The 143,015-nt window shown below is 49.3% G+C and overlaps 4 protein-coding genes, 1 long non-coding RNA gene and 1 pseudogene across 17 annotated transcripts; 3 read left to right on the top strand and 3 right to left on the bottom strand.

The window, feature by feature from the left end:
- Positions 1-41,207: 41,207 nt before the first annotated feature.
- LOC100280239 (ATP-dependent DNA helicase Q-like) lies at positions 41,208-52,563 on the top strand. 11 transcript variants are annotated; one of them, XM_020553293.2, is made up of 22 exons: positions 41,208-41,423; positions 41,593-41,705; positions 41,780-41,943; positions 42,060-42,167; positions 42,272-42,279; positions 42,362-42,445; positions 42,723-42,863; positions 42,949-42,983; positions 43,042-43,146; positions 43,234-43,322; positions 45,643-45,945; positions 47,368-47,520; positions 47,623-47,719; positions 47,884-47,887; positions 47,964-48,113; positions 48,180-48,272; positions 48,526-48,591; positions 48,666-48,793; positions 48,911-48,999; positions 49,113-49,243; positions 51,653-51,762; positions 51,934-52,563. In XM_020553293.2, exons 3-22 carry the CDS (start codon positions 41,802-41,804, stop codon positions 52,442-52,444), a joined length of 2,547 nt encoding a protein of 848 aa, XP_020408882.1. In that variant the 5' UTR covers positions 41,208-41,423; positions 41,593-41,705; positions 41,780-41,801; the 3' UTR covers positions 52,445-52,563. The 11 variants fall into 11 exon arrangements, with proteins under 11 accessions (XP_020408882.1, XP_020408884.1, XP_020408887.1 ...); XM_020553295.3 differs by lacking the exon at positions 41,593-41,705; XM_020553298.2 differs by lacking the exon at positions 41,593-41,705 and having other exon boundaries at positions 41,208-41,529; positions 43,063-43,146.
- Positions 52,520-56,873, bottom strand: LOC103627819 (Mono-/di-acylglycerol lipase N-terminal). The gene is made up of 8 exons (XM_008648129.3): positions 56,474-56,873; positions 55,648-56,160; positions 55,129-55,326; positions 54,733-55,005; positions 54,465-54,567; positions 53,952-54,070; positions 53,641-53,817; positions 52,520-53,527 (listed from the first exon to the last, which is right to left on the bottom strand). Exons 2-8 carry the CDS (start codon positions 55,957-55,959, stop codon positions 52,757-52,759), a joined length of 1,953 nt encoding a protein of 650 aa, XP_008646351.1. The 5' UTR covers positions 55,960-56,160; positions 56,474-56,873; the 3' UTR covers positions 52,520-52,756.
- Positions 65,073-67,447, top strand: LOC103627818 (LOC100273707-like pseudogene; annotated as a pseudogene).
- Positions 96,357-97,225, bottom strand: LOC100278778 (uncharacterized). The gene has a single exon (NM_001165567.2). The coding sequence runs from the start codon at positions 97,011-97,013 to the stop codon at positions 96,612-96,614; it is 402 nt and encodes a 133-aa protein (NP_001159039.1). The 5' UTR covers positions 97,014-97,225; the 3' UTR covers positions 96,357-96,611.
- Positions 97,226-115,652: 18,427 nt separating this feature from the next.
- On the bottom strand, positions 115,653-117,006 carry LOC109939599 (uncharacterized). 3 transcript variants are annotated; one of them, XR_002262092.2, is made up of 3 exons: positions 116,680-117,006; positions 116,261-116,329; positions 115,653-115,925 (listed from the first exon to the last, which is right to left on the bottom strand). It is a non-coding gene; the product is annotated as an uncharacterized lncRNA (long non-coding RNA). The 3 variants fall into 3 exon arrangements; XR_002262093.2 differs by lacking the exon at positions 116,261-116,329 and having other exon boundaries at positions 116,680-116,845; XR_002262091.1 differs by lacking the exons at positions 116,261-116,329; positions 116,680-117,006 and adding an exon at positions 116,160-116,254.
- Positions 117,007-118,153: 1,147 nt separating this feature from the next.
- LOC100279566 (uncharacterized) lies at positions 118,154-120,907 on the top strand. The gene has a single exon (NM_001152563.2). The coding sequence runs from the start codon at positions 118,167-118,169 to the stop codon at positions 120,516-120,518; it is 2,352 nt and encodes a 783-aa protein (NP_001146035.2). The 5' UTR covers positions 118,154-118,166; the 3' UTR covers positions 120,519-120,907.
- The last annotated feature ends 22,108 nt before the right edge of the window (positions 120,908-143,015 follow it).

Genomic DNA, 143,015 nt, shown 5'->3' with positions numbered 1-143,015 from the left:
GAGGACAGACTCGACCTCGGCTTCGGAGGAGCCCCCACGTCGCCCTGCCTGGGGCACAGGCCCGCCACGTCAACAGGAAGCGCCATCATCGTCCTACCCCGAATCGACTCGGGTCACGGAGGACAAGACCGGCGTCCCATCCGGCCAGCCCCGCCGGATGGGCAATGATGGTGCTCCACGAGCTCTGTGACGACGGCGGCCCTCAGCTCTCTTACGGAAGCAGGGCGACGTCAGCAAGGACTCGACCGCTCCAACAGCTGTCCCTCCGCCAGGCTCCGTCGCTCCTCCGACATCAACGACATCACGCCAGCAAGGTGCCAAGACCTCTCCGACTACCACATTGGCATGTACCTAGGGCGCTAGCTCTCTCTCCGCTAGACACGTAGCACTCTGCTACACCCCCCATTGTACACCTGGATCCTCTCCTTACGACTATAAAAGGGAGGGCCAGGGCCTTCTTAGAGAAGGTTGGCCGCGCGGGACCGAGGACGGGACAGGCACTCTCTTGGGGCCGCTCGCTTCCCTCACCCGCGTGGACGCTTGTAACCCCCCTACTGCAAGCGCACCCGACCTGGGCGCGGGACGAACACGAAGGCCGCGGGACTTCCACCTCTCTCACGCCCGACTCCAGCCACCTCGCCTCTCCCCCATTCGCGCTCGCCCACGCGCTCGACCCATCTGGGCTAGGGCACGCAGCACACTCACTCGTCGGCTTAGGGACCCCCCTGTCTCGAAACGCCGACAGTTGGCGCGCCAGGTAGGGGCCTGCTGCGTGCTGACGAACAGCTCCCCGTCAAGCTCCAGATGGACAGTCTCCAGCAACCTCTCCGACCCGGGACGGTGCTTCGTTTCGGGACTCTTGAGTTCATGTCCTTCGACGGCAGCTACGACATGATACTTCTTCCACCGCCGCGCGACAACGACAATGGCGGCCGACAACCCGCCCGCCGGCGGCGGAATCGACGACACCTTCCCCGCATGGTGGAAGAACAACATTCGAGCTCGCTCCGTTCTCTCCCCCGCCAACGGAGGAGGAGGCGGGGCCATCAAGGCCAAGCGGGAGGCCGCGCTTCGTTGGCCGTCGAAGCGAATCGACGCCCCCGACGCCCCGACGGAAGGCACGCCGGACGTCGACCTCGCGTTCGAGACGAAGGCAAGCGCCGTCCCCCCGCGACACGCTGATCCCGAGCAAGAAGACGACGCCAGCGCGCTCGCGGAAGGCCTGCAGGACGTCGCCCTCGTACCTGGGACGACGGTGCAACCAGTCCCCGATGTGACTACGTCGCTCCTCGTCGACCAAAAGGTACCGACTAACTCCCATCTTACGTCATTTCGACTCGGCCTCAACCCGCCAAACGACCTCGCTTTGGCGGGCGCTCTCATTGAGGCGAGTGCAACCCCACTGGGGTTTCGTATGCGGTCGCCTTGGGACCGGTTGACGGACGTCTCAACCTACGGGCCCTCCGGGTCCGAGGAAGATGACGATCCCAGCATCTGTTGGGATTTCTCCGGACTTGGCAACCCCAGTGCCATGCGGGACTTCATGACCGCATGTGACTACTGCCTCTCCGACTGTTCCGACGGAAGCCGCAGCCTTGGCGACGAGAGCTGCGGCCCAAGCCGCGAATGTTTCCACATCGAGCTAGGGGATCCCTCCGAAGGCAACCGTCTCGGCATGCCGGAGGACGGTGATCTTCCTAGGCCGGTGCCTCGCGCCGACATCCCACGGGAGCTAGCTGTGGTCCCCGCTCCGGCGGGGGGTTACGACCCACAACTCGAGCAAGTCCGCGAGGCGCAGGCCAGGCTCAACGAGGGAACAGGAGCGCTTGAGCCGATCCGTCGGGACGTCGGGCAGGTATGGGCGGGCCAACCCCTGGCCGGAGAAATACGTCACCTGCCCCAAGGTCTCCAGCACCGCGTCGCCGACGATGTCAGGGTCAGGCCGCCGCCCGCATCCAGCGGGGTTGGTCAGAACCTGGCAGCCGCAGCGATGCTCCTCCGCGCGATGCCGGAGCCATCAACCACCGAGGGTCGGCGAATCCAGGGAGAGCTCAAGAATCTCCTGGAAGGCGCTGCGGCCCGACGGGCCGAGAGCACTGCCTCCCGGAGGCAGGAATATCCCTCGGAACCTCATGTCGCGACTTCCCGATTCATGCGGGAAGCCTCAGTCTACACCGGGCGCACGCGTAACACCGCGCCTGCGGCCCCGGGCCACCTCGGCAACGAGCACCATCGACGCGACCGTCGGGCCCACCTCGACGAAAGGGTGCGCCGAGGCTACCACCCCAGGCGTGGGGGACGCTACGACAGCGGGGAGGATCGGAGTCCCTTGCCCGAACCACCCGGTCCGCAGGCCTTCAGTCGGGCCATCCGACGGGCGCCGTTCCCGACCCGGTTCCGACCCCCGACTACTATCACGAAGTACTCGGGGGGAAACGAGACCGGAACTGTGGCTCGCGGACTACCGCCTGGCCTGCCAACTGGGTGGGACGGACGACGACAACCTCATCATCCGTAACCTCCCCCTGTTCCTCTCCGACACTTCTCGCGCCTGGTTGGAGCACCTGCCTCCGGGGCAGATCTCCAACTGGGACGACTTGGTCCAAGCCTTCGCCGGCAATTTCCAGGGCACATACGTGCGCCCCGGGAATTCCTGGGACCTTCGAAGCTGCCGGCAACAGTCGGGGGAGTCTCTCCGGGACTACATCCGGCGATTCTCCAAGCAGCGCACCGAGCTGCCCAACATCACCGACTCGGATGTCATCGGCGCGTTCCTCGCCGGCACCACTTGCCGCGACCTGGTGAGCAAGCTGGGTCGCAAGACCCCCACCAGGGCGAGCGAGCTGATGGACATCGCCACCAAGTTCGCCTTTGGCCAGGAGGCGGTCGAGGCTATCTTCCGAAAGGACAAGCAGCCCCAGGGCCGCCCATCGGAAGAGGCTCCCGAGGCGTCTGCTCCGCGCGGCGCCAAGAAGAAAGGCAAGAAGAAGTCGCAATCGAAACGTGACGCCGCTGACGCGGACCTTGTCGCCGCCGCCGAGTACAAGAACCCTCGGAAGCCCCCCGGAGGTGCTAACCTCTTCGACAAGATGCTCAAGGAGCCGTGCCCCTACCATCAGGGGCCCGTCAAGCACACCCTCGAGGAGTGCATCATGCTTCGGCATCACTTCTACAGGGTCGGGCCACCCGCCGAGGGTGGCAGGGCCCGCGACGACGACAAAAACGAAGATCACCAAGCAGGAGAGTTCCCCGAGGTCCGCGACTGCTTCATGATCTACGGTGGGCATGCGGCGAATGCCTCGGCTCGGCATCGCAAGCATGAGCGTCGGGAGGTCTGCTCGGTGAAGGTGGCGGCGCCAGTCTACCTAGACTGGTCCGACAAGCCCATCACCTTCGACCGGGCCGACCACCCCGACCACGTGCCGAGCCCGGGAAAATACCCGCTCGTCGTCGACCCCGTCATCGGCAACGTCAGGCTCACCAAGGTCCTGATGGATGGGGGCAGCTGCCTCAACATCATCTACGCCGAGACCCTCAAGCTCCTGCGCGTCGATCTGTCCTCCGTCCGAGCAGGTGTTGCGCCCTTCCACGGGATCATCCCTGGGAAGCGCGTCCAGCCCCTCGGACGACTCGACCTCCCCGTCTGCTTCGGGACGCCCTCCAACTTCCGAAGGGAGACCCTGACGTTCGAGGTGGTCGGGTTCCGAGGAACCTACCACGCCATACTTGGGAGGCCATGCTACGCGAAGTTCATGGCCGTCCCCAACTACACCTACCTGAAGCTCAAGATGTCGGGCCCCAACGGGGTCATCACCGTCGGCCCCACGTACAAACACGCGTTCGAATGCGACGTGGAGTGCGTGGAGTACGCCGAGGCCCTCGCCGAGTCCGAGGCCCTCATCGCCGACCTGGAGAACCTCTCCAAGGAGGTGCCAGACGTGAAGCGCCATGCCGGCAACTTCGAGCCAGCAGAGACGGTTAAGGTCGTCCCTCTTGACCCCAGCGGGGACACCTCCAAGCAGATCCGGATTGGGTCCGGGCTCGACCCCAAATAGGAAGCAGTGCTCGTCGACTTTCTCCGCGCAAACGCCGACGTCTTTGTGTGGAGTCCCTCGGACATGCCTGGCATACCGAGGGATGTCGCCGAGCACTCGCTGGATATTCGGGCCGGAGCCCGACCCGTCAGGCAGCCTCTGCGCCGATTCGACGAGGAGAAGCGCAGAGTGATTGGCGAAGAGATCCACAAGCTAATGGCAGCAGGGTTCATCAAAGAGGTATTCCATCCCGAATGGCTTGCCAACCCTGTGCTTGTGAGGAAGAAAGGGGGGAAATGGCGGATGTGTGTAGACTACACTGGTCTCAACAAAGCATGTCCGAAGGTTCCCTACCCTCTGCCTCGCATCGATCAAATCGTGGATTCCACCGCTGGGTGCGAAACCCTGTCCTTCCTCGATGCCTACTCAGGGTATCACCAGATCCGGATGAAAGAGTCCGACCAGCTCGCGACTTCTTTCATCACGCCGTTCGGCATGTACTGCTATGTCACCATGCCGTTCGATTTGAGGAATGCGGGCGCGACGTACCAGCGGTGCATGAACCATGTGTTCGGCGAACACATCGGTCGCACCGTCGAGGCCTACGTCGATGACATCGTAGTCAAGACAAGGCTTCCGACCTCCTCTCCGACCTTGAAGTGACATTCCGATGTCTCAAGGCGAAAGGAGTCAAGCTCAATCCTGAGAAGTGTGTCTTCGGGGTGCCCCGGGGCATGCTCCTGGGGTTCATCGTCTCCGAGCGAGGCATCGAAGCCAACCCGGAGAAGATCGCGACCATCACCAGCATGGGACCCATCAAGGACTTAAAAGGCGTACAGAGGGTCATGGGATGCCTCGCGGCCCTGAGCCGCTTCATCTCACGCCTCGGCGAAAGAGGTCTGCCTCTATACCGCCTCTTAAGGAAGACTAAGTGTTTCGCTTGGACCCCTGAGGCCGAGGAAGCCCTCGGAAACCTGAAGGCGCTCCTTACAAAGGCGCCTGTCTTGGTGCCCCCGGCGGATGGAGAAGCCCTCTTGGTCTACGTCGCCGCGACCACTCAGGTGGTTAGCGCCGCGATTGTGGTCGAGAGGCAAGAGGAAGGGCATGCACTGTCCGTTCAGAGGCCAGTCTACTTCGTCAGCGAGGTACTGTCCGAGACCAAGATCCGCTACCCACAAGTTCAGAAGCTGTTGTATGCTGTGATCCTGACAAGGCGGAAGTTACGACACTACTTCGAGTCTCACCCGGTAACTGTGGTGTCATCCTTCCCACTGGGGGAGATCATCCAGTGCCGAGAGGCCTCGGGCAGGATCGCAAAGTGGGCGGTGGAAATCATGGGCGAAACGATCTCGTTCGCCCCTCGGAAAGCCATCAAGTCCCAGGTGTTGTTGGCGGACTTCGTGGCCGAGTGGGTCGACACCCAGTTGCCGACGGCTCCGATCCAACCGGAGCTCTGGACCATGTTTTTCGACGGGTCGCTGATGAAGACAGGAGCCGGCGCGGGCCTGCTCTTCATCTCGCCCCTTGGAAAGCACCTGCGCTACGTGCTGCGCCTCCATTTCCCGGCGTCCAACAATGTGGCCGAGTACGAAGCTCTGGTCAACGGGTTGCGGATCGCCATCGAGCTAGGGGTCAGACGCCTCGACGCCCGCGGTGATTCGCAGCTCGTCATCGACCAAGTCATGAAGAACTCCCACTGCCGCGACCCGAAGATGGAGGCCTACTGCGATGAGGTTCGGCGCCTGGAAGACAAGTTCTTCGGGCTCGAGCTCAACCACATCGCTCGGCGCTACAACGAAACCGCAGACGAGCTGGCTAAAATAGCCTCGGGGCGAACGACGGTCCCCCCGGACGTCTTCTCCCGGGATCTGCATCGACCCTCTGTCAAGATCGACGACGCACCCGAGCCCGAGGCACCCTCGGCTCAGGCCGAGGCGCCCTCGGCTCGGCCCGAGCCACCCTCGGCTCAACCCGAGGTACCCTCGGCTCAGCCCGAGGTACCCTCGGCCCCCGAGGGCGAGGCACTGGACGTCGAGGAAGAGCAGAGCGGGGCCACGCCTGATCGAGATTGGCAGGCCCCGTACCTGCAATATCTCCGCCAGGGAGAGCTACCCCTCGACCAAGCCGAGGCTCGGCGGGTAGCACGACGCGCCAAGTCGTTCGTCTTGCTGGGCGACGAGGAGGAGCTCTACCACCGGAGCCCCTCGGGCATCCTCCAGCGCTGTGTCTCCATCGCCGAAGGTCAGGAACTCCTGCGAGAAATACACTCGGGGGCTTGCGGCCATCATGCAGCGCCTCGAGCCCTTGTCGGGAATGCTTTCCGGCAAGGCTTCTACTGGCCAACGGCGGTGGCCGACGCCACTAGAATTGTCCGCACCTGCGAAGGGTGCCAATTCTATGCGAAGCAGACCCACCAGCCCGCTCAGGCTCTGCAGACGATACCCATCACCTGGCCCTTCGCTGTATGGGGTCTGGACCTCGTCGGTCCATTGCAGAAGGCACCCGGGGGCTACACGCACCTGCTGGTCGCCATCGACAAATTCTCCAAGTGGATCGAGGTCCGACCCCTGAACAGCATCAGGTCCGAGCAGGCGGTGGCGTTCTTCACCAACATCATCCATCGCTTCGGGGTCCCAAACTCCATCATCACCGACAACGGTACCCAGTTCACTGGCAAAAAATTCTTGGATTTTTGCAAGGATCACCATATCCGGGTGGACTGGGCCGCCGTGGCTCATCCCATGTCGAATGGGCAAGTAGAGCGTGCCAACGACATGATTCTACAAGGGCTCAAGCCTCGGATCTACAACGACCTCAACAAGTTCGGCAAGCGGTGGATGAAGGAACTCCCCTCGGTGATCTGGAGCCTAAGGACGACGCCGAGTCGTGCCACGGGTTTCACGCCGTTCTTCCTGGTCTACGGGGCTAAAGCTATCTTGCCCACTGACCTGGAATACGGCTCCCCGAGGACGAGGGCCTACACCGATCAAAGCAACCAAGCTAGCCGAGAAGAATCGCTGGACCAACTGGAGGAGGCTCGGGACAGGGCCTTACTACACTCGGCGCGGTACCAGCAGTCCCTGCGACGCTACCACGCCCGAGGGGTCCGGTCCCGAGACCTCCAGGTGGGCGATCTGGTGCTTCGGCTGCGACAAGACGCCCGGGGAAGGCACAAACTCACGCCCCCTGGGAGGGGCCATTCGTCATCGCCAAAGTTCTGAAGCCCGGAACATACAAGCTGGCCAACAATCAAGGCGAGATCTACGGCAACGCTTGGAACATCAAACAGCTACGTCGCTTCTACCCTTAAGATGTTTCCAAGTTGTTCATATACCTCGCACCTACGCAAAGTTTAGTCGTCAAGGAAGGGTCGGCCTAGCCTTGGCAAAGCCCGACCCTCCCTCGGGGGCTAAAAGGGGGGAGACCCCTTCTGCGTCGAATTTTTCCTCGAAAAAGGATCTCTTTTTAGCAGGATTTCTTTCGTGCTTCTTGACTACTTCGGAAAGCGGATCCTGGAAACGACGGAGTACACGTAAGCAGCCAAGGCTGACCGAGCCGAGGGACTCCTACGCCTCCGGGATATGGATACCTCACTCATCACCTTCTGCGATAAGTAACTCGCGTTCGGATAAAGCGACTCCGTGGACCGAACAAGTCTTCACGTTCGGAAGCTCTCCTGCCGAAGCAGTCCTTCAAGCTTTCTCGACTAAGTCGGGGACAGGGCCACATGGACGGGTGAAAGTACGCGTAAGCGGCAAGGCCGACCGAGCCGAGGGATTCCCACGCCTCTGGGATACGGATACCTCACTCGTCCCTTCCGCGAGAAGCAACTCTCGCTCACACAAACATCCCTGTTACCGACAGAGAGTCCAGATGCTCGAAACAAGAGGAAAAAAGACGCAGCTTCGCAAGCACGGCGAGGGTGTGTTTCCTGGCCTCGGCGGCCGCAGAAGGCACACGCTACAAGACGATCTGATCCTGCAGGCTCGGGTCTTCACGCTGAAGGGAGCCGTAGCACCCTCGGCATCGACGACGTCTTCAGCAAAGTCCGACCCAGCCTCGGACGGCGACGCGATCAAGGACTTCTCCGGGAATCCGGCCCGAGCAGGCGGCTCGGCCGGTTACCCCTGGGGCCTCGGCCAACCGGCTTCCAAGGGCGCCGGCCCGACCCGAGGCCTCGGCTGATCGACTCCGGCGTCGGCTCCGCTGACGGACAACCCGGCTAGGCTCCGGCCCACCAGGTTCCCATTCTCGAGCCAACTCCGCCTCTGTTCATACTGATATCGCTACCTGTCGGCGTTTCGAGACAGGGGGGTCCCTAAGCCGATGAGTGAGTGTGCTGCGTGCCCCAGCCCAGATGGGTCGAGCGCGTGGGCGAGCGCGAAGGGGGGAGAGGCGAGGCGGCCGGAGCCGAGCGTGAGAGAGGTGGAAGTCCCGCGGCCTTCGTGTTCGTCCCGCGCCCAGGTCGGGTGCGCTTGCAGTAGGGGGGTTACAAGCGTCCACGCGGGTGAGGGAAGCGAGCGGCCCCAAGAGAGCGCCTGTCTCGTCCTCGTCCCCGCGCGGCCAACCTTCTCTGAGAAGGCCCTGGTCCTTCCTTTTATAGTCGTAAGGAGAGGATCCAGGTGTACAATGGGGATGTAGCAGAGTGCTACGTGTCTAGCGGAGGGAGAGCTAGCGCCCTAGGTACATGCCAATGTGGCAGCCGGAGAGATCTGGGCACCCTGCTGGCGTGATGTCGTGGCTGTCGGAGGTGCGGCGGAGCCTGATGGAGGGACAGCTGTTGGAGCGGTCGAGTCCCTGCTGACGTCGTCCTGCTTCCGTAAGAGAGCTGGGGGCCGCCGTCGTCATAGAGCTTGTGGAGCGCCATCATTGCCCCTCTGGCGGAGCTGGCCGGATGAGACGCCGGTCTTGTTCTCCGTGACCCGAGTCGATTCAGGGTGGGATGATGATGGCGTCTCTTGTTGACGTGGCGGTCTGTGCTCTAGGCAGGGCGACGTGGGGTTCCCTCCGAAGCCGAGGTTGAGTCTGCCTTCTGTTGCCGTGGCCGAGCCCGAGCCAAGGGGTCGGGCGAGGCGGAAGTCGTTCAGCCGAGGCCAGGGCGGAGTCCGAGCCCTGGGGTCGGGCGAGGCGGAGTTTCGTCGTCTTCCGGGTCTTAGCCCGAGTCCGAGCCCTGGGGTCGGGCGGAGCGGAGTTCGCCGTCTTCCGGGTCTTAGCCCGAGTCCGAGCCCTGGGGTCGGGCGGAGCGGAGTTCGCCGTCTTCCGGGTCTTAGCCCGAGTCCGAGCCCTGGGGTCGGGCGGAGCGGAGTTCGCCGTCTTCCGGGTCTTAACCCGAGTCCGAGCCCTGGGGTCGGGCGGAGCGGAGTTCGCCGTCTTCCGGGTCTTAGCCCGAGTCCGAGCCCTGGGGTCGGGCGGAGCGGAGTTCGCCGTCTTCCGGGTCTTAGCCCGAGTCCGAGCCCTGGGGTCGGGCGGAGCGGAGTTCGCCGTGGCGCCTTTGGCAAGGCCTGATTGCCTGTCAGACTCACTCTATCGAGTGGCACTGCAGTCGGAGTGGCGCAGGCGGCGCTGTCCTTCTGTCAGACTGGCCAGTGGAGCGGTGGAGTGACGGCGGTCACCTCGGCTCTGCCGGGGGCGCGTGTCAGGATAGAGGTGTCAGGCCACCTTTGCGTTAAATTCCCCTGCAATTTGGTCAGTCGGTGTGGTGATTTAGTCAAGGTTGCTTCTGAGCGAAGCCAAGGCCTTGGGCGAGCCGGTGATGTGTCCGCCATAAAAAGGGGGCCTCGGGCGAGACGGAAGTCTCTCGAGGTCGGCTGCCTTCGGCCGAGGCTAGGCTCGGGTGAAGCGTGATCGAGTCACTCGTGTGGACTGATCCCTGACTTAATCGTGCCCATCAGGCCTTTGCAGCTTTATGCTGATGGGGGTTACCAGCTGAGAATTAGGCGTCTTGAGGGTACCCCTAATTATGGTCCCCGACAGTAGCCCCCGAGCCTCGAAGGGAGTGTTAGCACTCGCTTGGAGGCTTTTGTCGCACTTTTTTGCAAGGGGACCAGCCTTTCTCGGTTGCATTTCGTTCCGGTGGGTGCGCGCGAGCGCACCCGCCGGGTGTAGCCCCCGAGGCCTCGGAGGAGTGGTTACACTCCTTCGAGGTCTTAATACTTCGCTTAACGCTTCGGCTGGTCTGGTCGTTCCCTCATGCGAACTGGCCGTAGCCCGGGTGCACGGTCGGGGCCCAAGCTCTCGGGCTGGTATGTTGACGCTGTCAACGATTTGGCCGGGGCCGGTTTTTGCGAGAGCAGCCCCCGAGCCTCTGCACAGGGCGAGAGGACGATCAGGGACAGACTCGGCTTTTTACATACGCCCCTACGTCGCCTTTCCGCAAGGAGGAGGGGGGGAGTGCGCCACGTTACCCTCGATGGGCACCGAACATGGTGTCTCCGGTGAGCTGCAAGCGGGTAATCCGAGTGGACGTCCGTGCCCCGTTCGTTGGGGGTCGGCTAGGGGCCCAGAGGCACGCCCAAAATTACCTGCGGGTGATTTGCCGGACCCGGTCCCCTGGCGACGGGGTCCGAGGGCTCGATGCCTCCCTCTGATGGGATTCCGTTACAAGATCGTTCCCGCTGGTCTCGGAAATGTCCTAGGGTACCTCGGGAGCGCAGCCCGAGCCTCGGTTATGTATCGAACGTACCCCTGGTCATCCCTCGCTCGGTGTCTGAGGCGACTGTGAACCCTTCGGGGGCCAGCCTTCGAACCCCTGATCAGTAATGGGCGCGGAGCCCGAGTAGCCTGAGGCGGCCATGGAGCCCTTCGGGGGGCTGGCCTTCGAACCCCTGACCAGTAGTGGGTGTCGGGCCCACGCGATCTGAGGCGACTGTTGAACCCTCGGGGGGCCAGCCTTCGAACCCCTGATCAGTAATGGGGGGCTCGGAGCCCGGTTCCTTCGCGGAGAAGGATCCCTTTCGGGGTTTCCTCCTTTCCTGGTCCCTGTTGCAAGAGATAGAGAAAGAGGAAAACGGAAAAGGATACGAAGTCGGACGACGTGGCGTACCTTTTCTGAAGCGGTTATTACGGCGAAGGTGAAGCGTCGCGCGCTCCTCCTGCCAGAAGCGCCGCGTGTCCCGCCGCGGAGTTAATGCGACGGGGCGAGTGGTCGGCGGGGCGGCCGTTACGCGTGTGCGAGCCGTTTCGAGGAACGGCTGTGCCGCTTCGCGTTTTTCGAATCCTGCGTCCGGTCCAGGCGGCGTGCTGGAAACGGTTTCGCCCTGGCCTTCATATACTTGAGAGGGGGCCCGGTGACGGTTCTTCACTCTGCTCCCTCCTTTTCCCTTCAGGTTTTCGCCACCCGGGAAACTTTAGCCAGAGGAGAGAGAAACCGCCTTCCCTGCCCCCCGCGCCGCCATCTTCTCCATCTTGGTGATGGCGGACCGAGTGACCATAATCCCCCCGCGCGATCCGTGGCCCTTCTCCACGGTGACGGCGAGTGATCTGGAGGAGCTGGTCGGCGAAGGTTTGCTCCGCCCCCTCACCGACAAGCAGCGGCCAGAGTGGATTCCTCCCGTGGGCGGAGCCGCTCCGTCCCCACCGCCGGGGTATGTTGTGAGCTTCGTCTCCTTCCATGAGCGGGGATTTGGTGCACCGGCGGGCCGCTTTATGCGGGCCATCTTATTCCACTACGGGGTGGAGTTGCACAACCTCTCCCCCAACTCCATCTCGCAGGCCGCTATTTTCGTAGCGCTATGCGAAGGGTATTTGGGGATTGCTCCCCATTGGGATTTGTGGACTTACTTCTTCCTCGCCGAGCCTTTCGCCTTGTCGACGGGGGAGAGGAGGGTCCATGCAGCGGTGCGGGCCGGCGGCTGCATTCTCTTGTTGAGGCAGTCGCGGGCGTTGCAGTACATTCCTGCCATTCTCGCGTCTTCGAACAAGGGGTGGCAGCGCCGGTGGTTCTACCTCCGGAACGACGGTGAGTTGCTCCCACCATTTTCCCAGCGAGTAGTTACAGCTGCCACCGACGCCTGGCGCCACGGGACCCCGCACGAGAGGCAGAAAAATCTCGAGCCCCTTCTCCAGGCCCTGAAGGAGTTGCGGGAGGGGGGACTTACTGCTGCGGGAGTGATCGCCGCCATTCACCGTCGGAGGGTGCTCCCATTGGCGGAGCGGCGGCTGTCGCTCTGGGAGATGACCCCGGAAGCCGACTGGGAGGGCTCACGAATGTCCCCTGATCCTCTCCCTTCCGACGCCCTCCAATGGCGGGTGTCGGCCGCGATGGGGAAGCCGGACCCCCACGCATACTCCCAGCTTCGGATGCGCCCCGATCAGGGGTGCGTGACTTTGGTGAGCGTTTGCTCCTCCCTTCTTCGTATGTCTGGTTGCTCCGGGTCCTTATGATCGGGTTCCTTTCTTCCCTCCTTTTAGGATGTGGGGTGTCACAAACCCTCCCTGCCACGGGTCCCGGAGGACGCAGTGGACCGTGCAGCGCGGCGGGTTGCCGCGGAGGAGAAGAAGAAAAAGAAGGACGCGGAGAAGGCCCGGGCCCGCGAGCGGAGGCGGGCTCGGGACGCCTTGGAGAAGCGCCGCCGCCAGCAGGAGAGGGACGGACTCCCGAGGGAGCCGTCGCTGGAGACGCCCGACGACGATGACGACGACGACGATGATGATGATGACGGCATGGCCGCCCGTCTCGGCCTCAGCCTCGGCCTGGGGTGTGGCCAAGAGCCGTCGAGCCAGCCCCCGAGCGAACCGGCTCCGTCAGCCCCCGAAGTCGGGGCGTCGGGCTCCCGACCCGAGGCGCGGGGGCGAACCGAGAGGCCACCTGACCCCTCCGCCGGAGGAGCTGAAGTAGTTCCGGAGGTCCAGACCAAGGCGTCTGTTCCCCAGAGGCCGCCGCTTGTGCTGGTGGCGGACGGGAGTGACCCTCAGGTCGTCGCTGCCGTGCCCGGGGAACCTGTCTCCCAGGCGCCCCAAGCGCCGGCGAAGCGGACCTCGGCGGCCGTTTCGAGAGCCGGGATCCAAGAAGGCTCTCCCCAGGCGCGGTGGATCATGGCCCGGAGTGGGTGAGTACCTCGGAATGTCTTCGTATTGGCCTCCCATTCGTATGTTTTGGTTGTGATCCCCTTCCTTTTTTATCCAGCAAGCGAAGTCACGGCCAGACCGACCTGGCACCCCGGAAGGCCCTCAAGACGGCGCCGAACTGTGCGGCCAGCGCCATTCAACCGACCCTCTCGCGGGGTACCCCGACATCGGGGGTTCGGGCGTCGCCAATCTCGGAGGAGCGGGCTCCCGAGGCCGGCTCTTCAGCCGAGGCGGCGATCGTGGTTGAGGAGGCGGCTGACGCCCACGCGGCTCTGAGTTCGCCTGTCGTGCCGGTCATGCCGGCGCCTGCCACCGTCGAGGTTGCCGCCGTCCTTGTCGAAGGGTGTCCAGCCGCCGCCAGCGCCGGGATGGCTGATGCGTCGGTGCCCAAGACCCCAGAAGAGGCGGGCGCGGTCGCGCAATCTGTCCAGCCGGGCGACAGCCTCATCGCTGTGCGGCGGAGCCCCGAGGCCCGGCGCCCGTTGCTCCGATTCCGGACCCGCGAGGCCTCGGACCCCGTCTTCGTTCTCGATGATGAGCAGGAGGACCAGTCCTGGGGTGAGCTTCGCGAGTGCGCAGAGGCGACGGTGGGGTCGCTCCGGGCGTCGCTGGAGGTTTTCTGCAGAGACGTCCCCAAAATCCTTCAGGTAGCGGTTTCGGGCACCCCTTTCTTCCTTCTGTGTGATACTCGCTGTGACGCCCTGTTTCCTTTTCCCAGGATCTGACGGATCGGAGCGCCGCTAAGTCGTCGTTCATCCGCCGTGAGGTTGATGTCTGGGGCTCGCTGCGATCCCTGAGGTCTTCGCTCGCCGGGGCTACCATGCGCCTTTCTCAGCAAGATGCCAAGGTGGCGGATCTCCAGCTGCTATGCGCCGACCTGAGAGCCGAGGCGGCAGCGGCGCGTGCGGAGGCGCAACAGCAGCGATCGGAGCTCGCCCGGGTCGTCGAGGAAAGGAACCGACTTCAAGACCGGGCTGCCGAGGCCGAAAGCCGAGCCGAGACCCTCGCGGCTGACTTAGCTGCGACCCAAGTCGCGGCCTCAGAGCACCGTGCCCGAGCCGGGAGTACGTCTTGGTCCTCCCTAGTTCTTTTTCTTGTCCGTTTCCCTTGCTTGTGCTTGAGGCATTTCTCCTGGCTACTTGCAGAGCTTGAGTCCGCCCTTGATGAGTCCGCCAAGGCGCTTGCTGAGGCGCTTGCCGGAGCCGCCGAGCAGAGGGAGGCGGACCTTGCGGCCATGTCCGAGGCCGTCTCGGACTTTTACCGTGCCCTCGGCTCTGATGACGTCCCTTCAGGAAGCTCCCCTCAGAGCCGCCTTCGAGCCTTGGGTGGTCACGCCCGCGGCAGAGTCCGCAAAGCGCTACACCATGGCGTCAGGCGGGCCTTCGCCGTGCTCGCTTCTCACTACGTTGTGGATCTGGAGCGGGTTAGTGAGGGGTACTGTCTTCCTGACGAAGACGATGCTGCTCTGGCGGAGGTGCAGCGGCTTGACGCGGTTGCCACCGGCCCGAGCGCGGTGCTGGCGACCACCTTTGAGGCGGAGGTCCTTCCTCCTGCGACGTCACCGGAGGCCGAGATGGACCCCACCGATGGCGGGGGTGGAGTTGAAGGCGCGGCTCCTTCCCAAGGCGGCACCTGATTCTCGTTTGAACAGTTTCTTGTTGAACGTGTGTCTCACCACGGCCGCTGAGGCCTGAACACTTTTGTCTTTCTTGCATGGAGTCGTACTCTCCTCTCTTTCCGTCTGCATGTTCGTCCTAGCTCGTCGATAATAGAGTGGCTTCTCGAGTTGGGCCATTCTTCGTGGCAGGTGATGAGTGAGGTATCCCTAACCCGGAGGTACGGGAGTTCCTCGGCTCAATCGGCCTTGCCATTTTCATGAACCCGCGTTCGCTCCTTGAGACCCGGCTTCTGACATAGCCAGGAGGACGTAGCTGGGAGAACGCAAGAGGACCCCCTTTTTGATTTAAAAAGATCTTGACGCAGAGGGGTTCCCCTTTTTAGCCCCCGAGGGAGGGTCGGGCTCCGCCATGGCGAGGCCGACTCTTCCTTGATGATCGAGGCGCAGAGGCTGCCTGACGAATCGGGCCCCGGCCCGAATATCCAGCGAGTGCTCGGCGACATCCCTCGGTATGCCGGGCACGTCCGAGGGACTCCACGCAAAGACGTCGGCGTTTGCGCGGAGAAAGTCGACGAGCACTGCTTCCTATTTGGGGTCGAGCCCAGAACCGGTCCGGATCTGCTTGGTGGTGTCGCCACTGGGGTCGAGGGGGACGGCCTCGACCGTCTCCGCTGGCTCGAAGTTGCCGGCATGGCGCTTCACGTCTGGGACCTCCTCGGAGAGGTTCTCCAGGTCGGCGATGAGGGCCTCGGACTCGGCGAGGGCCTCGGCGTACTCCACGCACTCCACGTCGCATTCGAACGCGTGTTTGTACGTGGGGCCGACGGTGATGACCTCGTTGGGGCCCGGCATCTTGAGCTTCAGGTAGGTGTAGTTGGGGACGGCCATGAACTTCGCGTAGCATGGCCTCCCTAGCACGGCGTGGTAGGTTCCTCGGAACCCGACCACTTCGAACGTCAGGGTCTCCCTTCGGAAGTTGGAGGGTGTCCCGAAGCAGACTGGGAGGTCGAGTCGCCCGAGGGGCTGGACGCGCTTCCCAGGGATGATCCCGTGGAAGGGCGCAGCGCCTGCTCGGACGGAGGACAGATCGACGCGCAGGAGCTTGAGGGTCTCGGCGTAGATGATGTTGAGGCAGCTGCCCCCATCCATCACGACCTTGGTGAGCCTGACATTGCCAACAACGGGGTCGACGACGAGCGGGTATTTCCCCGGGCTCGGCACATGGTCGGGGTGGTCGGCCTGGTCGAAGGTGATGGGCTTGTCGGACCAGTCTAGGTAGACTGGCGCCGTCACCTTCACCGAGCAGACCTCCCGGCGCTCTTGCTTGCGGTGCCGAGCCGAGGTATTCACCGCATGCCCTCCATAGATCATGAAGCAGTCGCGGACCTCGGGGAACCCCCCTGCTGGGTGATCTTCGTTCTTGTCGTCGTCGTGGGCCCTGCCACCCTCGGCGGGTGGCCCGGCCCTGTGGAAGTGACGCCGAAGCATAACGCACTCCTCGAGGGTGTGCTTGATGGGCCCCTGATGGTAGGGGCACGGCTCCTTGAGCATCTTGTCGAAGAGGTTCGCACCTCCGGGGGGCTTCCGAGGGTTCTTGTACTCGGCGGCGGCGACAAGGTCCGCGTCTGCGGCGTCGCGTTTCGATTGCAACTTCTTCTTGCCTTTCTTCTTGGCGCCGCGCGGAGCAGACGCCTCGGGAGCTTCTTCCGATGGGCGGCCCTGGGGCTGCTTGTCCTTTCGGAAGATAGCCTCGACCGCCTCCTGGCCAGAGGCGAACTTGGTGGCGATGTCCATCAGCTCGCTCGCCCTGGTGGGGGTTTTGTGACCCAGCTTGCTCACCAGGTCACGGCAAGTGGTGCCGGCGAGGAACGCGCCGATGACATCCGAGTCGGTGATGTTGGGCAGCTCGGTGCGCTGCTTCGAGAATCGCCGGATGTAGTCCCGGAGCGACTCCCCCGGCTGTTGCCGGCAGCTTCGAAGGTCCCAGGAATTCCCGGGGCGCACGTATGTGCCCTGGAAATTGCCAGCGAAGGCTTGGACCAAGTCGTCCCAGTTGGAAATCTGCCCCGGAGGCAGGTGCTCCAACCAGGCGCGAGCAGTGTCGGAGAGGAACAGGGGGAGGTTGCGGATGATGAGGTTGTCGTCGTCCGTTCCACCCAGTTGGCAGGCAAGGCGGTAGTCCGCGAGCCACAGTTCCGGTCTCGTTTCCCCCGAGTACTTTGTGATAGTAGTCGGGGGTCGGAACCGGGTCGGGAATGGCGCCCGTCGGATGGCCCGACTGAAGGCCTGCGGACCGGGTGGTTCGGGCGAGGGACTCCGATCCTCCCCGTTGTCGTAGCGCCCCCCACGCCTGGGGTGGTAGCCTCGGCGCACCCTTTCGTCGAGGTGAGCCCGACGGTCGCGTCGATGGTGCTCGTTGCCGAGGTGGCCCGGGGCCGCAGGCGCGGTGTTGCGCGTGCGCCCGGTGTAGACCGAGGCTTCCCGCATGAATCGGGAAGTCGCGGCATGAGGTTCCGAGGGATATCCTTGCCTCCGGGATGCAGTGCTCTCGGCCCGCCGGGCCGCAGCGCCTTCCAGGAGATTCTTGAGTTCTCCCTGGATTCGCCGCCCCTCGGTGGTTGACGGCTCCGGCATCGCGCGGATGAGCATCGCTGCAGTTGCCAGGTTCTGACCGACCCCGCTGGATGCGGGCGGCGGCCTGATCCTGATGTCGTTGGCGACGCGGTGCTGGAGACCTTGGGGCAGATGACGTATTTCTCCGGCCAGGGGTTGGCCCACCCATGCCTGTCCGACGTCCCGACGGATCGGCTCAAGCGCTCCTGTTCCCTCGTTGAGCCTGGCCTGCGCCTCACGGACTTGCTCGAGTTGTGGGTCGTAACCCCCCGCCGGAGCGGGGACCACAGCTAGCTCCCGTGGGATGTCGGCGCGAGGCACCGGCCTAGGGAGATCACCATCCTCCGGCATGCCAAGATGGTTGCCTTCGGTGGGATCCCCTAGCTCGATGTGGAAACATTCGCGGCTTGGGCCGCAGCTCTCGTCGCCAAGGCTGCGGCTTCCATCGGAACAGTCGGATAGACAGTAGTCACATGCGGTCATGAAGTCCCGCACGGCACTGGGGTTGTGAAAGGGAATTAGGCTTACACCTAGTTCCTATATAATTTTGGTGGTTGAATTGCCCAACACAAATCTTTGGACTAACTTGTTTGCCCAAGTGTATAGTATATACAGGTGTAAAAGGTTCACACTTAGCCAATAAAAAGACCAAGTTTTGGATTCAACAAAGGAGCAAAGGGGCAACCGAAGGCACCCCTGGTCTGGCGCACCGGACTGTCCGGTGTGCCACCGGACAGTGAACAGTACCTGTCCGGTGCACCAGGGGACTCAGACTCCAACTCGCCACCTTCGGGAAATTCCAAGGCGACTCGGCTATAATTCACCGGACTGTCCGGTGTACACCGGACAGTGTCCGGTGCGCCAAGGGAAGTCGGCCTCAGGAACTCGCCAGCCTCGGGTTCGCGCGGCAGCCGCTCCGCTAAAATTCACCGGACTGTCCGGTGTGCACCGGACTGTCCGGTGTGCCAGCGGAGCAACGTCTCTCTGCGGCGCCAACGGCTCCCTGCGGTGCATTTATTGCGCGCGCAGACGTCAGGCACGCCCATGCCGGTGCACCGGACATCAAACAGTACATGTCCGGTGTGCACCGGACACTCAGGAGGGCCCACAAGTCAGAAGCTCCAACGGCTAGAATCCAACGGCAGTGATGACGTGGCAGGGGCACCGGACTGTCCGGTGTGCACCGGACTGTCCGGTGCGCCATCGAGCAGACGCCTCCAGCCAACGGTCAAGTTTGGTGGTTGGGGCTATAAATACCCCAACCACCCCACCATTCATTGCATCCAAGTTTTCCACTTCTCAACTACTACAAGAGCTCTAGCATTCAATTCTAGACACACTAAAGAGATCAAATCCTCTACAATTCCACACAAAGCCCTAGTGACTAGTGAGAGTGATTTGCCGTGTTCATTTGAGCTCTTGCGCTTGGATTGCTTCTTTTCTTTCTCACTTGTTCTTGAGATCACACTCCATTGTAATCAAGGCAAGAGGCACCAATTGTGTGGTGGCCCTTGCGGGGAAGTTTTGTTCCCGGCTTTGATTAGAGAAGAGAAGCTCACTCGGTCCGAGGGACCGTTTGAGAGAGGGAAGGGTTGAAAGAGACCCGGCCTTTGTGGCCTCCTCAACGGGGAGTAGGTTTGCAAGAACCGAACCTCGGTAAAACAAATCTCCGTGTCTCTCTTGCTTATTCGCTTGGGATTTGTTTTGCGCCCTCTCTCTCGGACTCATTTATATTTCTAACGCTAACCCGGCTTGTAGTTGTGTTTATATTTGTAAATTTCAGTTTCGCCCTATTCACCCCCCCCTCTAGGCGACTATCAATTGGTATCAGAGCCCGGTGCTTCATTAGAGCCTAACCGCTCGAAGTGATGTCGGGAGATCACGCCAAGAAGGAGATGGAGACCGGCGAAAAGCCCACTACAAGCCAAGGGAGCACTTCATCGGAAGAGTCCCGCATCAAAAGGAGGGAGAAGAAGAAGAGCTCCTCCAACAAAGGGAAGGAGAAGAAATCTTCTTCTCATCACAAAGAGAAGAAGGAAAAATCTTCTTCCCATAAGCCGCATCGGAAAGGCGACAAGCACAAGAGGATGAGGAAGGTGGTCTACTACGAGACCGACACTTCATCAACATCGACCTCCGACTCCGATGCGCCCTCCGTCACTTCTAAGCGCCAAGAGCGCAAGAAGTATAGTAAGATCCCCCTACGCTACCCTCGCATTTCCAAACATACACCTTTACTTTCCGTCCCACTAGGCAAACCACCAACTTTTGATGGTGAAGATTACGCTAGGTGGAGCGATTTAATGCGATTTCATCTAATCTCGCTCTACAAAAGCATATGGGATGTTGTTGAGTTTGGTGCGCAGGTACCATCCGTAGGGGATGAAAACTATGATGAGGATGAGGTGGCCCAAATCGAGCACTTCAACTCTCAAGCCACAACCATACTCCTTGCCTCTTTAAGCAAGGAAGAATACAACAAAGTGCAAGGGTTGAAAAATGCAAAGGAGATTTGGGATGTGCTCAAAACTGCGCACGAGGGAGATGAGCTCACCAAGATCACCAAGCGGGAAACAATCGAGGGGGAGCTCGGTCGGTTCCGGCTTCACAAAGGGGAGGAGCCACAACACATGTACAACCGGCTCAAGACTTTGGTGAACCAAGTGCGCAACCTCGGGAGCAAGAAGTGGGACGACCACGAAGTGGTAAATGTTATTTTAAGATCTCTCATTTTTCTAAATCCCACTCAAGTTCAATTGATTCGTGGTAATCCTAGATACACTAAAATGACCCCCGAGGAAGTTATCGGGCATTTTGTAAGTTTTGAGTGCATGATAGAAGGCTCGAGGAAAATCAACGAGCTTGGCGACACATCCGAAGCTCAACCCGTTGCATTCAAGGCGACGGAAGAAAAGAAGGAGGAGTCTACACCAAGTCGACAACCAATAGACGCCTCCAAGCTTGACAATGAGGAGATGGCGCTCGTCATCAAGAGCTTCCGCCAAATCCTAAAGCAAAGGAGGGGGAAGGACTACAAGTCCCGCTCCAAGAAGGTTTGCTACAAGTGTGGTAAGCCCGGTCATTTTATTGCTAAATGTCCTATATCTAGTGACAGTGACCGAGGCGACGACAAGAAGGGGAGAAGAAAGGAGAAGAAAAGGTACTACAAGAAGAAGGGCGGCGATGCCCATGTTTGTCGGGAATGGGATTCCGACGAAAGCTCAAGCGACTCCTCCGACGACGAGGACGCCGCCAACATCGCCGTCACCAAGGGACTCCTCTTCCCCAACGTCGGCCACAAGTGCCTCATGGCAAAGGATGGCAAAAAGAAGAAGGTTAAATCCAACTCCTCCACTAAATATGAATCTTCTAGTGATGATAATGCTAGTGATGAGGAGGATAATTTGCGTTCCCTTTTTGCCAACCTCAACATAGCTCAAAAAGAAAAATTAAATGAATTAGTTAGTGCTATTCATGAAAAGGATGACCTTTTGGACTCCCAAGAGGATTGTCTAATTAAAGAAAACAAGAAACATGTTAAGGTTAAAAAGGCTTATGCTCTAGAGGTAGAAAAATGTGAAAAATTATCTAGTGAGCTAAGCACTTGCCGTGAGATGATTGACAACCTTAGAAATGAAAATGCTAGTTTAAATGCTAAGGTTGATTCTCATGTTTGTAATGTTTCAATTCCCAATCCTAGAGATAATAATGATGATTTGCTTGCTAGGATTGAAGAATTAAACATTTCCCTTGCTAGCCTTAGATTAGAGAATGAAAGTTTGATTGCTAAGGCTAAAGATTTTGATGTTTGCAAAGTTACCATTGCCAATCTTAGAGATAAAAATGATATTCTTCATGCTAAGATTGTTGAACTTAATTCTTGCAAACCATCTACATCTATTGTTGAGCATGTATCTATTTGTACTAGATGTAGAAATGTTGATATTGATGCTATTCATGATCATATGGCTTTAATTAAACAACAAAATGATCATATAGCAAAACTAGATGCTAAAATTGCCGAGCATAACTTAGAAAATGAAAAATTTAAATTTGCTAGAAGTATGCTCTATAATGGGAGACGCCCTGGCATCAAGGATGGCATTGGCTTCCAAAGGGGAGACAATGTCAAACTTAATGCCCCTCCTAAAAATTTGTCTAACTTTGTTAAGGGCAAGGCTCCCATGCCTCAGGATAACGAGGGTTACATTTTGTACCCTGCCGGTTATCCCGAGAGCAAAATTAGGAGAATTCACTCTAGGAAGTCTCACTCTGGCCCTAACCATGCTTTTATGTATAAGGGTGAGACATCTAGCTCTAGGCAACCAACCCGTGCCAAGTTGCCTAGAAAGAAAACTCCTAATGCATCAAATGATCATGCCATTTCATTTAAAACTTTTGATGCATCTTATGTGCTTACTAGCAAATCCGGCAAGGTAGTTGCCAAATTTGTTGGGGGCAAACACAAGGGTTCCAAGACTTGTGTTTGGGTACCCAAAGTTCTTGTTTCTAATGCCAAAGGACCCAAAACAGTTTGGGTACCTAAAGTCAAGAACTAAATTTGTTTTGTAGGTTTATGCATCCGGGGGCTCAAGTTGGATACTCGACAGCGGGTGCACAAACCACATGACCGGGGAGAAAAGAATGTTCTCCTCATATGAGAAAAACCAAGATCCCCAATGAGCTATCACATTCGGGGATGGAAATCAAGGTTTGGTCAAAGGACTTGGTAAAATTGCTATATCTCCTGACCATTCTATTTCCAATGTTTTTCTTGTTGATTCCTTAGACTACAACTTGCTCTCAGTTTCCCAATTATGTCAAATGGGCTACAACTGTCTTTTTACTGATATAGGTGTCACTGTCTTTAGAAGAAGTGATGATTCAATAGCATTTAAGGGTGTGTTAGAGGGTCAGCTATACTTAGTGGATTTTGATAGAGCTGAACTCGACACATGCTTAATTGCTAAGACTAACATGGGTTGGCTCTGGCACCACCGACTAGCCCATGTTGGAATGAAGAATCTTCACAAGCTTCTAAAGGGAGAGCACATTTTAGGATTAACAAATGTTCATTTTGAGAAAGACAGGATTTGTAGCGCATGCCAGGCGGGGAAGCAAGTTGGAGTCCATCATCCACACAAGAACATCATGACGACCAACAGGCCGCTTGAGCTACTCCACATGGATCTATTCGGCCCGATTGCTTACATAAGCATCGGCGGGAGTAAGTATTGTCGTGTAATAGTGGATGATTATTCTCGCTTCACTTGGGTATTCTTTTTACAGGAAAAATCTCAAACCCAAGAGACCTTAAAAGGATTCTTGAGACGGGCTCAAAATGAGTTCGCCTTAAGGATCAAGAAAATAAGAAGCGACAACGGGACGGAGTTCAAGAACTCTCAAATTGAAAGCTTCCTTGAGGAGGAGGGCATCAAGCATGAGTTCTCTTCTCCCTACACGCCACAACAAAATGGTGTAGTGGAGAGGAAGAATCGAACTCTTTTGGACATGGCAAGAACCATGCTTAATGAGTACAAGACACCGGACCGGTTTTGGGCCGAAGCGGTCAACACCGCCTGCTACGCCATCAACCGGTTATATCTTCACCGAATCCTCAAGAAGACATCATATGAACTCCTAACCGGTAAAAAGCCCAACATTTCATACTTTAGAGTTTTTGGTAGCAAATGCTTTATTCTTGTTAAAAGAGGTAGAAAATCTAAATTTGCTCCTAAAACTGTAGAAGGCTTTTTACTTGGTTATGACTCAAACACAAGGGCATATAGGGTCTTTAACAAGTCCACTGGACTAGTTGAAGTCTCATGTGACGTTGTGTTTGATGAAACTAACGGCTCTCAAGTAGAGCAAGTTGATCTTGATGAGATAGGAGAAGAACAGGCTCCATGCATCGCGCTAAGGAACATGTCCATCGGGGATGTGTGTCCTAAGGAATCCGAAGAGCCTCCAAATGCACAAGATCAACCGTCCTCCTCCATGCAAGCATCTCCACCAACTCAAAATGAGGATGAGGCTCAAGTTGATGAAGGGCAAAATCAAGAAGATGAGCCACCTCAAGATAATGGCAATGATCAAGGGGGAGATGCAAATGATCAAGAAAAGGAGGATGAGGAAGAACCAAGACCGCCACACCCAAGAGTCCACCAAGCAATACAACGAGATCACCCCGTCGACACCATCCTTGGCGATATTCATAAGGGGGTAACCACTAGATCTCGTGTTGCTCATTTCTGTGAACATTACTCTTTTGTTTCCTCTATTGAGCCACACAGGGTAGAGGAAGCACTTCAAGATTCGGATTGGGTAGTGGCGATGCAAGAGGAGCTCAACAATTTCACAAGGAATGAGGTATGGCATTTAGTTCCACGTCCTAACCAAAATGTTGTAGGAACCAAATGGGTCTTCCGCAACAAGCAAGATGAGCATGGTGTGGTGACAAGGAACAAAGCTCGACTCGTAGCCAAAGGGTATTCACAAGTCGAAGGTTTGGATTTCGGTGAAACCTATGCACCCGTAGCTAGGCTTGAGTCAATTCGCATATTATTGGCCTATGCTACTTACCATGGCTTTAAGCTCTATCAAATGGACGTGAAAAGTGCCTTCCTCAATGGACCGATCAAGGAAGAGGTCTATGTTGAGCAACCTCCCGGCTTTGAAGACAGTGAGTATCCTAATCATGTCTATAGGCTCTCTAAGGCGCTTTATGGGCTCAAGCAAGCCCCAAGAGCATGGTATGAATGCCTTAGAGATTTCCTTATTGCTAATGGCTTCAAAGTCGGCAAGGCCGATCCTACACTCTTTACTAAAACTCTTGAAAATGACTTGTTTGTATGCCAAATTTATGTTGATGATATTATATTTGGGTCTACTAACGAGTCTACATGTGAAGAGTTTAGTAGGATCATGACACAGAAATTCGAGATGTCGATGATGGGGGAGTTGAAGTATTTTCTAGGATTCCAAGTCAAGCAACTCCAAGAGGGCACCTTCATTAGCCAAACGAAGTACACTCAAGACATTCTTGCTAAGTTTGGGATGAAGGATGCCAAACCCATCAAGACACCCATGGGAACTAATGGGCATCTCGACCTCGACACGGGAGGTAAGTCCGTGGATCAAAAGGTATACCGGTCGATGATTGGTTCATTGCTTTATTTATGTGCATCTCGACCGGACATTATGCTTTCCGTTTGCATGTGTGCAAGATTCCAATCCGACCCTAAGGAATCCCACCTTACGGCCGTAAAACGAATCTTGAGATATTTGGCTTATACCCCTAAGTTTGGGCTTTGGTACCCTCGGGGATCCACATTTGATTTACTTGGTTATTCGGATGCCGATTGGGCGGGGTGCAAAATCAATAGGAAGAGCACATCGGGGACTTGCCAGTTCTTGGGAAGATCCTTGGTGTCTTGGGCTTCAAAGAAGCAAAATTCGGTCGCTCTTTCCACCGCCGAAGCCGAGTACATTGCCGCAGGACATTGTTGCGCGCAATTGCTTTGGATGAGGCAAACCCTGCGGGACTACGGTTACAAATTAACCAAAGTCCCTTTGCTATGTGATAATGAGAGTGCAATTAAAATGGCCGACAATCCCGTCGAGCATAGCCGCACTAAGCACATAGCCATTCGGTATCATTTTCTTAGGGATCACCAACAAAAGGGGGATATCGAGATTTCTTACATTAATACTAAAGATCAATTAGCCGATATCTTTACCAAGCCACTTGATGAACAATCTTTTACCAGACTTAGGCATGAGCTCAATATTCTTGATTCTAGAAATTTCTTTTGCTAAGCTTGCACACATAGCTCATTTGAATACCTTTGATCATATCTCTTTTATATGCTATGACTAATGTGTTTTCAAGTCTATTTCAAACCAAGTCATAGGTATATTGAAAGGGAATTGGAGTCTTCGGCGAAGAAAAAGGCTTCCACTCCGTAACTCATACTTCGCCACCACTCCGAGCAACTCTCTCTTCTTTGGGGGAGAAATGAGCATCAAGGAAAAGGACTTCATCCTTGGGGGAGAGAGTAAAAGCTCAAACGCAAAAGGACCGGATTTCGTCTTTGGTATAATCTTAACTCATTCATTTATGACCAAAGAGGAGGAACTTACTTCAAGGGCTCTAATGATTCCGTTTTTGGCGATTCATGCCAAAAAGGGGGAGAAATGAGCCCAAAGCAAAAGGACCGCACCACCACCACCAAATTCAAAAACTTAGTGCTTTCCAAAAGTCTTTATCATTTGGTATCCTATTGTGTTCAAAAGGGGGAGAAAGTAGTATTTCAAAAATGGTATATCAAAACCCTCTTGAACACTAAGAGGTGGATCTCTTTTAGGGGGAGTTTTGTTTAGTCAAAGGAAAAGCATTTGAAATAGGGGGAGACAATTTCAAATCTTGAAAATGCTTTGCAAACTCTTATTCATTTACCTTTGACTATTTGCAAAAGATCTTTGAAATGGATTTACAAAAAGAATTTGCAAAAACAAAACATGTGGTGCAAACGTGGTCCAAAATGTTATATAAGAAAGAAACATTCCTTGCATATCTTGTAAGTAGTTATATTGGCTTAATTCCAAGTAACCTTTTCACTTACATTATGCAAACTAGTTCAATTATGCACTTCTCTATTTGCTTTGGTTTGTGTTGGCATCAATCACCAAAAAGGGGGAGATTGAAAGGGAATTAGGCTTACACCTAGTTCCTATATAATTTTGGTGGTTGAATTGCCCAACACAAATCTTTGGACTAACTTGTTTGCCCAAGTGTATAGTATATACAGGTGTAAAAGGTTCACACTTAGCCAATAAAAAGACCAAGTTTTGGATTCAACAAAGGAGCAAAGGGGCAACCGAAGGCACCCCTGGTCTGGCGCACCGGACTGTCCGGTGTGCCACCGGACAGTGAACAGTACCTGTCCGGTGCACCAGGGGACTCAGACTCCAACTCGCCACCTTCGGGAAATTCCAAGGCGACTCGGCTATAATTCACCGGACTGTCCGGTGTACACCGGACAGTGTCCGGTGCGCCAAGGGAAGTCGGCCTCAGGAACTCGCCAGCCTCGGGTTCGCGCGGCAGCCGCTCCGCTAAAATTCACCGGACTGTCCGGTGTGCACCGGACTGTCCGGTGTGCCAGCGGAGCAACGTCTCTCTGCGGCGCCAACGGCTCCCTGCGGTGCATTTATTGCGCGCGCAGCGCGCGCAGACGTCAGGCACGCCCATGCCGGTGCACCGGACATCAAACAGTACATGTCCGGTGTGCACCGGACACTCAGGAGGGCCCACAAGTCAGAAGCTCCAACGGCTAGAATCCAACGGCAGTGATGACGTGGCAGGGGCACCGGACTGTCCGGTGTGCACCGGACTGTCCGGTGCGCCATCGAGCAGACGCCTCCAGTCAACGGTCAAGTTTGGTGGTTGGGGCTATAAATACCCCAACCACCCCACCATTCATTGCATCCAAGTTTTCCACTTCTCAACTACTACAAGAGCTCTAGCATTCAATTCTAGACACACTAAAGAGATCAAATCCTCTACAATTCCACACAAAGCCCTAGTGACTGGTGAGAGTGATTTGTCGTGTTCATTTGAGCTCTTGCGCTTGGATTGCTTCTTTTCTTTCTCACTTGTTCTTGAGATCACACTCCATTGTAATCAAGGCAAGAGGCACCAATTGTGTGGTGGCCCTTGCGGGGAAGTTTTGTTCCCGGCTTTGATTAGAGAAGAGAAGCTCACTCGGTCCGAGGGACCGTTTGAGAGAGGGAAGGGTTGAAAGAGACCCGGCCTTTGTGGCCTCCTCAACGGGGAGTAGGTTTGCAAGAACCGAACCTCGGTAAAACAAATCTCCGTGTCTCTCTTGCTTATTCGCTTGGGATTTGTTTTGCGCCCTCTCTCTCGGACTCATTTATATTTCTAACGCTAACCCGGCTTGTAGTTGTGTTTATATTTGTAAATTTCAGTTTCGCCCTATTCACCCCCCCTCTAGGCGACTATCAGGTTGCCAAGTCCGGAGAAATCCCAACCGATGCTGGGATCGTTATCTTCCTCGGACCCAGAGGGCCCGTAGGTCGAGACGTCCGTCAGTCGGTCCCAAGGCGACCGCATACAGAACCTCAATGGGGTTGCACTCGCCTCAATGAGAGCGCCCGCCAAAACGAGGTCGTTTGGCGGGTTGAGGCCGAGTCGAAATGACGCAAGATGGGAGTTAGTCGTTACCTTTTGGTCGACGAGGAGCGACGTAGTCACATCGGGGACTGGTTGCGCCGTCATCTCTGGTTCGAGGGCGACGTCCTGCAGGCTTTCCGCGAGCGCACCGGCGTCGTCTTCTTGCTCGGGGTCAGCGTGCCGCGGGGGGACGGCGCTTGCCTCCGTCTCGAACGCGAGGTCGACGTCCGGCGTGCCTTCCGTCGGGGCGTCGGGGGCGTCGATTCGCTCGACGGCCGGCGAAGCGTGGCCTCCCGTCTGGCCTTGACGGCCCCGCCTCCTCCTCCGTTGGCGGGGGAGAGAACGGAGCGAGCCCGAATGTTGCTCTTCCACCACGCGGGGTAGACGTCGTCGATTCCGCCGCCGGCGGGCGGGTTGTCGGCCGCCATTGTCGTAGTCGCGCGGCGGTGGAAGAAGTGTCATGTCGTAGCTGCCGTCGAAGGACATGAACTCAAGAGTCCCGAAACGAAGCACCGTCCCGGGCCGGAGAGGTTGCTGGAGACTGCCCATCTGGAGCTTGACGGGGAGCTGTTCGTCAGCACGCAGCAGGCCCCTACCTGGCGCGCCAACTGTCGGCGTTTCGAGACAGGGGGGTCCCTAAGCCGACGAGTGAGTGTGCTGCGTGCCCCAGCCCAGATGGGTCGAGCGCGTGGGCGAGCGCGAAGGGGGGAGAGGCGAGGCGGCCGGAGCCGAGCGTGAGAGAGGTGGAAGTCCCGCGGCCTTCGTGTTCGTCCCGCGCCAGGTCGGGTGCGCTTGCAGTAGGGGGGTTACAAGCGTCCACGCGGGTGAGGGAAGCGAGCGGCCCCAAGAGAGCGCCTGTCTCGTCCTCGTCCCCGCGCGGCCAACCTTCTCTGAGAAGGCCCTGGTCCTTCCTTTTATAGTCGTAAGGAGAGGATCCAGGTGTACAATGGGGATGTAGCAGAGTGCTACGTGTCTAGCGGAGGGAGAGCTAGCGCCCTAGGTACATGCCAATGTGGCAGCCGGAGAGATCTGGGCACCCTGCTGGCGTGATGTCGTGGCTGTCGGAGGTGCGGCGGAGCCTGATGGAGGGACAACTGTTGGAGCGGTCGAGTCCCTGCTGACGTCGTCCTGCTTCCGTAAGAGAGCTGGGGGCCGCCGTCGTCATAGAGCTTGTGGAGCGCCATCATTGCCCCTCTGGCGGAGCTGGCCGGATGAGACGCCGGTCTTGTTCTCCGTGACCCGAGTCGATTCGGGGTGGGATGATGATGGCGTCTCTTGTTGACGTGGCGGTCTGTGCTCTAGGCAGGGCGACGTGGGGTTCCCTCCGAAGCCGAGGTTGAGTCTGCCTTCTGTTGCCGTGGCCGAGCCCGAGCCAAGGGGTCGGGCGAGGCGGAAGTCGTTCAGCCGAGGCCAGGGCGGAGTCCGAGCCCTGGGGTCGGGCGAGGCGGAGTTTCGTCGTCTTCCGGGTCTTAGCCCGAGTCCGAGCCCTGGGGTCGGGCGGAGCGGAGTTCGCCGTCTTCCGGGTCTTAGCCCGAGTCCGAGCCCTAGGGTCGGGCGGAGCGGAGTTCGCCGTCTTCCGGGTCTTAGCCCGAGTCCGAGCCCTGGGGTCGGGCGGAGCGGAGTTCGCCGTCTTCCGGGTCTTAACCCGAGTCCGAGCCCTGGGGTCGGGCGGAGCGGAGTTCGCCGTCTTCCGGGTCTTAGCCCGAGTCCGAGCCCTAGGGTCGGGCGGAGCGGAGTTCGCCGTCTTCCGGGTCTTAGCCCGAGTCCGAGCCCTGGGGTCGGGCGGAGCGGAGTTCGCCGTGGCGCCTTTGGCAAGGCCTGATTGCCTGTCAGACTCACTCTGTCGAGTGGCACTGCAGTCGGAGTGGCGCAGGCGGCGCTGTCCTTCTGTCAGACTGGCCAGTGGAGCGGTGGAGTGACGGCGGTCACCTCGGCTCTGCCGGGGGCGCGTGTCAGGATAGAGGTGTCAGGCCACCTTTGCGTTAAATGCCCCTGCAATTTGGTCAGTCGGTGTGGTGATTTAGTCAAGGTTGCTTCTGAGCGAAGCCAAGGCCTTGGGCGAGCCGGTGATGTGTCCGCCATAAAAAGGGGGCCTCGGGCGAGACGGAAGTCTCTCGAGGTCGGCTGCCTTCGGCCGAGGCTAGGCTCGGGTGAAGCGTGATCGAGTCACTCGTGTGGACTGATCCCTGACTTAATCGTGCCCATCAGGCCTTTGCAGCTTTATGCTGATGGGGGTTACCAGCTGAGAATTAGGCGTCTTGAGGGTACCCCTAATTATGGTCCCCGACACTACCCCTGGCCTCGGCTCATCGAAGAGCGGCCGAGGGGTCTCTTTAACTAAGCTAGAGGAGCCCCAGACAACAAGGCCGATCGAGCCGAGAGATTCCTACGCCTCCGGGATACGGATACCTCACTCGTCACCTTGACACGGGGCGACTCCCGCTTGGTGAAGCGGTTCAGATAATCAACAAGCGAGGCTTGGTGCTCGAAAATGAGGAAAAAACACGGCTCTGTGCCAAGATTACATACATGTTCAGGCCCCGACAGCCACAATGAACAAAAAACACTGGCATTTGAAGTGCCATTACAAACGGAACTCCGGTTCCCCCTCCGCAGGTACGAACGACCCCACTCCATGGGGAAGGCCTGCGGAGCGACAGAAGACTGACGAACGGCTCGCCGCCGCCCGTTCTGACTACGACGACAGTGGGCGGGCGCTGCTGCAATCTTGCCCTCGCCCACGCCGACGCTCGAGGGGCGAGGACAAGTACGCCGGCGCAGTGGCCCGGGGCGCGGATGGTGGCAGCGATCCCGTCAGCGACGAGGACTTCTCGAGCCGCCTCCGCCTCGGCGCCGATGGCAGGGGACGCCAGCCCCCCGGCAGATCCCCACTCAAATCCTCCCAGACGAGTGGGGCACCGGCCTCTGCGCGAGGGCGCCGTCCCAGTGCAAAAGCAGGGCCACCCCAGAACACGAACGCCGCCCTAGCAGCACGCGGCATCGTGGGTGGTCCTCCCGTGCACACGGCGCGGCGGCCGCCCTCCGGCAGGAGGGGCCACCGGGAGCCCGGCCGACGACTCCGACACGCTGCAGGTGACGACGCCCGCCGTCGATCAGCCCCACGTTGTCTAAGTCCGCGCCGCCCGCAGGGCCAGCGAGCGCCTCCACCCCCGAACACCGCGGAAAAGGGTGACCCGCGGACCCGCGCGGGAGGTAGAGCGCCGGCTCAGCGTGGCCCCCACCCTAGCGAGGATGATGAACATCCTTGAAGCTGAGGGTGGGACCAAGATCGCAGCCCGGCTTGCTCTTCCCCACCCAGAAACTGGTGGTCACCATCCTGGGTGATCGCCGGCGTAGGGGTGCGGCCGGGCCGGCTGATGAAAATCCTTGAAGCCGAACGATGGCTGAAAGGTACCAACTCCCACGGAGTTGCGTTCCTCCGACGAGGAGGCGGAAAGACGGCGGGTACCCCCCATCCGGGGGCTTGGAAGATGGAAAGACGCGACGCATAAGGGAGGAAGAAGACATGGTTGCCTTCTGAAAGGAGTCTCCCTCCTTTTAAAGGCAACTCTCCCTACGTGCGCCCCCAGACGCCACGGGCTGAGTCTTCTCCAACACGCTCCAAGCCCCTCCCCTGCGACTCGGGGGCTGGGTCCCGCATGTCATGCAAACTGGCTCAGAGCAGAAGAAGCCAAACCGTCGCGCGTGGTGCGCACAACCGCCCAACGGTTACAAGCAACCCCCCACTTTTGCCCAGACCAACGGGCGGAAGGGGCGGGCAGCCATGCAGGCGGCATGCAACCGCGCCAGGTGGACACGCTTCTCCGACTTCTGACACGCCAGCTTGGAGGCCCGGGCCCACGCGTCGCGCAACCAGCGCGCCAGTTGCTGCATGCAAGCAACCGCACCACCACTTGTGCCACTGTCGCGCCTCTTCGGTTGCAGAGCCTATGCCGCGACTCGAGGCGACCAGCGCACGACCCAGCGGCGCCAGCCTGGCACGACGGTCAACACGGCCGAAAGTGGGCCGGCAGTAATGGCAGTGGCAGGCGGGCGGGCGCAGCAGTCACGTCGTCAGCCAGGCTCACGTCCCGTCCTGGGACAGCAAGAGAGCCTCCTCCCACGGCGTGAAGACGGTGCACCCGTGATCCGTTCCTCGAACGGCTCGCGCACGCGCAACGGCCGCCCCGCCAACCACTCGCCCCGTCGCATTAACTCCGCGGCGGGACAGGCGGCGATTCTGGCAGGAGAAGCGGACGACGCTTCGCCTTCGCCGCAATAACCGCGTCAAAAAAGGTACGCCACGTCGTTCGATTTCGTATCCTTTTCCTTTTTTCCTCTTTCTCTATCTCTTGCAACAGGGACCGGGAAAGGGGGATACCCCGAAAAGGATCCTTCTCCGCGAAGGAACCGGGCTCCGAGCCCCCCCCTTACTGATCAGAGGTTCGAAGACTGGCCCTCCGAAGGGTTCAACAGTCGCCACAGATCGCGTGGGCCCGACACCCACTACTGGTCAGGGGTTCGAAGGCCAACCCCCCGAAGGGTTCCATGGCCGCCTCAGGCTACTCGGGCTCCGCGCCCATTACTGATCAGGGGTTCGAAGGCTGGCCCCCGAAGGGTTCACAGTCGCCTCAGACACCGAGCGAGGGATGACCAGGGGTACGTTCGATACATAACCGAGGCTCGGGCTGCGCTCCCGAGGTACCCTAGGACATTTCCGAGACCAGCGGGAACGATCTTGTAACGGAATCCCATCGGAGGGAGGCATCGAGCCCTCGGACCCCGTCGCCAGGGGACCGGGTCCGGCAAATCACCCGCAGGTACTTTTGGGCGTGCCTCTGGGCCCCTAGCCGACCCCCAACGAACGGGGCACGGACGTCCACTCGGATTACCCGCTTGCAGCTCACCGGAGACACCATGTTCGGTGCCCATCGAGGGTAACATGGCGCACTCCCCCCCTCCTCCTTGCGGAAAGGCGACGTAGGGGCGTATGTAAAAAGTCGAGTCTGTCCCTGATCGTCCTCTCGCCCTGTGCGGAGGCTCGGGGGCTGCTCTCGCAAACCCGGCTCCGGCCAAACCGTTGACAGCGTCAACATACCAGCCCGAGAGCTTGGGCCCCGACCGTGCACCCGGGCTACGGCCAGTTCGCATGAGGGAACGACCAGACCAGCCGAAGCATTACGCAAGGCATTAAGACCTCGAAGGAGTGTAACCACTCCTCCGAGGCCTCGGGGGCTACACCCGGCGGGTGCGCTCGCGCGCACCCACCGGAACGAAATGCAACCGAGAAAGGCTGGTCCCCTTGCAAAAAAGTGCGACGAAAGCCTCCAAGCGAGTGCTAACACTCCCTTCGAGGCTCGGGGGCTACTGTCGGGGACCATAATTAGGGGTACCCTCAAGACGCCTAATTCTCAGCTGGTAACCCCCATCAGCATAAAGCTGCAAAGGCCTGATGGGTACGATTAAGTCAGGGATCAGTCCACACGAGTGACTCGATCACGCTTCACCCGAGCCTAGCCTCGGCCAAGGGCAGCCGACCTCGAGAGACTTCCGTCTCGCCCGAGGCCCCCCTTTTTACGGCGGACACACCTCCGGCTCGCCCGAGGCCTTGGCTTCGCTCAGAAGCAACCCTGACTAAATCGCCACAACGACTGACCAAGTTGCAGGAACATTTAACGCAAAGGTGGCCTGACACCTTTATCCTGACACGCCCCCCCGGCAGAGCCGAAGTGACCGCCGTCACTCCACCGCTCCACTGACCAGTCTGACAGAAGGACAGCGCCGCCTGCGCCACTCCGACTGCAGTGCCACTCGACAGAGTGAGTCTGACAGGCAGTCAGGCCTTGCCAAAGGCGCCATAGCAAACTCCGCTCCGCCCGACCCCAGGGCTCGGACTCGGGCTAAGACCCGGAAGACGGCGAACTCCGCTCCGCCCGACCCTAGGGCTCGGACTCGGGCTAAGAACCGGAAGACGGCGAACTCCGCTCCGCCCGACCCCAGGGCTCGGACTCGGGCTAAGACCCGGAAGACGGCGAACTCCGCTCCGCCCAACCCCAGGGCTCGGACTCGGGCTAAGACCCGAAAGACGGCGAACTCCGCTCCGCCCGACCCCAGGGCTCGGACTCGGGCTAAGACCCGGAAGACGACGAAACTCCGCCTCGCCCGACCCCAGGGCTCGGACTCCGCCCTGGCCTCGGCCAAACGATCTCCGCCTCGCCCGACCCGGGGGCTCGGGCTCGGGCTCGGCAACGGAGGACAGACTCGACCTCGGCTTCGGAGGAGCCCCCACGTCGCCCTGCCTAGGGCACAGGCCCGCCACGTCAACAGGAAGCGCCATCATCGTCCTACCCCGAATCGACTCAGGTCACGGAGGACAAGACCGGCGTCCCATCCGGCCAGCCCCGCCGGATGGGCAATGATGGCGCTCCACGAGCTCTTTGACGACAGCGGCCCTCAGCTCTCTTACGGAAGCAGGGCGACGTCAGCAAGGACTCGACCGCTCCAACAGCTGTCCCTCCGCCAGGCTCCGTCGCTCCTCCGACAGCCACGACATCACGCCAGCAAGGTGCCAAGACCTCTCCGGCTGCCACATTGGCATGTACCTAGGGCGCTAGCTCTCTCTCCGCTAGACACGTAGCACTCTGCTACACCCCCCATTGTACACCTGGATCCTCTCCTTACGACTATAAAAGGGAGGGCCAGGGCCTTCTTAGAGAAGGTTGGCCGCGCGGGACCGAGGACGGGACAGGCGCTCTCTTGGGGCCGTTCGCTTCCCTCACCCGCGTGGACGCTTGTAACCCCCCTACTGCAAGCGCACCCGACCTGGGCGCGGGACGAACACGAAGGCCGCGGGACTTCCACCTCTCTCACGCCCGACTCCGGCCACCTCTCCTCTCCCCCCTTCGCGCTCGCCCACGCGCTCGACCCATCTGGGCTGGGGCACGCAGCACACTCACTCGTCGGCTTAGGGACCCCCCTGTCTCGAAACGCCGACACATGCGCTCCGAGGATCCTGATCCTTGTCCAACTTCTCTTGTCATCCGATCGAGATGAAGACGCCAAGAACCAGCGATGAAGACAACGACAGACGTTTGGCAGTCGCGAAGACGCTCCCCAAAAACCTAATGTTAGGCATTTTTCTGTCAGAGGTTTTGCTGCTGTGCTAAAGCCTGATCCTTTTGATGGTAAAAACTTCTTGATATGGAAAGCTAAGATGGAATTGTGGCTAACTGCAATGTCTTGTTTTCATGTCGCTGAGGGCAAGCCTGCCAACTTACCTCCTGAGGATGAGGCTAAGTTTAAGGCTGAAGACAACCTCTTTCGAGGAGCAGTAATTAGCGCACTGGACACAAAATTCCAGAAAAGCTATATCATCCTTCCCATGGGGAAAGAGCTGTGGGATGCTCTTGTTGGAAAGTTTGGAGTTACCGACGCTGGTAGCGAGCTATATCTCATGGAGCAGCTGTATGACTACAAGATGGTTGAGAACCGATCTGTAGTGGAACAGACTCATGAGTTTCAGGCACTAGCTAAGGAACTCGAACTTTTTCCTTGTCCTTTGCCTGACAAGTTTGTGGCTGGCGGTATAATCACCAAGTTGCCACCTTCTTGGAAGGACTTTGCTACCTCTCTCAAACATAAGAGACAAGAGTTCAATGTGGAAGAGCTCATTGGTACTCTTGATGTTGAGGAAAGGGCTAGAACTAAGGACAATGGAAAAGGTGTGGAGACCTCTACTGCTAATGTGGTGCAGAAGAGAAACTTCCGCAAGTTTAACAAGAAGAAAAACCAGAACAAACCAGAGAACGCGAATAAACCTGTTCAACCAGCACAGTTTAAAAAGAAGAACAACAATAACAAGGGAAAGGGAGGATGCTTTGTCTGTGGCAGTGATCAACACTAGGCAAGAGAGTGCCCTGATTGCAAGTTCACTCAAGACAAGAAATCAGCTAATGTTGTAACCACTGAAACTGAAGGAGGAACATCTGGGTATGGTAATTATTTACCATTTGTTCTTTCATCTGTAATTCACCTGAGTGGTGGATGGACAGTGGTGCAAACATTCATGTGTGTGCTGATGCCTCTATGTTCACTTTCTATCAGGTCGGGAGGTCTGGCGCCTTGTTGATGGAAAATGGGTCGCGTGCTCATGTTCTTGGTGTTGGTACGGTCATTCTGAAGTTTACTTCGGGAAAGACGGTGCCATTGAAGAGCGTGCAGCATGTGCCCTCTATCAAGAAGAATCTCGTTAGTGCTTCTATGCTATGTCGAGATGACTACAAAGTTGTTCTTGAATCTAATAAATGTGTTGTGTCTAAACATGGTATTTTTGTTGGTAAAGGATATGACTGCGGAGGTTTGTTCCGCTTATCACTGCATGATGTGTGTAATAAACTGGTGAATTCTGTTCATTTTTCTGATGAGTCAGATTTATGGCATTCACGTTTTTGTCATGCAAGCTTTGGCTGTCTTATGCGGTTAGCAAATATAAATTTAATTCCTAAATTTAACTTGGTCAAAAAGTCTAAGTGTCATGTGTGTGTTGAATCAAAACAACCCCGCAAGCCTCACAAGGCTGCTGAGGCGAGGAGTTTGGCACCTCTAGAACTTGTTCATTCTGATCTGTGCGAGATGAATGGAATTTTGACCAAAGGTGGTAAAAGATACTTTCTCACTTTTATAGATGACTCCACTAGATTTTGTTATGTGTATCTCTTAAAAACAAAAGATGAAGCGTTCAATTATTTTAAGGCCTATAAAGCTGAAGTTGAGAACCAACTTGAGAGGAAAATAAAACGGTTAAGGTCTGATCGAGGTGGAGAATTTTTCTCTAATGTGTTCGATGAGTTCTGCGTGGAACATGGTATTATTCATGAGAGGACACCGCCATTCTCACCACAATCCAATGGGATTGCTGAAAGGAAAAACCGCACTCTAACAGATTTGGTGAATGCCATGTTGAGTACAGCGGGATTATCCAAGGCATGGTGGGGTGAGGCGATTTTGACAGCATGTCATGTCCTGAATAGAGTTCCAACAAAGAACAAAGAGATCACTCCATTTGAGGAATGGGGAAAGAGAAGATTAAATCTCTCATATTTGCGCACTTGGGGTTGCTTGGCTAAAGTGAATGTGTCAATCAACAAAAAGCGTAAACTTGGGCCTAAAACTGTTGATTGTGTATTCCTTGGGTACTCTTTTCACAGCACTGGGTATAGGTTCTTAATTATAAAATCTGATGTGCCTGATATGTATGTTGATACTATCATGGAATCAAGAGACACAACATTTTTTGAGAATGAGTTTCCTATGAAGAATACACCTAGTGATATAAGACATGAGACTATAATTCCCCATGAGCACGAACTGTCGATTCCTATAGATCATGCTGAGGATTTTCACGTGCACATCTCTGAGGAGGATGACACTATAGTCACTCGAAAGAGCAAGAGACAGAGGGTTGCAAAATCCTTTGGTAATGACTTTATAGTGTACCTTGTGGAAGACACACCAACTACCATTAGTGAGGCATATTCCTCTCCTGATGCTGACTTATGGAAGGAAGCAGTAAGGAGTGAGATGGAAACTATTATGTCTAATGGAACTTGGGAGGTCGTTGACCGTCCTTATGGTTGTCAACCTATAGGTTGCAAATGGATCTTCAAGAAAAAGCTTAGGCCTGATGGTACAATTGAGAGGTACAAGGCAAGGCTTGTGGCCAAAGGATATACCCAAAAGGAGGGTGAAGATTTCTTTGATACCTACTCACCAGTGGCTCGATTGACTACAATTCGCACATTAATAGCCGTGGCAGCCTCTTATGGTCTTATCATTCATCAGATGGATGTTAAGACAGCTTTCCTAAATGGAGAGTTGGATGAGGAGATCTATATGGATCAGCCAGAAGGGTTTATTGCGGATGGTCAAGAGAACAAGGTGTGCAGGTTGATAAAATCATTGTATGGCCTAAAACAAGCACCTAAGCAATGGCATGAAAAGTTTGATAATACTCTTACAGCAGCTGGCTTTGTTGTAAATGAATCTGACACGTGTGTATACTATCGGTATGGTGGGGGTGAGTCTGTTATGCTGTGCCTTTATGTTGATGACATTTTGATCTTTGGATCAAATCTCAATGTGATTGAGGAAGTTAAAAATCTTCTATCGAGCAATTTCGAGATGAAAGATTTGGGAGAGGCTGATGTCATTCTAAACATCAAGCTTGTTAGAGAAGCTGATGGTGGGGTAACTCTGTTACAATCCCATTATGTGGAAAAGGTATTGAGTCGCTTTGGTTTTAGTGACTGTGATCCTGCTCCAACACCTTATGACCCCAGTGTGCTATTAAGAAAGAATCGGAGAATAACAAGGGATCAATTGACATACTCCCAGATCATTGGCTCACTCATGTACCTTGCAAGTGCAACAAGGCCAGACATCTCTTATGCTGTGAGTAAGCTAAGTCGGTTTGTGTCGAAACCAGGAGATGATCACTGGCGTGCTCTTGAGAGAGTGTTGCGGTATTTGAAAGGTACTATGACATACGGTATTCATTATACCGGAAACCCAAAAGTGCTGGAAGGCTATTGTGATGCCAACTGGATTTCTGATGCTGATGAGCTTTATGCCACAAGCGGATATGTGTTTCTGTTTGGAGGTGGCGCTGTTTTCTGGAAGTCTTGCAAGCAGACTATCTTAACGAAGTCTACAATGGAAGCAGAACTCGCAGCATCAGACACTGCTGGGGCTGAGGCCGAGTGGCTTCGTGATTTCCTATTGGACTTACCGGTAGTTGAAAAACCGATACCGGCTATTTCCATGAACTGTGACAACCAAACGGTGATTACAAAGGTTAACAGTTCTAGGAATAACATGAAGTCTACAAGGCATGTTAAGAGGAGATTGAAATCTGTCAGAAAGTTGAAAAACTCCGGAGTTATGACTGTGGATTATGTCCACACATCAAATAATCTGGCAGATCAATTCACTAAGGGTCTATCACGCAATGTGATAGAAAGTGCATCGAGGGAAATGGGTATGAGACCCATGTGAGATCTACTCTAGTGGTAACCTACTCTATGTGATCGGAGATCCCGTGAAGTAGAGTGGAGAAACAAGCTAGGAGTAGATTGTGAGGAAAGATCCCTTCCTTAACTCATTTCTGATGCACATCTTTCCTATCTGTAAGGCAGGATGGTTTTTACCTTAATGTATTCCAAGAGTCTTATAAAGGTGAGATGTTGTCCTACAGAACATCTTCTGAGGAATACACCGATATGAGTCAGACTGCTAGTCACAGTCTATGGGACTTGGGTAATCCCTAAATACTCATGAAAGGCACTGAAGTGTGACTTATATGCTTCTAAACAGCGGGAATACCCTTTTGCAGCCTAGTATTAGCAAAGGATTTGAGTGAATCTTATTTCGCACAAAACTGTCAATTCAAGGCATAGTCCATTGTTCAGTTGTGAATGAGTGAAACTCTTATTCTAGATGGATGTTCAACTTAACAGTCTCCATCGAAACACTGGTATATCAAAGGATTGTGATTCTGATACTTCATCATTACAAACCCTAGAGTTTGGTGGGGATTGTTGGATCCTTTATGGGCTTGGCCCATTTATTGAATAAACTCTATGGTGTGTAATGGTGGAGAATACCAATAGTACCACATTGGAAGTCCAAGGGTCTTTTGCCTTGACTTATATGGTGGGATTTATTCCACTTAACTTGAGAAGTCAAGAAATGGACAAGGGCGTGCCACACGCGCGCGCGCGCGCCGCCGCCGCCGCTGGCCGGGCGTGGGGTGGCGTGGCGAGGCGAGGCGAGGCGAGGCGAGGCAGGCAGGCGAGCGGGCGTGGTGTGGTTGTGTTAATTTTTAGCACTCACTAACCACGTACGTCAGCCGAGTGACCCTGTCTCTTCGTCTGCCGAGTGACCCTGTCTCTTCGTCAGCCAGCCGAGTGACCCTTCTCCTTCAGCTGCCGACTCATGGCATAACTCGGCTAGAGCTGGCCGACTCTTGGCGTGACTCGGCGACCTTTCTCTTTCAGCTTCCCTCTGCGAGAGGTTAAATAGAGGAGCACCCCTGTCACTCGGAACACGCGAGAAACACTTTCAGTCTCACAATCCAGCCGCCGAGTGAGGGTATTTCCATCTCGTGACTCTGCGCGCACAGAGAAGCGAGAGGGCAGGTGCCTCCGAAGCCGGTGCCGTTCGAGACCTTGCACGGGGGATCGGCAATTAGGTTTTTGGGGAGCGTCTTCGCGACTGCCCAACGTCTGTCGTTGTCTTCATCGCTGGTTCTTGGCGTCTTCATCTCGATCGGATGACAAGAGAAGTTGGACAAGGATCAGGATCCTCGGAGCGCATGAGAGGGTATGATCAATTCAGTTCATTACAGTTTTATATTCTGCATATTATATATGTCGTATGTAGCTTTGCTCTATCGTATTATAATATGTTATATCTGTCTGTCTTAATTTTACAGTCATCCTGTTTATATTGTTATCTGTTTATTTCCAGTTGTTCCGCAATAATCCATGAACCATGTTTATATGCTTATTTTATTTATATGATTTACATGCTTCATATGCTTTGTGTTCTCATGATCCATATTGTTATGGATATTTTTGAGATCATGTTATCTATGTTTGATTATCTATTATATGTCATCATCATAATGTTAATTTATGGAATTAAAATGTTACGGAAAATGCCTATATTTCTAACATGTACACCATCAAACAAGATTAATAGTTAAATGCACCATAAGTTATATTTTTAAAACATACATTTTTGTCCTGATGTATATGTATTTTATTTGGTATATTCGGTGGGACATAACATTTATTATTTATTTTGTCTCGTAATTATTGAAGTCTAATGTGTATGTGGCCTCGGAGCAATGCAGCTGTCAACACACGAGTGGCAACCGCAGCGATTGGCACAGGAGAGGAGATGAGAGGAAGAAAATAGAGCATGTGCGCGATTAAAATATGTGTGGGCGATAGGGTTGCTGCGGATTCTTGCCATCAAAAAAAAAAAAAAAAAAACCAACAACAATGACGGGCACGGGCGTGCAGGATTCTTATCTATTCCAGGCCCAAAGATTCGCCGGTCCATTCTCGCCCGGCCCGGCTATCCGAGCCAAGCAAGGCTGTACTGTACATCTCTCTCTGCTTCCCAGAATCGAAAAAAGCCGTATACTCGTTGAGGCCCGATCGATCGCAGAATGCAGAATGCAGAATGCAGAGGGAGACTTTGGTGTGTGCCGGTGACCGTTTCTCATTATCTTCCTGACTTGGGTTTGACGCAGCACAGCAGGCGCTCGTGCTCGTGCTCTTTTGGTGACGGACGGGTGAGCCGTGCCTGTCGTTAGGCGAATAAAGCTCGTCGCCGATCAGCACCACCAGATCACGTAGAAAAAAAATATATAATGCCCGTCCATTGGATTATCCTATTCCTATGCACCTACCTGACACGACCGATGCATCCATCAACTGCAGTGTTGCGCGGACGAGTGGCACGGGAACCATTACAGCAGTCAGCAGAGGCGATGAGGAACTGTTTCGGGACTCTTCACATTTGGGCCTATCTTGGGTTAATTCTCGCCCAGCACGAGGCCCGGCCTAATGTAATGCTATTCAAAAGGCCCAACACGAGGCCCGGCCTGGAGCCACCCGGACGCTGACACCGACGTCGTCCTCCCCGCAGGCCGCAGGTCGGCAGGCGGTCGCCTCCAGGGTCCAGGCTCTCTCCCGCTCACGGCAGCGCCGTCCTTCGACACCCCCCTCCCCGCTCTAGTTCTGGCCTGCTGAGGACTGGAGGTCCATCCATCCGGACTTTGTTGATTTCTTCTGTTGGTAATGAAACCTAATCTGCTCCGACTCTAAGAGGAGTGAGTTCCGAGCAATCACACCGAAATCTTCCTTCATCCCCTCCATTGATCCCCTCACAAGTGCTTTACCTTCCCGAGTGGTGGCGTCTTAATCTGATGCACCCACGTATGGTTCCGTCTGATTTCCTCTTAGTCATTTCCCCCCCTCCTTTCATAACTTATTGATCAGCGCGCGCAAGATCGACCTCGGTCGATGCCGTAGGGATTGAGACACAATGTGTGGGTTAGGAAGCTTGTTTTCCAAGAGATAGGGATTCAACTGAATCTCCACGCCGCGCTGCAGTACGTCTGTGCCTATCGCGTTACAACCGTCGCAATGCTTTAGGTGATCATAGCTTTCTCTGATTCCTTTTTAGGCATTGTGGTGTTCAGCTCAAAATGAAAGGAGTGCTTCCGATTAAGGGGGCATCAGGCCGTGAAAAGAAAGCGCCTAAGGAGCTCGAGAGCGTCTTGAACCGATATTTCGGGTATTCGGGATTTCGAGGAAAACAACTCGAAGCTATAGAAGCTGTTCTATCAGGTCTGCTCGCTTGCTGCGCTCGTGTGTTCTTATATCTGTAATTGGTTGGCACCTGTGTTGCTGAGATGTTTTCAACGTATGGGTTTTGTTTAATATGTTATACAATTTATGTGCAGGGAGAGATTGCTTTTGTTTGATGCCAACTGGTGGTGGAAAGTCCATGTGCTATCAGATTCCAGCTCTGGTGAAAACAGGCATTGTTCTTGTCATTTCACCCTTGATAGGTGAACTCATCCGTGTATTTCCATAATGCAATAACGTTTATTACTTGGAGGTTTATACTTTATACTAACAGTTCCTTGATTTGATCGAAAAATCTGCTAACCAGCACTGATGGTAAGATTTTTAGCTATATGTTTCCTTTTCCTGTTCTTCATATGTCATGGAACATCATGTGCTCTGCATATGAAATTTACAGGAGAACCAGGTTGCCAGCTTGAAAAATAAAGGGGTTCCAGCTGAATTTCTCTCTTCAACACAGGCATCTCACACTAAACAAAGGGTAAGGTCTCCACATGGTACAAAGTAATGCTCTATTGGGATAGTCCAATTGATGTGCCAATTTTTGATCCTCCTGTAATCATTCCAACTGCCATCATAGCCTCAACCTGTACATGGCTGATACTATGAGATCCAGAATTTTTACTTTTGTTTCTGAACTAGCCACTATCTCTAGTATCGAGATATGAACAACTCTTGCATACCTCTTCTTATTTTGGAATTTACAATTTTATCATATGTATGATCTCTCTCTCTCTCTCTCTCTCTCTCTCTCTCAGATACATGAAGACCTTGATACTGGTAATCCTTCTTTAAAGTTGCTATATGTGACTCCTGAACTTGTTGCAACATCAAGCTTTATGGCAAAGCTAAAGAAGCTATACAACAGAGGTCTTCTTGGTCTTGTTGCAATTGATGAGGTCTGAATTAATTAGTGCCTTAACACTTTGTCATTCTTTGATCTGTTACAAATGACATTTGTTGCTTATTTTTTCCATTTATTAGGCTCACTGTATTTCAAGTTGGGGCCACGATTTCAGGTATGCAGTGATTTATGTGTTTTGTGAGTTCTTGCCATCAATCTTAAAAGTAGCAAAGTGTTGTTTGCATGAAATGCAGACCTAGCTACCGAAAACTTTCATCATTGAGGAAGCAGTTCCCAGATATCCCTTTGTTAGCTTTAACTGCAACTGCTGTACCGAAGTAATGCAACCTGCCAACCTCATGTTTACCTCTTTACTTTTTCGTCTCAATATCATGGCCTCATTTATTCATTTTTTCCTGCACCAGGGTCCAGAAAGATGTGGTATCATCATTGTGCTTGCAAAATCCAGTAATTCTTAGAGCTTCATTTAATCGACCCAATATATTCTATGAAGGTAACCTTTTGATTTTATTGATAGTTTATTTGCCTACGGTGCAAGAACTTGTCAACATGAAGAAGCCCTTAGCATCAAGACTTTATCCATTAGTATTTCACATAACAGCAGCAACAATAACAATAACAAAGCCTTTTAGTTCCAAGAAAGTTGGTGTAGGCTAGAGTTAAAACCTAACAAAAGCCATGAGACACGTGGATAGTTGTTTTCCTCTCCTTTTGCTGCCTCTTCCCAGTTCCCATGTCAACTTCAGTTTTCTCCTACCTCTCTTCTCATTACTATCGCTTCTTAGGATACTACACACTAGTGTTTCTAGAAATCTCTATTGGATATGTCCAAATCATCTCAAACGTTGTTAGACAAGCTTTTCTTCAATTGGTGCTACCCTAGCCTATTACGTATATCATCGTTACAGACTCGATCCCTTCTTCCATAAATCCAACACAACATACACATTTCTGCAACACCTATCTGTTCAACATGTCGTCTTTTTGTAGGACAACATTATGCATCATACAACATAGCAGGTCTAATCGTCGTTTTATAAAACTTGTCTTTTAGCTTCTGTGGTACCCTCTTGTCACATAGAACGCCAAATGTTTAATGTTACTTCATCCACCTTGCTTTGGTTCTATGGCTAACATCTTCATCAATCGTCGTGTCTCTTTGTAGCATTGATCATAGATATCAAAAAGGTGTTCTTTCTAGCAACTACTTGGCACTCTAAACTAACATCTTCCTCATTTGTAGTAGTGCCAAAATCAAATCTCATATATTCAGTTTGAGTCTCCCGCCACAACTCAAGTTTTATATTTACTCCTACCTGACTTTCATCAACTAGCACTATATCGTTCGAAAAAATGGGTACACCAAGGGATATCCTCATGTATGCCGCTTGTGACCTTATTCATCACAAAGGCAAAAAGGTAAAGGCTCAAAGTTAACCCTTAATGTAATCCTATTCTAATCTAGAAGTTATATGTGTCTATCACTTGTTCAAACACTAGTCGCAACACTGTTGTACATGTTCTTAATGAGTCCAATATACTATGTTGAAACTTTATGTTTGTCCAATATCCACCACGTAACATTTCTTGGTATTTTATCATAAGTCTTCTCCAGGTCAATGAAAACTATGTGTAGGTCCTTCTGCTCCCTATACTGCTCCATCATTTGCCTTATTAAGAAAATGTCATCCATGTTTGACTTTTTAGGCATGAAGCCAAATTGGTTCATAGATATCCTTGTTATTCCTCTCAGGCGATGCTCGATTACTCTCTCTCATAGCTTCATAGCATTGCTCATCAACTTAATTCCCTATAATTAGTACAATTTTGTACATCTCCCTTATTCTTGTAGATCGATATTAATATACTTCTTTACTTGTCAGGCACCCTGTTTGACAAAAAGATATGGTTAAACATCGTGGTTAGCAATAATATAGTATGTCCCCGAGGCATCTACATGTCTCAATTGGGATACCATCAGGGCTCATTAGCTTGCCCCCTTTCATCCTTTTCAATGCCTCTCTAACCTCAAACTCTTGGATCCTATGCACAAAGCACCTATTGGTGTCAACAAAAGAGTCATCGAACTAAAAGGTTGTCCTCATTCTCCCCATTGAACAATTTGTCAAAATACGCCATCTATGTCTGATCTCATCCTCTTTCATCAAGAGGTGCTCTGTTTCATCCTTAATGCACTTAACTTGGTTGAAGCTCTCATGGATCCTAGCTATCATATATACGTCCTTCTCCCCCTTCCTTCGTACTCAAACATCAGTAAAGAACCTCGTATGTCCTACCTCTGCCACACTTACATTTTGCTTTGCTTCTTAGCTATCTTGTTCATACTCTTGTCGTGGTATAAACATCTATAACATTCTTTCTTCTCCTTAATAGCCTTTTGGACTTTCTCGTTCTACTACCAAGTATCGTTAGCTTTGGCTCCACCCTCTCTTCACACCTTTGAGGTGACATTTCGAATGCAGGTTGTTATCTTCTCACACATGTTGTTTACGTCATCTTCTTCTAAGTGCCCTCTTTGACGGACCTTTCCTTGAATGCTTCTAACGTCTCCTCTTTCATTTTCAACCACTTTGTACTCACAATCTTAGTTTGTTTTGAGTATACAACTGAAATGAAATGCCGCCATCATAAGCTTATGTTGAGAGACAACACACTCCCCAGGGATTACCTTGCAATCCAAGTATGCTCGTTTATCTTTTTTTAGGACAAAGTCAATCCGACTATAGTGTATATCAATACTGTAGATCACTAAATGGGTTTCTCTTTCTAATGAAAATATTGGCTATCAATAGGTCAAAAGCTACCACAACCTTGGAAGAGGCTTTGGAAATCTTGGGCTCCCCCTAAGTGCAAGTTTTTCTTATGGTTGGCCATTCGGAATAAATGTTGGACTTCAGATAGATTGGAGATGAGAGGTCTGGACCACCCAGTGTCTTGCCTATTCTGTGATCAAGAGCAGGAAACCATACAACATATTTTGTGTTCATGTGTATTTGCAAGACAGTTCTGGCATTCCATTCTATTTGGATTGAATGTTGGTAATCTCTCTCCCTCAAGAGATGAGATCTCCTTTGCTGATTGGTGGCGAAAAACAAGTAAGAAGATACATAAAAGCAAGAGAAAGGGCATGAACAGCATCATCATTTTAGGGGCCTGGTGTTTATGGATCCACCGCAACAAGGCTGTCTTTGATGGGGAGACCCCTTCGCTAAGCTCTATCAGATGCGTCTTTCTTGATGAGATTGGGTGTTGGATTACGGCTGGTGCCAAGCATCTTCAGAGCTTTGGATTAGTGCTTGCGCGTAACCTTCACAGGGTCTAGGGAGTGGTGTGTTTTTTTTTTGTTTTGAGTAAGCCTGCTTAGGGCTTTGTACCTTGGTCCATTTTGGACCTTTTTCTTCTCTAATTAAAATGATGCGCAGTTCTCCTGCGCTTTCTAAAAAAAAAAAAGCTACCACAAAGTCCAAGACTTCCTCTCCCTTCTGATTTCTACTTCCATACACAAAACCTCCATGAACCGCCTCAAAACCTACACTTGTTATACCTACATGTCAATTGAGATCTCCTCCTATGAAAAGCTTCTCACTAATAGGTATAGCTCTAACCATGTCATCTAAGTCTTGCTAGGAAATTCTCTTAGCACTCCCATCTTAGCCTACTCGAGGGGCATACATGCTAATTACGATCAATACTAAATCACCCATGACAGGATAAGCTCAACTAAGATAATACTATCACCTTTCCTTCTCAAACCACACAATTCGTGAGGATCTTATCCCAAAACTTCTACTCTATTTCTATTTTTAGTTGTCTCTATGCACCAAAGCCTAAAGTCAGTATTGTCAACCTCCTTCGCCTTTTGGCCCTTCCATTTAGGCTCTTGGTCTTGGACATATAAGATATTTGTATGCCTTCTAGTCGCTGTCTCAACTAATTCACTTAACTTACCTATAAGCGGCTCTACATTTCAACTACCTAAACAGATTCTAAGTCGGTTCATATAGCTTCCTTACCCTTCGCACTCATCGATGATGTTGAAGACCCTTGCACATTTTTCACTACACCTATTGCCAATGTAGCATGCAACTAAGGAAGCAGTGATCCGATCCTTGCTCTTTTGACACCGTGCATAGATCATGACACGACACATCACCAACGGGGCGCCAACTTGGCCTTTTCCCATTTAGCACCATACCCGGATTTTGATATGACGCGTCCCTAAAAGAATTATGTCCCAAAGGATTTCTTTCTACTATCATAATTCTCCTCTTTTACCAGGGTTTGAGACCTGCTATGTTGAGACAATATTAGTAGTCCACGCAAGAAATTCATTATAGAAACTAACAATTGTTCCCATGTAGTTTAGGATGCATTATTTTCTAAATTTCGATGATGTTATACATTTACTTTCTATAGGCCTTCAAATAATCATTGACTCATTGTCGATTAAAATATTAAGCTGCCTCTATGTTCGGTTTCTCCCTTAATGTATGAATCGTGTTGTGAACCAATTGCAGTTCGTTACAAGGATCTTCTTGATGATGTTTACTCTGATATATCAAATTTGCTGAAATCAAGCGGGAATGTTTGCTCAATTATATATTGCCTTGAACGGGCAGCTTGTGATGATCTAAGCATGCATTTGTCACAGCAGGGTGTCTCTTGTGCTGGTATGCTGATTGAAGTCATAATTAGCACTTAATGACTTCAAGTTGTAGCAAGATTGTTGCATTGGAATTCTTCTGATGTTTCTATGTGCATCTCCATAATAGCTTATCATGCTGGCCTAAATAGTAAAGTGCGAAGTTCTGTTCTCGATGACTGGCTTTCATCGAGAACTCAAGTTGTTGTTGCAACTGTAGCATTTGGGTATTACTTCTCTTCAGTTCTTTTTATTCCATTTCAGCCATTTGTATGCTGATTCCTTGTTCACAAGTTTCAATTCTTAGAACTAATGTTTTTTCTCCATATTTCATGTATATTTCTGCTTCGATATGGCCTTTGGCTATTGGTTTGTGGATACTGCTCCACAGGATGGTACATAATACTCCTGTTGCATTTTATCCTGTTTCTGAAGAAGTGCTTGTTCATATTGTCCTTATTATCTTTTCAGGGTATTGATAGACAAGATGTCCGTATTGTTTGCCACTTCAACTTGCCTAAGTCAATGGAATCCTTCTACCAGGAGTCAGGTCGAGCTGGTCGTGATCAACGACCTTCAAGGAGTGTTTTGTATTACGGATTAGATGACCGGAGGAGAATGGTAACTAGTTTTCAAATAATATATTTTACATTTTGAATAGTATAACTGACATGTGTGGTTTAACAGGAATTCATTTTGAGAAACCCCAAAACTAAGAAATCACAGCCGTCTTCCTCTTCAAATGAGCTTTCTGAGAAGGCTCTAGCTGACTTCAGTCAGGTTCTTACTGTCAATCAAACATACTCCATCTGTCCCATATTAGAATTCGTTTTACGGTTATAGTGGGTTCATACAACATTTGATATATTCGTTTTAGATGTGTCTAGGTTCATCATCATCATCCATTTGAATGTAGACATAAAAAGAACTAAAACGGATACTATTTTGGAACGGAGGGAGTATATATTTGTCTACCGGGACATGCAGTTGATTCAAGTGATCAAGTCTATCATGCTTGCCTCCTTTGATGCAGATTATTGACTACTGTGAAATTTCTAGCTGCCGGCGGAAAAAGATCATTGAGAGCTTTGGAGAGAAAGTATGAGAACAATCCTGAAGCGTGTCAATATGTTTTCTGCTTTATGTTACTGAATTATCTTTAAAATGGTTTAGGTACAACCAACTTTATGCCAACGCTCATGCGATGCTTGCAAACACCCAAATTTAGTGTTGTCTCGTCTGGAGGAACTCCGTCGTGTGCCCAACTGTCGCTTTAATAAGATCTCTCCAGTGTTTCAAAGGTACATGACAAGCTTGGCTGTGTTTTTGGAATTTTATCTGTGTGATTGATGATTGTAAGTAGGTTTATGCTTTACACTAGCATTTTCTATATATTGATTTTTTTGTCTGAATGACAGCTCAGTTAAAGAAGCACACTTGGACACAGAATTCTGGAATCGTGAAGATGAGGCGAGCTTATCAGCTGAAGACATATCTGATTCTGATGGTAGAATCTTGTAGAACATTACCTTTTCATTTCATATTTAGAAGATACTTCTCAACCTCTGGCTGTTATTTGGAGGACTGGAGTGCACTAATATACGCAGTTCTTTATGGCAGATGGGAATGAGGTAGTGAGTAATATAGCCATTTCAAAGGTTCCGGCAAAAGCTGGTCTGGATGCAAAATTTAAAGCACTGGAGCGTGCTGAAAATGCTTATTACCAAGGCAAAGGTCAGGCGAAGCAGCAGGTGATTCAAAAACTGCCGCTTTTTTGTTATTGTTTATTTAAAGGTAAGGTACGAAAAGGGATAGAGTTTGAAATGGTGATATACATGATAGACTAGGGATAGCACTAATTGAATAAAACATTTTCCAACACCTGTGAAGATGGTTTGGACATGTTCAACTGACTGTAAGCATCAGCACATAGTAACAACTTAAGGCGTGATAGTAATGAGAAGAGAGGTATGCAAAGGTCTAAGTTGTAATGAGAAGAGATAGTAAAAGGAGATTTAAAAGGATGAAATATATCTAAAGATTTAGCCTTAAATAGGAGTGTAGGAAAAACAGTTATCTATGTTCCTAAACCTTGATTTGTGGTTTCTATTACATTTCAACTCTAGTCTACACTAACTTGCTTGGGACTAAAGGGCTTAGATGTTGTTTGTTTGTTTGAAGATAAGGATGAGTTCCGATCAGTGAATCATATGGGATGAAACTTCAGAACCTAAGTGTCATATGGGGTGATTTCTTCCATTAGTTAAATACTCCCTCCGTCCCAAATTATATTCATTTTATCCCCTAATTTTTATGTCTATATTCAAATGGATGATAATGAATCTAGACATGTATATAAAACCCATACATCAAGTATTGTATGAATCCATTAAAATGATAACACGAATTTTAATTTGGGACAGAGGGAGTACTCTTTTTTTTTAGATACATGGCTGAGGCATGTGCTTTCGGCCATTCCTGTCTATATCCTCATTGCCATGAATGTTCATGGGTGATCAAATCGATCGATAAAATCCGGAGGGGGTTTCTATGGAAAGGAAGAATGTAAACTGCGGAAGCTGTCTTGTTCCATGGGATATAATTACAATGCTTCTAAAATTTGGCGGGCTTGGAGTTTCTAATTTACAATTCAAAAGTTGGACATTACATGCTAAATGGTTATGGTTATGGCTGCAAAAAATGATTCGTCCAGACCTTGGCAGCAGGTCAGACAGTTCTTTGCTTTGTCGGTTTTATCTGTGGTAGTAAATGGGACCAATACTCTCTTTTGGTTAGATAAATGGTTAAATGGGAGTGCTATCCATGATATTGCACCAGCCATTGCCTGTATGGTTGGCCGTAGAGCCATCTCCACCAGAACTGTAGCTCAGGCGCTTGATAACTGGCAGTGGGTTAGTGATATTGAGAGCCCTCTTTCTCTGATTGGTCTGCAACAGTATTTGAAGTTATGGGATGCTTTGAGGGGGGTAACGCTTTCACAGGATGCGGACAGACATATATGGATGCACATTGCTTCTGGACAATTCTCTTCCAAGTCGTATTACATAGCCTTCTTCATGGGGTCCATTTCCTTTGAGCCATGAAAAAGATTGTGGAAGACTTGAGCTCCCCTAAAATGCAAGTTTTTTTTGGTTAGCAATAAGAAACAAGTGTTGGACTGCTGATAGGCTCCAAAGGAGAGGATTGCAATACCTGGTGTGTTGTCCCCTATGTGATCAGGAGCAAGAAACAACCCAACATCTCCTTTGCACTTGCAGTTTTGCCAGGCAGTTTTGGTATCATATTTTGTCGCTCAAGGGCTGGGTGATCTCAATCCTGAGAATGATAAAAGCTCCTTTGTTGTATGGTGGGGAAAGGCTCTTAAAAAGTGCACAGGAGCAGGAGAAAAGACTTCAATAACATCATAATTCTTAGGGCTTGGTGCATATGGCTTATTTGTAACAAGGTTGTTTTTGATGGAGTGAACCCTTCCATTAGCTCTATTAAAAGGCTATTTTTAGATGAGTTGATCAGCTGGGATAAGGTGGGAGCTAAGCATCTTTAGCCAGCCCTCTCCTTTGTTTTGTTTCGCCTTATATATTGTTGGAGAGGAGGCATGGGTGTTAGGATCTTGATCAGGTCCAGTGTTTGTTTTTCTGCCCTCCAGGGCTTTGTATTTCGGTCCATTTTGGACCTTTCCTTTCTTAATATAATGATGCGCAGTTCTTCTGTGCGTTCGAGAAAAAAAAAGATACATGGGTCTAATTATGTATCTAGACATGACAAAAACTGTTGTGTAGTCAAGTTTCCCGTGCAATCAAACTACTAAAAGTCATACAAAAAAAATCAAAATTTATAGATGTGCTTTATTATTTACTCTACCGATTTAAAATTTTCATTCACCTTATGTTAAGAGAGATAAAAAGGAGAAAATTCTATCTAATAGTAGTTTGATTGCACATCGATTGTACAGGAAGTTTGATTGCGCAATGACTTTCGTCGATAGGCATAATGTATATCTAGTTGTATAACAATAGTTATCTATCTAGAAAAGCCAAAACATTTTATAATTTAGAATGGAGGGAGCACTTTTCTATTTTAAAAACTCTCCCTGAGCTTTCATAACTTAATTACTAATTTTAATTTCAAATGCTTTACAGGGTGGCGGCCTTGCTGACAAGAAAAGCATCTCTGAGACGCTAAGAGATGCATGCCGAAAAAGATTGTTGGATGCTCTTGGACAAGCAAAGTTGCGACTCGGGAATATTCCGTGAGTCTGCTTCCAGTTTGGCACTGTTTGGTTTTGACCATTGGCCACTTTGCCCAAACTGCTAATTAAAGCATGAGATACCTTGTGTTCCGAACTTGTTTTGATCATGCACCGTATGACTTGCAGAAAACCTTCGATTTTTACTTGTTCCCTGACTTGGCATGCTGTCAGGTGCGGAGACGAGGCTTCTGCTACACACCTTGAAACAGAGTGCTTCAAAAAATATGTGAAGGCGGGCAAGACGTTCTACAACTCACAGATAGCCGCCACAGTTCGGTGGCTGTCATCTGCAACACTCAGTCAGATGCGTGACCGCCTCGACACTCTTATCGACCGAACCAAAGATGATGGTGCGTCAGGCTGCCCCGACATTGTCCCAGAGTCACCTCCAGCATCTCCTGAAATCGTCGTCGGCGCAAGGTCAGGAGAAACCAGTAACGACAAACCGCAGCATATTTGTGAGTTGAAGAGTTCAGATGAGTCTGCAAAGGGTGCTGCATCATCGACTGGGAACATGGTGCTCCCCGCCATACCGACGTTCAGAGAATTCTTGAGCCAAAAAGGAAGGGATCGGGCGAAGTGCTATTCAAATTCTAATGCGACGAACCAGCCATCTGGTATTCGTAGGAAGTTTAGTGGTCACCTTGATAAGGAAGAAGCCAGCAAGAGGATGAAATCATGAATATCTGTCGGGCAACTTGATTTTTTTTCTGCCTTTTCGTTGTCACTAATCAAACATTGCAAATCTACGTTGTAGTGAAACGTTCCTGAATCAGAATCTCCATGATGATTTTCTTATTATATCTAGTTTGTACAGTGAAAAGGGGTGTTCTACGCTTCTCGTGCAACATGAAGGATCTGCCTCCCAATCCCTATCCACCCTCTATAGGTTAGTCATCTCATGTGGACACAGCCAGAAGGGAAGCGGTAAACTTAAGCAAGTATATACACATGTCGGACCTATAACACCCTATTTGATCAGCTCTTACAACGGTCAACTACACCTGACGCACCCTATTTGATCCGAGGAATCCTTCTCAAGCTCCGCGATCAGCTGCTCAATGTTTCTTCTGTATATAGGCATGTAATGGTCATTGATCATCATTTTCGAAAGCCTCAGCTTGCCGTACAGAGATCTTGGCGTCAAGAAGATCCCTATGCTGCTTTGTGCCTCCCCATCCGTAACATCATCCTCAGGCTCCTCTCCACGATCTGCTTCTTCCCTGCTGGAGAATAATATGTGCATGATTTTTCCAGGAGGGTAGAACCTATGCACTTCCTTTGTCTCGCTGAGCACATCTTCAGCCACGCCACCCACCTCCTCAGCAATTGTACTTTCAGCCATCTCTTCGGCTATGTCATCCTCTTCTCCCTCCCTCTTCCGGTACAACTCACTTTCAAGTTGCTGCCACAGCTCCACATCAGTCATCCTGTCCTCGTCCCCATGGTGATCGACGATGTCATCATCGCTATCTCCCTTGTCATCTACCAAGTCAACAGCATCGACCGCCACAGAAACAGAACTCTGAACCACTTCTGATACAGCTTCTGATGTAACTGTCTCTGTGGTTTCCGCAGTGGTTTCAGTCAACAATGAAGTGGATTCAGATCCACCGCCTGTAGATGCTATTATTTCCTCTGATGTGACAGTTGAGGTAGATATATTATTTCGCCGTCTTGGCCCAATACAAGTCCATGAGGACAGTTGCAGTGCTGGTCTTGTCCATGCTGCCTGTGCTACACTGCGAGCTCTCCTCATTACAACCTGGCCATAAGAATATTATCACTGGAAGCCATGGACAATGCAGCAGGTGTTTAAAACTCAAAGACAACTAAGCTTCCTGAAGATGGTGTAACAAATGAAGCTTTGAAGGTAACCTGCGTCCCAGTAGATACAGGTCTTAAGATGGCGCCAGCACCAGCTACTCTTGCTTTAGCATTTGCCATAGATGGAAGCCGGGATCCCAAGGCTGACGCAGAACGATAAAAAGTGCTTAGGATTCTGGTTTGTTCAATTTGGTGGCGGAGATCATTTAGCCAAGCTGACGCTGTAACCTGTTACGAAGGGATATTGTCATCATCTCATGTTCTTACAAAAGAAGTACAGTCAATGCGTGTGCACTAACAAATTTCTAAAAAACACACTTTATAATATGGGATTAACAAAGTCAGGAATATCAGTAAGAAACCTCTGAACGAAGATCATCTACTGACGCAGCAGAAAATGTTGGAACCAGATCAGCTCCATTGATGACTGTAGTGATAAAATGCACTCCTGACTCTGCCAGTTTCCATGTCATACATGCAGCTGCAGAACAGAACATTTTCTAAGAAAAATATATACTCCTTAATATTTCTACATAGTTAAATGGAATTTAAGCTTATCAAAGATTCTAGTATGATAGAAACATTGAACTTAGGTTGCGAAACTTATAACAGTTCCAATCATAATATCAGCTAAGGACTTAACTACTGTGTACTAACATTTGGATTTTATGAATAGAATTCCAGAACCAATCACAAGTTCACAAGCAGTCTGGACTATCTACTATACCAACCTGCCCCTGTGAGTATAAAAACATAAGACAAGCAAGTATATATATGGTAATGAAAAGAGAGAGAAAATGTCATGTACACATCGTTTTCATGGTTTGATTGAGAAATTAAGGTTCTAAAAGAGAAAAAAAGCATAGCATAGAAACCTGGAGCAAATGCCAGACAAGTAGTAGAGGCAAACTCCTTCTGTTCCCTCAGAACGTATGTCAACAGAGCAGCTGTACCACCTCCCAGTGAATGTCCAACAACCTAAATAGATTTGCCAATTGCCATGAACACCCATCAATTGCAACACTTTGAAAGAAACATGTAAACATAGTTATGATGCATCATAAGTCATAAAAAGGTTATGTTGTAGCAATGCTCATACTCTAGCATCAAAGACAAAGAAAATGGCTATGAAATAACTCAAACCTTTATTTTGAAGTCTGGGTACATCTGCAATGCTTGTGCCAGACAAGGCCCTGAGAGCTTTGCAATCCACCTAGCAGCGGCAACCATCCCAAAATGAGCATATCCTAGTACTAAGTCGCTAACACCACCTTCCTGTACAATGGTATGGTGAAATGGAACCACAGCACCAGTGGCAGCTGTTAATGTATCTCTGATGCTATGAGTTCCCCTAATTAATAGAAGTATAGACTTTTTGTCTCTATCAAGCAAAATGGTGAAAGCTGGCTTCAAAATCTGCAAGTAAACCACAGAAATTCTGGGATCAATGCCAAGTAGACATTGTTCTTATGCTTAGCTATTGGAATACAAAATCAGCAAAAGAATGGCCATAAGAAAACAATAGAAGTTTTCACTCACTCCTGCTTTAGGTTCTTGCATAAGAACATCCTCCGTAGTGTAGCCAGTCGCCTCCAAAAACAACGGGAATGGCTTTTTGGAGAAATGCCAGCAAAGTGTCAGCAAATTGAGAAGATACTTTAAATCAGCAATTACTTCAGCTCCTTTGAGCTCCACACTATCATTTCCAGCGTATATGCTTGCTACAGATAAGTTTCCCTGTAACACATTTCAGAAGCAGAGCTATCAGAAACCTTGTAGGAGTACTGGCAATCACAGTGCAATCTGCATTTTTGGTTCATCAAATACAGGATTAATCATTTGTTTACGATAGACAGCTCTGCCCTGGCCCCTGGTTATGTATTTTTACAGAGGAAGGCTTTAAAGGATGACATGAGCACGGTATGAGCGAAATGTGAAGGACCAAACTATATCCACTGCCTAGCTTAAATGTACAGCACTCCACATTGGCTTTCAACCTCCAAGAATCAGAACTAGTTCAAACGGGACAAGATTACCAACAAAGTGTGAGCCACCAACCTGTCTCTTGAGGAGGAAACTGATCCCGAAGGCAAGGTCGCCGATCGGCCACTTCCCAAGGGTCTCTGAATACGTGAACCGCAGCGTCTCTGACAGCGTCGAGATAGTCTCAAGCCAGGTGGCAGGGGCGCGGACGTCCCTCCGCGATACACGGCTCCTGCTGGGAGAACCCTGTGCGGCCCTGGGTGTCACATCCCTGCTATCGCTGCACTCCCCTTCCTTATTCAGCCTCTCTGTCTGCAGGCGGCGGTTCAGTGTGTAGTAAAGCAGTGCCGCGGCCCCCGCGGCGGTTGCCATTGTCGCTGTCGCCATATTGTCGGGGAGTAGTCTGCAGGGGCTTCGTCAGCTGCAATGAGCCCCGGATGGCCTGTGGGTCGCAGCCTCCTGTGCAGTTGTAACCCAAGGTTATCAATGGCGCAGTCAGCCAGTCAGATAACGTTACTTAGCAGCCCCCGAGGCTTCCACTGGTGATGCGATCTTGATCCTTTGGGGCAGGGCAGTATGAAGTCAAACCTGATACCACAGACAGATAAACCGAGTTTTTTTATTCCAAGAAGGCCATCGATTGGGCGGGCACTGGTCACCGATAGCTCACCCTCCCCCTCTCCTTTTTTTGGCAGTGGTATGAACAGTTGGACCATCCAACCACATCCCATCAAACACTACTAGTACACTAGATAGAGTAATTCACACAAACAACTAACAGGTTGAAGAAGTCCAACGCAACAAGTGAACTAAGAAGAAATCGTCCGACGCGGAAAAAGGAAGTACGGAGAAAGAAAACAAGAAAATCATCCAGGTAGAGATATTCGATTGGAGACGTTACCTCGATGGCTCAACAATTGCGCGCGGCAGCGGTCGATCTGATTGGCCTGGGAGGTCGAAACCCGCTAGGGTTTTGGGAAAGGGAGGGGGGAGCGGGAGACGAGTCCGGGTGAGCCTACCTATCGGTGCGGAATGCGCGGGAGGTGGGGAGTGAGAGAGAAATAGGGAGACGAGAGAGGAGGCAGGATATGGTGCCTTAATTCTCGCCGAATCTCGCGGGGCAGTGGCGGCGGATGGGGAGGGGAAGAAGGGCTTCCGTCCGACCGGACGAGGCGCGTTTCCTTTTTGCCCTTTCCGGGAAGAAGCGGTTGCGCTTGGGGGCTTTCCGGACAGAGCCGGTTGCCGATGGGGTCCGCCTCTGGAGCCGCGGTGGGTGTGCTGCTGTGCTTTGCGGGTGCGGCAGGACAAAGCAGCTAGAGCCCAGAGACAACACGAGCCGCGTGCCCGCGTTGCAGGTTGCTTCGAGGCCAAGGCCAGGCCCACGGGCGTTCCAGGGGAGGTGTCCACTGTCCATAGTCCATAGAAGCGGGCGCGGTCAGTTTGGACCAACTGGGTCTTCGTATGTCAGACGTGCATATAATATTTCCTATGTTCTAAGCTTTAGCTTTTCTACCTGCATATAATGTTTCATGGCTTTCAAAAATCTCAAGAAAGTACGTCTATATTTCTATCTTATCCATACTATCTCTGTAATAATATTTCCTATGTTCTAAGCTTTAGCTTTTCTACCTGCATTGGCCTTGTCGTGCACTCAGATATACACAATGTTAGCATAGTAAAATTAATATATTTTAAAAATAAAAAATATTATAATTTAAAACGATAGAGCTGTCAACTCCGCCAGAGAGGAGTTATCCTTGATGTTGTTAAAATGCTCTCCAAGATCTCGATAACGAGATATCATGCCTATAGTACACTCGGATGAGAGTCGAATTGGCACTCCTAAGGCCCTTTGACTAGGAGACCAAACTGCAAACCAGTCATTCGAAGCTCTACAAGGATTCTCTAATGTTCCCTAAGACACCTCTGGAGCAAAAGAGCTCAGTATGGCCTGTCTCTGGCGCCACGTGTCCCCCAAACCAAGATGACACATAACACTAGACTAATACGATAAAGCTCTCGCCTATTGTATTTATTGTGATGGATGGCATTGTGGTCAAAAGAAGGCATGATGTAGTCATGTTTGAGACCATAAGTGTACTCACAGATACTTTGTTATGTGTGCAGGTGCAACATCTATTGTAGCCATGTATGGGACTGCATATATACCCTTGAACACTGTGTGGGTGTGTGGGTGCATCAACCGCCATGGCCACACGCCTAAGGCTGCAAGCATAACCGTAAACATTGTAAAGTACGTGCAGCTACATGTACTGTCAACTACGTTGTACTCAATGACTTGGATTCTCGTACTAGGCACTATGACATAATGTGATCACCATTACAGCGTGACTGAAACATGCATCACGTGCATGTCAACAACTCTGACAAGACAAGAACAATCAAGTCTGCATGGTGAAGCATGTCATCATGCATGAATATAACTCTCCTCTGTCTTGAGCTATAAAAGGAAAAGGAGAGAAAAATAAACAGGATCTCTCATGGAACTTTGGTGTCTCTCTGACCTTTTCGGGGATCTTTTAGAAGACTTTACAACTTTGACCTTTTAGGACTTTTGGACTTTCAACCTCTCCATGGGACTAGACCTACTAGGGATTAGTCTTTGGCTTTTAAGGGATGGACTTTGAGCACCTAGGCTTCTCACCTTATCCGGCTTCAGCACCTAGGCTTCTCACCTAGACTACTACACACATAATAAGCTTGAAAAATAGTGCTAGTCTCAAAGACACTAACTTGTAGATCAACCTCCCCTAAAAGTATGCATACAAGTGTAAAATACTTGTAGGATACATGCACCTAAACTTTTAGTGTCAAAATACCACTTTGAAGATAATGCCATATAAAAGCGAACATCACTTGTGGATGATATCTAGGGTGAGGTATCAACAAATTTGACTTCAACACATATATTGTAAGTTAATTTGAGAATTAAGCTATGTGCGGAATGTGCCATGTCATAAACAAACTAAACCATGTAGGTTTAATTTAAGGGTTAAGAGTGCAACCAAGCAACCTTACCAAGTGATTTACCTAGTGCATGCACAATAAGAACTTAACATGAACTAGATGCTAATCAAAATTAGAAGAATTTTAACCTTATTACCTATAATATGGGAAGAGGATTTTAGGTCTGTAGCAGTCACTAGCCCACTTGATAGTGACATGATCTAATATGATGCACCTATTATATCCATCTTATTTTTTCCAGGTCTCCAAATTCCTCAAATTTTGTTGGACTGCTCATTCTCTTTGGGATCTAAATCTTCTTGGTGCTCTTCATGACTAAAATATTTTCATCTGGCATCCAATTTTTTTGCACCCTCTTGTGTTGGCTTGCTTGTTCACTTTGATGGCTACCATCTTGTCATTTTTATTTTTCTTCAATAAGTATGTTGTAGTTGTCTTCTTGACAGTCTTGTTGGTGTAGGCATTGACGAGATTGCTTGTTTGTTTTTTCTTTTATCTTAAATTCTTCACATTGCACTCATAGGACTTGTGGCCTTCTTTGTGACATATGTGGCTTGCCCACTTACCATAGGCTAGTTGTTATTGAATTGGTTGGTGGCTGGCCATGGTCGAGCTAGGGTTGGGCATCAGGCAACTCGGACGCCCCGGCAACCCTAGCCACCGCCCGTCGGGAGCCTCTTCCTGCCGCGCTGTTGCCTGAGCGGGCCACCGAAAATCCATGCGGCTCGTGGGGACGGCAGCGACAGGACCTCTTTAGATCCCATTGGCGGATCTGGGCAGGCGCGGCCGCCAAGGTCGCAATGGGATGGCTCGTCGGTGTGGCGACGCTCCACGGCGCGGGAGCTCAGGAACATCTGGATCCAACTTGCCTCCGTCCGATATCGACGCCGGTGCCGCCATTGTCGCCTCCAGGGTGACTCGAGTGGAATCATTACCGGAGCCGCCGCCCACACTCACTGAGGAGGAGGAGCATGAGCTCGGAGGTGGATATCCCGATCCAGGGGCTCTTCACCTCTATAAGTGATGTCGGGTTCCGGTTCCTGTCGTCATCGACGTTCATGTACCACCATCTCCCACCCCTGTTCCTCGCCTCGCCGCCACCAGAGTTGCTGGCCCCATGGCTGCATGGTTACTAGGAAGGTGGCGGCTAGGGCTAGTTCGAACATCAACGCCGCGTGATACGACCGATGCTCTCCCTAGGCGCCTCTACTTTGTCGGTGATCTCCTTGTTGGTAGGGGTGCTAAATCTTATGTCGGGTCGGTGAATATCTGCCTCTACTTGTTTCCCCCTTCGAGGCTCCTCCCCTTGAGCGGCGTTGGATGATAGCAATCGGAGCTCACATTTGTTGTAGCGGTGCTACTGCTAGCTCGATGGGAGATCGCCGTTTTCTGGTGTTACAGTGGCGGTTGTGCATCCCATCTCTTTTAGTCTCTGCCCGCATTTGTGTGGCCCCTCACCTAAAGGGTCGCACGGCAGCGGAGCGGCGTAACTACGAGGAGAGATGTGGTTATGCTACGATTCTATGCCCCGACATGTATTTTGTTCTGTGGTGGTGCTCGTCGCTGATCGACGGTCGTCCTAGTCGTTCTAGCCCGTGTCAAGTTGTGTGATCTCATCTCAAGGTCGTGGCCCGTGGCTCTTGGTTGTGTGGCCATTGACACCTCAGTTTCATCACCTGTCTCTTGTTGGTGGTGATATCAATCTTATGCTAGGTGGACCCATAATCTCGCCCTTCCTCCTTAGAGGCTTTCTCCCCTTTAAGGTCGTAGGATGTTAGTTTATGGTGCTTGGATGAGCTATTGTGGGGTGCTCATCATCAACTGCAAAGGGGATGGTTGTTGTTCGGCAAGTTTTGATTGGTGTGCTCACTCACTCTTAGTCCCCACTCAATTGGGTGGTCCCTCGTTTCTTCAAGGATTCCTGCGCAATGAAGGGAGATAGAACCATCATGTCTTCCTTTATCTGTACTAACTATTAAGACTGGACTGTAGACTGCCCCCGCCCTGCTCGTAACACCCGCCGCTCCGCTGCCCGCCGCATCTCACGCTCTCTCGCCTGCCACCACTTCTCCCGCACGCCCGCTGCGATGCACGCGTGCCGCCTCCGCCCGTCCGCTCGCCCGCCGCAAACCCCGCCGCGACCTCTCTACGAAAGTCGTGACCACCGCAAATCCCGCCGCAATCCGATGCCCGCGGAGCAACAGACGCCCATCTCGCGCAACAGACGCCCCCACGCTGTGCATGCCGCTGCCGCCTCCGACGCCTGCGGAGCAGCTCATGCCCCCACCCATCTCGCGCTGCCTCCACACATCTCGTGCCACCATCAAACCACTCGCCCGCCAGATTTGCCTCTCTGTGATAAGAAGTTTTCCCCTCCTTTGCTACAACTCCATTTTACTGCGTTCTCTGGCTCCAATCCGCAAACCCAGCTGCTTGAGGTACATTTTGTTCGAATTTACATTCCAGGTGCCTGTATTGTAGACAACTAAGATGCTGCTAAAATGGTGGTGTTTCACCTTTGCAGTCTGGAGGTTGATCTCCCAAGTTGTAGTGAAGAACCAACTTGATTCTTTCTTGCCGGCATGTCCTGCAAAAGGATGGGCTATATGCTTTATTCTTTTAAATATCTATACACTTGTGACTTGTAGATTGAAACCACACGAAAAGAATGGGCATTCATGTTTGAACGTCAACCTTGTTTTGCTGCTCCTTATGAAGTTCATGATGTATTTTTAGTTCATGAGCAGTGTGGTTCATGATGTATTTTTAGTTCTATTGCCAATGTATTTTGTGAGACTTGTAGTTCATGATGTATTTTTAGTTCAACTTGGTTTTGGCCATGATTGTTTTGGCCATAATGTATCTTCAACTTGCTACTCATGATGTATCTTCAACTATGTGTGCCCAGTTTAATGAATTCAGCTTATTCCAGCTTGAACATGGATCTAAACATTATTTCAGGTGTCGTGAATATGTTAAGCTAACTGAAATCAGCTTTGATTCTTAGGGAGAAACCAAAAAGGTGCAGTCATGAACTTGGAATAGAGTTTGCCCAAAACATGTTGTATTCCTTTCAACGATCACAACATATTTTGTGTAAGCCATGTTGTATTCCTTTCAACAATCACAACATATTTGTGCCTCACCAATTCACACAGGTGAAGGCAAAAACATATGGCTGTCAGAAGCAGTGAAGAGCATGCCACTGCATGTCTGTCGGATGAACAAGCACCACTTCACACTATTGCGTACTCATTGCACTATTACAGGCACAACAATTTAAAGAAAACAAAGAAAGCTTCAAAGTTCAGTTCTGTCTGAAATTCAGTAGCATTTTCAGTAGCTTCAAAGTTCAGTTCTGTCAAAACAAGTTAGGTTCTGTCTGAAATTCAGTAGCATTTTCAGAGTTCAGTTCTGTCTGCTCGGTTTTCTGTCACTTTGCCTAACTGAAGCTAACTGAAGATAACTGAACTCGGTTTTCAGAAATTAAGTAGCATTTTCAGAGTTCAGTGGCATGCTCTGAAAACTGAACTCGGTTTTCAGAAACTGAAGCTAACTGAAGCATAACTCAGTAGCATTTTCAGAGTTTGATTTTCAAAAATTCAGTTGCATTTTCACTGAAGCTAACTGAAGATAACTGAAGCAAACACGATCTGCCTGGAGGGACAGCGCAGAGAGGGAGAGCGCAGACGAGCGCCGGGAGAGAGAGCGCAGACGACGAGGAGCTCAACAACGAGGCCGTCAAGACGAGCGCCGCCGCTCCTGCATGGCCGCCGGCTCGGACGTCCACACGTCGAGCGTCGTTGCCGCTCCTGCACGGACGTGGAGAGCGCTCGCGCTCTGGAGATTTTGCGCCCGTGGATCCGTTGTAACAAACGGACTGCCGTGACAACGAGGATTACTGGGCTAAATCTGACTCAGATACTACAATTCCGAAGTTCAACGGATTATAATACTAAAATTCCAATTGCGCTGTTCGGGATACCTATTTTCAGAAGCCCAGTGTTAGCGATATCACGGTTCCAAAAAGCTCGTTTGTTTGGGGAGCCGTTGTTAGCTATTTGCTTGTTGGTGAATAATCATTCTTGTGTTGCTGCCTGCTCACTTTGCTAATAGACATTTTAGTTTTCTTTTCCTATTTTTAATATTTTCTATGCTTCCAACTTATATTGTCTCTTCTTGTTTACCTTGTCCAGGTTAAGGTTGATGTTGTTTTTAAAGAGACTATTTTAAACTCTATATTAAATTGTCAGGTTCGGTCATAACCAAAAAAACTCAACGAGATTTTACTTCTGAAAAGTAATAGTTCACCAAGCCAATACTCTAAAGGCCTTCAGCGTGTTCTTGAGCTTTTTCTCACTCCAGACTAGCATGCAAGGTCAGCATCTAAGGATAGAAGTCCATGAGAATAGAAACGTAGGCCATCAGTATTCTTCTAAAAACAACTTTAAAAGTATAGAATGTGAAAAAGTAAAGACCTCCAAGGATTCTTCTTTGATTCCTTTTTTTTGGTCTGGTTTCTCCTTTGAGCTCCCTTTTGCCCCTTGGCACCATTTGGTGACAGTGTGCTACTCATAAGTCATAATTGTCTGTTTATGAAAAACCAAAGAAGCATATGAATGTCGAGCTTCAGAGTAAAACACACACTTTATTAAAAAGGTGTGTGGAATATCTATGTTTGTTGCTGACTCCTGTGCTCGTCAGTGCATGCAACTTGAATAAAAAATAGGACCCTACACAAGTCATAGTCTGACCACATCTACAAAGTTCGACATGACCACTCATCCCTCATTGCCATGAATAATGCATGATTATCGTGGTAAACAAGAAAAAAACCTACCTTTTTGGCCATTCTCAGTATATTACTTTATAAGATACTTATTAATTATTAAGGTTGTAAGGGTAGCCTGCTATTCCGTATTCTGTCACCATTCTTTGTTCTGTCATTCTTATTCCATGTTCTATCTTTCACATTCCCTCATCCCCGCACAGCCTATTCGGCTATTCCCATGTTCATTCACATTTCCTGTTTTGTCTTTCCCATTCTCCTCTCCCCGCAAAGCCCATTCCCATTATCATTCCCACGTGAGTATTATATATTTATGTACTACTACATCTCTCCTCAAGCCCACCTGCTACCCTTGCACAATGCGTAGTAGTACACAAATATCACCAAGATTCTTGAGTTATATTTTTGGATGGAGGGAGCAGTATTTAAAGAAGAGTCTTGCACGCGTGGCATTTATTCTCCGTTATATTTTTTCCATGGATCTGACTTGTGAGTCATTTTCATAAACCATCACCAAGGATGAATCCAAGTTTTTTGCCTGGAAACTCCGAACAAACACCACTAGCAGAAGGGGCTCGCGTTGGCGTCGCTTATCGACGACGAGAAGAAGCTTGATAACTGCCAGTCCGACCTCTAGAAGCAGTTCTACGTGGCCGCATGAGCTGCTGTGTATGACAAGCTCCGATGCAGCCGCCACTTGGACGCGGTCCAGAATGGCTGCACCACGTTGTCCATCGTCAAGCAGGAGGACCTCATGGTCGTTGCCAACGTCGGCAACTCTCGGATTGTTCTGGGCACCGCATCCAACGACGGTGCCATCACGTCGTCCAACTCATCGTCTATCTAAAGCCCAACCTGCTATGTAAGTCGCTACTGACCGGTCATGAATTGTTGTGCGCTGGGACGACGGTCGTTGCTGACATTGTGTGAGTGTCCTCGAACATAATGTATGTAGAGTAGTAGCGCATCCGGTTGTGCAACAGCCAGCTGTAATACCTTTCTGATGAGCCCGAGGTGTACTTCGTCTAGCAGCCCAGACAAGAGTCATCGGTACTCGCCATGTCGCGCGCGTTCGACTTCTACTATATCATGGACTGTGGCGTCATCTCGGCACCGGAGGTGACACAGAGAAGGACCGACAGCAATGATTAGTTCTTTATCCTCGCCACCGTCGGGTAGCTTTTGTGCTAGCTTTCCTTTAATTCTCTTCGCAAACACACACTTGTTTTTTTGTTTGAGCAAGCGCGTATGGTGGTGCGTGATTAATGACTGACGATGTACGAGAGAACTTCTTCCGGCAGGCGTGAGACGTGCTCTCCAATGATGAGACCATGGAAATCGTGGCATATATCGAAGTCTGTATGATACTCATGGTTGCAATGTAGTGGTGAAACAGCTAGATTAAATAACAAAATTTATGTATGGACAGGATCACAAATGGATCATGAAATCTTTTCTCATAACAATATAACACACATTTTGTATATAAATTACCGTGGTATTATATATCCCCGTTGCAACGCACGGGTACTTACCTAGTCACTCAAATAAGTACGATAAGACAGCAAAGTAGGCGTCCACCACCAGCCGTGGCTCCGCTCCCGCACCCGTCCTCGCGATGCCCGCCCTGTCCCCGTAACGCACGCTGTGGTCCCCCGCGCCCTCGGCAAGCGCGTCCGCCCCGAATCCGCGTCCCTGCCATCTTCCACCCCGGATCCGCGTCCGCATCCATGCTCTCCATGGTCTCCATGGAAGGGTCCTCCACCTTCGCCCCCGGATCCGCGTCCCAGCCATCCTCCGCCTCGGATCCGCGTCCACGCTCCCTGCTCGGTCTCCATGGAAAGGTCCTCCACCCGCGGACCTCACCCCCACCGCACCCGTCCTCTATACAGGGGAGAAGTTTCCATCCAAATATCTGGGGCAGACCTCCTCACCCCGCATCTCCCTTGCCATCCATGGATCTGGCCCCGCCCCGGATTCTGCTCGCGTTAAGGGCCAGTACTCGGCGCGGGCGGCCCAGAGCGCAGCGCTGGTCGCGTAACGGTGCCTCAGCGGCAGCCCCAAGAATCGGCTGGACATGTCCGCCGTCGTCCAGGCGCTGGAGCCCCTGATCGACCTCGACGATGACCAGATCTCCTCTCCCCATTACAGCGTGCGTTACGGGGACCTCCTCCTCGGCCTCGGCCACCGCCAGCACCTGGTATGGAAGGTCCCAGATCTCCTCTCCCCATTACAGCGGACCATGGATTTCTCGAGTCACTGGGAGGTCCACCATCCATGGAAGGTCCGCCACCTCCTCCTCTGCCCGCGGCAAAAATGGCGTGGGAGCCAGATCTCCTCTTCCATTACCGCGCCCGCCTGATATGGAAGGTCCAGATCTCCTCTCACCATTACCGCGGTCCATGGATTTCTTGGCCTGGGCTACAGAGGCGGCGACATTATGAGCGCTGAGGTGCCGCACTTCCACCCCGACGTGCTTCTTGACCAGGGCGGCTTCGGGTTCGGCCTCGGCAACACGGCGGTCGGCGGCGGATCTGGGCGCGCACTACGCGGCGAACAACATCGTGCTGGCCTCCTTCGCCAGCCAGCTGGCCAGCTCCTCACTAACGCCCCCGCGCCGCCGCGGGATGATCGTGCCGGCGGGAGGACGCGTGCCGGCGGGAGGACGCCGCCGGACGAGATGGACGACGAGCTATACGGCGTCGCCGGCTGCGACAGCCGCGTCGCGGCGAGCTTGCGGTGCCCCAGCCAATCCGGGGCCATGGCGGTCTGGTCGTCGTCCAAGAAGCCGTACGGTATCTGGACCAGTGCCGGCGGACCAGTACCCGTGCTGGCCCATGAGACATACCACCTCGCCGGGGCCAGGCTCTCCGATGTAGGAGGACTCCACTACCCGCTCGCCGCCTGCAGTGGCGCCAACGCGTCCACGGCGGTGGTGGCGAGCGAGCTGACGCTGTGCCCCAACTCCATCGCTTCCTCGGACAGCACGCTGAACGCGACGGAGTAGTGCTCCTCGGGAGCGAGCCGGTCCGCCCTGACCGAGCTGTCGCGGGCGCGGTCGCGGATGGCGCTGCACTTCGCCGCGGTGGTGGTGCGCTCGCGGTACGCAGCCGTGGTCCAGGATTTGCTCAACGACGCATGCCATGTTGGAGTTGGACGATGGTTTGTGAAGCATGTTGGAGTTGTTCCTGGTGACCACTCGTTCGTTCACACTGTTAGTTATATGAATTCTGGAGCAGATTTGTGAAGCATGTTGGAGTTGGACGATGGTTTGCAGATGGACGAGTAACCAGTGCTTGGACAAGATTCAGAGCACGACGGCCAAGTTCAACACCCTGATGCACTCGCCCCCGGGCGGCGGTGGCATCTGCGCGCCGTTCGCGCACCGCGCCGTGTCGGCGATGTACCGCGGGCTGAGGTGGTGGCTCGCCGGCGAGATCATGGCTACGGCGAGCAGGGCCAGCTGCTGGGGCGAGTCGTCATCGTCGGTGACGGTGGCCGCGGGCGGCGACGTGGAGCGGAGCTGGGAGTCGGCCTTCATACAGAAGCACTGGTCGGCGCAGCAGCTGCGGCGCACCGAGCAGCAGTGCTGGCTGCCCCAGCGTGGCCTGCCAGAGAAGTCCGTTGCCGTGCTCAAGGCGTGGATGTTCGAGAACTTCCTGCACCCGTAAGTCTGTCCCGCGACGTTGCTGCGCAAATCGTCTATCGACATTGTTGGCCATGATCAGAATCGCGCTCTGCTCTGCTCTGCTCAGGTATCCCAAGCACCATGAGAAGGACGTGCTGGCGGCAAGGAGCAGCCTCACCAGGAACCAGGCACAGATCGAAATCCCACCAGACTCGTTTCAAATTCGATTCTTTTTTGGCGAGATGGGGTAATGATGGATTCGAGTGGTTTTGCGTTTGTACCAGGTTTCGAATTGGTTCATAAACGCGAGGGTTCGTCTGTGGAAGCCGTTGACCGAGGAGATGTACCAGGACCTTAAGAGGAGCTCGGGTGCAGGAGGAGGAGGGCACGGTCCGGCGATGGAGCCGCAGCAGCAGCACTTGAGCAAGCGTCGAATTTGCGAGCTGGAAGATGGTGGCCAGTGAACCATCCAGCTCCATAGTTGCCTGCCGTCGATTTACCATTGGCTCTTGTAATTTCCATGTGCTATGTTTATGTACATATCATTGCCAACTCCAGCATTTAACATCTGCGCATCTTTTATCCTGGTTGACTGGCAAGGGCCAAGAGCAGCGGCGGATACTGCTGGATCAGGGTTCTGTATGCTCTATTCATCCGTTCAGCATTCCGATGGTAGTCAATTTCAGCAAAACAAATTTTATCTAGGTTCTTAGAGAAAAAATGTATTAACATATACTAGCTAAAATAAAATAAATGCACTATCAATATATATTTCCTGATAAATTTATTAGCCAGTTCGATGTTATATATGGTAGCGTATTTTATAACTTAGTTAAATTAGAGAAACTTCATTTAGGTAGCAATTAGCAATTAGAGAAACTTAATTTAGGTAGCAATTAGAGAAACTTAATTTTTATGGTAGCGTATATTTATACTACTCTATTAAGGACCTAATGTGGGCACCTGATACTACCAGTCTACCATGACTTTACTCTCTCCACACATAGACCACATGTAACTTACTATTTGGAAATAAAGAATAATTATATTTGCAGCCTAAGCACCGCTCCTCACGCTCTTCCGTCAAATGGCAATTAGTATTTTTGAATTTCAATGCATCTTATCAGAATATGTTCAGTCCGCATCTTATCAGAATATGTTCAGTCCGTAGCAACGTACGGGCATTTACCTAGTCACTCAAATAAGTACGATTCAAGCTGCTACAAAATGAAATAGTCATCGTCATCAGATGGCGAATCAATCACCCAATTCTCTCTTCTGAGCACTCATATCGTCTAGCCACGGTGTATAGTACCTGCATGCATGCGTACGTATCCAGTAGGGAGAGGCTTCTAGCTAGCTACGGCAAAAATTTCTTAGACATGATGAAAGTGTAGCTTCGAATTTGCTGAGCATACTTTTTGCTTGATACACTTGTCTAAGGTTAGCTGTGGTATATAACGATCGAGATTGTTCATATTTTTTTAGTATATGCCAACGAAATGCTAGGAACAGCCATCGAGAGTTCTGTAGCCACTTCGGCGTGGCTGCCTAGGGATCGAACCTTGGATCTATTGAGCAGAATGTCTAGCCTTCCACCCTCTAGCCAACATGACTCATGTTGAATTGTGTACAACTTCAACTAAAACGTCTTTTGTGTTTAACCCACCGTCCACTCTGTATGCTCACTGAGTCTAGAAAAACATTTATAGCTTGGCCCCTGATCTTTCTGGAATTTGGGACGCAGTCCAAGAAATAAAGAAAATAGGGAAAATGAGTTTAGAAATTGATTTTTAGTTTAAAAATAATTGCAGATACCCATTTAATTCATGGAAATTTCATATTAAATCCAAATGAGTTCATTCCAATTTCTATAATTCTATAACATTATTTTTATCACATAATACCTCTGTTTTGTCATGAAAACAACAATAAAATTGATTTCCTAATTAATCCTATATCAAATACATAGAAACTTTGAAAATTCGTAACTTCCCCATTTTAATTCCAAATTGAATCGTTCCTGTTGTGTTGGTCTCGTATGAATATTTACTACGCAGTAACAACATTGATTATACCATGTTTCATACTTTTATAATTAGATATTTATTTATCCTATGTTAATTGGGTTAATCTATGTCTATTGGATTAATTTATTTCTCTACTACTTATTAAGTTAGCAATAGTAGCCTGCCTTTTTGTGTTCTGCCATTCTGCGATCTCAGCCGTCCATTCTACCGTTCTACAATCTCAGCCGTCCAATCCCGCACACCAGTTTTCCGCGCGCAGAAAAAAATCAAACCGTGGCTGCCTAGGGATCGAACCTTGGATCTATTGAGCAAAATGCCTAGCCTTCCACCCTCTAGCCAACATGACTCATGTTGAATTGTGTACAACTTCAACTAAAACGTCTTTTGTGTTTAACCCACCATCCATACACTCTGTATGCTCACTGAGTCTAGAAAAACATTTATAGCTTGGCCCCTGATCTTTCTGGAATTTGGGACGCAGTCCAAGAAATAAAGAAAATAGGGAAAAGGAGTTTAGAAATTGATTTTTAGTTTAAAAATAATTGCAGATACCCATTTAATTCATGGAAATTTCATATTAAATCCAAATGAGTTCATTCCAATTTCTATAATTCTATAACATTATTTTTATCACATAATACCTCTGTTTTGTCATGAAAACAACAATAAAATTGATTTCCTAATTAATCCTATATCAAATACATAGAAACTTTGAAAATTCGTAACTTCCCCATTTTAATTCCAAATTGAACCGTTCCTGTTGTGTTGGTCTCGTATGAATATTTACTACGCAGTAACAACATTGATTATACCATGTTTCATACTTTTATAATTAGATATTTATTTATCCTATGTTAATTGGGTTAATCTATGTCTATTGGATTAATTTATTTAATATATTAATATAGTATTCTAACTTTGTGGTTATACGATATTTGACCATTAGTCTTGCAAACACACACTTACCTTTTTGTTTAAGCAAAAGCGTATGGTGGTACGTGTCCATTGACTAACGATGTACGAGAGAATTTCTTCCGGTATGTGTGAAACGTGCTCTCCAATAATGAGACCATACAAATCGTGATATATATCAAAGTCTGCATGATACTGATGGTTGCAATGTAGTGGTGAAACAGATAGATTATAAATAACAAAATTAATGTATGGCCAGAATCACAAATTGATTATGAAACATTTTCTCATAACGGTATAACACATATTTTGTATATAAGTTATCGTAGTATACTGGTATTATATATTCCCGTTGCAACGCACGGGCATTCAGCTATCATGTATAGAAGTCTGCACGGTACTGTTGGTTGAAATGTAGTGATGAAATAGTTAGATTGAAATAACAAAATTTATGTATGGCTAGGATCACAAATTAATTACGAAACATTTTCACATAACAGTATAACACACATTTGTTCATAAGTTATCATGATATTAAATGTTTCCGTTGCAACGCACGGGCACCCACCTATATGTGTTTATGTCTACATCTATGACAGGAAACACATCTACTACATCTCTCTCCAAGTTCACTTGCTACCATTGCACAATACGTAGTAGTAGATAAGTATAACCAATATTCTTGAATTATATTTTTGGATGGAGGTAATATTATTTAAAGAAGAGCTTTACATGCTATTTCTTTTGTTTGAATAATGCATTATACTTAGGGTGTGTTTGGGATGGCTCCAGGTTCTAACTCTAGTGTAGAGCTGTAGTTTATAATATCAATTTAAATAGTTTTAAAAATATTTTTAATCTAAATAATATACAAAATGACTTATCTAAGTGTCTTCTACAGTCTTACAGCTCTAGCTCCACGATTTTTTGGAGCACCTAATGACCTGCTCCGCCAACTCCACCAAATTTCCTGGAGCTGGAGCGGTCCCAAACAGGGCCTTAAATTCCCTTTTTTGCATGTGTGAAATTTTTTCTTCGTAATATTTTTTCCATGTGTCGGCGTTTCGAGACAGGGGGGTCCCTAAGCCGACGAGTGAGTGTGCTGCGTGCCCCAGCCCAGATGGGTCGAGCGCGTGGGCGAGCGCGGAGGGGGGAGAGGCGAGGCGGCCGGAGCCGAACGTGAGAGAGATGGAAGTCCCGCGGCCTTCGTGTTCGTCCCGCGCCCAGGTCGGGTGCGCTTGCAGTAGGGGGGTTACAAGCGTCCACGCGGGTGAGGGAAGCGAGCGGCCCCAAGAGAGCGCCTGTCCCGTCCTCGGTCCCGCGCGGCCAACCTTCTCTGAGAAGGCCCTGGTCCTTCCTTTTATAGTCGTAAGGAGAGGACTCAGGTGTACAATGGGGATGTAGCAGAGTGCTACGTGTCTAGCGGAGGGAGAGCTAGCGCCCTAGGTACATGCCGATGTGGCAGCCGGAGAGATCTGGGCATCCTGCTGGCGTGATGTCGTGGCTATCGGAGGTGCGGCGGAGCCTGATGGAGGGACAGCTGTTGGAGCGGTCGAGTCCCTGCTGACGTTGTCCTGCTTCCGTAAGAGAGCTGGGGACCGCCGTCGTCATAGAGCTTGTGGAGCGCCATCATTGCCCCTCTGGCGGAGCTGACCGGACGAGACGCCGGTCTTGTTCTCCGTGACCCGAGTCGATTTGGGGTAGGATGATGATGACGTCTCCTGTTGACGTGGCGGTCTGTGCTCTAGGCAGGGCGACGTGGGGTTTCCTCCGAAGCCGAGGTTGAGTCTTGCCTTCAGTTGCCGTGGCCGAGCCCGAGCCAAGGGGTCGGGCGAGGCGGAGGTCGTTCGGCCGAGGCCAGGGCAGAGTCCGAGCCCTGGGGTCGGGCGGAGCGGGGTTCGTCGTCTTCCGGGTCTTAGCCCGAGTCCGAGCCCTGGGGTCGGGCGGAGCGGAGTTCGCCGTCTTCCGGGTCTTAGCCCGAGTCCGAGCCCTGGGGTCGGGCGGAGCGGAGTTCGCCGTCTTCCGGGTCTTAGCCCGAGTCCGAGCCCTGGGGTCGGGCGGAGCGGAGTTCGCCGTCTTCCGGGTCTTAGCCCGAGTCCGAGCCCTGGGGTCGGGCGGAGCGGAGTTCGCCGTCTTCCGGGTCTTAGCCCGAGTCCGAGCCCTGGGGTCGGGCGGAGCGGAGTTCGTCGTGGCGCCCTTGGCAAGGCCTGATTGCCTGTCAGACTCACTCTGTCGAGTGGCACTGCAGTCGGAGTGGCGCAGGTGGCGCTGTCCTTCTGTCAGACTGGCCAGTGGAGCGGTGGAGTGACGGCGGTCACCTCGGCTCTGCCGGGGGCGCGTGTCAGGATAGAGGTGTCAGGCCACCTTTGCGTTAAATGCCCCTGCAATTTGGTCAGTCGGTGTGGTGATTTAGTCAAGGTTGCTTCTGAGCGAAGCCAAGGCCTTGGGCAAGCCGGTGATGTGTCCGCCATAAAAAGGGGGCCTCGGGCGAGACGGAAGTCTCTCGAGGTCGGCTGCCTTCGGCCGAGGCTAGGCTCGGGTGAAGCGTGATCGAGTCACTCGTGTGGACTGATCCCTGACTTAATCGTGCCCATCAGGCCTTTGCAGCTTTATGCTGATGGGGGTTACCAGCTGAGAATTAGGCGTCTTGAGGGTACCCCTAATTATGGTCCCCGACAGTAGCCCCCGAGCCTCGAAGGGAGTGTTAGCACTCGCTTGGAGGCTTTTGTCGCACTTTTTTGCAAGGGGACCAGCCTTTCTCGGTTGCATTTCGTTCCGGTGGGTGCGCGCGAGCGCACCCGCCGGGTGTAGCCCCCGAGGCCTCGGAGGAGTGGTTACACTCCTTCGAGGTCTTAATACTTCGCTTAACGCTTCGGCTGGTCTGGTCGTTCCTGAAAGGGAATTAGGCTTACACCTAGTTCCTAAATAATTTTGGTGGTTGAATTGCCCAACACAAATATTGGACTGACTAGTTTGCTCTAGTGTATAAGTTATACAGGTGCAAAAGGTTCACATCTAGCCAATAAAAAGACCAAGTGTTGGATTCAACAAAGGAGCAATAAGTCAACCGAGGGCACCTCTGGCTGGAGGCACCGGACTGTCCGGTGTGCACCGGACAGTGTCCGGTGCGCCCGTAGACTTCGTTTTCTACCCTTCGCCAGAGGACTTCGACTTCAACCCTTTGCCCTCGGGAATTCGCGGAGGCCGGCGCGCTATAATTCACCGGACTGTCCGGTGTGCACCGGACATGTCCGGTGCGCCAACGAACCGCGGCCTCCGGAACTCGTCATCCTCGGGTTTTCACGACAGCCGCTCCGCTATAATTCACCGGACTGTCCGGTGTGCACCGGACTGTCCGGTGTGCCAGCGGAGCAACGGCTCTCTGCGCAGCATTAAATGCGCGCGCAGCGCGCGCAGACGTCAGGGCTGCCCATACCGGTGCACCGGACATCAAACAGTGCATGTCCGGTGTGCACCGGACACCCAGGCGGGTCCACATGTCAGAGCTCCAACGGTCAGAATCCAACGGCAACGATGACGTGGCAGGGGGCACCGGACTGTCCGGTGTGCACCGGACTGTCCGGTGCGCCATCGAACAGAGAGCTCCCAGCAACGGCCACATTTGGTGGTTGGGGCTATAAATACCCCAACCACCCCACATTCATTGCCATCCAAGTTTTCCACTTCTCAACTACTACAAGAGCTCTAGGCATTCAATTCTAGACACATTCAAAGAGATCAAATCCTCTCCAATTCCACACAAAACCCTAGTGACTAGTGAGAGTGATTTGCCGTGTTCATTTGAGCTCTTGCGCTTGGATTGCTTCTTTTCTTTCTCACTTGTTCTTGAGATCACAACTCCATTGTAATCAAGGCAAGAGGCACCAATTGTGTGGTGGCCCTTGCGGGGAAGTTTTGTTCCCGGCTTTGATTAGAGAAGAGAAGCTCACTCGGTCCGAGGGACCGTTTGAGAGAGGGAAGGGTTGAAAGAGACCCGGCCTTTGTGGCCTCCTCAACGGGGAGTAGGTTTGCAAGAACCGAACCTCGGTAAAACAAATCTCCGTGTCTCATTTGCTTATTCGCTTGGGATTTGTTTTTCGCCTTCTCTTGCGGACTCATTTATTATTACTAACGCTAACCCCGGCTTGTAGTTGTGTTTATATTTGTAAATTTCAGTTTCGCCCTATTCACCCCCCCTCTAGGCGACTATCAATTGGTATCAGAACCCGGTGCTTCATTAGAGCCTAACCGCTCGAAGTGATGTCGGGAGATCACGCCAAGAAGGAGATGGAGACCGGCGAAAAGCCCACTACAAGCTACGGGAGCACTTCATCGGAAGAGTCCCGCACCAAAAGGAGGGAGAAGAAGAAGAGCTCCTCCAACAAAGGGAAGGAGAAGAAATCTTCTTCTCACCACAAAGAGAAGAAGGAAAAATCTTCTTCCCACAAGCCGCATCGGAAAGGCGACAAGCACAAGAGGATGAGGAAGGTGGTCTACTACGAGACCGACACTTCATCAACATCGACCTCCGACTCCGATGCGCCCTCCGTCACTTCTAAGCGCCAAGAGCGCAAGAAGTATAGTAAGATCCCTCTACGCTACCCTCGCATTTCCAAACATACACCTTTACTTTCCGTCCCACTAGGCAAACCACCAACTTTTGATGGTGAAGATTACGCTAGGTGGAGCGATTTAATGCGATTTCATCTAATCTCGCTCCACAAAAGCATATGGGATGTTGTTGAGTTTGGTGCGCAGGTACCATCCGTAGGGGATGAAAACTATGATGAGGATGAGGTGGCCCAAATCGAGCACTTCAACTCTCAAGCCACAACCATACTCCTTGCCTCTCTAAGCAAGGAAGAATACAACAAAGTGCAAGGGTTGAAAAATGCAAAGGAGATTTGGGATGTGCTCAAAACTGCGCACGAGGGAGATGAGCTCACCAAGATCACCAAGCGGGAAACGATCGAGGGGGAGCTCGGTCGGTTCCGGCTTCAAAAAGGGGAGGAGCCACAACACATGTACAACCGGCTCAAGACTTTGGTGAACCAAGTGCGCAACCTCGGGAGCAAGAAGTGGGATGACCACGAAGTGGTAAATGTTATTTTAAGATCTCTCATTTTTCTTAATCCCACTCAAGTTCAATTGATTCGTGGTAATCCTAGATATACTAAAATGACCCCCGAGGAAGTTATCGGGCATTTTGTAAGTTTTGAGTGCATGATAGAAGGGTCGAGGAAAATCAACGAGCTTGGCGACTCATCCGAAGCCCAACCCGTTGCATTCAAGGCAACGGAGGAGAAGAAGGAGAAGTCTACACCAAGTAGACAACCAATAGACGCCTCCAAGCTCGACAATGAGGAAATGGCGCTCGTCATCAAGAGCTTCCGCCAAATCCTCAAGCAAAGGAGGGGGAAGGACTACAAGTCCCGCTCCAAGAAGGTTTGCTACAAGTGTGGTAAGCCCGGTCATTATATTGCTAAATGTCCTATGTCTAGTGACAGTGACCGAGGCGACGACAAGAAGGGGAGAAGAAAGGAGAGGAAAAGGTACTACAAGAAGAAGGGCGGCGATGCCCATGTTTGTCGGGAATGGAACTCCGACGAGAGCTCAAGCGACTCCTCCGACGACGAGGACGCCGCCAACATCGCCGTCACCAAGGGACTCCTCTTCCCCAACGTCGGCCACAAGTGCCTCATGGCAAAGGACGGCAAAAAGAAGGTTAAATCTAAATCCTCCACTAAATATGAATCCTCTAGTGATGACAATGCTAGTGATGAGGAAGATAATTTGCGTTCCCTTTTTGCCAACCTCAACATAGCTCAAAAAGAAAAATTAAATGAATTAGTTAGTGCTATTCATGAAAAGGATGACCTTTTGGACTCCCAAGAGGATTGTCTAATTAAAGAAAACAAGAAACATGTTAAGGTTAAAAAGGCTTATGCTCTAGAAGTAGAAAAATGTGAAAAATTGTCTAGTGAGCTAAGCACATGCTGTGAGATGATTGACAACCTTAGAAATGAAAATGCTATTTTAAATGCTAAGGTTGATTCACATGTTTGTAATGTTTCAATTCCCAATCTTAGAGATGATAATATTGACTTGCTTGCTAAGATTGATGAATTAAATGTATCTCTTGCTAGTCTTAGATTAGAGAATGAAAATTTGATTGCTAAGGCTAGAGATTTTGATGTTTGCAATACTACCATTTCCGACCTTAGAACTAAGAATGAAATGTTGCATGCTAAGGTTGTAGAACTTAAATCTTGCAAACCCTCTACATCTAATGTTGAGCATGTATCTATTTGTACTAGATGTAGAAATGTTGATATTGATGCTATTCATGATCACATGACTTTAATTAAGCAACAAAATGATCATATAGCTAAACTAGATGCTAAAATTGCCGAGCACAACTTAGAAAATGAGAAATTTAAATTTGCTCGTAGCATGCTTTATAATGGGAGACGCCCTGGCATCAAGGATGGCATTGGCTTCCAAAGGGGAGACAATGTCAAACTTAATGCCCCTCCAAAGAACTTATCTAACTTTGTTAAGGGCAAGGCTTCCATGCCTCAGGACAACGAGGGTTACATTTTGTACCCTGCCGGCTATCCTGAGAGCAAAATTAGAAAGATTCATTCTAGGAAGTCTCACTCTGGCCCTAATCATGCTTATATGTATAAGGGTGAGACATCTAGTGTTAGGCAACCAACCCATGCTAAGTTGCCTAAGAAGAAAATTCCTAATGCATCAAATGAGCATGCCATTTCATTTAAAACTTTTGATGCATCTTATGTGCTTACTAGCAAATCCGGCAAGGTAGTTGCCAAATTTGTTGGGGGCAAACACAAGGGCTCCAAGACTTGTGTTTGGGTACCCAAAGTTCTTGTATCTAATGCCAAAGGACCCAAAACAGTTTGGGTACCTAAAGTCAAGAACTAAATTTGTTTTGTAGGTTTATGCATCCGGGGGCTCAAGTTGGATACTCGACAGCGGGTGCACAAACCACATGACCGGGGAGAAAAGGATGTTCTCCTCATATGAGAAAAACAAAGATCCCCAACGAGCTATCACATTCGGGGATGGAAATCAAGGGTTGGTCAAAGGTTTGGGTAAAATTGCTATTTCACCTGACCATTCCATTTCCAATGTTTTTCTTGTTGATTCATTAGATTACAACTTGCTTTCTGTTTCTCAATTATGTCAAATGGGCTACAACTGTCTTTTTACTGATGTAGGTGTCACTGTCTTTAGAAGAAGTGATGATTCAATAGCATTTAAGGGAGTGTTGGAGGGTCAGCTATACCTGGTAGATTTTGATAGAGCTGAACTCGACACTTGCTTAATTGCTAAGACTAACATGGGTTGGCTCTGGCACCGCCGACTAGCCCATGTTGGGATGAAGAATCTTCATAAGCTTCTAAAGGGAGAACACATTTTAGGATTAACAAATGTTCATTTTGAGAAAGACAGGATTTGTAGTGCATGTCAGGCGGGGAAGCAAGTTGGAGTCCATCATCCACACAAGAACATTATGACGACCGACAGGCCGCTTGAGCTACTCCACATGGATCTATTCGGCCCGATTGCTTACATAAGCATCGGCGGGAGTAAGTATTGTCTTGTTATTGTGGATGATTATTCTCGCTTCACTTGGGTATTCTTTTTACAGGAAAAATCTCAAACCCAAGAGACCTTAAAGGGATTCTTGAGACGAGCTCAAAATGAGTTCGGCTTAAGGATCAAGAAAATAAGAAGCGACAACGGGACGGAGTTCAAGAACTCTCAAATTGAAGGCTTCCTTGAGGAGGAGGGCATCAAGCATGAGTTCTCCTCTCCCTACACGCCACAACAAAATGGTGTAGTGGAGAGGAAGAATCGAACTCTATTGGACATGGCAAGAACCATGCTTGATGAGTACAAGACACCGGACCGGTTTTGGGCCGAAGCGGTCAACACCGCCTGCTACGCCATCAACCGGTTATATCTTCACCGAATCCTCAAGAAGACATCATATGAACTCCTAACCGGTAAAAAGCCCAACATTTCATATTTTAGAGTTTTTGGTAGCAAATGCTTCATTCTTATTAAAAGAGGTAGAAAATCTAAATTTGCTCCTAAAACTGTAGAAGGCTTTTTACTTGGTTATGACTCAAACACAAGGGCATATAGGGTCTTTAACAAGTCCACTGGACTAGTTGAAGTCTCATGTGACGTTGTGTTTGATGAAACTAACGGCTCTCAAGTAGAGCAAGTTGATCTTGATGAAGTAGGTGAAGAACAGGCTCCATGCATAGCGCTTAGGAACATGTCCATTGGGGATGTGTGTCCTAGGGAATCCGAAGAGCCTCCAAATGCACAAGAACAACCATCCTCCTCCATGCAAGCATCTCCACCAACTCAAAATGAGGATGAGGCTCAAAATGATGAAGAGCAAAATCAAGAAGACGAGCCACCTCAAGATGATAGCAATTATCAAGGGGGAGATACAAATGATCAAGAAAAGGAGGATGAGGAAGAACCAAGACCGCCACACCCAAGAGTCCACCAAGCAATCCAACGAGATCACCCCGTCGACACCATCCTCGGCGACATTCATAAGGGGGTAACTACTCGATCTCGGGTTGCTCATTTTTGTGAACATTACTCTTTTGTTTCCTCTATTGAGCCACACAGGGTAGAGGAAGCTCTCCAAGATTCGGATTGGGTGGTGGCGATGCAAGAGGAGCTCAACAATTTCACGAGGAATGAGGTCTGGCATTTAGTTCCACGTCCTAACCAAAATGTTGTAGGAACCAAATGGGTCTTCCGCAACAAGCAAGATGAGCATGGTGTGGTGACAAGGAACAAAGCTCGACTCGTAGCCAAAGGGTATTCACAAGTTGAAGGTTTGGATTTCGGTGAAACCTATGCACCCGTAGCTAGGCTTGAGTCAATTCGCATATTATTAGCCTATGCTACTTACCATGGCTTCAAGCTTTATCAAATGGACGTGAAGAGTGCCTTCCTCAATGGACCAATCAAGGAAGAGGTCTATGTTGAGCAACCTCCCGGCTTTGAAGACAGTGAGTATCCTAACCATGTTTATAGGCTCTCTAAGGCGCTTTATGGGCTCAAGCAAGCCCCAAGAGCATGGTATGAATGCCTTAGAGATTTCCTTATTGCAAATGGCTTCAAAGTCGGCAAGGCCGATCCTACACTCTTTACTAAAACTCTTGAAAATGACTTGTTTGTATGCCAAATTTATGTTGATGATATTATATTTGGGTCTACTAACGAGTCTACATGTGAAGAGTTTAGTAGGATCATGACACAGAAATTCGAGATGTCGATGATGGGGGAGTTGAAGTATTTTCTAGGATTCCAAGTCAAGCAACTCCAAGAGGGCACCTTCATTAGCCAAACGAAGTACACTCAAGACATTCTTGCTAAGTTTGGGATGAAGGATGCCAAACCCATCAAGACACCCATGGGAACTAATGGGCATCTCGACCTCGACACGGGAGGTAAGTCCGTGGATCAAAAGGTATACCGGTCGATGATTGGTTCATTGCTTTATTTATGTGCATCTCGACCGGACATTATGCTTTCCGTTTGCATGTGTGCAAGATTCCAATCCGACCCTAAGGAATCCCACCTTACGGCCGTAAAACGAATCTTGAGATATTTGGCTTATACCCCTAAGTTTGGGCTTTGGTACCCTCGGGGATCCACATTTGATTTACTTGGTTATTCGGATGCCGATTGGGCGGGGTGCAAAATCAATAGGAAGAGCACATCGGGGACTTGCCAGTTCTTGGGAAGATCCTTGGTGTCTTGGGCTTCAAAGAAGCAAAATTCGGTCGCTCTTTCCACCGCCGAAGCCGAGTACATTGCCGCAGGACATTGTTGCGCGCAATTGCTTTGGATGAGGCAAACCCTACGGGACTACGGTTACAAATTAACCAAAGTCCCTTTGCTATGTGATAATGAGAGTGCAATTAAAATGGCCGACAATCCCGTCGAGCATAGCCGCACTAAGCACATAGCCATTCGGTATCATTTTCTTAGGGATCACCAACAAAAGGGGGATATCGAGATTTCTTACATTAATACTAAAGATCAATTAGCCGATATTTTTACCAAGCCACTTGATGAACAATCTTTTACCAGACTTAGGCATGAGCTCAATATTCTTGATTCTAGAAATTTCTTTTGCTAGCTTGCACACATAGCTCATTTAAATACCTTTGATCATATCTCTTTTATATGCTATGACTAATGTGTTTTCAAGTCGATTTCAAACCAAGTCATAGGTATATTGAAAGGGAATTGGAGTCTTCGGCGAAGACAAAGGCTTCCACTCCGTAACTCATGCTTCGCCATCACTCCGAGCAACTCTCTCTTCTTTGGGGGAGAAATGAGCATCAAGGAAAAGGACTTCATCCTTGGGGGAGAGAGTAAAAGCTCAAACGCAAAAGGACTTCGTCTTTGGTATAATCTTAACTCATTTATTTATGACCAAAGGGGAAGATTGCACTTAGAGGGCTCTAATGATTCCGTTTTTGGCGATTCATGCCAAAAAGGGGGAGAAATGAGCCCAAAGCAAAAGGACCGCACCACCACCACCAAATTCAAAAACTTAGTGCTTTCTAAAAGTCTTTATCATTTGGTATCCTATTGTGTTCAAAAGGGGGAGAAAGTAGTATTTCAAAAATGGTATATCAAAACCCTCTTGAACACTAAGAGGTGGATCTCTTTTAGGGGGAGTTTTGTTTAGTCAAAGGAAAAGCATTTGAAATAGGGGGAGACAATTTCAAATCTTGAAAATGCTTTGCAAACTCTTATTCATGTACCTTTGACTATTTGCAAAAGATCTTTGAAATGGATTTACAAAAAGAATTTGCAAAAACAAAACATGTGGTGCAAACGTGGTCCAAAATGTTATATAAGAAAGAAACATTCCTTGCATATCTTGTAAGTAGTTATATTGGCTCAATTCCAAGTAACCTTTGCACTTACATTATGTAAGCTAGTTCAATTATGCACTTCTATATTTGCTTTGGTTTGTGTTGGCATCAATCACCAAAAAGGGGGAGATTGAAAGGGAATTAGGCTTACACCTAGTTCCTAAATAATTTTGGTGGTTGAATTGCCCAACACAAATATTGGACTGACTAGTTTGCTCTAGTGTATAAGTTATACAGGTGCAAAAGGTTCACATCTAGCCAATAAAAAGACCAAGTGTTGGATTCAACAAAGGAGCAATAAGTCAACCGAGGGCACCTCTGGCTGGAGGCACCGGACTGTCCGGTGTGCACCGGACAGTGTCCGGTGCGCCCGTAGACTTCGTTTTCTACCCTTCGCCAGAGGACTTCGACTTCAACCCTTTGCCCTCGGGAATTCGCGGAGGCCGGCGCGCTATAATTCACCGGACTGTCCGGTGTGCACCGGACATGTCCGGTGCGCCAACGAACCGCGGCCTCCGGAACTCGTCATCCTCGGGTTTTCACGACAGCCGCTCCGCTATAATTCACCGGACTGTCCGGTGTGCACCGGACTGTCCGGTGTGCCAGCGGAGCAACGGCTCTCTGCGGCGCCAACGGCTCTCTGCGCAGCATTAAATGCGCGCGCAGCGCGCGCAGACGTCAGGGCTGCCCATACCGGTGCACCGGACATCAAACAGTGCATGTCCGGTGTGCACCGGACACCCAGGCGGGTCCACATGTCAGAGCTCCAACGGTCAGAATCCAACGGCAACGATGACGTGGCAGGGGGCACCGGACTGTCCGGTGTGCACCGGACTGTCCGGTGCGCCATCGAACAGAGAGCTCCCAGCAACGGCCACATTTGGTGGTTGGGGCTATAAATACCCCAACCACCCCACATTCATTGCCATCCAAGTTTTCCACTTCTCAACTACTACAAGAGCTCTAGGCATTCAATTCTAGACACATTCAAAGAGATCAAATCCTCTCCAATTCCACACAAAACCCTAGTGACTAGTGAGAGTGATTTGCCGTGTTCATTTGAGCTCTTGCGCTTGGATTGCTTCTTTTCTTTCTCACTTGTTCTTGAGATCACAACTCCATTGTAATCAAGGCAAGAGGCACCAATTGTGTGGTGGCCCTTGCGGGGAAGTTTTGTTCCCGGCTTTGATTAGAGAAGAGAAGCTCACTCGGTCCGAGGGACCGTTTGAGAGAGGGAAGGGTTGAAAGAGACCCGGCCTTTGTGGCCTCCTCAACGGGGAGTAGGTTTGCAAGAACCGAACCTCGGTAAAACAAATCTCCGTGTCTCATTTGCTTATTCGCTTGGGATTTGTTTTTCGCCTTCTCTTGCGGACTCATTTATTATTACTAACGCTAACCCCGGCTTGTAGTTGTGTTTATATTTGTAAATTTCAGTTTCGCCCTATTCACCCCCCCTCTAGGCGACTATCAGTTCCCTCATGCGAACTGGCCGTAGCCCGGGTGCACGGTCGGGGCCCAAGCTCTCGGGCTGGTATGTTGACGCTGTCAACGATTTGGCCGGAGCCGGTTTTTGCGAGAGCAGCCCCCGAGCCTCTGCACAGGGCGAGAGGACGATCAGGGTCAGACTCGGCTTTTTACATACGCCCCTTCGTCGCCTTTCCGCAAGGAGGAGGGGGGAGTGCGCCATGTTACCCTCGATGGGCACCGAACATGGTGTCTCCGGTGAGCTGCAAGCGGGTAATCCGAGTGGACGTCCGTGCCCCGTTCGTTGGGGGTCGGCTAGGGGCCCAGAGGCACGCCCAAAAGTACCTGCGGGTGATTTGCCGGACCCGGTCCCCTGGCGACGGGGTCCGAGGGCTCGATGCCTCCCTCCGATGGGATTCCGTTACAAGATCGTTCCCGCTGGTCTCGGAAATGTCCTAGGGTACCTCGGGAGCGCAGCCCGAGCCTTGGTTATGTATCGAACGTACCCCTGGTCATCCCTCGCTCGGTGTCTGAGGCGACTGTGAACCCTTCGGGGGCCAGCCTTCGAACCCCTGATCAGTAATGGGCGCGGAGCCCGAGTAGCCTGAGGCGGCCATGGAGCCCTTCGGGGGGCTGGCCTTCGAACCCCTGACCAGTAGTGGGTGTCGGGCCCACGCGATCTGAGGCGGCTGTTGAACCCTTGGGGGGCCAGCCTTCGAACCCCTGATCAGTAATGGGGGGCTCGGAGCCCGGTTCCTTCGCGGAGAAGGATCCCTTTCGGGGTATCCCCCTTCCCCGGTCCCTGTTGCAAGAGATAGAGAAAGAGGAAAACGGAAAAGGATACGAAATCGGACGACGTGACGTACCTTTTCTGAAGCGGTTATTACGGCGAAGGTGAAGCGTCGCGCGCTCCTCCTACCAGAGGCGCCGCGTGTTCCGCCGCGGAGTTAATGCGACGGGGCGAGTGGTTGGCAGGGCGGCCGTTGCGCGCGGGTGATCCGTTCGAGGAACGGGTCACGGGTGCACCGTCTTCACGCCGTGAGAGGAGGCTCTCTTGCTGTCTCAGGATGGGACGTGAGCCTGGCTGACGACGTGACCGCTGCGCCCGCCTGCCTGCCACCGCTATTACTGCCGGCCCACTTTCGGTCGCTTTGACCGACGCGCCAGTCTGGCGCTGTTGGGTCGCCTCGAGTCGTGGCATAGGCTTCGCAACAGAAGAGGCGCGATGGTGGCACAAGTGGCGGTGCGGTTGCTTGCATGCAGCAACTGGCGTGCCGGTTGCTCGACGCGTGGGCCTGGGTTCCAAGCTGGCGTGTCAGAAGTCGGAGAAGCGCGTCCATCTGGCGCGGTTGCATGCCGCCTGCATGGCTGCCCGCCCCTTCTGCCCGTTGGTCTGGGCGAAAATGGGGGGTCGCCTGTAACCGCTGGACGGTCGTGCGCACCATGCGCGGCGGTTTGGCTTCTTCTGCCCTGAGCCGGCTTGCATGACATGCGGGACCCAGCCCCCGAGTCGCAGGGGAGGGCCTTGGAGCGTGTTGGAGAAGACTCGGCCCGCGGCGCCTGGGGGCGCACGTAGGGGGAGTTGCCTTTAAAAGGAGGGAGGCTCCTTTCGTAAGGCAACCATGTCTTCTTCCTCCCTTAAGCGCCGGGTCTTCCCGTCTTCCAAGCCCCCGGATGGGGGATATCCGCCGCCTTTCCGCCTCCTCGTTGGAGGAACGCAACTCCATGGGAGTTGGTACCTCTCAGCCATCGTTCGGCTTCAAGGATTTTCATCAGCCGGCCCGGCCGTACCCCCATGCCGACGATCACCCAGGATGGTGACCGCCGGCTTCTAGGTGGGGAAGAGCAAGTCAGGCTGCGATCTTGGTCCCACCCTCAGCTTCAAGGATGTTCATCATCCCCGCTGGGGCGGGAGCCATGCTGAGCCGGCGCTCTACCTTCCGCGCGGGTCCGCGGGTCGCCCCTTCCCACGGCGTTTGGGGGTGGAGGCGCTCGCTGGCCCTGCGGACGGCGCGGACTTCGATAACGAGGGGCTGAACGACGGCGGGCGTCGTCACCTCCAGCGTGTCGGAGTCGTCGGCCGGGCTTCCGGCGGCCCCTCCTGCCGGAGGGTGGCCGCCGCATCGTGTGCATAGGAGGACCACCCAGGATTCCGCGCGCCGTTAGGGCGGCGTCCGTGTTCTGGGGTGGTCCTGCTTTTGCACTGGGACGGGCGGCGGCGAGCCGGCCATCGGTCTTCTGTGGCTCCGCAGGCCTTCCCCATGGAGTGGGGTCGTTCGTACCTGCGGAGGGGGGAACCGGAGTTCCGTTGGTAGTGGCATCTCGTATGCCAGTGTGTTCGTTCATTGTGGCTGTCGAGGCCTGAACGTGTATGTAATTTTGGCACGGAGCCGTGTTTTTTCCTCATTTCCGAGCACTAAGTCTCGCCTGTTTGATTATCTGAACCGCTTTTACCAAGCATGAGTTGCCCCTGTGCCAAGGTGACGGGTGTGGTATCCGTATCCCGGAGGCGTAGGAATCCCTCGGCCCGTTCGGCCTTGTTATGTGAGGCTCCTCTAGCTTAGTTGAAGAGACCCCTCGGCCGCCCTTTGGTGGATCGAGGCCGGGGGTAGCGATATCAGTATGAACAGAGGCGGAGTTGACTCGAGAATGGGGAACCTGGTTGGCCGGAGCCTAGCCGTGTTGCCCGTCAGCGGAGCCGACGCCCAAGCCGGTCAGTCGAGGCCTCGGATCGGGCTAGCGCCCTTGGAAGCCGGTTGCCCGAGGCCTCAGGGGTAACCGGTTGAGCCGCCTGCTCGGGCCAGATTCCTGGAGGAGCCCCTGGACCTCGGCGCCGCCCGAGGCTGGGTCGGGCTTTGCTGTAGACGTCGTCGATGCCGAGGGTGCTACGGCTCCCTTCGGCGAGAAGACCCGAGCCTGCAGGATCAGATCATCTTGTAGCGTGCGCTTTCTGCGGCCGCCGAGGCCAGAAGAACACGCCCTCGCCGCGCTTGCGAAGCTGCGTCTTTTTTCCTCCTGCTTCGAGCATCTGGACTCTGTCGGTAACAGGGACGTTTGTGTGAGCAAGAGTTGCTTTTCGCGGAAGGGACGAGTGAGGTATCCGTATCCCAGAGGCGTGGGAATCCCTCGGCTCGGTCGGCCTTGCCACTTACGCGTACTTTCACCCGTCCATGAGGCCCTGTCCCCGACTTAGTCGGGAAAGCTCGAAGGACTGCTTCGGCAGGAGAGCTTCCGAACGTGATGACTCGTTCGGTCCACGGAGTCGCTTTACCCGAGCGCAAGTTACTTATCGCAGAAAGGGACGAGTGAGGTATCCGTATCCCGGAGGCGTAGGAGTCCCTCGGCTCGGTCAGCCTTGGCTGCTTACGTGTACCTCGTCGTTTCCAGGATCCGCTTTCCGAAGTAGTCAAGAGGCACGGAAGAATCCCTGCTAAAAAGAGATCCTTTTTCGAGGAAAAATTCGACGCAGAGGGGGTCTCCCCCCTTTTAGCCCCCGAGGGAGGGTCGGGCTTTGCCGGGGCTAGGCCGACCCTTCCTTGACAACTAAACTTTGCGTAGGTGCGAGGTATATGGACAACTTGAAAACATCTTAAGGGTAGAAGCGACGTAGCTGTTTGATGTTCCAAGCGTTGCCGTAGATCTCGCCTTGATTGTTGGCCAGCTTGTATGTTCCGGGCTTCAGAACTTTGGCGACGACGAATGGCCCTTCCCAGGGGGGCGTGAGCTTGTGCCTCCCTCGGGCATCTTGTCGCAGTCGAAGCACCAGGTCGCCCACCTGGAGTTCTCGGGACCGGACCCCTCGGGCGTGGTAGCGTCACAAGGACTGTTGATACCGCGCCGAGTGTAGCAAAGCCCTGTCCCGAGCTTCCTCCAGCTGGTCCAGCGATTCCTCTCGGCTAGCTTGGTTACTTTGTTCGGTGTATGCCCTCGCCCTCGGGGAGCCGTATTCCAGGTCAGTGGGCAAGATAGCTTCAGCCCCGTAGACCAGGAAAAACGGCGTGAAGCCCGTGGCACGACTCGGCGTCGTCCTTAGGCTCCAGACCACCGAGGGGAGTTCCTTCATCCATCGCCTGCCGAACTTGTTGAGGTCGTTGTAGATCCGAGGCTTGAGCCCTTGTAGAATCATGCCGTTGGCACGCTCTACTTGCCCATTCGACATGGGATGAGCCACGGCGGCCCAGTCCACCCGGATATGGTGATCCTCGCAAAAATCCAAGAATTTTTTGCCGGTGAACTGGGTGCCATTGTCGGTGATGATGGAGTTTGGGACCCCGAAGCGATGGATGATGTTGGTGAAGAATGCCACCGCCTGCTCGGACCTGATGCTGTTCAGAGGTCGGACCTCGATCCACTTGGAGAATTTGTCGATGGCGACCAGCAGGTGCGTGTAGCTCCCGGGCGCCTTCTGCAAGGGGCCGACGAGGTCCAGACCCCATACAGCGAAGGGCCAGGTGATGGGTATTGTCTGCAGAGCCTGAGCGGGCAGGTGTGTCTGCTTCGCATAGAATTGGCACCCTTCGCAGGTGCGGACAATTCTAGTGGCGTCAGCCACCGCCGTTGGCCAGTAGAAGCCTTGCCGGAAAGCATTTCCAACAAGGGCTCGGGGTGCTGCGTGGTGGCCGCAAGCCCCCGAGTGTACTTCTTGCAGCAGTTCCCGACCTTCGGCGATGGAGATGCATCGCTGGAGGATGCCCGAGGGGCTGCGATGGTAGAGCTCCTCTTTGTCGCCCAGCAAGACGAATGACTTGGCGCGTCGCGCTACCCGCCGAGCCTCGACTTGGTCGAGGGGTAGCTCTCCTCGACGGAGATATTGCAGGTACGGGGCCTGCCAATCTTGGTCTGGCGTGGCCCCGCTCTGCTCTTCCTCGATGTTCAATGCCCCGCCCTCGGGGGCCGAGGGTACCTCGGGCCGGCCCGAGGTTACCTCGGGCTGAGCCGAGGGTACCTCGGGCTGAGCCGAGGGTACCTCGGGCCGAGCCGAGGGTATCTCGGGCTGAGCCGAGGGTACCTCGGGCTCGGGCGCGTCGTCGAGCTTGACGGAGGGTTGATGCAGGTCCCGGGAGAAGACGTCCGGGGGGACTGTCGTTCGCCCCGAGGCTATCTTCGCCAGCTCGTCTGCGGTTTCGTTGTAGCGCCGAGCGATGTGGTTGAGCTCGAGCCCGAAGAACTTGTCTTCCAGGCGCCGAACCTCATCGCAGTAGGCCTCCATCTTCGGGTCGCGGCAGTGGGAGTTCTTCATGACTTGGTCGATGACGAGCTGCGAATCACCGCGGGCGTCGAGGCGTCTGACCCCTAGCTCGATGGCGATCCGCAATCCGTTGACCAGAGCTTCGTACTCGGCCACATTGTTGGACGCCGGGAAGTGGAGGCGCAGCACGTAGCGCAAGTGCTTTCCGAGGGGCGAGATGAAGAGCAGGCCCGCACCGGCCCCCGTCTTCATCAGCGACCCATCGAAAAACATGGTCCAGAGCTCCGGTTGGATCGGAGTCGTTGGTAGTTGGGTATCGACCCATTCGGCCATGAAATCCGCCAACACTTGGGACTTGATGGCCTTCCGAGGGGCGAACGAGATCGTTTCGCCCATGATCTCCACCGCCCACTTTGCGATTCTGCCCGAGGCCTCTCGGCACTGGATGATCTCCCCCAGGGGGAAGGATGACACCACAGTCACCGGATGGGACTCGAAGTAGTGTCGTAGCTTCCGCCTTGTCAGGATCACAGCGTACAGCAGCTTTTGAACTTGTGGGTAGCGGATCTTGGTCTCGGACAGCACTTCGCTGATGAAGTAGACCGGCCTCTGAACGGGCAATGTATGCCCTTCCTCCTGCCTTTCGACCACAATCGCGGCGCTAACCACCTGAGTGGTCGCGGCAACGTAGACCAAGAGGACTTCTCCGTCCGCCGGCGGCACCAAGACCGGCGCCTTTGTAAGGAGTGCCTTCAGGTTGTCGAGGGCTTCCTCGGCCTCTGGGGTCCAAGCGAAACATTCGGCCTTCCTTAAGAGGCGGTACAGAGGCAGACCTCTTTCGCCGAGGCGTGAGATGAAGCGGCTCAGGGCCGCGAGGCATCCCATGACCCTTTGTACCCCTTTTAAGTCCTTGATGGGTCCCATGCTGGTGACGGTCGCGATCTTCTCCGGGTTGGCCTCGATGCCTCGCTCGGAGACGATGAAACCTAGGAGCATGCCTCGGGGCACCCCGAAGACACACTTCTCAGGATTAAGCTTGACTTCTTTCGCCTTGAGACACCGGAATGTCACTTCAAGGTCGGAGAGGAGGTCGGAAGCCTTCCGAGTCTTGACTATGATGTCATCGACGTAGGCCTCGACCGTGCGACCGATGTGTTCGCCGAACACATGGTTCATGCACCGCTGGTACGTCGCACCTGCATTCCTCAAGCCGAACGGCATGGTGACATAGCAGTACATGCCGAACGGCGTGATGAAAGAAGTCGCGAGCTGGTCGGACTCTTTCATTCGGATCTGGTGATACCCTGAGTAGGCATCGAGGAAGGACAGGGTTTCGCACCCAGCAGTGGAATCCACGATTTGGTCGATGCGAGGCAGAGGGTAGGGAACCTTCGGACATGCTTTGTTGAGACCAGTGTAGTCTACACACATCCGCCATTTCCCCCCTTTCTTCCTCACAAGCACAGGGTTGGCAAGCCATTCGGGATGGAATACCTCTTTGATGAACCCTGCCGCCATTAGCTTGTGGATCTCTTCGCCAATCGCTCTGCGCTTCTCCTCGTCGAATCGGCACAGAGGCTGTCTGACGGGTCGGGCTCCGGCCCGAATATCCAGCGAGTGCTCGGCGACATCCCTCGGTATGCCGGGCATGTCCGAGGGACTCCACGCAAAGACGTCGGCGTTCGCGCGGAGAAAGTCGACGAGCACTGCTTCCTATTTGGGGTCGAGCCCGGAGCCGATCCGGATCTGCTTGGTGGTGTCGCCACTGGGGTCGAGGGGGACAGCCTTGACCGTCTCCGCTGGCTCGAAGTTGCCGGCATGGCGCTTCACGTCTGGGACCTCCTTGGAGAGGTTCTCCAGGTCGGCGATGAGGGCCTCGGACTCGGCGAGGGCCTCGGCGTACTCCACGCACTCCACGTCGCATTCGAACGCGTGTTTGTACGTGGGGCCGACAGTGATGACCCCGTTGGGGCCCGGCATCTTGAGCTTCAGGTAGGTGTAGTTGGGGACGGCCATGAACTTCGCGTAGCATGGCCTCCCTAGCACGGCGTGGTAGGTTCCTCGGAACCCGACCACTTCGAACGTTAGGGTCTCCCTTCGGAAGTTGGAGGGTGTCCCGAAGCAGACTGGGAGGTCGAGTCGCCCGAGGGGCTGGACGCGCTTCCCAGGGATGATCCCGTGGAAGGGCGCTGCGCCTGCTCGGACGGAGGACGGATCGACGCGCAGGAGCTTGAGGGTCTCGGCGTAGATGATGTTGAGGCAGCTGCCCCCGTCCATCAGGACCTTGGTGAGCCTGACATCGCCGACAACGGGGTCGACGACGAGTGGGTATTTCCCCGGGCTTGGCACATGGTCGGGGTGGTCGGCCCGGTCGAAAGTGATGGGCTTGTCGGACCAGTCTAGGTAGACTAGCGCCGCCACCTTCACCGAGCAGACCTCCCGGCGCTCTTGCTTGCGGTGCCGAGCCGAGGTACTCGCCGCATGCCCTCCATAGATCATGTAGCAGTCGCGGACCTCGGGGAACCCCCCTGCTGGGTGATCTTCGTTCTTGTCGTCGTCGTGGGTCCTGCCACCCTCGGCGGGTGGCCCGGCCCTGTGGAAATGACGCCGAAGCATAACGCACTCCTCGAGGGTGTGCTTGACGGGCCCCTGATGGTAGGGGCACGGCTCCTTGAGCATCTTGTCGAAGAGGTTTGCACCTCCGGGGGGCTTCCGAGGGTTCTTATACTCGGCGGCGGCGACAAGGTCCGCGTCGGCGGCGTCGTGTTTCGATTGCGACTTCTTCTTGCCTTTCTTCTTGGCGCCGCGCGGAGCAGACGCCTCGGGGGCTTCTTCCGATGGGCGGCCCTGGGGCTGCTTGTCCTTTCGGAAGATAGCCTCGACTGCCTCCTGGCCAGAGGCGAACTTGGTGGCGATGTCCATCAGCTCGCTCGCCCTGGTGGGGGTTTTGCGACCCAGCTTGCTCACCAGGTCGCGGCAAGTGGTGCCGGCGAGGAACGCGCCGATGACATCCGAGTCGGTGATGTTGGGCAGCTCGGTGCGCTGCTTCGAGAATCGCCGGATGTAGTCCCGGAGCGACTCCCCCGGCTGTTGCCGGCAGCTTCGAAGGTCCCAGGAATTCCCGGGGCGCACGTATGTGCCCTGGAAATTGCCAGCGAAGGCTTGGACCAAGTCGTCCCAGTTGGAAATCTGCCCCGGAGGCAGGTGCTCCAACCAGGCACGAGCAGTGTCGGAGAGGAACAGGGGAGGTTGCGGATGATGAGGTTGTCGTCGTCCGTTCCACCCAGTTGGCAGGCAAGGCGGTAGTCCGCGAGCCACAGCTCCGGTCTCGTTTCCCCCGAGTACTTTACGATAGTAGTCGGGGGTCGGAACCGGGTCGGGAATGGCGCCCGTCGGATGGCCCGACTGAAAGCCTGCGGACCGGGTGGTTCGGGCGAAGGACTCCGATCCTCCCCGCTGTCGTAACGTCCCCCACGCCTGGGGTGATAGCCTCGGCGCACCCTTTCGTCGAGGTGAGCCCGACGGTCGCGTCGATGGTGCTCGTTGCCGAGGTGGCCCGGGGCCGCAGGCGCGGTGTTGCGCGTGCGCCCGGTGTAGACCGAGGCTTCCCGCATGAATCGGGAAGTCGCGGCATGAGGTTCCGAGGGATATCCTTGCCTTCGGGATGCAGTGCTCTCGGCCCGCCGGGCCGCGGCGCCTTCCAGGAGATTCTTGAGTTCTCCCTGGATTCGCCGACCCTCGGTGGTTGACGGCTCCGGCATCGCGCGGATGAGCATTGCTGCGGTTGCCAGGTTCTGACCGACCCCGCTGGATGCGGGCGGCGGCCTGATCCTGACGTCGTTGGCGACGCGGTGCTGGAGACCTTGGGGCAGATGACGTATTTCTCCGGCCAGGGGTTGGCCCACCCATGCCTGTCCGACGTCCCGACGGATCGGCTCAAGCGCTCCCGTTCCCTCGTTGAGCCTGGCCTGCGCCTCGCGGACTTGCTCGAGTTGTGGGTCGTAACCCCCCGCCGGAGCAGGGACCACAGCTAGCTCCCGTGGGATGTCGGCGCGAGGCACCGGCCTAGGGAGATCACCATCCTCCGGCATGCCAAGATGGTTGCCTTCGGTGGGATTCCCTAGCTCGACGTGGAAACATTCGCGGCTTGGGCCGCAGCTCTCGTCGCCAAGGCTGCGGCTTCCATCGGAACAGTCGGACAGACAGTAGTCACATGCGGCCATGAAGTCCCGCACGGCACTGGGGTTGCCAAGTCCGGAGAAATCCCAACCGATGCTGGGGTCGTTATCTTCCTCGGACCCAGAGGGCCCGTAGGTCGAGACGTCCGTCAGTCGGTCCCAAGGCGACCGCATACAGAACCTCAGTGGGGTTGCACTCGCCTCAATGAGAGCGCCCGCCAAATCGAGGTCGTTTGGCGGGTGGAGGCCGAGTCGAAATGACGCAAGATGGGAGTTAGTCGTTACCTTTTGGTCGACGAGGAGCGACGTAGTCACATCGGGGACTGGTTGCGCCGTCATCTCTGGTTCGAGGGCGACGTCCTGCAGGCTTTCCGCGAGCGCGCCGGCGTCGTCTTCTTGCTCAGGGTCAGCGTGCCGCGGGGGGACGGCGCTCGCCTCCGTCTCGAACACGAGGTCGACGTCCGGCGTGCCTTCCGTCGGGGCGTCGGGGGCGTCGATTCGCTCGACGGCTGACGAAGCGCGGCCTTCCGTCTGGCCTTGACGGCTCCGCCTTCCCCTCCGTTGGCGGGGGAGAGAACGGAGCAAGCCCGAATATAGCTCTTCCACCACGCGGGGAAGATGTCGTCGATTCCGCCGCCGGCGGGCGGGTTGTCGGCCGCCATTGTCGTGGTCGCACGGCGGTGGAAGAAGTATCATGTCGTAGCTGCCGTCGAAGGACATGAACTCGAGAGCCCCGAAACGAAGCACCGTCCCGGGCCGGAGAGGTTGCTGGAGACTGCCCATCTGGAGCTTGACGGGGAGCTATTCGTCAGCACGCAGCAGGCCCCTACCTGGCGCGCCAACTGTCGGCGTTTCGAGACAGGGGGGTCCCTAAGCCGACGAGTGAGTGTGCTGCGTGCCCCAGCCCAGATGGGTCGAGCGCGTGGGCGAGCGCGGAGGGGGGAGAGGCGAGGCGGCCGGAGCCGAACGTGAGAGAGATGGAAGTCCCACGGCCTTCGTGTTCGTCCCGCGCCCAGGTCGGGTGCGCTTGCAGTAGGGGGGTTACAAGCGTCCACGCGGGTGAGGGAAGCGAGCGGCCCCAAGAGAGCGCCTGTCCCGTCCTCGGTCCCGCGCGGCCAACCTTCTCTGAGAAGGCCCTGGTCCTTCGTTTTATAGTCGTAAGGAGAGGACCCAGGTGTACAATGGGGATGTAGCAGAGTGCTACGTGTCTAGCGGAGGGAGAGCTAGCGCCCTAGGTACATGCCGATGTGGCAGCCGGAGAGATCTAGGCATCCTGCTGGCGTGATGTCGTGGCTATCGGAGGTGCGGCGGAGCCTGATGGAGGGACAGCTGTTGGAGCGGTCGAGTCCCTGCTGACGTTGTCCTGCTTCCGTAAGAGAGCTGGGGACCGCCGTCGTCATAGAGCTTGTGGAGCGCCATCATTGCCCCTCTGGCGGAGCTAACCGGACGAGACGCCGGTCTTGTTCTCCGTGACCCGAGTCGATTCGGGGTAGGATGATGATGACGTCTCCTGTTGACGTGGCGGTCTGTGCTCTAGGCAGGGCGACGTGGGGTTTCCTCCGAAGCCGAGGTTGAGTCTTGCCTTCAGTTGCCGTGGCCGAGCCCAAGCCAAGGGGTCGGGCGAGGCGGAGGTCGTTCGGCCGAGGCCAGGGCGGAGTCCGAGCCCTGGGGTCGGGCGGAGCGGGGTTTGTCGTCTTCCGGGTCTTAGCCCGAGTCCGAGCCCTGGGGTCGGGCGGAGCGGAGTTCACCGTCTTCCGGGTCTTAGCCCGAGTCCGAGCCCTGGGGTCGGGCGGAGCGGAGTTCGCCGTCTTCCGGGTCTTAGCCCGAGTCCGAGCCCTGGGGTCGGGCGGAGCGGAGTTCGCCGTCTTCCGGGTCTTAGCCCGAGTCCGAGCCCTTGGGTCGGGCGGAGCGGAGTTCGCCGTCTTCCGGGTCTTAGCCCGAGTCCGAGCCCTGGGGTCGGGCGGAGCGGAGTTCGCCGTCTTCCGGGTCTTAGCCCGAGTCCGAGCCCTGGGGTCGGGCGGAGCGGAGTTCGTCGTGGCGCCCTTGGCAAGGCCTGATTGCCTGTCAGACTCACTATGTCGAGTGGCACTGCAGTCGGAGTGGCGCAGGTGGCGCTGTCCTTCTGTCAGACTGGCCAGTGGAGCGGTGGAGTGACGGCGGTCACCTCGGCTCTGCCGGGGGCGCGTGTCAGGATAGAGGTGTCAGGCCACCTTTGCGTTAAATGCCCCTGCAATTTGGTCAGTCGGTGTGGTGATTTAGTCAAGGTTGCTTCTGAGCGAAGCCAAGGCCTTGGGCAAGCCGGTGATGTGTCCGCCATAAAAAGGGGGCCTCGGGCGAGACGGAAGTCTCTCGAGGTCGGCTGCCTTCGGCCGAGGCTAGGCTCGGGTGAAGCGTGATCGAGTCACTCGTGTGGACTGATCCCTGACTTAATCGTGCCCATCAGGCCTTTGCAGCTTTATGCTGATGGGGGTTACCAGCTGAGAATTAGGCGTCTTGAGGGTACCCCTAATTATGGTCCCCGACACCATGGATCAGACTTGTGAGTCATTTTCATAAACCAACGCCAAGCATGAATCCATGTTTCCTACTTCAAACCCCGAACAAACTCCATGAGCAGGAGGCATTCGTGTTGTCGTCGCTCATCGATGACGAGAAGAAGCTTGGCGACTGTCAGTTCGACCTCTAAAAGCAGTCTTACGTGGTCGCATGCGCCGCTATGTACGACAAGCTCCCGCGAAGCCGCCGCTTGGACGCGGTCCAGAGCAGCTGCACCGCGCTGTCCATCGTTAAGCAGGGGAGCCTCATGGTTGTCGCCAACGTCGACGACTCTCGGGTTGTTCTGGACACCGTATCCGACGACGACGCCATCACGCCGTCCAGCTCATCGTCCACCTGAAGCCCAACCTGTCACGTAAGTCGCTACTGACCGGACATGAATTCTTGTGCACCGGGACGATGGACGTTGCTGACGTTGTGTGAGTGTCCTCGAACATGATGTATGTAGTGGAATAGCGCATTCGGTGGTGCAATGGCCAGGGGTAATACCTCGCTGATGAGCCCGGGGTGCACTTCGTTTGGCAGCCCAACCAAGAGTCATCGGTACTCGTCATGTCGCGTGCGTTCGACGACTACTATATCGAGGATTGTGTCGTCATCTTGGCGCCGGAGGTGACACAGAGGAGGATCGACAACAGTGACCAGTTTGTCATCCTCGCCACCGTCAGGGTAGCTTTTATGTCGGCCTACCTTTAATTCTCTTCGTAAACACATACACACTTACCTTTTTGTTTAAGCAAGAGCATATGGTGGTGCGTGTCTCATGACTAACGATGTACAAGAGAATTTTTCCGGCATGTGTGGAACGTGCTCGTGCTCTCCAATGATGAGACCATATAAATCGTGGCATATATCGAAGTCTGCATGATACTGATGGTTGCAATGTAGTGGTGAAATAACTAGATTAAAATAACAAAATTTATGTATGGCTAGGATCACAAATTGATTATGAAACATTTTCTCATAACAATATAACACAGGTTTTGTATATAAGTTATCATAGTATACTGGTATTATATATTCCCGTTGCAACGCACGGACATCCAGCTAGTTGAACCTGATTCTAGCAGAAGCAAGGAAATGATGTGGTTTGTTAGACTCCCTGCTTATTGGTAGAGTATGTGTCACGTCACTTGATGTTTTTGGCAGATAAAAATGAGAAGAATCTTCTCCTTCCCTTCTAGCTCGATCCCTCGATCGAGTCCGTTTTGAGTCTTGACGTCGTTCGTTCCTCTTGGTGTATTAGGTGTTGCAGTTGTATTATTAAAACTCTTTCCGATCCGATCCTATCTACCCTACCCCCAAGTTTTAGGAAATAAAAAAAGGCAAATGATATCTTCTCTTTTTCATAAGACTTTGTTTGAGTACTCTATTATTTAAGATATTCTATTATTTACCTCGATTCACATGTATTAAGCTGGATTGACACTTCACACTTCAGCACATGTGGATTGTGAAGTACCCAACCAAGACCTAAGACGGCTGGTTTTATCAACAAATTCTATTCCTAGCTAGTGGTCAGGCCATATACATAGCTGATAGCTCACCAAGACATGACGAGCCACAGGAAGGGTCTTTCTCTTTCAAACGAAAGATGCCAACCCGCCAAATGTCTCTCTTGTCGGTTGTAATCCCCTCTAGTTAAATTCTCTGAATTGAAATAAATTTCCAAGTAAATCGTACCGCTGGTCACCTCTAAAAAAAAGAGTAAAAACCTGCATTTTAATTTCCCGTTCGCCCCTGTTATTTCGCACCCATCATCGCCTCCTCAGTGATCTGTGGACGCTGTGTCTGATTTCAAATTTATTATCAGAAAAAAAAACTATACAACATATGAAAAACTTCATCACGTAAGTAATCAGTCACATGCTAGGACAACAAGAAAAGGAGAGCGTCTGTGTAGTACTGGGCGGCGTACAATGCGCCTGTTTCTGTTTCAAATCTGTGTACGTATTATTCCTGTGTAGGACAAGAAGGGGGAAAAAAAGAACGAGAGCGTTTCTTCGAGTAGTTCGTAGCGTGCGATTGATGACTCCTTTTTTCTTCTTTCTGTTGTTTAGAAGAAAAAAATTATCAACCCATAATAGAAACGTATAGGAAATATGCATTATTATACTTATTAGTACCAAACAAATCTGAATCGAGGAGTTGTATTTCTTTGTTTGTTTGTGTACTCTTTTCTAATTCTTGATTGAGAGATCGATCCAGAAAAAAGATGCCATACGGTAGAGACGATGCAGATGGACAAGAAAACGATAGCAATCGAGATTGTCCTCTATACAAGCAGACCACCATACGGGCTCGTCGTATGGAGTGCATGCAGACGGCGGGCGTGCGAGTGCGAGCTCTCATCAGAGGCCGACGGCGACGACCGGCGCGAACGCGGTGCCGAAGGCGCAGTCGGCGGCACCGGCCGGCCCGCGGAGGGAGCCGATGGCGGCGGCGCCCTCGAGGAGGTCGTTGATCGCCGTGGCGTAGTAGGCGCGCAGCCGCCGCAGCGTGCGCCTGTACAGCACGGCCAGCCACCGCATCCGGAGCCGCCGGATCGCGCCGAAGAGCCTCCTCTTCCCACCGAGCCTCGCCACCGCCACCTTCTTCTTCTTTTTCTTTAGCCCCGCCGGCACCGGCGGCGACGGCGACGCTCCACCCGCCGCTCTGCTGGCCACCAGTCTCCGCGGCACCCGGAAGGACATCATCGGCCGACGCGGGGTGACGCGGGCCGCCGCCGGAGCGAGCTGCTGCTCTCCCCCCATCAGATCGATATGACTGCTCGATCTCCTCTCCCGGCCGCTTGGCTGTGCCTGGGCAAGGCAAGGAGCCAAGGAGGGCTAGCTAGCTATGTGAGAGCTAATAGACAATGGCATGTGAATATGTGATGCTAATAGACAATGGCTATACTGTTAAAGCACTCAAATAAACTTTGCATAGCATTGTTTATAGCTTGCGTGGATGTGGCTACCCTACCCTGCTCTCGGGAAATGCTAAGGTCAGAGATGGGACGGCGCCGTGCTATATACTATTGATTATAGATGTTCAATAATCACGAGGTCCGCGAGCCCGTTGTTTGGGCCCGGTCCGAGTCCGGCACGATCCGGTTCTATACGGGTCCGGGCCGGCACGAATAAGCGGGCCGGGCTTGGAAAAGAAATAGGTACGGTGGGCTAGCCTGGCACGGCTCGTTTACCTCTAAGTCCATTAAACCTGCTTCTTTTACACTAACATGCTTACCGGTCCGCTTAGCCCGCTTTTTTCGTGCTAAACGCCCAGCCCGTTTAGACTCGTTACGGGTCGGGCTCGGACAGGGAATCGAGCCCGCGGGCTTAGAAGGCCCATCCCATTTTTCTAACCGTGACTGTCGGGCCAGGCCCAAAACGAACCGAGCTTCAATTCACCGGGCTCGGCCCGGCGACCCGTTTGGTCATCCCTACTGCTGATACTCTAGTATCAGCCTGCTATTACCAGCTCAATAAGCAAGCAAGAAATTAATAAAACTATACAAGCATCTTGCTTAAACAAGCAGGAGTTAGCTAGTTTAGTTTAGTTTTTTTCTTTTCGAGAAAATGAAGCTAGTAGCGTCCACCGTGGCCGTGTTTCCCATACTTAAATAAATAAAAACTAAAATTATACATAAATAAATGATTCAATTTTGGTTGTCGATTTTAAACATGTATTTACACTTGATCATCCACCGGAGCAGAATACACATATCTTTATAGTTTATACTCTGTTCATATTTACAAATATTTAAAAGATTGTGTTCATTTAATGTTAGGTTGTGGTTTACATGCACCGAGCTGTCATGTCAACTAGCGCTACAAACCGGGGAAAAACATGAACTACACATTCAATCTAATCGAATCAGATACAGATGAATATTACTCGTTGTATATTTATTTTATTTTATTCCGAATTCAGATGGATAAATATTATCAAGTTGTGTCGGATAAGATTTAAACGGGCATCAGTATTTTAGATATCCAACTTTGATTATACGAATATAGATATAGATAGGAAACATATCGAATACTGAATACCTAGACTCTGATATGGAAATGATAGGCTAAAATAACCCTGTCATAGGCCTTCTTGCCAGATCGACCTAATCCTCCGACTTTTGTCCTCCTTCTTGTCTCAGTCCCTTTTCATCTATCCATCCGATTCTATTCTTCCCGACGCCATCCAAATCAGTATGTCCTGATGCCCCGTTCCTACCACCTCCCCTTCTGAACACGTCGCCGCCTAACCTTGTCCCTTTCTGTGAATCATCTAGGCCCCTTTGGTAATGTTTTGGTAATTAATGACAACTGTTTGTGGACTAACGATTCTTGGAGAAATAAGAATGCAGGGTTGGACCACATAGAACAGGAAATGTTGAAGAATCATACGCATTGGTTGTGGATCAGATGAAGGGAAAGGTATAATATAGGTTTCACTTTTGCCGGTCTTGAGGAGTTTAGAGAAGATACCTGACCGGATTAGTAGGCTAGATAGCCGTACTATTAAGAGGGGTCGACGACTCAGATCTGTGTAAAACTTAGTGCCTCATAGAGCATCAAGTAGTTGCATTTGCATGAGGACTAACAGCGCTTCTCATTTCGTGAGTTAAAAGTTCATTCAAAAGCATGTTTGAAAATTGCGAAGTCTTGGTCGCGCGGACTGTCCGGCCCTTGGGGGCGGACCGTCCGCGATCCTCCAGAGGGTCCGAAGTCTGACCATTTGTGTTGACACTGTGTTCTATTGCACTGCGGACCGTCCGGGCCTTAGGGCCGGACCGTCCGCAGTCCTGACCAGAGGAAGGTGGCTTCGGGTCAGTCCCTGAATTATAGGCGGACGGTCCACCTGTGAGGGGCGGACGGTCCGCATGTGTCTAACTCGTTTTTGGACAGGGACTGTGTGTTTTTATAGATTTGTACTACGGACGGTCCGGGGACCAGTCCGGACAGTACTGTCTCAGGTCGCGGACGGTCCGGGATTTATAGCCGGACGGTCCGCGTGTGTTAACTTCTCTTGATCCGAGGCTCGGGTGTTTCAGGCTACCAGGTCGCGGACGGTCCGGCCCTGGAGGGCGGACTGTTCGGACCCACCTTTTGTGTCAGCTCTGACAAGTTTCAAACGGTCAATATAGCCGTTACTTGTACGGCGGACCGTCCGGCCCTAGGGCGCGGACGGTCCGCGTGTGCGCAGAACTGCCCCCTTTTGCACATAACGGTTGGTTTTAGATGGGGGACTATAAATAGAAGGATAGCTCGTGTGAGAGACCTCTCTTGGCCATTCTTTGCACACATTGAGCTCATTTGTGATCCTCCAACTCACTCTCTCACACTCTTTGCTTGAGATTGCATTCTAGTGAGAGATTGAGAGTTCCTAGTGCATTTGCATCATTTGGTGATTCTTGAGGCACTAGGTGGTACACCGAGCAAGCGTCGTTGGCTTGTTACTCTTGGAGGTTGCCGCCTCCTAGACGGCTTGGGTGATTGTCTCCGTCGAGCTCTCCAAGAAGATTGTGGAGAAGCCGCGGTGTGGATTGTGAGGGGTTCGCGCCTACCTCGCCGGAGCGGCAAAGGTGACATTAGTGAAATCGAGGTATTGAGTGATTTCTTGTCCACTTGGCTCAAAGATCAAGTCGTGTCTTGATAGAGGAGCAAGTGAGAGCTTGAAGTCCACCTCAACGTGGATTAGGGGTGATCGGCAAATCACCGATACCACGGGATAAATTTCGGTGTCTCTTCCTTCTAGCATTACTTATTGCCTTGCAATTGATTAGTGATTTGCTTATTGTTCTACAAGTATTCAATCTCCGTAGTTGTTTTTCATACATTGCTTACTTATTGACACTAGATAATTTATTCCTCTTGTTGTATTGATTAAATTTATTTAGTATTGTTGATTTTAGTCAAAACCGTCTATTCACCCCCCCTCTAGCCGGTGTCCTAGATCCTACAAGTGGTATCGGAGCCGAGGACTCCATTGTTTGTGGATCTAATCATCCCGGAGTGGGACAAAATGGCTAGTAACAACAATGTGCACATTGGGAAGCCACCGCACTTTGATGGAAACAATTATGATTATTGGAAAATAAGAATGTCAATGCATCTTAGAGCAATGGGTGGAAAAATTTGGCCAATTGTTAGAGATGGATTTGTTGTATTGAAGGAAGATGAACCATCCGTTAGTGATAATGAGAATATCCTCACAAATGATCAAGCCATGAATGTCTTTTATGATGCTCTTGATATAAATGAGTTCAATCGTATCAAGAATCTCACAACCGCTCATGAGATTTGGGTAAAACTAATGGAAATTCATGAAGGAACTACAATTGTGAAGAGTGCCAAACTATATGTGTGCAAAGGGAAGTTTGAGCAATTTATTATGAAAGAAGATGAGAGTGTATCCGATATGTTCAATCGGTTGAATGAGATAGTAAATGAACTCAAAGGACTTGGTTTTAATGTACCGGATGTGGATTTCACACACAAGTTCCTTAGATCACTTCCGGAGAAATATGAGACTATTGTGACAATGCTAGTAAGGAGTGATCTATCTACAACCTCTCCAACCGAAGTATTGGGAGAAATTCTCACTCAAGATATATTTAAGAAGTCACAAGCCGATGCTTTAAGTTTGGCAAAGAAGGTGAAAAATGAATCTATTGCTCTCAAAGCCAAGGCCTCAAAGGCAATTGAAAAGGAAGATAGCAATGATGAAGAAAATGAAAGTGAGAGTGATGGTGACATGGCTTTATTTGTAAGGAAATTCAATAAATTCATGAAGATGAAAAGAGGTCAACCTAGAAGAGGTCAAACATCTAGAAGAAATGCTTTCAATGATAGAAAATGTTTTGAGTGTGGGGAACCCGGTCACATTGCCATGAATTGTCCAAGCAAGAAGAAGAAGGGCAAAGATGAAAGTGACAAGAAGAAAAAGAAATACTATAACAAGAAGAAAGATGGCAAAGCCTACTTAGTTGAATGGGACTCGGATGATAGCTCGGATGATGATGATGATGACACCTCATCCAAGCTTAATGCCGGAATTGCCATCAAGGAAGCTCCCTCACTCTTCTCATCCCCCATTGCCTCATGGCAAAGGGAGATGCTAAGGTAAAAATCATCACCGATTTAAATGATATAAATGATGATGATGATATCGATGATGTTGATGATGATGGCTATTCATATGATGATCTTGTTAGAATGTTAGGTGAGGCCGATGACTACATGCACAAAGAAAAAGAAAAATTTAAGACCTTGAAGGAATTGTATAAAAACCTCCAAGTGTCTTTTGAGGAGCTCAAGACCTCTCACAATGACCTCAAGGAAAATTGTGAGAAGCTTGCGGATGCTCAAAAATCATCTATTGTGCATGAAGTTGAGGTGATCACTAAGGATGTTGGAGTCACTTGTGACTTACTTGATAGTCTTACAAGTGAACCACTACCTACTAACTCTATTTGTGATAAATGCAAAATTTCTCTCAATGATAATATTGCTCTTGATGAATCAAAAATTATTGTTGAGAATGAAGTGTTAGTAGATAGAATAAATACTCTAACTCATGACCTAGAAAAGGCATATGGTGGTAAGACTAAATTGGATTTCATATTGGGAAGTCAACGATGCTCTCTTAACCGTGAAGGTCTTGGATATGTTCCCAAGAAAGGAAAGAATGCTTTTGTAAAGCAAAAGACATTGTTTGTGAAAGAATGTGACAAAGTGTGTCACAAGTGTCACAAAAAGGGACATGTTAAGAAAAATTGTCCCAAGTTCAAAAATGTATCCTTCACTTGTTTTGAGCATTGTTATGTTCTTTCTCATAATGCAAAAGGTGTTCATGCTAAATTTGTTGGTACTTCAATTGTTGGAAACAAAAAGAAAGCTATTTGGGTACCAAAGACCTTGGTCACTAACATCCAAGGACCCAAGCAAGTTTGGGTACCTAAAAGAGATTGATTTCCTTTTGTAGGTAAACTACAAGGCGGGAGGGAATCATTGGGTGTTGGATAGTGGATGTACTCAACATATGACCGGGGATATGAAGATGTTTACCCAAATGAGTGAGGAAGATTGCTCAAATTATGATAGTATCACATTTGGAGATAATCGTAAAGGAAAGGTTAAAGGTTTGGGTAAAATTGCTATCTCAAATGATCATTCTATATCAAATGTGCTATTGGTTGAGTCTTTGAATTTTAATTTACTTTCCGTAGCTCAATTATGTGATTTAGGATTTTGTTGCAATTTCACGGTTGAAGATGTTATTATCTCTAGTGTTGACGGTAGCAATCTTAAGTTTAAAGGTTTTAGACATGAAAATCTTTATCTTGTTGATTTCTCATCTAATGAGGCAAAGCTCACAACTTGCCTATTTTCAAAAGCTTCACTAGGTTGGTTATGGCATAGAAGACTTGGTCATGTTGGGATGAAGCAACTCAATCGGTTAACCAAACATGACTTAGTTCGAGGCTTAAAAGATGTGAAGTTTGAAAAGAACAAATTGTGTAGCTCTTGTCAAGCCGGTAAGCAAGTGGCAAACACTCATCCAAATAAAAGTCAAATGTCCACTCATCGACCTTTGGAATTACTTCACATGGATTTATTTGGGCCCACATCTTTTGTAAGTATTGGTGGTAATTCTTATTGTCTTGTGATTGTGGATGACTATTCAAGATTTACATGGGTTTATTTTCTACGAGACAAATCCAATGTGTTTGAAACATTCAAGTCATTTGCTATATTGGCTCAAAATCAATTTGATTTCGACATCAAAAAGGTTAGAAGTGATAATGGGTCGGAATTCAAAAATGCAAGAATTGATCAATATTGTGATGACAAGGGTATCAAACATGAATTTTCTTCCAAATATACCCCGGAACAAAACGGTATTGTTGAAAGAAAGAATAGAACTCTTATTGACATGGCTAGGTCTATGTTAGCGGAATATAGTATATCGGATTCTTATTGGGCCGAGGCAATAAATACCGCTTGTCATTCATCAAATAGACTATATTGTCACAAGCTCTTGAAGAAAACTCCATATGAATTGCTCATTGGTAGAAAGCCAAATATCTCATATTTTAGGGTATTCGGTTGCAAATGTTATATTTTGAGAAAGGGGAGCCGGCTTTCTAAATTTGAGAAGAAATGTGATGAGGGTTTTCTTCTTGGATATTCATCAAATAGTAAGGCTTATAGAGTCTTCAACAAAACTCATGGTATTATTGAGGAAGCATATGATGTTGAATTCGATGAAACAAATGGGTCTCAAGATGAGAGTGATAATCTCGATGATGTTGGGGGAACTCAATTGATAAATGCAATGAAAACAATGGCCATTGGTGAAATAAAACCAAAGGAAGATGATGATGAAGATAGTGTGGTTGTCATTCCTTCATCCTCAACTATAAATAAGGAAGATCACCAAAGCCAACAACTCAATGAAACCATGGATACTCATGATCAAGGTACTTCAAGACCTTCGGTTCCTCCTAATGCTTCAACAAGCAATTATCAAACGGTATCAAGAATTCATCATTCCATTGTGAAGGATCACCCGGTTGATCAAATTGTGGGTGATATTAGTAAGGGTGTTCAAACTCGCTCTCGCATAGCTCCGTTTTGTGAACATTTCTCTTTTGTATCTTGTATGGAACCTAACCGTGTAGATGAAGCTCTACTTGATGTTGATTGGGTGAATGCAATGCATGAAGAATTAAATAACTTCGCTCGAAATGAAGTTTGGGAGCTTGTTGAGAGACCAAAGAACCACAATGTTATTGGTACAAAATGGGTGTTTCGCAACAAGCACAATGAAGATGGTGTGGTAGTAAGAAACAAGGCAAGATTAGTTGCACAAGGATATACTCAAATTGAAGGATTGGATTTTGGGGAGACATTCGCTCCCGTAGCAAGATTAGAAGCAATCCGGATTCTACTTGCTTATGCTTGTGCACATAATATCAAGCTCTACCAAATGGATGTAAATAGTGCCTTCCTAAATGGTAAGATTAGTGAACTAGTGTATGTTGAACAACCTCCCGGTTTTGAGGACCCCAAAAGACCTAACCATGTGTTCAAGCTTTCTAAAGCTCTCTATGGGCTTAAGCAAGCTCCACGCGCTTGGTATGAAAGGCTTAGGGATTTCTTGCTTTCCAAAGACTTCAAAATTGGGAAGGTTGACACTACTCTATTCACTAAAAGAATTGGCAAAGACTTATTTGTTTGTCAAATCTACGTTGATGATATTATTTTTGGATCTACTAATGAATTATTTTGTGAGGAGTTCGGAAAAATGATGTCAAAAGAATTTGAAATGTCTATGATAGGAGAATTGAGCTTCTTTCTTGGCCTTCAAATCAAACAATTGAAAGATGGAATTTTTATAAGTCAATCAAAATATTTGAAGGACATGCTCAAGAAGTTTGGTTTAGAAAATGCTAAGCCTATCAAGACTCCAATGGCAACAAATGGTCATCTAGACTTAGATGAAGGAGGTACTATGGTTGATCAAAAACTTTATCGTTCAATAATTGGTAGTTTGCTTTATATTACCGCATCTAGGCCCGATGTTATGTTAAGTGTATGCATGTGTGCTCGATTTCAAGCTTCACCTAGAGAGATTCACTTGAAGGCCGCTAAAAGAATTCTAAGATATTTGAAGTATACTCCCACTATTGGTCTATGGTATCCCAAAGGTGCTCAATTTGAATTAATTGGATATTCGGATTCGGACTATGCGGGGTGCAAAGTTGATAGAAAAAGCACCTCCGGTTGTTGTCAATTTCTTGGTAGATCTCTTGTTTCATGGTCTTCTAAGAAACAAAATTCGGTTGCTCTATCTACCGCCGACGCGGAATATATATCGGCCAGAAATTGTTGTGCTCAACTATTATGGATGAAACAAACCTTATTGGACTATGGAATTATTTTCAAGAATGTGCCTCTCATGTGTGATAATGAGAGTGCGGTAAAATTGGCTACCAATCCGGTCCAACACTCAAGAACCAAGCATATTGATATACGACATCACTTTTTAAGGGATCATGTTGGCAAGGGAGATATCTCTATTTATTCCATTGGCACGGATGATCAATTAGCAGACATTTTTACAAAACCTTTGGATGAAACAAGATTTTGTTCTCTAAGAAGTGAAATGAATGTGATCGATATCTCAAATGTGGCTTGAAGTTGATCACACATGTGTCGTATTGCAACTCGGGTCTCAATATGCTCTTTATGCTATTTCTTTGGTATTTTTGGTACATTTTTCATTCCGAATTGCTCTAGATAGTTTAATTCAAAATTTTGCATTACTCAATTACATCATATGTATATGCATGCATACTAACTCTTGGATTGGTCAAAATGTCCATATATGAGCACCAATTCGGATTCGAAATTCAAAATCAGCAAGTGGACAACAATTGGAAAAATGAGTATTAGGCCGCGGACCGTCCGCCCATGGACCGCGGACCGTCCGCAGCATCAGGAACTGGACAGTCCGATCAGCCTCGCGGACAGTCTGAAATCATTAGGGCGCGGACCGTCCGCCGCCCTAGCGCGGACCGTCCGCGACAGGGCACTTAAATCGGGCAGTGGCCACAGATTTGACACTTGTGCTCATACGCTCTTTCACCTGCTCTCCACTCGCCCAATATTCTCTTGTGTCGAGTGTGCGCGGACGGTGAAGTGAAGTTGCGTGCGGACAGTCCGACAGCTTGTAGCAACATTCCATCAACATGTCTTCATCACGGTATCTTCAAATCTTGTGGATTTCATCAAATCTCTTTTATTTTGAGATTATTTGGTTTTCCTCTCTGATCTGAAATTGAGCAGTAGTCTTCAAAATCTGATTGGATGGATTGTTAGTTCTCCTCAATGTGAATGCTATGCAAAATTTTGAACTCGTTTGGATGAGTATTCTCTGCAAAATCATCAAATTCAACATTTGTGGCGGCTAGGGTTCTTGGAGTCGCCCCTGGTCGGTCGCGGACCGTCCGCCTGGTGGACACGGACCGTCCGAGCCTCTAGCGCGGACCGTCCGGCCCCCTAGCGCGGACAGTCCGGACCCTGGCAGAGCATTACAGTTCCATTCCTTTTTACAGTGGTGATTGGTATCAATTATTTATCTATGAATGTCTGTCACATTGTTGCAGTGGTTTTGGTGGTCTCCGCAAGAAACTTGCAGGTCGCTTTAAATCCAAGCGCCCTCGTGGAAATGATGATGATTATACACCTACCACTGATTCAGAGGCCCAATCCTCAGCTGGGGGCACTGAATCCATGGATGTTGAAGATTTTCCTCATGTTCATCCCGATTACCCTATTGATACCCAAGGATGGACTTTTCCAAAGCGGAGATTTTCTATGGCTGAGTACTGCTCTAGACGGACTGTGAACCAGTATACTCTGCCATCTGATACAAATATCCAGTTTTTCCACACTCAGCTGCAGTTTGATGTCTTTTGGGGCACCCTGGTGGATACAAATTTTCATAAGCATCAGGTGATTGATTGGTCCTTCTTGCTAAGTCAATCAGTCATGGAGGGTCTGATCCCCAAGTTTGAAACATGTGGACTATATCAGTTTATGGGACAACGCACAGATTTCAATGAAATGGCTGTTAAGCAATTCCTGGCTACCTCTGAGATTGATATTGAAGAAGAATCTATCACCTGGATGACTGGCTTCAAGCGCTATTCTGCTTCTTTTGCTGACTTTGCAGCTGCCAACAGTCTGGACTATGACACCATTTCTGCTGGGCTGGATCTTTATACTGAAGATAATTTTGAGGATTTTGTGCAGTTTTATGAGCCAGCCAGGCTCGATATACCCAGGAGGTTTGGAGAGACAGCAGGACTCAGACATCATCCTGCTGTCATCAACAAGATTGCCAGAGTCACCATTCTTCCCAAGAGTGGTGATAAGAGTAAAATTCGAGATAAGTTCTGGAACATAATTCAGCACATCATGAATGGTGAAGTCATTAACATTGTTCTTTTCATGATGAGGCAGCTTAATGATTTGAAAATGGACAAGAATCAAAATTTGGCATATGCTCCATACATTATGGCTCTCATCAAATCCAAGACAAGATTTGAGGGCCCATGCGAGATTGTTCACACCCCATTCAGGCCTTTTAAGAATGAGATAGGGTTTCTCACCAGGCCACTCACTCCCTTCCCAGATGATGTGGAAGACCCTGGCTATGAGGGTGGAGCAGCTCCTAATGTTGAGGGACAGCAGATGCCTCCTCCTCCACCTTCTCCTCAGCCTCAGCACTATTTGGAGCCTGCTCCAGGATACTTTGATCCTTATTTTCACACTATGCAGCAAGGGCTTGAGACTCATATTGATACTCGCTTTGAGGGCCTGATGACACATGTGGATCACCGCCTCGATGACATGCAGTCTCGCTTTGACAGTAACTGGGATGCGTTCAACTCTGAATTTTCTGACTTTCGTGATCAAATTCACACTAATGTCACTGATCCCATCATGTCCAGGCTGAATAATATGCAACAGAGTTTTCAAGATAACATGGGTGCTCTTTCCAGTCAATTTGACAATCTTTCTACAAATGACAACATGCATGATATAAGTCAGAGGCAGCAGCAGCTCCAGCAGGATTTTGGCCAGTTCTCCTCCCTGTTTGACACCTTCAGCACTCATTACTACAACATGCATCCTCCGCCGAGTGATCAGTGAGGCCTCTCCTTTGTGGCAATTGATGCCAAAGGGGGAGAGAAGTGATGAGAAGTTGTCTGGCGTCTCCTTCAGGGGGAGTTGGTGGTTCTATGTGGACATTAAGACCATGCATATGCATTTTACCTTTTCATGCCGCTTGCATTAGTTTATGTCTTACGCATTTGGAACTTGGTTTGATCTATTAACTCTATGTCGTATGTCTGTGGACTATTATCTGTAATATTCTGTGGGATGAACTATGTTTTAGTTCAAATTACTCTGTGGTTGGTTAATCGAGGTGTGATTATAATTGCTGCGCTCACTCTACGGATCATCTCTTGTATGCCTCGATAACCATGATTGTAGGAAAGTCTCCATCAAGCTCCAATATATTATGTGTGTTATATCCTTAACTTCAAATAATCCTGCACACACTTAGGGGGAGCCTTTCTTACATACTGAGTTTTTATTGGGATTTATCTATCTCTTGGACAGAACTTCAAATCAAGATAAGTCCTATGAAACTCATCTCCAAGATCTATCTTATACCTTAGGTATGAGAGAGATTTGGAGAAACTAAACTTCTCTTTAATATACCATGTGGTGTTGTCATCAATTACCAAAAAGGGGGAGATTGTGAATCATCTAGGCCCCTTTGGTAATGTTTTGGTAATTAATGACAACTGTTTGTGGACTAACGATTCTTGGAGAAATAAGAATGCAGGGTTGGACCACATAGAACAGGAAATGTTGAAGAATCATACGCATTGGTTGTGGATCAGATGAAGGGAAAGGTATAATATAGGTTTCACTTTTGCCGGTCTTGAGGAGTTTAGAGAAGATACCTGACCGGATTAGTAGGCTAGATAGCCGTACTATTAAGAGGGGTCGACGACTCAGATCTGTGTAAAACTTAGTGCCTCATAGAGCATCAAGTAGTTGCATTTGCATGAGGACTAACAACGCTTCTCATTTCGTGAGTTAAAAGTTCATTCAAAAGCATGTTTGAAAATTGCGAAGTCTTGGTCGCGCGGACTGTCCGGCCCTTAGGGGCGGACCGTCCGCGATCCTCCAGAGGGTCCGAAGTCTGACCATTTGTGTTGACACTGTGTTCTATTGCACTGCGGACCGTCCGGGCCTTAGGGCCGGACCGTCCGCAGTCCTGACCAGAGGAAGGTGGCTTCGGGTCAGTCCCTGAATTATAGGCGGACGGTCCGCCTGTGAGGGGCGGACGGTCCGCATGTGTCTAACTCGTTTTTGGACAGGGACTGTGTGTTTTTATAGATTTGTACTACGGACGGTCCGGGGGACCAGTCCGGACAGTACTGTCTCAGGTCGCGGACGGTCCGGGATTTATAGCCGGACGGTCCGCGTGTGTTAACTTCTCTTGATCCGAGGCTCGGGTGTTTCAGGCTGCCAGGTCGCGGACGGTCCGGCCCTGGAGGGCGGACTGTCCGGACCCACCTTTTGTGTCAGCTCTAACAAGTTTCAAACGGTCAATATAGCCGTTACTTGTACGGCGGACCGTCCGGCCCTAGGGCGCGGACGGTCCACGTGTGCGCAGAACTGCCCCCTTTTGCACATAACGGTTGGTTTTAGATGGGGGACTATAAATAGAAGGATAGCTCGTGTGAGAGACCTCTCTTGGCCATTCTTTGCACACATTGAGCTCATTTGTGATCCTCCAACTCACTCTCTCACACTCTTTGCTTGAGATTGCATTCTAGTGAGAGATTGAGAGTTCCTAGTGCATTTGCATCATTTGGTGATTCTTGAGGCACTAGGTGGTACACCGAGCAAGCGTCGTTGGCTTGTTACTCTTGGAGGTTGCCGCCTCCTAGACGGCTCGGGTGATTGTCTCCGTCGAGCTCTCCAAGAAGATTGTGGAGAAGCCGCGGTGTGGATTGTGAGGGGTTCGCGCCTACCTCGCCGGAGCGGCAAAGGTGACATTAGTGAAATCGAGGTATTGAGTGATTTCTTGTCCACTTGGCTCAAAGATCAAGTCGTGTCTTGATAGAGGAGCAAGTGAGAGCTTGAAGTCCACCTCAACGTGGATTAGGGGTGATCGGCAAATCACCGATACCACGGGATAAATTTCGGTGTCTCTTCCTTCTAGCATTACTTATTGCCTTGCAATTGATTAGTGATTTGCTTATTGTTCTACAAGTATTCAATCTCCGTAGTTGTTTTTCATACATTGCTTACTTATTGACACTAGATAATTTATTCCTCTTGTTGTATTGATTAAATTTATTTAGTATTGTTGATTTTAGTCAAAACCGTCTATTCACCCCCCCTCTAGCCGGTGTCCTAGATCCTACACTTTCCTGGTGCCTCCACCCCCGCCCTGTAGTCGTCATGACACCGGCTCGTCCGACATGTCAGATCTCACTCATCGCAACGATTCAACCTGTCCTAGACGTTCGACGAGCTTGGCAAACCAGCGAACTCTGGCTCTCAGCCAGAGACGCCGTATGACCCGACTCTTTCCCGATGACCCATCGCCCTTCAAGAAGGTCGACATTCATAAAGTACACATAGGAGTAGTAATGAGAGCGATCAAAATGTTTCTTCATGATTCGTTTGAGCCCTCAATTAATTTTTATATTTCAAGAATTATTAGAAATAAAGCTTAATCCTAATATGAATTCGTAAATTTTATAGTATCAAATTTAGAGCCCATTAAGTACACATGACTTTAATTTGTCCAGCAAAAATCTAGCGGTATTGTTCATATATTTTTCTTATTTGAACTTGTATCGTGTATTGATATAAAATTTAAATTTCCCTAGTTTTTAGGGTTTTGATTTTGTTATGAGATCTTCTTGTCCCCTCATGAATTCTCGTCCTGTGTCCGCTAATATCTTAGACGGATCGAATTCGAATACGAACGGGTAATATCCGTACGATTTACATCCCTGATCCCAACTGCTTTGATGGATAACTTTCTTCTTGTGATGAGTGATGGCACATCATGACATGATGAGTAAGCATGCATGGGAGTTAAAAAAAAATGGTGGGCAGCGTGCGTCAGAGCTTACCTCAGTTGGCATCCGAATGCATGGTACAATACACACCGACTGTAGCATGCACGATGCAATCATAGTACCCGGCCGTTGTTTATGGCATCAATAACCACTTGTGGAATCTCTTATTAGAGGGTCAAAGCTTCATGATGTATATCTATACTGCATAATAAACACATGCTTGACCTCATCGATCACAACGTGCTCCACAAGCACAGCGAGGATATGCTTCTGCTTACTCCTTGTTTGCAAAATATTCAGTGATGTACATGAAAGCTCAGGAATAGTTAAAACGTGCTCATCAGCAGCCTGACCCGAAAATTTGGACCATCCGAGAGCTACATTAGCAATGACGTGCATCTTCTGTCTGAATCGGAGCTTGAAACCAAAAAACTTATCATCGGGGAAAAAATAGTTGAGACGATTTAGGTGAAATCTTATGTAAATTGAACTTTCTATTCGTTTCTAAGATCCGGACGGTCTAGTGAGGGTTCCTCCCTTCTATTAGGATCCGTTTGTTTTCTGCATTTTTCTCCAAATTGGTAAGTAAGTACTCCATCCGTCATAAATTAAAATTCGTTTTACCCTTTAATAGATTCATACAATAATTATGTGTGTATTCTATATTTGTGTCATCAATATAAATATAGACATAAAAATCTAGAGCTAAAACAACTTCTATTTTTAAAGAGTACTCCTCACACCTAAAATATTAGTCGTTTTAACTCTTGGTTTTTATGTCTATAGTAAAATATATAAAAATAAATTTAGACACATATATAAAACACATACATCAAACATTGTATGGACCTATTAATTAACTAAAACAAAATTTAATTTGGAATATAATCGACTAGCTTCTATCCGAATGACACGTGGAATCGCTGAATCCACTCCCCATGCATCTCTAACAAAATGTAAGATTTTTTTTATTTTTGAAAGAACAGCGAAGAATTGCCGGAATATTATTAGAAGGGGAAGAAAACAAAACACAATATACAAATAGAAGCGACCAATGCAACGCCCAGCTCAGAGCAAAACGGCCACCTCCAATCCAATGGGAAACAAGAAGAACAACTCTCTAAACCTGACGGAGACCCACTAAGACAGAAAACTAAACTGTACCAAACTGGCTCAACAACAAAACCTGACCGAGACCGACGACCGAATCTGCTCATGATCCTTCTTGGATGGATGACGACTAGTGTTGCAAGATAACTCAAGAACTGAAGGATCAATTAGACTAGAATGCTTTCGCCGTTCCTTACTACACATTCAAACTGCCAGTCAACCAGGAGCACTTGCCACACAGGCACAAGGGAAGACTGCTTACAGCTTAAAACCCCGCTCCCCTTACAAAGGCATCTTTGCTGCCCTTGGAACACTCTAACCAAATGTGCCACCAGAAATAGATGTAAGATTATCAATTACCTGCAAGACCAGGCCGGTATCCAGTTATCCACAGACCACACAGGTGATTGTATTTCTCGCAAAACAGAACATGAATGCTGCTTGTTTTGAAGATCTATACAGTATGCTACCCTCTTTTAAGTTTGTATTCAGCTGATGCTTCAGCTTAACTATGTCATCAATATTTCCCCTTGTATATTGGACATACTCAAGGGTGCAAAGATAATTCTATATTCTTGGTTGAAGTCGGCCCCTAATTAACCTGGTTACGTCGGGTCGCTGAAGCCGGTTAGGACATCCTTAAAACCTGGCCAAGCAGACTTTTTAGTGCAAAATAGACCAAGCCACCTTCTGGACCAGCTAGGACGGCCTCCTAGTACCATACTGCAAAATCGACTTTTTCTGCTTTTTTTGTTGCCGATTTGTTTCTAAGTTGTTTTTTAGGAATTGAAAAGTTTTCAAACATGTTTTAAATTTATTTCTTAGATAAGACTACCCACCTCTATATATGAGATGATCGCATCTGATTAAGGTATCCAACATCTAATCAATCAAAAATAGATCTACTATTCCTTTTATCATTTCCCCCCTCTCTATCTTGTTGATAAAAAAAGATCTACTATTCCTTTTATCAAAAATAGATTATATTTCTTTGGCCCCGTCTCCCAATATCAAAACCTGCTCCACCTCTCTAGATGGAGCTATCATTCAGACATCGTTTGGGAGGGCTCCGGCAACGAGTTGCAGTCGGAGCCGCTCGAGAGCCTTGAGTTAATAACTAAACATCACTACAAATATCTATTCTAAGAATTTCTGGATCTAACTACATATATATGATAAATATCTAATCTCATAAGAGTCCATACAACTAACAAACTAATTCACTAAATTAATATAATGTATGTGTGAACACTCATAAACTCGTTACATGAGACAATTAAATATTATAAAATTATAATAATTACTGAATCCACATTCTATCGGGTCTAAAGAGATCCTCAACATTCAGTGTTCAGTCAATTGGCGTTCTAGCTCACTCTAAACGTCTCAATGACCAACACATCTGTCCCTTCACCACCTACAAACCCTTAGATTTTGGCGTCTAACGCCAAAGGTGCGGGGAGCAGGTATGATAGATTCAAGGGGAGTTTGTGATATGGACTTGTTCTTTCTGTGTGACACTTTCATACATGCATGTTTACTTTCATGTATTGTATTATATGTGTGCCTACATGTTGGTAAGCACTCTTTTTTGTTATATAAAGACCATGCCACTTGGTGTTCACTATGTTTTCACCATACTATTGTTAAACGAGCTTTAGTTCCTTTACTTATGATTATTTTTTATCCTTTAAGTACATATAATGAACTTGGCTTGTGTAAACATGCTTAACCTTTTGTTCCTAATAATCATGCCATTCTTATATAATGAACTTGGGCTTGTTTTGCTGCACTTGTATCTAGGGGTGGTAATGGGTCGCGATCCAAATGCTTCTTCACACAATGGTAGGATTCTAAATAAATTTTAGTTAAAAATGAATATAAATAGGGCTCGATCATAATCCGATCTGATCCTTAAATCTTATAGTATAAAATTTAGAGTCAATTGTCACCCCTACTTGTATCCGCTATCCGGTGGCAGAGCTTCACTAAATTTGCAGCAGGGGCGGCCTTTAATCGTGATCTAACCTTGCATCTATAAGTTAGCAATATAAAGGTGGGGGTGGGTGGCACATGCTCAGGGATAACCCTAACTAAATGTATGCATATTAGTGAAATAAATTTAAATTAATTATTTTTCATCCCAATTCATGTAATTTCAAAGCCCCTGGACACTTTTTCTTCTACGCTATGCCTAGATTACTATTACTGCTCTTTAGACCCTAAAGAATTACGTATGGCTAACAACAATGGTAAAGGAAGTCCACATCTTGCGTTATTGACGTACTACTGTACAACTGCTCTTGCTTGCGAGTAGTGAGTGAAATAATGCTTTACTGAAGTACATGTACCTTGCATTGAAACGTGTCCACATGCATACCCAAAGACACCCACAAAGAAATTCCACCGACGACAACCAGGTAGTAAAGGTACTGTCTCGGTCTTGAAATAAACGTTGTTCTCGATTACCAGACAGTTAAACGTTTTTAACTTTAGATAAATATATATAAATACTATTTATTTATAATATATAATTAGTAGTATTAGATTAGATAGATCTTTAAATCTATCTTAGTATTTAAAGATATAAATATTACTAATAATTTATATAAATATATTTAAATATAAGAATTTGATAGATATAAATTTCATAACGCCAAATATTTTGTAAGGAAGATGCTTTAAATTTAATTTATCAACACAAATACACACTAAGCAAAGAATTATAAGCATTCAATGTATTTTAGAGGAAAAAAATCCTATTTTAATGAATCGTGCATAGAGATATTGTTTGTGGATAAAAATTAATGATATCTCATGACTAATAGAATGAGCAGTCGCTCGTTGCCAGAAAAAAATACCCCCTCCGCCCAAATTAAAATTTGTTTTACTCTTTTAATAAATTTATACAATAATTAATGTATGTGTTATATATATATATATATATATATATATATATATATATATAAGAGGTAATGGAAGCCCTGGGCTTCCGTTAGTGGGGGAAGCCCCAGCCAGGTCGCGGTCGGTCCACTGGCCGCTAGCTTACGTCAGCCATGCATATGATAGCCACGAATCTCGGATGAGACGCGACATGCGATATACGCACGCATAAATATATGTAGTAATGTGCGTAAATCATGCATAGAAGGAATCTTTTTTGCCACGAATCACGGGAACGGATATTACCATGTGCACACCGTTTACGACTGCATAATGTTGTATAACATGATAGCGTAAAACATGAACCAAAACAGCGTAAATGAGTACGAAATTTAGCGTAAATCGTATATCTGTTTCGTAACCGTAAATGGGTCCCGAAATTACGGCGTAATAATCGCGTGCGTCCGATCGTACGCGGGTTTTGGCTCAAATAGATTTTAGCGTAAAACGTGAGCTAAAACAGCGTAAATGAGTACACAATTTAGCGTAAATCGTATGCCTGTTTCGTATACCAAATTTACGGCGCGAAAATCACGCGCCACCGGTCATGCGCGGGTTCTGGCTCGGACGGATTTAAGCGTAAATCGTGAACCAAAACAACGTAAATGAGTATGAATTTTAGCGTAAATCGTCCATCTGTTTCATAATAACGAATGTAGACCGAATGTATCTCTCAACGCGTGAGGTTGTCATAAAACACATCAAGAAATTTCGTAAATTGGTGTAAGATACAACAAGAAGTGATCTGAGGTAATTGTAGCGTAAAATGCAAGCTAACCATCTACATGAGAACTGTTTCAGATTTTACAATATGATATAAGAGATAATTATTCATGTTCATGTTGCCCTTATATTTTGTGTAGAGTTCCTTCAAGTCCGTTTTCTCAGAATCTGACCCTCTATATTTAGCTTCAAATTCTTCAATGTCAGCCTCCGTGACCTGGGAATAAAGATTAAATTAAGTACCATCATATATAAAAATATACAACCTGTCCCCAAAATAATGTCACTCTGGCTATACATCTGAACAAGCCAAAAGGGTATTCTTTTAGAGACAGAGCAACAGAGGTAGTTTTATGCCACAACAGAGTTATCGCTACTGTATTTCCCTAAAAAATATCATTGTAAATTAATAGACAACATTAGCCTACAATTAATATAGAAACAACCATACTTTATTGTACATTGTTCTGAAGTACTCCTGAAGTTGTTCAATTCTCTATTTTCTTTTCTTCTTTTCTGTTATTAGTTGAAGGCACACTTGCACACCCTTACTTGCATCACTTCATTACATAACTGATGAGCCAGTTTGCTCGATGCCCTTCAGGACAAGTCTGTTAATCCCTGGACAAAAAAATCAAGAATGATGATGGTATTGAGCTGATGATACCTGCACAAAATCCTGATTTGGTTCCAAACATCGTTTATCCATGGATCAAAAGTAAAGAAGTTGACATTAGAGTTAGTATGTTTCACATATTTATCTTTATCCCATCCTTTAAAATAAAATCTAACGTTTTTCCCAATAGATGTCACTGCTCAAAGTCGCCAACTCCAATTCTTAGAAATTGATTGAACATTAAAAAAATATACATCAGTGGCTATCCATCGGCACACCATTGAACAAAACAACATGTAAACTGCAAACGGTACACTAATGCACAATATAAGGAAACATTGGGAGCCGATTATACCTCTTCCAAGCCCAAACAAAGCAGTTGTAGCAATGCCACATTTCACATAAGGATTATGCAACAGATCCAAAAAACGTTCCTGAACCATAGGTAGACTGATCAGAGGGGCCCTTCACGCCAATATTAAACATCACTCTGTTATTCCAGAAAATCAGATCACGCTATGAATGTCTCGTGGTAACTCACCGTGGCCAACATGGATACCGAGCGAGTGCAGGATGTGGGACGCATGCGAGCCGCAGCAAAGCGCGACGATCGTCCACGCGACTCGGCCCCGGCTCCGCAGCAGGAGTTCCTCCTTCCTGGCCGCCATCTCCCTCCACTTGCGCGCGCTCTCCCCAGCCCCCGCGACCGCTCCCCCTCGGCGCGCCGTGGCGGGGAACCCGCACTCCGTGAGCCTGGCCGCGAGCTCCTCCCCCACGCTCGGCGGCGCCGGCGCCCTCAAGCGCACCGCGGCAGACTCAGCGAGGAGGTTGACCGCCGCCATCTCCACCCGCGGGAACAACAGCCGTGCAGTCGCGCTGGAGAGTGGGTCCGCACGGAGCAGGGGCAGTCTGGAGATGTAGCACCGGCGCTGCGAGGAAGATGAAGATGGGGAAGAAGAAACTGGCGGCGGCTACGTGCCTTCGGGAGATAAAGATGGGAGCAGTTAGGGTAAAGAAATGCGTGGGTAAAATGGGCCATCAAATAAAAGTTCTCGTGGGCCCAGAAGCTAAATCGTGCACAAACTATATTTGCATAAATGGCAACACACATCATCGTAACTCATATGTTAATTTGGCGTAAGCAGTCGGGGACAGTAAACCAAAAATGGTCTGGTGCGGTCTGCACACCTGGTTGGTCGGCCCAGTCGGTAGGTGGCCGGGGCTCCCTGCAGTAATGGAAGCCCAGGGCTCCTAATACTATATCTAGGTTCATAATCATCTATATGAATGTGGACATAAAAATCTAGACCTAAAATGACTAGTATTTTAGAACGGAGGGAGTAAGGAGACTAATTAGAGCCCCGAACATGTTTGGATCACATGATCTAAAGTAAAATCGACTCAAATTTAGTCACTTTAGAAGCTAAAGTTACAAACAGTAAAAGACAAAAGCAACAAAAAAAAGTAAAAATGTATTTTTAGTTACTTCTCACTAGCTCTTGGATCAACATGACCTAAAATCGCAATACATAAAAAACATCAAATAGTTTAAGACTGCCTTAGCAGATCGTACATGAGATTATGTAAATATTGTTTTACACTTTAAACTGTAATGTACACAGAATAAAAGTTTAAAATAGAAAATTAGATGAGAAATAATGCTGCTGCAGATACCCTAATGGCAATTCCAAATTCAGCAAAGAGAGCCTGGGAAACCAGACTCTGATCTCCTAGACAGCGTGGCCAATCCAAGGTCCACACATTGCGCGGGTCCACACTTGTTTTATATGATTCTCCAAAACCAACCCCCACGGCCGCATTGACCAATCTGCTCCGGGCACCATGGAGAGGATCAGTGGCCCGCGCCTCGCTGTCCTGCTCGCTCTCGCCGTCTTCACCGCCGTCGCCGCAGCGGCCACGGACGAGGTGCGCGCGCAGTCCACCTACATCATCCACCTCGCCCCAGGCCACCCGGCGCTGTCCGCAGCGCGCGTCAACGGCGGCGACGAGGCGGCCCTCCGCCGCCTCCTCCCGCGCCGCCTGCGCGCGCCGAGGCCGCGCGTGCTCTACTCCTACCAGCACGCTGCCACGGGCATCGCCGCGCGGCTCACGCCCCAGCAGGCGGCGCACGCCGCGGCCGGGGAGGGCGTCCTGGCCGTGTACCCCGACCAGGCGCGGCAGCTGCACACCACCCACACCCCGGCGTTCCTCCGCCTAACGGAGGCCGCCGGGCTCCTCCCGGCTGCGACGGGGGGCGCGTCGTCGTCTGCCGTCGTCGGCGTGCTCGACACCGGGCTCTACCCCATCGGCCGGTCCTCGTTCGCGGCAGCAGATGGGCTCGGCCCGGCGCCCGCGTCCTTCTCTGGTGGATGCGTCTCTGCTGGCTCCTTCAACGCGTCCGCCTACTGCAACAGCAAGCTCATCGGTGCCAAGTTCTTCTACCAGGGGTACGAAGCTGCTCTCGGCCACCCCATCGATGAGACCAAGGAGTCGAAGTCGCCGCTGGACACTGAGGGCCATGGCACGCACACCGCCTCCACGGCGGCTGGCTCGCCGGTGGCCGGAGCCGGGTTCTTCGACTACGCCGAGGGGCAGGCCGTGGGCATGGACCCCGGCGCGCGCATCGCGGCGTACAAGATCTGCTGGACATCCGGATGCTACGACTCCGATATCCTCGCCGCCATGGACGAGGCCGTCGCTGACGGCGTCGACGTCATCTCGCTCTCCGTCGGCGCCAACGGGTACGCCCCCAGCTTCTTCACCGATTCCATCGCCATCGGCGCTTTCCACGCGGTAAGCAAGGGCATCGTGGTCTCCTGCTCCGCCGGCAACTCCGGCCCCGGCGAGTACACCGCCGTCAACATTGCGCCGTGGATCCTGACCGTCGGCGCGTCCACCATCGACCGCGAGTTCCCCGCCGATGTAGTTCTCGGCGACGGCCGCGTCTTTGGTGGCGTCTCTCTGTATGCCGGTGACCCCCTGGACTCGACTCAGTTGCCTCTGGTGTTCGCCGGGGACTGTGGTTCCCCTCTGTGCCTAATGGGCGAGCTCGACTCGAAGAAGGTGGCCGGCAAGATGGTGCTCTGTCTGCGTGGTAACAACGCTCGTGTCGAGAAAGGAGCAGCGGTCAAGCTCGCCGGTGGGGTCGGAATGATCCTCGCCAACACCGAGGAGAGCGGCGAGGAGCTCATCGCCGACTCCCACCTCGTGCCGGCGACTATGGTCGGGCAGAAGTTCGGCGACAAGATCAGGTACTACGTCCAGACGGACCCGTCGCCAACGGCGACCATCGTGTTCCGCGGCACAGTCATCGGCAAGTCGCGGTCCGCGCCTCGAGTGGCGGCGTTCTCGAGCCGAGGCCCCAACTACCGCGCACCGGAGATCCTCAAGCCCGACGTCATCGCCCCGGGCGTCAACATACTCGCGGCGTGGACCGGCGCCGCCTCCCCCACCGACCTGGACATCGACTCGAGGCGCGTGGAATTCAACATCATCTCCGGCACGTCCATGTCCTGCCCGCACGTGAGCGGCCTCGCCGCGCTGCTCCGCCAGGCGCACCCGGAGTGGAGCCCCGCGGCGATCAAGTCGGCGCTCATGACCACGGCGTACAACCTGGACAACTCCGGGGAAACCATCAAGGACCTCGCGACGGGCGTGGAGTCGACGCCGTTCGTCCGTGGCGCCGGTCACGTCGACCCCAACGCCGCCCTCGACCCAGGGCTGGTGTACGACGCCGGCTCCGACGACTATGTCGCCTTCCTCTGCACGCTCGGGTACTCTCCGTCGTTGATCTCCATCTTCACGCAGGACGCATCGGTCGCCGACTGCTCGACGAAATTCGCTCGCCCCGGCGACCTTAACTACCCTGCCTTCGCCGCCGTCTTCTCCTCCTACCAAGACTCGGTCACCTACCGCCGGGTGGTGCGCAACGTCGGCAGCAACTCCAGCGCGGTGTACCAGCCGACGATCGCCAGCCCGTACGGCGTGGATGTCACGGTGACCCCGAGCAAGCTCGCGTTCGACGGGAAGCAGCAGAGCCTGGGATACGAAATCACCATCGCAGTGTCAGGCAACCCGGTGATCGTGGATTCCAGCTACTCGTTCGGATCCATCACCTGGAGCGACGGCGCGCACGACGTCACGAGCCCCATTGCCGTGACCTGGCCGTCCAACGGTGGAGCAGCAGCCATGTAGTAGACTGATGCTGTTGCTACTGTCTACCGCTGTGGGAAGAAGGACAGGGCCATGAGCCCATGAGATCCGAAATCTCCACGCCTCCTGCCTGCCATAGGAATAATTTCCTCGACTGAACCACGCAATAATTCAGCTGCCCCTATCGTGGTTGTGGTGGACCAATGGACCATGCTTGCAGCTCTCTCTTTTCATTTAGGGGTAGGTTGGTTGGAGCAGCGTATGTGATTGGCTGCTTGCAAGGCCGTGAGGGTGCCATCCATTATGGCTCATTGGCGATTGGACGTGTATGAACAAGTTTGTAATGACTAGAAATAATCATTGTACCATGTTTTTTCTATGCTGGCGCGTTTATAGCACCATGCTTTGTGTATGTCACTTGTGTACGCATACTAAAGAGAAAAGCATGGATATGGAACACCTGAGGGCTTGTTCGGTTATTCCCAATACACATGGATTGGATGGGATTGGAAAAAATTGTGAAGAAGTTTGAACTGTTTGGGATTCAAACCCATCCAATCCCGCTCAATCCACATGGATTGAGAGCTAACCGAACAAGCCCTGAGTGTTCCTAAAACATCCACAATTTGATTCTGGTGCCACAATTTAGGAACACCCGAGTGTTCCTAAACTATCCACACCTGAGTGTCCATTTGGGGAAAAATCCAAATTACTACTTTGAAGTATGCCCCAAATTTAGATTACCACCTAATCTATTAACTAGTCTACTTAACTCTCACAATTTGCAAAACCGTCTCCCTTTTCACCTTTTAAAGAAAACTGAAACCAGCGTCATGTCATCAAATTGGTTCCCATTTTCTTTAAAAGGTGAAAAGTGAGACGGTTCAGCAAATTGTGGAGGTTAACTAGACTAATTAGTAAATAGACTAGAGCTGGTTTGGTGCTCAGAGATCACGAGTGGATCCAATAATATGGGGATTTCACCCCATGGATTCACACGTGATCCCTTAATACTATGGAGATTGTACCCATGGATTCACTCGTGGATCCTGAGTACCAAATCAGTCCTTAGAACTTGGGGGCATACTTTCGAGGTAGTAATTTGGATTTTTTTCCCTTTAATTTGCATACCTTATGTTTAAGCATAGCCTAATGTTCTGGTGTTATATTACTGGTCTACGTGTTCTGTACTAGAATCGCTTGTTCTGTATTGGTGGAACAACAAATCACGCCACACAAATTTGGCAATATAGACAAATTCACGCTCTTAAAACACTTGTTTTAAGAGTCTTGCTCAGCTGACAACCAAAGCTGCAATCAGGGCTAAGATAGTGTCAAATGCATTTAAACCTTACAAGCTTGACGTGAGTCAAATTGCATTGACCTTGGCATGTCATTAGTGTCATTGTTTTATTCTTTTGCAGTGCTGGAAATATGGACCGGACTTTTTGTCAGCACGAGAACGGCCTAAAAACATGAGCCTAAAGCATGGCTCAACACGAAATAATATGGGTCAGGCTAGCAAGGTCCGAAGACATGCTTGGTTGGTCTCAAATCCTGATCTGTGGGACCTCAGCACGATCTGCACGCATGGGCCAAGCTTAGGTCGGCATAGTCCAATGAAGCACATATTATTTAATTTCTTTAATTTAGTAAGTTATGAATTTTATGTGGTTGTAATATTTAGATTCTTTTGTCAAACGATGCTCACATTGTTTAATACATTTAATTTAGTAAGCTATATATGAACTTTATGCTGTTTTAATACTTGGACTTTATGTGGTTTAGGCCGGTCTTGGACCGATACGATTTAACGAAGACATGATGTGCTTTAGGGCTAGGCCAGATCACTGTTTCTATTCTTTGGACTGACACGGTAATGATCTAAATCTGTTTGATACGAAGCACGATGAGTCCATCCCGACCCAATTCTCACCACTATTACTTCCCACCGTGTGGCTAATTTAGTTTTAGATGGTAGACTGCATCAGTCGAAGATTTTCTATAACTTATATTGCATTTCTATTCTTTTTAAGAGTCGACAGCTGCCCTGGCCCGATTGAAGCCTAATTAGGATAGCATAAAATTACAAATTTATAGTTCGAAAACTCAAATTTTTAAAAAAACTGTAACTAACTAAAACCGCTACTTATAAAATATTTCTTTAAGGTACATGACGCTCATCATGATTATATTGGTCCCTTTGTTTAGAGAGCAAAGTAGATGAAGCTGTAGGAGCGAAGCGGCTCTAAATCAAGAATGGTGCCATTCCACTTCTCTATCTTTGCGCTGGGCCCAAACAAAAAGTAAAATGGTTCCACTCTACTAATAGAATCTAGAATGTAGCCGCCCCGTCCTAAAAATCTAGAATAGAACCGTTCGACTCTCGTGTCTCTCCAACCAAGTGTCTCTCTAACCAAATGGATTCTAAGATCCTATATAATTCTATATAGAATAGAGTAAATTTTCTCCTTTTGACCCACTAATCTAGCTCATCCAGATTTTGGCGTCAACTAAAACATTAGTTAGAGCATCTCCAAGAGACTCTTCATTTTTATCTCTCTATCTGACTATCTATTTACCTTTTATAAAGATTACACTTTATACATAACATCTCACTGGGCTTCCAGTTGAGGAGGACCATGCGTAGGAAAAAGAAAAAAGGTGGGCGACGCCATGCTTCTCCTTCCGCTGTCCTTCGTCCCCCGGCGGCCCGTTCTGTTGGGGGCGTGGCTTCTGGGCCGTCTCCTCTGCGTCCTGAGCGCGCGGATGCGTGCGGCCCACAGCTACAGGAGATCGGCGAGGCGTGCTCTGGACGGCTTCTTTCAGGTACGCGGTTAGGGTTTTCAGTAGATTTCTTAGGTTCACATTCTTTTCCCCATCTTGCTTCGCGTCTTTCTCGCCTTTGGTCGCTTCCGAGTTTGTCGCGCGAAAGTTTCTGTGGGGGGGGGGGGGGGGTGGATCTCCTCTCCGTTTCGCCCGCCTTCGCTGGGTGAGGAGTGGCCTCTTCCGGGTCGCTCTAGTGTGTCGGCTCCGATGGATTCAAAAAATCGAAACCCTAACTGGGATCGATGGGGTCCGAAGGAGGTGCCGCAAGGTTCTCAGTCGTGGGGAAAGAATCGAAACCTCAGCTGGCGGTTGAAAACTGGATCTAGAAAACCTGATATCAAAGAAGATATTCCTGTCTCCACTCCCGGTGATGCCGGTCAGCCAGGTATCCTCAAAACCCCCCCGCCTCCCATTCTAAAATCCGAGAATGATTTGGTGCGTAGGGTTTTTGCCAGAAATGTGGTTTGGACGGTCATCATGCTAGGGAGTGCTTTAAGTCTTTGTGGTGCGAGATCTGTCGCAAAGAAACCCACAACACTGCTCGGTGTGTTCTTCCCAAACAGAATAAGCCCAGTATGCCGATTGTTGGTATGACGGCGGATGGGCTTGGGTTTTACTCCTCTCATTTTGCCAAACCCTTATCCAACAAACCTAAACGCAGTTTTATTGGCTTGGTTAAAATCGTTGAGGGTTTGATCACCGCCGAGGATCTGGAGAAGGATTTCGGTTTCCACTTTCCTTGGGGCCGCACTTGGAAAGCTACTAAGTGTCATTCTGGCTTTCTCATGCAATTCCCCTCTCAAGAGAGATTGGATGAAATGATTAATTTCCCTGAATTGAAAATGAAATTGTCTGGAGCCAAAATCTCTGTCTCTTCTTGGAGTTCTCAGGCTAAGCCTAAATCTAAACTGCATTCTGTGTGGATTGTGGCTGAGAATGTGCCAGAAGAGTTGCAAAATTATCAGGCCATTTGTGAATTGGGATCCACTATTGGGGCAGTGGAAGAAGTGGATATTAACTCTTTAAACTCTAAAGAAATTGTGAGATTTAAAGTTCATGTGAAGAGTGTTGCTATGATCCCCCCTATCATTGAAGTTGGTGTCAAACCTTTTCTGTATGACATTTTCTTCAAAATTGACAACATTACTGATGAAGGTTGGAATGATGACTCTGTTAATTTGGGCAAGAGGGCTTCGGTTGATAGACAAGGGTTTGGTGACATCTCTCTTGGCAAATATGCTAAAAAGGCCAAAAGTGGTGATAAGGACTCTGGCAAGGATATCAAAGGAAAATCTCCCCTAAAAATATCCTCCAGTCAGGCCAATGTTGCTGGTTCCCTGTCTGAACAATCTGAAAGTATGAAAATGGGGAAAGGTTCTAAAGAACCTAAAGGTTACCTTGATAGTCAGGGAAATGAGGATGAGGAATTCAATGATAGTGAGGATGACCTGTTGGATTCTCAGGAGTTGGATGAATTCATCAAGGATGATGAATTTATTCCTTCCCCTGCCCAAGATAAAAAGAAAATGCATTTGAGTAATGTTGAGGAGGCTAGCAAGATTGCTGGTGGTAAAAAAAGTGGTCCTATGGAAGGTTAAGTTGCAGAAGGAGTTAGAAGGAGCAGCAGGTTGGAATCGTCTGAGGAAATGAAAATTGCTGATAAAGCTGCTGCAAGAGCTATGGCTAAAGATGCTTTCATCAACAAAGGTACGTCTTACAATCCTTTCTCTGTTTTGAATACTGATAATGTTGTTCTCATGGATGTGGCTCACAAAATTGGTGTTGATTTAGGTTCTTCCTTTAATGATGCAGTGGAAAATTTAAACCTGATTAAATCTTTAGAATTGTCTAGGAAAAACTTAGTGGTTCAATCTGTTAGGATTAATGTTGATAATTCAAATGCTGATTGTATTGTTTCTGATGTTGATAATAACATTCATAATGATAGTCTTGATGATAATTTTTCTGATCTTGAAGATGTTATGATCCTTAGAAAAGGTCGTAAAATTCAGCACAGGAAAAAAACTGTGAGGAAAAAAACAATAATAACTTGGCTGGTAAAACTCCTAATAATAGGAAAATCCCTATTAAGAGGAAAGGCCAGTCAGATGGCCAGACTCTTATTTGTTCAGAATGATTGGTGTGATTTGGAATTGTCAGGGGCTCGGTAAAAGTGTGAAAAGTGAATTCCTTCGTGATGTTATCATGAAAGAGAAGGTTAACTTCATTGGTCTTCAAGAAACCAATAAGAAAGATTTTGAAGAATCTTGGCTGAATTTCATTAGTGGTAATAGAAATTTCGTCTGGGTTTGGTCTCCCCCTAATGGTAGGTCAGGTGGATTGCTGGTTGGTTTTGATTCGGACATGTTTGATGTTAGAGAAAAAGAGTTGGGGGAATTTATGATTCGGTTGTTGGTGATTCAAAAAGATTCAGGTTTTATTTGGAATTTTATTAATGTTTATGGTGCTGCTCAAAATGATCAAAAACAGAATTTCTTGAGTGAGTTATCCGCTTTTTGTTCAAATTGTTCTCACCCTTTATTGATTGGCGGTGATTTTAATATTCTCAGAAGAGAATCGGATAAGAACAAACCTGAGGAGACTAACAAGTGGAGTTCTCTTTTTAATTCTATTATTGATGTTCATGATTTGATTGAGTTGGATCTTAGTGGTCGTCATTTTACCTGGTCTAATAATCGTAATCCTCCTACTTTTGAGAAGTTAGACAGGTTTCTTGTTAGTCCTGATTGAGATCTGCATTATAATAATTTGAATGTTACTGGTCTGAGTAGATTCTTTTCTGATCATGTCCCTTTATGTCTAAAAACTGACTTTATTTCTCCGGCTAGAAGAGAATTTCGGTATGAGCTTTGTTGGAGATTAAGACCTAACTTTAAGTCTTTAGTTGTGAATAATTGGTCTTTGCCTGTTAGAAGTAAGATTGGTATTGATATTTGGAAAGAAAAAGTCAAAAGATTGAAAAAATTGTTGAAAGGTTGGAATATCAATGTTGAGGGTAGATATTTGAAATTAAAAAAAGAGTTGATGGAAAAAATTGATATTTTAGATAAAAAATGTGAAATAATGGGTATCTCGGATTCTGAGAGAATCGAAAAACTTGATATGGAATGGAATCTGAAAAAATCATGGAAGAAGAAATTTGTAAAAAAACAAACTGCTAGAGAGAAATTCATCAATGAGGGTGATGAAAATACCAAGTTCTTTCATCTTTTGGCTAAAGGTCGGAAGAGGAGGGTTAAAATTCCTTTCCTAAATCAGGATGATGTCCCTGTGAGTGATGCTGATGGTATTAATAAAATTACTACTTCTTATTATAAAGATCTTTTTGGACATTCGGTGCTATCTAATATCAATATGTCTCATTGTAACATGAATCAATTATCAGACTCTGATAGATCTTGCCTGACGGCTCCTTTCTCAGTGGAGGAGATTAAGAAAGTAATTTTTGAGATGAAACATAATAGTGCCCCTGGGCCTGATGGCTTTCCTGCTGAATTCTTTCAAACTTTTTGGGATACTATTCAGTTGGATATTGTTCAATTATTCAATGACTTTTATAATGATAGTCTCAAAATTGAGAGACTGAATTATGGGGTGGTAACATTACTACCAAAAGTGGACAATGCGGCTGACATGAAAAATTTCAGACCTATCTGCCTTTTAAATGTGTGCTACAAGATTATTTCCAAAGTTCTGAACAACAGACTGGCGAGTTGTATCACAAAAGTGATAAGTGATTCTCAATATGGTTTCATTAAGAATAGATATATTATGGATGGAGTCATATCACTTAATGAAATTCTCCATGAAGTTAAAAGGAAAAATCAAAGTGGAGTAGTTTTAAAAATTGATTTTGAAAAAGCGTATGACAAAGTGAATTGGCATTTCCTTTACAATATGATGGAGAAAAAAGGTTTTGGTAGTACGTGGTGTGATTGGGTCATGAAGATCGTGAGAGGTGGTAAAGTTGCCATCAATACTAATGATATTCTGGGCCCTTATTTCACTACTCACAAAGGGGTGAGGCAAGGGGATCCTTTTTCTCCCCTTTTGTTCAATTTGGTTGCTGATGGTTTAGCTTGTATGATTAAGAAAGCTCAGGAGGAAGGTCTGATACCTCACATCATTCAAAATGGTTGCTGTTGTTTACAGTATGCTAATGATACTATTTTTCTTATTCAAGATTGCTTAGAAGGCGCCAGAAATCTTAAATTCATTTTATGTTTGTTTGAAAGCATGTCAGGTTTGAAAATTAATTTTCACAAAAGTGAAATATTATGCTTTGGTGATGCTAAAGAGATAGACTTTTTGTATGCTGATATTTTTACTTGTCCTATAGGTAATCTTCCTATGAAATATCTTGGTGTGCCAATTGATAAGAAGAAGATTAATAAAAATCTTTGGTGCCCCATGATTGAGAAGTTGGAAAAAAGATTAGCTGGGTGGCAGGGTAGATTCTTGAGTCTTGGTGGTAGACTTACTCTGCTAAATAGTTGCCTTTCTAATGTTCCTTTATATATGCTTTCGATCTATCCTGCCCCTAAGACTGTTATCAAAAAAATTGATTTGTTGAGAAGGAGGCTTTTATGGCAGGGGGGTAAGCAGTCCAAGAAATTTCACCTTGCTGATTGGGTGTCAGTATGCTCTCCCAAAATTCAGGGTGGTTTGGGTGTTTTAAATCTTGAAGTTATGAATGACTCCCTACTTTCTAAATGGCTTTGGTATATTGAGAATTCGAATGGCTTATGGCAAAAGATTATTGCTAGTAAGTATCTTAAGGGAAAACCCCTTATTTTAGTTAAGCAAAAACAAAATGACTCTCATTTCTGGAAAAAGCTTCTGAGTTTACGAGACATATTTTACAAATATTGTAAAACTGAAGTTGGCAATGGTTTGAAAACTAGTTTCTGGAAAAGCACTTGGTTGGGTAACCAACCGTTGTCTAGCCAGTTTCATGTTCTTTTTGACTTGGCCTATGACAAGGATGTTTCTGTTAACGAAGTTTTCACTTCAAAATTTGAATCCCTTACTTTCAGAAGAAGGATTGTGGGTAATCTGAAGTTGCTTTATGATGAATTGATTAATTATTGTAATCAGGTTAGTCTATCTGATCAAGAAGATAAAATTGTTTGGACCCTGGGAAAAAAAAGCTTCTCTATTAATTCTTTATACAGAAAGAAAATGGAAAATCAATCTTTGATTCCGTATAAGTTTTTGTGGAAATCTAAATTGCCTCATAAAATCAAGGTTTTCTTCTGGTTAGTGGTAAGAAATAAGATTCTTACTAAGGATAATCTGAGGAAAAGATGCTGGATTGGTTCTTTAAACTGCTGTTTCTGTGGGGTGGATGAATCTATTGATCACCTGTTCTTTAAATGCCCCATTGCTCAATACATGTGGAGAGTTATTCAAGTTGCCTTGAATTTGAGATCTATCCCGAAAAATATCAAAGATTTGTATGACAATTGGTTTTGTAAACCAAAAGACAAGATGGCTCATCTTGTGTTATTTGGTTGTGGTGCTTTATTCTGGGCTATTTGGCGCACTAGAAATGATTGGTGCTTTGGAAATAATCATTTACTTGACCCATCTAACATCATTTTTCTTTGCTGCTTCTGGTTGGATTCCTAGGCGATTCGTCAGAAAAAGAAGGAGCAAAGAATGGTGGTGCTAGGAAGCAAGTTAATCCGAAAGACGGCAAGTGAAGCTTTCGGGAGGGCTTTGGGGTGGTGTCCTCTTGACAGGCGTATTTCTGGTTGACAAGATGATGGAGCTGGGAAGCCGTGTTGGGATAGTTGTCTGTCTTTTGCTGGCCAAACTGTTCAGGTCTTCTGTGGCTTCTGCATGTCTTGTTGGATGTAAATAAGAAAGTCTTATGTAGTCCTTCGTAGGCCAAAACTTTTCCTGTTATCGTAGACTCTTCACTGATCTAGTGATAGTGGTTAGAGTCTAGATAGCTTTCTGGCCGTGGTTGGTCTTTTGGTGGTTTTACCGCGTGTTGGCGGTTGTTACAAACTTACCTATTTCTTAATGAAATAGGGGGCTTCGCCCATTCGTAAAAAAACATAACATCTCACTCCAATAGGCTATCTATCTAGTTTGGCTAGCCAAATTTGGCTAGTGAAAGAGCCAATTTGGAGAGCCGAATAGCTTGGCGAGTCAGATGGCTAGTCTGTTGGAGAGTTATTTTATTGGTGAGTAGTCAAAATTTGGTTTGACGAGTCATTTAGCTAGTCTCTTGGAGATGCTCTTAGGGCATATATGGTGGAAAGAGACCAAAACGGTTCTCCAAGCACAAGAAACAACTAAGATACTATTATACAATGGAGTGTATATAAATATAGTCTATTAATAAATATAGAAGTTAATGTGTTTGTACAACATCAGAACGATAGAATAGACGACGAATTTGTGCAATAAGAGGTGATGTGTGTGTTGCTACTTGGGTTACGAATCAGAGGCGTCTCTTCACGGAGAGACGACTTCACGATTTTTTTGCAACTAGCCCCTTTAAACACCTCAAAAGCTTATACATTAATCACCCCTGTACATGTCCTTATCCGCTGACGGCCATTAACAATTGCATTTAAGGTTCTATTAATTTCTTGGTATCTTTGGCTTCTAGTTAAGGAACATATACAATGCATATGAGCTTTTGATGCATATATGATGAAAATTTCACAAAAAATCTAAAAAAATTCATACATATTCGATCCATCTTACTTAAATTATATACAAAATTTTAAGTTTAAATTTGTTATACTTTAGCTGTAATAAAAAGATAAAATTCCTAACATGTTTAAATTAGAAAAATGGCTAAATTGTTCTTTTTTATTACAGCTAAAATATAGCAAATTTGAAATTTTATATATAATAGAAGTAGGAGAAAAAATATTTATATTTTTTCCAGAATTTTGTGTCAAGTTTATTAGTTCATCTGCATCTTATGTACATCTAAGATTTATATACATTAGATATGTCCCTCTAGTTAGGAAAACCATATGTCAGAGGGCCGGTTTGTGCACACAAACAGAGCCCGCAAGCCTAACCCTAAACAGAGCCCACATATATCAGTGGACCGGTTTAGGGTGTAGTTGGTGGCATGTTTAGTCTATGTTTGAAAATTTTGTTTTTTCTTTTGTAACTTTTGTATGTTTTCAGATTTTTAAAAACGATTTTTATATAATAATTCTAGACCACCACTAGCACGAGGAAATTATTATTTTTATTATTTTCTTTATGTCATGATATACTATTTTTTTTCCTTGTTCGACTATAAAAAATAGTCGTAATTTGTTGGATGTCTTTGTACCAACACAAATTAAATTTCATCGTTTTATGATTTTGTTTAATAGTTTTTATTTTTTGAACAAAAAATACAGATTATATCTACCAAAATTTAAAGCTATAATTCATTAGAAACTATGTGCACTAACCGTCGTCTCATAGAAACTATCAAGTTCTTTTCTTCTATTTTTGCCTTTTCTTTCCGCGCTCTGCCCTGCCTCAGTCAAAACCAAGCATGATGGTGAATAAACAACGAAAAAGAACGGCCAGAAGCTTATACTAAAATTATAGTATTAAGCTACTATAATTTTATATATAGTACAACAATCTAAATTACACCGGCTTGCATAATAACGATACAAGCTCCCATTCCAACAGGGAAAAGAGTCATAATCAGTTCTCCTATATTTTAGGTGTCTAAATATTTAGATAACTTTAGACAATACTCTTACAACCAACTAGTATAAATAAATTATTACCTTTATGATATATAGTTTGTCTTTGTATCATAATAAATAAATAAAAACTTAGCATTGTCTAACTATAGAAATAATTGTAAAATTTTAATTGTCTTTATATCAATACGGATAAGATTTTATCGTATTTATGATTTTGTCAAGCTTTTTTATTTTAAAACTTAAAATTGTAAATTATGCCTATATAAAATATAATTGTTTGAACTATAAAAGAGCCGGCGGACGGTCCGGCCCTGAGGCCGGACGGTCCACGGTCCGGACAGTCCGCGCCTGTGGGCCGGACGGTCCGCGCGTGCGCAGAACAGATTAGGGTTCCGAGTTTTGTGCTACGGTTGTTAGCTAGATTCGCGGAATTAGCTCGGAATCAGTTGTGTAAAAGGTCCAGCCCCCCTCCTCTATAAATAGAGAGGTCTACGGCCGATTTGTAATCATCAATCGAATCAATACAACTTCTATTCGCATTTATTTCCAGTACAATTAGGAGTAGTTCTAGTCTAGTTCTAGTTTAGCCTCTCAATCCCCAAATTCTTCGCCTCTCTTCGACTCTACGCCGATTAGAGGAGTCTAGGTCGGCCGGCCCGAACCTAGACAACCCCTAGGATCTCTCCTCCCCGACGGGGTCCCTCCCGGGAGCGAGATCCAGGCGCCGCTGGTGATCTTCCGCCGCCCCTGTGCACGCGCGGACCGTCCAGCCCCAGGGCGCGGACCGTCCGGCCGTCAGGCAGGAAACCCTAGCCCCTGTGCCAGGTCGCGGACCGTCCGCACCTGACCAGAGAGCACCGCCGCCGGTTCTTCTTGAGTATTTGGCGCTCCAAAAAAGCGTCAACATACTTTTTGGTGACTCCGCTGGGGAAAACACATCTAAGCTCATCAAATCGGCCCTCAATGGCCGGTTCAAGGGATAGCTCTGATATTTCTCCAAGCAACATCATAGAGCCGACTTGGGAAACCTTGTCGGCTGACGAGCAGCTCCAGTTCGAGGAGCACAAGGAGCGGATGATCCAGGAGGCGAGAGCAAAGTTCTTGGCCAACTTCAAAGTGGACAGGAACAACAAGGTCGTCCGACATCGGGCGACGGATCCGGCTTCGCTCCAACCCACGCCAGATATCTCCAATGTAAGTAATACCAACGATCTGCAATCTCTTAGAAATTATGTAGAAGATCAGCGTGAACAAATGCAGAACATCATAGGGGGTATGCAAAGCGATCTTAAGAGACTAGTACGTGCATTTGATAAATCTAGCATCGCAAATTTTCCTTCGCACGAGGTTGAGTTAGGAGGTAACACGCGTAACACATCGGCTACAGGTTGTCACGATCAGTAACAACCCCTTTATGGGATGCCGATGGACACATACCCTGAGCAACCGCAAATCGGCAGCAAATCAGCCGATCTGCACATGCCCGGACCGTCCGCACGTGAGCGCGGACCGTCCGGACCAACAACAGTCGGGCCGATTTTTAATGAGTTACCTAGATATGCGCCCGAACCACCACACACGACACAGAATCTAAACTACCCAGTCGGACTGTCCGCGTACAACAACGGACGGTCCGACATAATCACGGACGGTCCGGGCCAATGTCCGGACAGTTCGCACATGACCTTTTTGAGGAGGATTGTTACCGGAATCCTCACCCGTCCCAGCAGCACTTCCCATCGCACTATACAATGCATCAACCCATTAATTCAAGATCCAGAGCCCAGGAAAGCTTTCCGGCCCCACCCAGGAGGCCGGAAAGAAACGATCAAACCTACGACCCATATAGGGCAAATGAAAATGTACCACGTAACTCAAACCAATGGGGGGAAAGACAACATGCTAATATCCAGCCAACCCCACCTATGTTTGACCAGAGAGCCGGTGGTCTCGCGCCGGCTGCCATTGATATAGTAAGGGAAGAAATAGCCGGGGCATTCCGAGATAAGCTCGGAGTAAGCATGGTCCCTGGGGGGCAATCATATCGGAAACCTTATGACAACCGATTTGATCACCACCCATACCCACAGGGAACCAGGATACCCGAATTCGCAAAATTTTCGGGTGATCAAGGGAAAAACACACGCGAACATATAGGCCAGTTCTTAACACAATTGGGAGAATTGGCCGACACAGAGACATTTCGCGTACGTTTATTTTCATTATCGCTAACAGGAACCGCGTTTGCATGGTATGCCACTTTACCTCCTAATTCCATTTCATCATGGGGGGGGTCTAGAACAAAAATTTCATGATCATTTTTTCTCCGGTGACTATGAGTTGGATTTGGTAGATTTAGTGTCGTTGCGACAGACAAAAGATGAATCGGTTAATGATTACATCCGGAGATTCCGAGATACAAGAAATCGATGCTTTCAAATTCATTTAGCAGAGAAACAGCTAGTAGGATTAGCCTTTAATGGTCTGCGATATTATTTAAAAGAAAGATTAGAAGGCATCCAATTTTTTACACTAGCACAGTTACACCAGAGGGCTTTGGCTTGCGAAAGCCGGAGCAAAGAAACTGCTAAAACAATGCGTCACAACGTACACATAGTAGAATGCGACCAAAGTAGCTCGGATGACGAATCAGCGGAAGTGTACGCTGCTGAAATGGTTTGGCCAAAACAGGCCAAATCTTCGGCTTTTGCCTCCTTACAGCCGGTTCAAAAGAAACGGCAAGAGGAGGTAAAGTTTACATTTAATGTTGGTAAATGTGATAAAATATTTGATGAGTTACTTAAAAATGGCAATATTAAAATAAATCACACTGTTCCATCCGCCGACGAGCTAAAACGTCGTGCGTACTGCAAGTGGCATAACTCATTTTCTCATGCCACTAATGATTGTAATGTATTTCGGCGACAGATTCAATCGGCCATTAACGAAGGACGATTGAAATTTCAGGAAATGCAGGTGGATACAGAGCCTTTCCCAATGAACATGATTGACTTCGAGGGCAAGAAAGTCCTGGTTCGGCCAAATACAGTCGATAAAGGCAAAGGCAAGGAAACAATCATCGGCAATGCTAAAAAGGCCGATGGGGATGGTAAAGTTTCTTGCAGAAAAGTGGTGGCCGAGAAGACTCCCGATGGAGGGGAGACCCTGAAGGTGACCATCACAGCCTCTAGCACTAGGGGGCAAGCGCAAACAGGGAGACAGTTGCGAGAACCCGTGCTGCGCATCACGGACAGTCCGCTGTCCCGACGCGGACGGTCCGACGCTTCTCCGGACGGTCCGGAGGACTCTGGCGGACGGTCCGGCCATGCTCAGGACTCGCAGCGACCACGTACCTTCAAACCACGACGACCAGAGATAGGTACGTGGAAAACAAATACATTTAAAGCAGCTAGTCGGCTGATCAAGCCTGGCCCGACTTTCGATCAATTGTTGTCTAAATATGTGAAAAAGAAGGCCGGCCCCAGTGACCGGCCACCGAAGCGACCCCGCTCACCCATTCATGAGCAACGCCAGGTCAGGCCGATTGGATCACCTCACCAATCGGAAGAAATGAAAGGTCCTATTGTACAATTGAGACCTAACATGCCGATATGGACCCCTCCACCTCCTTATCCATCTATGACATATCCATACACATACTTACCTCCACCATATGTCCCAAATCAAATGTGGGGCATGCCACCATATCCATTTGGAATGCCACAATACCCCGCCTGGGGGGCACCCCAAACATCCGTTTTTGATAGGTTGGCGCCGCCAGTGCAAGACCGATTGAGCGCTGCTGAATCCGGTCACCAGGCACATGCCCAACAAGATTGCCGGACTACTCGGCCTCCTAGGCCGACCAATCCGGCAGGGGGGCATATGCCTGTAGCAACTTAAAGAACAACAAAAAAGGACATCATCAAAATAGGCACCGCAGATGTTGTCATACGGGGAGACAATAAAGGGCCGATGATTTTCGGCGAATCGGCCAACACAACCGAAAAGGATACGGCTACCATCAAAACAGCCGATCCAAAATACTCCATGCCTCGATGGTGCCCAACGGGATTGACACGATCCCAAAAGAGAAAATTACAGCGCCTAAGAGCAAAGGAGAGTCAGGAGAAGGAGGCGGAAAAGACATTTAATGACACACATCCACTATACCCGCCACCGCAAAAGAAATGGAGACCGAAGGCCGTTGAGAAAAAACAAACGGCCACAGAAATAGAAAGTCAACCTACACCAGGCACGGACCGTCCGGCCCCCGCACACGGACCGTCCGCCGTTCACCAGGAAGCCTCTGGACAACCTGCACCAGGCGCGGACCGTTCGGCCCCCGCGTGCGGACCGTCCGCCGTTCACCAGGAGGCCTCCAACGACACGACAACATCGATGGAAGAGGACGACTTGCTGGGAGAAGACCTGGTCGACTACGAGGCTTCTCCAGAACGCCCAGGTATGGATGTAAATATTATTACATTTTCTGCCGATTGTACTATCATCGGTGACGATGAACCTGTTGTTGCCCAGTTTGATTTTGGTCCTAAAGAAGCCGCCTTCACTAAACCAAAGGAATCGGTAAATCATTTAAAGCCGCTCTTCGTGCGCGGTCACATTGATGGGATACCGATTGCTAAGATGTTGGTAGACGGAGGGGCGGCTGTAAATCTAATGCCTTATTCATTATACAGAAAATTAGGTAAACAAGATGACGAACTTGTAAAGACCAACATGACCCTCAGCGGTGTTGGAACTGATAGTTCGATCAAAGCCAGAGGAGTCACGTCCGTTGAATTAACCATCGGGACTAAGACCCTTGCTGCTGCATTCTTCGTCGCTGATGTAGAAGGAAATTACAGTTTAATTCTAGGCAGAGATTGGATTCACGCCAATCAATGTATACCTTCTACATTACATCAAATGCTAATACAATGGGTAGGCGATGACATAGAACAAGTACATGCTGATGTATCGGCCTGCATCGCTGTGGCCGATGCCCCTGTACTCTGGACTTATGAGACTGCTACATGTCTCACAGGAGTAGATTTTTCTGATTATCAATTCATAAGTATAGATAAGAAAGGTTTCATTCCTGTAATGCTAGAGCCGATGGAGAATCGGCTAAATCCTAAATAAAGTTTAAATGATGAATACACACAAAGTTCATGAGTCGTTGATCACAGACAATTCGGCTCTCAAAGTCGGATGGTCCGGTCTTTCACAAAACAGTTCGGACTTTAAGACCGAACATCTACCACAGCGAAAAAATAGTATTACGGATGATCCGGTCCCCGAGACCGGAAAGTCCGCCATCACACAAAGATCATCTGATTCCTCTGTGGGGGACATGATAGAGGAATTCAGAGATCTTGATAAGCTAGGACAGGGGTTTACATCGGCCGATCCTTTGGAGGAGATTGACATAGGAGATGGTAAAACTCCAAGGCCGACTTTTGTAAACAAGACCCTGGAGACCGATTCTAGAAATGAGATGATCGGTCTATTGAAGGAATATTCAGATTGTTTTGCTTGGAATTACACTGAAATGTCTGGACTAAGCCGAGAGATTATCGAACATTGGCTGCCTATTAAGTCTGGTTTCAGACCTTTCAAGCAAAAAGCTAGAACATTTCGTCCAGATCTTCTCCCACGAATCAAGGACGAAATCCACCGGCTGCTAGAAGCTAATTTTATTAAACCTTGCAGGTACGCAGAGTGGGTCTCCAATATTGTGCCAGTGGAGAAGGAGTCAGGTAAGCTTAGGGTATGCATTGATTTTCGCAATTTAAATAGAGCAACTCCTAAAGATGAATATCCCATGCCCATAGCCGACACATTAATCAATAATGCATCAGGAAATAGAATTATTAGCTTTCTTGATGGTAATGCCGGATATAACTAGATTTTCATGGCCGAAGAGGATACGTCTAAAACGGCCTTAATATGTCCAGGTTTCATTGGTTTATTTGAATGGGTCGTCATGACATTCGGTCTTAAAAATGCTGGTGCTACTTATCAGAGGGCTATGAATCTGATCTTCCATAAGTTGTTAGGAAACAATGTGGAAGTCTACATTGATGATATTGTAGTCAAATCGGCTGAGTTTAGTCCTCATATAGCTGATTTGCGCAAAGCCTTTGATAAAATGCGTCGGTATGGTCTGAAAATGAACCCACGTAAATGTGCTTTTGGAGTGTCGGCTGGTAAGTTTTTAGGATTTGTCATCCATGAACATGGTATAGAAATAGACCCTGACCGAATCAAGTCTATTCGGAATGTGGGACCTCCGACTTGTAAGGTCGAAGTGCAGAAGTTTCTCGGCAAGGTGAATTATTTACGAAGGTTTATTTCTAACCTAGCCGGGAAGATTGATGCCTTCACCCCTATCCTTCGGCTTAAGAATGATGCCGAATTCACTTGGGGGGCAGAGCAGCAGGAAGCATTTGATCTCATTAAAAAAATACTTGTCTTCGGCTCCCATGTTAAAAGCACCACAAGTAGGAGCACCATTCAGATTATACATTGCAGCTGAAGACAAGGTTATTGGAGCTGTTCTAACACAAGAAACTGAAAGGAAGGAGCATGTGGTGACATATCTAAGCCGAAGGTTGGTGGATGCTGAAACAAGGTACACTTTTATTGAGAAGTTATGCTTATGCTTGTTTTATGCATGCACCAAATGTAGATGTTATTTACTGTCTAGTCATTGCACTGTTTCTGGTCAAGCCGATGTGATCAAATACATGTTGCATAACCCAATTATGAGTGGTAGAATTGGTAAGTGGGCCTATGCACTCATAGAATATGACTTGGCCTATGAACCATTGAAATCGATGAAAGGCCAAGTCGTAGCGGATTTCATTGTAGAACATCGGATTAATGATATTCATGAACTAGACATGTCATACCTCACTATTACTCCTTGGACTTTATATTTTGATGGATCGGTTTGCAATGAAGGGCAAGGAATTGGCATTGTACTTGTTTCACCAAGTAATGTCTCCTTCGACTTCTCTAGCCGATTGAAAACTTATTGCACTAATAATCAAGCTGAATATGAGGCCCTCCTATTCGGCTTAGAACTTTTAAATAGTATGGGAGTAAAACATGTGAAGGTATTTGGTGATTCTCAGCTGGTTGTCCAACAAGTGTTAGAAGAATATCAATGTTGTGATGGTACTCTAAATAGCTACCTTGAGAAATGTTGGAGCATAATCCATTCTTTTGACGAATTCAGTATCCGGCATATTTCTAGAATTGAGAACCATAGAGCTAACGATTTGGCACAAGATTCATCAGGTTATCGGATAAAGAGAGGGAAATTTCACAAAACTGAAAATCTGATAACCAGTGCGGAGCCAAATTCCCAGGTCGCGGACCGTCCGCGTGATGACGCCGGACCGTCCGGGGTTACCAGAAATGTTCTCTTAATTGATTCGGCTGACAATGAAGCCGATGCAAGTGATTGGAGGACACCTATACTTAATTATTTACGAAATCCCAATATCAGGACAGATAAGAACATTCGGCGAACAGCTTTCAAGTATGTTTTGATGAGTGATGAACTTTACCGCCGAACAGTCAATGACGTCCTGCTGAAGTGCTTGGGCCCAGATGATGCTATATTAGCCATGGCCGAAGTACATGAAGGAATTTGTGGTACTCATCAATCGGCTCCAAAGATGAAGTGGTTGTTGTGAAGGTCTGGTTTTTATTGGCCTAGTATGATAGCTGATTGTTTCAAGTACTACAAGGGATGCCAAGTGTGTCAAAAATTCGGCGACTTACAGTTGGTCTCTGCAGCCGAATTACATCCTATCATCAAGCCTTGGCCGTTCAGAGGATGGGGATTAGACTTTATTGGAGAAATTCATCCTTCATCATCAAAGGGGCATCAGTTTGTGTTAGTTGCCACTGACTATTTCACCAAATGGACTGAAGTCGTTGCTCTGAAAAACATGACGCACAAGGAGGTAATTGAGTTCATAACTGAGCATATTATTCATAGATTCGGCATTCCCCAGACCTTGACTACAGATCAAGGGACTTCTTTTATGTCAAAGGAGGTACGTGAATTTGCTGAATTATACAGAATTAAGCTGCTTAATTCATCTTGAAAGGGAAATGTGCCCTTGGGCCATTTCTAAGTATTTTGGTGATTGAGTGCCAACTCAAGTGCTTAAATGTGAATTCATGCCATGGATGAATAAAGTGCAAATCAAGAGCAAAGGTATGTTTCTAAGTCTTAGTACATTGGTTTTGTGTACTAATATACTTGTCTAAGTATTGGAAACAGGAAGAAAAAGAAAAGAAAAGAGTTGGGTGTGTACAGCCAGAAGGCTGCTTCGGTCTGGAGCACCGGACTGTCCGGTGGTGCACCGGACAGTGTCCGGTGCGCCAGGCTGCCTCGGCCGAAGAGGCCGCTCTCGGGAATTTGCTGACGGCGTACGGCTAAAATTCACCGGACTGTCCGGTGTGCACCGGACTGTCCGGTGAGCCAACGGTCGGCCGGGCCAACGGTCGGCCGCGGATTCTGCGCGCGACACGTGGCCAAGCCAACGGTCGGAAGGGGGCACCGGACTGTCCGGTGTGCACCGGACATGTCCGGTGCGCCAACCGCTCCCAGATCTGCAACGGTCGGCTTCGCCATTTAAGGAAAGGAATCGGGCACCGGACACTGTCCGGTGTGCACCGGACTGTCCGGTGCGCCCGATGACAGAAGGCAAGGATGGCCTTCCAGATTTGTTCTCAACGGCTCCTAGCTGCCTTGGGGCTATAAAAGGGACCCCTAGGCGCATGAAGGAGAACACCAAGCATTCCTACAACATTCCTAAGCACCAAGACATCGATCTCGCGCATTCGTTTCATTGTGATAGCATATAGAGCTCTTGTGGAGTTGTGAACTCTTTAAGTTGTGTTGCGAGCTCTTGTTGCGACTTGTGTGCGTGTTGTTGCTCTGATCTTTTGAAGTCTTGTGTGCGTTGCTCATTCCCCCTTGCTCTGTGTTTCTTTGTGAACTTCAATTGTAAGGGCGAGAGGCTCCAAGTTGTGGAGATTCCTCGCAAACGGGATTGAGAAAAAGCAAGCAAAACACCGTGGTATTCAAGTGGGTCTTTGGACCGCTTGAGAGGGGTTGATTGCAACCCTCGTCCGTTGGGACGCCACAACGTGGAGTAGGCAAGCGTTGGTCTTGGCCGAACCACGGGATAAACCACTGTGTCATCTCTGTGATTGATCTTTTGTGGTATTGTGTTTTGTTGAGACTCCTTTCTAGCCACTTGGCAATCATTGTGCTAACACTTAACAAGTTTTTGTGGCTATAAGTTTAAGTTTTTACAGGATCACCTATTCACCCCCCCTCTAGGTGCTCTCAATTGGTATCGGAGCCGTTCTCTTCAAGAAAGGGACTAACTGCCCGAAGAGATGGATCCTAAGGGGAAGGGAATCGTGATCAACGACAAGGAAAAGGAGTCCTTCGTCAACGAGCCAAAAGATGACAAATCCAATGACTCTGGCTCGGGCCACAGACGTAAAGATGGGAAGAAGAAGAAGACAAGACGTATCAAGGAGATCGTCTACTACGACAGCGACGAGTCTACTTCTTCCCACAAGGACGACGACTACGACAAACAAAAGACGGTTAACTCAAACTTTTCTTTTGATTATTCGCGCATTCCGCACAGCTCAAATGCTCATTTGCTCCCCATTCCACTTGGTAAGCCTCCTCACTTTGATGGAGAAGACTACGGATTTTGGAGTCACAAAATGCGTACACACCTATTTTCTCTCCATCCAAGCATTTGGGAGATTGTGGAAAGTGGAATGAAATTTGATAGCTCGGATAGTCCTTCGTTTATTAATGAACAGATCCATAAAAATGCACAAGCTACTACTGTGTTGCTAGCCTCTTTGTGCAGGGACGAGTATCACAAGGTGAGCGGCTTGGACAATGCCAAGCAGATTTGGGACACCCTCAAGATCTCTCATGAGGGGAATGATGTCACCTTACTCACCAAGATGGAGTTGGTAGAGGGCGAGCTCGGACGATTCGCGATGATAAGGGGCGAGGAGCCGACGCAAACATACAACCGACTCAAGATCCTTATCAACAAAATAAGGAGCTACGGAAGCACGCGATGGACGGATCACGACGTCGTCCGCCTAATGCTAAGGTCATTTACCGTTCTTGATCCTCATCTCGTGAACAATATTCGTGAGAATCCCAGGTACACGAAGATGACGCCCGAGGAGGTACTCGGAAAATTCGTAAGCGGGCGGATGATGATCAAGGAGGCAAGATACGTGGACGACACCTTGAATGGACCGATCAACGAGCCTCAACCCCTTGCTCTCAAGGCAACAAGAAGCAAGGAGGCGCTACCTAGCAGGGTGGCACAAATTGAGGCGGCCGGACTTAATGATGAAGAGATGGCCCTCATCATCAAAAGATTCAAGACGGCGCTTAAAGGTCGCAAGGGACAGCCAAGCAAGACCAAAGCCAAGGGGAAGCGTTCGTGCTTCAAATGCGGTAAGCTTGGTCATTTTATTGCTAACTGTCCCGACAATGATAGTGATCAGGACCAAGGGAACAAGAGGGAGAAGAAGAAGAATTATAAGAAGGCAAAGGGCGAGGCTCATCTTGGCAAGGAGTGGGATTCGGACTGCTCCTCGTCTGACTCCGACAATGAGGGACTCGCCGCCACTGCCTTCAACAAGTCATCCCTCTTCCCCAACGAGCGTCACACTTGCCTCATGGCAAGAGAGCTCGTAATGATGTCACTTATGATTCTTCTAGTGATGATGAGTCTAGTGATGATGAAATAGATTACTCTAGTTTGTTCAAGGGATTGGATAGAAATAAAATTGATAAAATCAATGAATTGATTGATGCCTTGAATGAAAAGGATAGGCTTTTAGAAAAGCAAGAGGATTTGTTGTATGATGAACATGATAAGTTTGTAGAGGCACAAAAATCCTATGCTTTAGAAGTTAAAAGAAATGAAGTGCTTTCTAGTGAATTATCTTCTTGTCATGAAAACATTGCTACTTTAAAGAGTGTTAATGATGACTTAAATGCTAAACTAGAAGTAGCTAGTAAATCAACATCTTGTGTAGAAATTGTTGAAACTTGCACTAGGTGTAAAGATCTTAATGTTGATGCTTGTAGTAAACATCTAGTTTCAATTTCTAAATTGAATAATGAAGTGGCTAGTCTTAATGCTCAACTTAAGGCTAGCAAAAGCGAGTTTGATAAGCTAAAATTTGCAAGGGATGCCTACACGATTGGTAGACACCCCTCAATTAAGGATGGACTTGGCTTCAAAAGGGAAGCCAAGAACTTAACAAGCCATAAGGCTCCCATTCCCGCTAAGGAGAAAGGGAAGGCCCCTATGGCTACTAGTGCTAAAAAGAACCATGCCTTTTTGTATCATGATAGGAAAAATTCTAGAAATGCTTTTAGAAGTTATGATGCTTTTGATTCACATGCTTATGATTCTTACGCTATGACTGCTTCTAGTTCTCATGTTGTGCATGATAGAAAGGTTGGTAGAAGAAATGTTATTCACAATATGCCTAGGAGAAATGTTGTTAATACTCATAGGAAAGTTCATGGACCTTCTACAATTTATCATGCCCTAAATGCTTCCTTTGCTATTTGTAGAAAGGATAGGAAGATAGTTGCTAGGAAGTTAGGGGCAAAATGCAAGGGAGACAAAACTTGCATTTGGGTCCCTAAGGAAATTTGCACTAACCTTGTAGGACCCAACAAGAGTTGGGTACCTAAGTCCCAAGCCTAAATTTGCCTTGCAGGTTTATGCATCCGGGGGTTCAAGCTGGATTATTGATAGCGGATGCACAAACCATATGACGGGGGAGAAGAAGATGTTCACCTCCTACGTCAAGAATAAAGATTCCCAAGATTCAATTATATTCGGTGATGGGAATCAAGGCAAGGTAAAAGGGTTAGGTAAAATTGCAATTTCTAATGAGCACT

This window comes from Zea mays, chromosome 5 (assembly GCF_902167145.1).
Source record: "Zea mays cultivar B73 chromosome 5, Zm-B73-REFERENCE-NAM-5.0, whole genome shotgun sequence".
Lineage (NCBI taxonomy): Eukaryota > Viridiplantae > Streptophyta > Magnoliopsida > Poales > Poaceae > Zea > Zea mays.
The sequence above is the reverse complement of the archived record's forward strand: the minus strand, read 5'-3'. Positions and strand labels throughout refer to the sequence as shown.

Bases quoted from the DNA above. Each gene is read 5' to 3' on its own strand.
- LOC100280239 (XM_020553295.3), top strand. From the start codon at position 41,802: ATGAAAGGAGTGCTTCCGATTAAGGGGGCATCAGGCCGTGAAAAGAAA. The intron at 41,944-42,059 runs GTCTGCTCGCTT...ATTTATGTGCAG, and splicing joins TATAGAAGCTGTTCTATCAG to GGAGAGATTGCTTTTGTTTG. The intron at 42,984-43,041 runs GTATGCAGTGAT...AAAGTAGCAAAG, and splicing joins AGTTGGGGCCACGATTTCAG to TGTTGTTTGCATGAAATGCA.
- LOC100279566 (NM_001152563.2), top strand. From the start codon at position 118,167: ATGGAGAGGATCAGTGGCCCGCGCCTCGCTGTCCTGCTCGCTCTCGCC.
- LOC100278778 (NM_001165567.2), bottom strand. From the start codon at position 97,013: ATGGGGGGAGAGCAGCAGCTCGCTCCGGCGGCGGCCCGCGTCACCCCG.
- LOC103627819 (XM_008648129.3), bottom strand. From the start codon at position 55,959: ATGGCGACAGCGACAATGGCAACCGCCGCGGGGGCCGCGGCACTGCTT. The intron at 54,568-54,732 runs GTTTGAGTTATT...AAATCTATTTAG, and splicing joins ACCCAGACTTCAAAATAAAG to GTTGTTGGACATTCACTGGG. The intron at 53,818-53,951 runs GTTTCTTACTGA...CCTTCGTAACAG, and splicing joins TAGATGATCTTCGTTCAGAG to GTTACAGCGTCAGCTTGGCT.